We start from the raw sequence: 133,304 nt of genomic DNA, 5'->3' as shown, positions 1-133,304 counted from the left end.
CTTTCTGTTTTGTTTTTGTTTTTAAACTCATAGTCTTTCCTTTAAATGTCAAGAAACAAAGCCTAGAAGACTGAAAAAAGTGTTTTGTTTTGTTTTGTTTTTACCAAAAACCTTTCAATATGAAGCATACCGGAGATGACAGAAGGGCAGTTTCTGAGTCCAAGAAAGGAAACAAAAAAGTAACAAAACTCTCCTCAGGTGTGGTGTCTTACACTCTTCTTGGGTTGTAATAACAAAATACTGCAGACTGGGTAGCTAAACAGTAGAAATTTATTTCTCATACTTCTGAGCTGGGAAGTCCAAGATTTAGCTGCCTGCTTACTCAGTTCCTGGTGAGGACTTTCCTCCTGGCTTGTAGGTGGTCACCTGCTCTTTGTGGCCTCACCTGGCAGAGAACAAGGATGTGGGTGCCTCCTTAAAAATATGCTAATTTTATCAGACCAGGGCTCTATCCTTATCAGTTATTTTCTTATTCCAAATAGATCTGCAGTATGAGATAGGGCTTCAAGATAGGAATTGGGGGGGACACAATTCAGGCCAAACCCTATGGAAAGGATCCTGAAGGTAGTAGGACAAGCAAGCGAATCATAGATGGGTTTCCAAAAAGGTCCCTGCCCTGCCTTCTCCCTAGGTGGAAAGAAGGGTAGGTTAGACAATAAACTAGATGGCAGAAAACTCTCAAGTAGCTTAGTTCTATGGATAGAAGAAATTTTCATTGATTTAAGGCCTGAAATTGTAAATGGAGGCAGCCTCAAAAAGTGTTCCATCCCACACCGGCTAGGGTGCCATAAAGTGGAAAGCAAGAGGGCATATTTAGACCAAGAAGACCTATGATGACACCCTATGTGCAGCCCCTTCTTCTCCATCTGAGGAATTTCCATGTGATCTATTTGGAGTTTATGCAGCCTTTAGCAGAGAACTGTAATGAGGAGTCCCCTAAACCAGACAATGAATGGCAATCACAGAAAATCCCATTGGATCTGAAATACTAGCAAGAGCTGAAGTGGGCTCTAGTCAACTCTGAGAAGTTGGTCTACTTCCTCCAGACGTAGTGGCTGCTACACCATTTGTTGGCATGCTAGCATTCCTATATACCATGCTATATTTAGGTAACAGACACAATAATTTTTGTTGACATTCTATTTTTATGCTGGAATGTTTTTAAATTGATGCATCCTTCTGTGAAAGCACACTTGTTTATGGAACTTTCCTTCCTACAGCAAATGACTAGAAAACTAGACAAAATAGATGAAACAGCTGTTTTTATACATTGAGTAACTGTACTCTGAGAGGAGGAAACTAAGAGGAGCCCTGTGATTGCCCCAGTAATTTCTGGACACCAGAACAAGGAGGGCAAACCCAAACAGATCCTGGCAATTACAATGAGTTGAGAAGTTAGAGCTCAGGGTTGAGGGAGGCTGAGGCAGCTAAAATTTGCAAGAAAGATTACCAGAGAGGTGGGAGCTGTGTGGAGAATGAGCTCTAGAAATATGCATAGGGGTCTTTAATGGAATACCTATCCTTGGTGGCTAGGGTGCAATTCAACATGGCCAGACAAAAGAACAACAGCTGGGAGAAGATTGTTACTAGGGAGCTATAAATTGAACTGTCCCCACCCCGGTGAACCTGGAAATCACTTGAGTTAGCATCAGAGTAGAGAAATGTTGTTGAATACACTTGACATTTCATTAGAGAAACCAGAATACTCAGGGTTGGTAGTGGAATTAAAGACAACTATAGACCCATATGAAAAAAACTGAAAAGAAAGCCTTAAAAAGATCAAGCTGATCTGAAAGTAGCTTACCCTCCCAGAGCAATATTCAACACTTTTTAAAGGAACACTACAAAATCTAGTAGCACTCAATGACATAAAATCATGATACCCAGTATTATTACCAGTCAGGTGAAGAAACAAGGAAATATGCCTCATAAACAAGAGCTATAGCAGTTAATAAAAACAGTCCCCCAAATGGCAGATATGATAGAATTAGCAGACAAGGACTTTAAAAGCAATTATAAATATGTTTGAATATTCAAAGAAAAATAATCATAATGAGAGAAATGGAAGACATAAACCAAATAAAATTTCTAGAGATGAAAAATAATATTGAACTTGAAATTTTTATTGAATGGTATTAACAACAGATTAACAGAAAAAAAATCCATAGGAAGTTCCCTCGTGGTCCAGTAGGTTAAGGACCTGGCATTGCTGCAGCTGTGGCGCAGGTCACAATTGCATTGAGTTTGATCCATGGTCCAGGAAATTCCACATGCCATGGGTGTGGCCAAGAAAATAGAGTTAAAAATCCATAAACTTGAAGATATAGAAATATTCTGAGAGTTCCCATCATGGCTCAGTGGCTAACGAATCCGACTAGGAACCATGAAGTTGTGGGTTCAATCCCTGGCCTTGCTCAGAGGGTTAACGATCTGGCATTGCCATGAGCTGTGGTGTGGGACACAGATGAGGCTTGGATCCCATGTTGCTGAGGCTCTGGTGAAGGCTGACAGCTGCAGCTCCGATTGGACCCCTAGCCTGGGAACCTCCATATGCCGTGAGTGTGGCATATACACTCATACAAAAAAAAAAAAAAAAAAAAAAGAAAGAAAAAAAGAAAAAAAAGAAATAGAAGTATTCAAAATGAAGCACTGAGAAAGAGGTGTATGGGGAGGAACAGTATCAAAAGTTTAACATATATGCCATTGGAGTTGCAGAAGGAAAGGAAGGGTAGGAGAACAGAAACAAATATCTGAAGACATAATAACTAAAAAAATTCCAAATTTGATGAAAGTATAAACCCACAGATCCAAAAATCTCATCCAAGGAACTCAGGCTACACCAAGGCAAAAGATAATCAAATTGCTGAAAACCATTATTACAGAGAAAATATTAAAATCAGCCAGCACAAGAGTGGTAAAGAATGAAGTTGTTATCACTTATATCTTGATACATTTCCAGAGAGTAATTACACTCCTTTAAAATTTTGCATTAATCAGTGGTGCCCTCATTTAGAAAGCATCCTTTTATGTAACTGTAGTCCTCAATTTGGAGTTAACACGTCACATTGCTCTATACTATACAGTAGGACTTTGTTATTTATCCATTCTGTATATAATAGCTTACATCTGCTTGTCCCAACCCTCCCTGCCCTGGCAACCACAAATCAGTCTGTGAGTCTGTTTCTATTTCATGGGTAAGTTCATTTGCATTATATTTTAGATTCCACATAAAAGTGATATCATATGGTATTTCTCTTTCTCTGACTTCACTTAGTATGATAATCTCTAGTTGCATCCATGTTGCTGCAAATGGCACAATTTCATTCCGTTTTATGGCTGAATAATATTCCACTACGTATATATGTACCACATCTTCATTATCCATTTATCATTTAGGATGGACATTTAGGTTGTTTTCTTGTTTTGGCTATTATGAATAGTGCTACTATGAACATAAGTGTGCATGTGATACACATTTATAAACATATTTTTTAATTTGATTTGTAATATTTTATAAATTTTATATTTAGATTTGTTAAACTTTTAATTTTATTAACTATTTTATTTTGACTTCTGAACACACTTTTAAATTAAAAAAATAACATCAATACTGTTTTTTAGTTTTATGTAAAATAAATGCCAAAATATATGTGTCACAATTTCACTCTCTTATTTGACTCACACGCAGGAAGAAACACGCTGTATTTATTTCTCATTGTGAGGAAAAATGTAATTAACTTTATCAGCACAGTAAAGAGAAAAATCCCAAAGTGAGAACAGGCAAATGATTAATTCTTTAAGGGTATATAGTTTATTTTGACTTAATATTCGCATTACTTAGGATATCTTAACAACTATAAGAAAATAAATGTTAACTTGTAGAAGACTGATAGCAATCCAAATTTTTTTGTCCATAGCATTGCATATGAATTTTGTCCTAAAGAGATGTAAATGATTTCTATGTAATAGAAAAGATTAAAACACAAAATTTAAAATTTTAATTTAGCAATCTTATTCTGATATTCTTTTTTAAAAAAACTATAATATTTCTGCCTGTCTGGCACATTTTTCAATTAACTTCATTATCCCTCTAATTCACTTAGTAATTAAATTAATCTTTGACACTTGCTGATTTTACATTAGAGTCATGATTTTAATTTTTTTTGAAAATTATGTTTTGATGTGCATCAAAAGCAAATTGAGATGCTAAGCAAGCTCAGTTTTAGAGTACAAATCTACATTTCTGCACATTTGATTCACAATGAGTGAATTAAAACTCATCTCAGTTGTGTCATAGAATTAGTCAACCTGCATAGAAATTTCTATCTTTTTATTTTCATATAATGATTTTTTTTCATTATAGCTAGTTTACAGTATTCTGTCAATTTTCTACTCTACAGCATGGTGACCCAGTTACATGTACATGTATAGATTCTTTTTTCTCACATTATCATGCTCCATCATAAGTGACTAGATATAGTTCCCTGTGCTACACAGCAGGACCTCGTTGCTTATCCATTCCAAAGGCAATAATCTTCATCTATTATCAAGAGATCAGAGTTTTTTCCACACCACCCCTTAAGCTAATCTCTCAAAAATGTATAAACCTTAGGCACAAGCTCACTAGTTGACCCTCAAGATAAGCAGTACACAGATCTTTTATATGTGTCACTAATGTTCATTTTGGGAAAATAGATGGACATGAAAAAAAATTGGGAACCTACAAGTTTAAGACCCTCTAAGTTCTTTCAGCCATTGTCCTTTGTCTGGAATGTCTTAGTTTCCTTTTAACCTAGTGATATGATGTTCTATTGGATTGTTTACTTTTACGTGAACTTTGAATTTCACAAAATTGTCCCTCCTTCTTCCTTAAGATAATCCTAAAGAAAAAGTATGTGGTTGTCTTTCTATAGAAGTCCTTCTCTTAGCCCATGTTCTCAATAAGTCATCAGAGTTGAACAGTGGGTGCCTGATCTGAAAATACTCAGCCTGCATCACTCCCACACCTCCAAGTACCCAGTCATGGAAGGGTTGTAGTGGCTGTCTTGTTGTAGTGGTGGGTTTGCTTACAAACAGTCAAAAGATCAGGGCCAAAGTGGAGCTCTCTTAAGTGTGGGGTCTAGGAGAGCAGCTTCTTTTTTAGTGTCGAAGAATCAGCCCTGCGTCATAACCCTGAAGCAAGGGATTATAAATTTTGACTAGAGTCTTCTAATCACAGTGAGGAAAAAACTAAGGAAATAAGCATAAATTAATGTAAAAATTATCCTGCCAGAGCCAATCAGGAATAAAGATCTGACAGAAGTTGATTGTGTTAAATTGTACAAAACTGGACTAATCAAATGATAAACAACTAAAAAGTGAGATCCGACAACCACTGAACATTAGGTCTTGAATTAATGACCATGAAATTGGGCTTGTTTCTTTCTATGTAAATGACTTTGAATCCAGAACAAGTGACTAGTTGATCAAACAGTAGAAAGTCATTTGTATAGAACTCTCCTAGAAATGCTAATTCACTGGACTGAATTCTATATATGTCTCTATTAAGCTTGGGAAACACAAACAAAAGAAGCTCCTTCCCATTTTTAGCTTTCCATAAACAAGGGTGACAGAGAAAAGGATGAGCTGCTGATGTTTTTCCATTTCATCCTGTGAACATTTCATGCTGGAAATTATCACCAGAGCTAAGGTCTGTGGGCTCACCATAATTGGATTGTTTTACAAGGAACGCAGCTCAAGTGGTACTTAATTACTGTTGATGCTGCCAATGCATGCTGCACAGGGAAACCACACTTCACACAGTGTCTGAGACAATCCCAAATGTGTATCTGCTATAACACCAGCTTCCATTCCCAAAATGCCAAATGCAAAAGGAAGTATTTCACATATATTTAATTTAAATTCACCTCCTTAAATGTAACATAATTGAAGTAAATAAAAGGAAACACCTGTCAGTTTTTAAACAGGATTTTGCCAACATTTACTCTTTCTACTGACCATATTTGACACATTTGCTTCTCATTTTTTCCCCATAATCCATGAACTGTTCGTAATAGAGGCAGTTAACAATGTAATCACCTTGCTCTGGGGTTTATTGCTAAAGATATTTAAGTATTCTTCAATCACACCAAATCTAGTAAGACAAATATCTCCATGGTCATCAAGAATTATGGCAAATAAAAGATACAACCTTGTCCTGCTCTTTGACAAAAGCAGCATACATCTTCTCTGAAACATTAGTGTATTTCTGGCCAAAACACTTTAAGAAAGACAGAATACAGCCAGAAAATAGATAAAAGGATATCATAAACTATTGGAGGAATGTACATGGGTAGTGGATGGGAGGAGAATATATTATGTGAGGGGGAAAAAAAAAAAACTCTAGTGTTTTCAATCTGAAAGTCCATGTGATAGTTTATTTGAAGCCTCTAAAACTTACTAAATTCATGGATTGGGGACAACATCTTGTTTTTAAAATTCCGGTAGTATTAGAGAGAAAAAATGTCCTTTGAAAATAGAAACATGAAAATTTAAGACACATAAAGGAAAATACATCACCCAAGCAAGGTAATACATAATCTGATGCAGCACAAAGGTGATGTAAATTAAAAAGGCCTGCCTCCCGCATCTAAAAGTTTGGGGATCCAAAGCCCTCTTCATTTTATGTCTCTTGCTTTCAGTCTAAGCTGATATAATTTTTAAAAAATTCTTGTGGGTTTCTTATGTATCAATTTATAACCAACTCTGTTAGAAGTTAATCCATAGAGATCTTCAAAATAAACACTTGTAAAAACAAAATAGTCCCTTATTACGCTTCTTTTGAGATTGCTGTAGAAGAATACCCTTAAGAATCTTAGAAACTATTATTTAACTGAAATGATGTTACCAGGTAGGTGTTAAAGTTCCTGAAGGACTTTTCCTTTGTTAAATATTTTATGAGCAACTGTCTTAAATCTGTCTGAGGTATTAACAACTATCTTACAGACTCATCTTGGATTTTATCTTTTCCAGAGCCATATTTTAAAACTTAGTAATTGTTTTAGAGAATCTGGGTATGAAAAATAATTTTATTTCAAACCCAGCAATATAAATATATTTTGTATTTAATAGTTTATTATTTTGTCATTTTCCTCTCCTCACATTTTTATCATAGGCAAAGAGAAAAAAAAAAAAAAAAAAAAAAAACAGGTGGCATGTTGAATATTCTGCCTGGAAATCTCCTTAGCTAGATCATTGAGTTTATTAGACACATTTCCTCTTTGCTGTACTATTGCAAATGACTATATTAGCAAAATCTCTGCCATCACCTAACAAAGGTTCTTTTTCCTTCCAATTCCAAGATATTTTTCTCTCTTTTTCTTCAAGGCTTTGCTGATAGCCTTCTCAAGACTTTTGAGGTCTTCTACAACCTCTCTACTTAAGACTTTTTTGGTTTCACTAACAGTCTCCTCAACACCATTCCAACTTTTCTCCACAGTCCAGTTCCAAGGCCAAAGCCACATGTCATTGGTTTTGTTATGGCAGTATTCCATTTTTAGGTACCAAAATAATGGTAGTTGCCTATTGGTATACAAACTTCCAAACTTAGTGACTTAAAGAAACACCCATCATTTATTTTCTTCATTAATCTGCAATTTGAGCAGGATTTAGGAGGGATAGCTTGTCTCAACTCTACATTGGCAGCATCTGGGGTGGCTTGCCTGGCAACTGGAGAATACATACTTATGATAACTCATTCACATGGCTGGCAATTTGTTGTTATTTGTTGACTGGGAGCTAAGCCAAAGGCCAAAAACTTCTGTTTTTCTCCACATAGACCTTTTTTCCCAAGGTATTTTAACCTTCCTTGCAGAATGATTACTGGATTCCAAGACCAAAAGATCCAAATAGATGTTTCTCCAAAGATATACAAGTGATCAGTAAGCACATGAAAAGAAGTTCAATATTGTACAGGGAAATTTCCATCAAAACTATAGCGAGGAGTTCCTACTGTGGCTCACCCTGACATAGTGTCCTTGAAGAGATAGGTTCGATCCCTGGCCTCACTCAGTATGTTAAGAATCTGGCGTGGCCGCAAGCTGCAGTGTAGGTCACAGATGCGGGTCAGATCTAGCATTGATGTGGCTGTGGCATAGTGCTGCAATTTCAGCTCTGATTTGACCCCAAGCCTGGGAACTTCCACATGCTGCAAGTGAGGCCTTAAAACAACAAACAAAAAACACACTGAGATACCACACACCCATTAGGATAGCTAGAACCATTAAAAAAGAAAAAAAGGCAACTACAGGTTTGTCAAGGATGTGGATAAATTGTAACCCTCATACACTGCTAGTAGAAATGTAATTTGGTTTACAAATAACTGTTAAGCCTTTGGTGACCCTGTCAAACCAGCCACTTTGGAAGGCAGTCTGGCATTTCCTCAAAAGTTTAAACATAGATTTACCATATGCCCAATAAAGTGTACGTCTAGATATCTACCCAAAAGACATAAAAATATACATCCATACAAAAACTTCCATGTAAAAATTCTTAGCAGCATTATTCATAAGAGACAAACAAATGGAAACAATCCAAATTTCCATTGAATGATGATGGGAGTTCCCATTGTGGCTCAGTGGAAACAAATCTGACTAGTATACACGAGGGGTTCGATCCCTAGCTTTCACTCGGTGGGTTAAGTATCCAGCATTGCTGTGAGCTGTGGTGTAAGTCACAGATGGGGCTCGGATCTGGCATTGCTGTGTCTGTGATATAAGCTGGCAGCTGAAGCTCCAATGCAGCCACTAGCCTGGGAACTTCCATATGCTGCAGGTGTGCCTTAAAAGACAAAAAAAAAAAAAAAAGAAAAGAAAAGAAAAAAGAAAAAAAAGATTATGGATAAACAAAATAAGGTGTATCTATGCAATGGAATATTATTCAACAGTAAAAAGGAATGAAGAATTGATACATGATACACATGAGTGAATTTAAAAATGTTACAGTAAATGAAAGAAGCCAGTCACACAAGTTTATATATTTTATTATTCCATTTATCTGAAATGTTCAGAAAAGGTAAATCTCTAGAGACAGAAAGTAGATTAGTAGTTGCCTAGGATGGTAGTGGGTTGGGGAGGAACAGAAAGTGACTGCTGAGGGGTACTGGATGTTTGGGGAAATAATGAAAATAAAATTAATTGTGATGATGGTTACACAACTCCTTGAAAGTATTAAAACCCATGGAATCATACACATTAAATAGGTGAATTGTATGTAAAATATATTTTAGTAAAGTTGGCATATACACACACATAAAGGTGTATACTATGTAAAGTGGAGGCATAGGCAACAGTGATCTCTACTTGGTGGATCACAGAAGGCTTCTTGGAGGAAGAGATGCTTAAAGTGGATGGCACTGGTGAAAAAGGAAAGGACTTCCAAGCAGAGAGAACAAAACATGCAAATACAGGGAAGGGTGGAGCAGCATGGTTGAATATGGCTAGAGCCCAGCTGCACACTGAGGCTTTCAACAAATGAGACTTGGAGATATAAAAAGGGATGCATTTGGACTTCAAAACAATGGGGAGTCTTTGGAAGGCTTTGAACAATTGGGCAAAGGTGATGGAATCATATTTGTGTTCAGAATAATAATTCTAACAATGTAGAAGAATATGGACTACAGATGAACTACTATAACTCAAGTGAATATAACTCAGGCAAGAACTAAGAGGGTTTGAACAAAGATAGTAGTAGTGGAGGTGGTTAGATATGGAAGAGACGTTCAGGACTTATTGTAAAGAAGCAAGTTACCTAGCAAAAAAAAGCAATATTTGCTAAGCAAAACTAGAACTTAATGGGGCTTTTACTTTGCTAGTCAACAAAGGGGGGAAAAAATGGCTAATGTTTCAAATGACATAATCTTTGCATGCAATACGTCCTTGAAGGGAAAGAGATGACATATGCCACAATGCATAAATGTATTTTTATATGCTTAGAGTCTTCTGTAAAGTTCAGCTCAAGTATATAAAATTTTTCACACATGCCTCCTCAAAGAGAAGCCAAATACACATTTTAATAACTACATACCCACCAAACCAGGGGCTAATTTTAGATATTGGCAAGTCCTTTTTAAGAGTTATTTTTGCAAATTAACATCTTCATTAATTAGCAGTCCCATAATTTTTGAGAAATAACTGTTAGGTTTTGTACCAGCAGCCATAAAAAGTGGACTGGGAAAGTGTACTTGCTGCATATGGGATGTTTTTCTAGCAATGTGCCAGAATATTTTGGAGAGCTCTAAATGTTCCTTGTTTGAAGATGAAACCAGGAAGTTGGCAGTGACTATCACTTCTCGAAAGTGCCTTTTCTTTTTCTTGCCTGTAATGAGATCTCAAGGTCATGAACTACTGATGTCTACACTTCCTGATTTTCAATCTCTATGACACACAAGTCATGGCTAGGCAAGTATTATGCTCTGAGCAATCCTCATCACCAAGAGCTCTAAATTCTTCTCTCCAGAGAAATATGCTGACTGTCTCATTGTAGTGGATTTTAAAAATTGTTGGAGTTATTTGCAGTTTCTACCAGTCGAATACTTAATTCAGCTTTAGATTGTACGACTTTCAGAATTACATCAGTTTGAAAACCACTTGACTGTTGTTACATACCAATTTAAACTCTAATATTATGAATAGTAGAACCTCTCAAAAGTAAATAAATATAAAATGATCTGGATATAGTATTTTATTTTAATATTTCAATGTTAATAATAAATTAGCATAATTTGTAACTTTTTCTCAACTTGTTAAAACCCATACCCTACCAGTTTGGAAGATTTTGAGAGGCTATGTTTTAAAAGGCTAGTATTTCAAAGGAATATTTCTCCAGACATAAAATTATAAAATTGAATAAAAACAACATGCCCGTGCATATGTGCATAAACATACCTACACGTGCAATACATATTCTGATAATTGCCTTTGCTTACCTGAGAATCTCTGTGCTCAGAGGATTTTTAAAAGCTCAACTCAGTGGTTCATCAATTCATTTTAAAAAAATAAGAAAGAGAAAAGAAATAGGATTGTACTAAGACAGTATTGTTGTCAAGGGCATTCTTCTAAAAAACAATAAATGGCAACAAATAGCCAAAACCAAGGATTCCAGTTTGAAACCCCAAATCCTATAAATAGATGATACAGGGTAAATAATCTCATCCTTGGCAAATATCTTAATTAATCATTTACTGTGGTGCCAATTAAGTGTATTATAAACAATAGAAAAGATAAAAGTCTGACAAATGTCCTTCATGTTGAGCTTTTCCTGAATGAAATAAAGCTTAAGCAGGACAAATCACATAATTGTGATTGTGGTTTATTTAACATAAAGTTGGAATGTCAGCAACTGTATTTTCACTCATACTGGACTTGGATAATACAGTATATCATCTTGATATTTTAATACAGTGCTGTGTATTTTTACTTTTTCTTCTGTTATTACTACCTCTTGCTAATAGCTAATATTTATTGAGCTCTTCCCATATGCTAGACAATATCCTAAATGTCCTTATGTTATTACGTACACCTTATTAATCTCCCCCAATACTCCAAAAAGGAAGGTGCTTTTGTTTTGTTTTGTTTTAGGACATCGAGACTAAAACAAGAAAGTGTCAGAGCTAAGCCTGGAACTAAGATCTTTCTGCCTCTAGACAGGGCCTCCTAATGCTTATGTATTTCTACTCCCTTCAGCTATGTGTATTCTTTTTAAAAAAAAATTTATTGTAGTTGATTTACAGTGTTCTGTCAATTTCTGCTGTAAATCAAAGTGACCCAGTTATATATATATGTACATTCTTTTTCTCATGATTATCCTCCATCATGTTCCATCGCAAGTGATTGGATATATTTCCCTGTGCTATACAGCAGGACCTCTTTGCTTATCCTCTCCAAATGCAGTAGTTTGCATCTGCTAAGCCTAAACTTCCAGTCCTTCCTACTCCCTCACTCTCCCTCTTGGCAACCACAAGTCTTTTCTCCATGTCTATGAGGTTATTTCTTTTCTGTAGAGAGGTTTATTTGTGCCATATATTGAATTCCAGATACAAGTGATATCATAGAAGTATTTGTCTTTCACTTTCTTACTTCACTTAGTATGAGAGTCTCTTGTTCCATCCATGTTACTGCAAATGGCATTGTTTTGTTCTTTTTTATGGCAGAGTAGTATTCCACTGTGTATATGTACCATATCTTCTTAATTCATTCATCTGTAAATGGACATTTGTGTTGTATCCATGTCTTGGCTATTGTGAATAGTACTGCAATGAACATAGGGATGCATGGATATTTTTCAGTGAAAGTTTTGTCTGGATATGTGCCCAGGAGTGGGATTACTGGATCATATTATAGTTTATATTTAGTTTTCTGAGGTACTCCATACTGTTTTTCATAGTAGTTTTACCAATTTACATTCCCACAAACAGTGTAGGAGGATAGTTATGTATATTCTTAGCAATATCTTCTTGTAAAAAGAAAGGAAGTGACCAAAGATGTCTTTGGTTTAGCAGACTCAGTCGGTACAAACTCAAACATGTAGGCCAGGTCACATGAAGAACTAACTTGTATATAACCTGAAATCTCAAATGCAGTGTTCAGACAAGAATGACATTGAAAGGGACTTTTGTTGACAAAATGTTATATGTTAATCCAGTTACAATATTTTAATCCATAGTCATATATGATAATGCACAGATTGGAGGAAGAAAAAAATATTCTCAGAGCAGAAAAGTGAGGATCAAGAAATCCCTCTGTAAGAAAATAATTTCTAGGTCTTAAGGGAAAGAAGTAAGGAAAGAAAAAAAGAGCAGAAAGGAAATGCTGAAATTAAGACGATACTATAAAAAAATACATATTGCTCTTTAGTATTTGTGATTAGGACTTTTCAACCATAGAATTGTTTCCTTAGCAAAGGATTTAAGTTCAGGCTATAACTGATTTCCCCAACTGCCTTCGCTGTTCCCTTTATTCTTGTTATTAATAGGAAGGTATAAAGTACTTTGAAGAGCTTGCTTTGCTTCCAGCTTTGCTCTAATTTAGCTAATCCCTAAACCAAGACAACTGTAAATAAACAGTTACCAGTTTCACTGGTGGTTCATGTTTAGTTCCAGCTTTTTTTTTTTTTAATGAATCCAAGCATTCTCTCACTTGGATTTCTTTTTTAGAAAATGATAATTTATCTAGAGAGAGACACAATCCAAAATCTTTGGAATGTTAAGCCCGTTTTGGGAAACTGCCCCCCCCAATCATGTGACAATTACAACTGTGTTCTATAACTCACATAATTTCTGATCATGGATGAATTTCCTTCCATGCTACTGGTCTTTCTACAAATAATTCCTGTCAAAAGTGTATCTAGAAACTAAAGAAGTAGAACATCTCACAAGAGATGGGCTGCTTCATTTATTTCCCTTCCCCATTATGGGCATTACAGGCAGAAGGGACCAAGCAAAGACTCTTCTAGGAAATTGATATCTACTCTAAATAATGGTTTAGTATTATATCTGACAGAATTTGTGATGACATTTGTGTTCCACTTTTGGTTTCTTTAGCAATTAAAAGAGGCAACAGTAATAAATTGTACCAAAATAAGAATTATCTCATGCGAATCTTGAGAAACTTGATTCAAATGCTAGCAAAATTAGCAATTTAGCAAATGGTAAAATAAGGCTATAAAAAATTAACCTTGTCATTAGTGCTTTGTACTCAGAAGTTGTTCATTATCTGTGTATAAATGAATCTGTGATAAACCTTTGGAATTAAAAAATAATAAAAAATAGGAATGCTTAACTTTTGTCATTGAAGTGCTTGTCTGTTCCTAAGAGTAAGAAGGAATCAGTTTATACCTACACAGAGGCCAAAGATTCAGCCCTTATCAGTTTGAATGAGTTGATTTGCAGGAGGGTGTTTTGGCGGAGAGCAAGGGAACCTGCAGGAGGTGGGAAGAACAGCAAAGTGTCTGTCTCAAGAGCTTTTCACCCATGGTCACGCCCCAGGGAGATGATAGTGAAAGTACAAGTGACCAAAGATGTGTTCATGGGGGATTCATGCAAGAAGGCTGGGTTATAAGTGCTGCTTTCTGGCCAGTATAGTAAGTGGTGATATGGCAAGAGAAGCTCTCTCTTCTACGCCAAACAGCACTGATGTCATCACAAGTTTGGCCATTTGAGGACCCCAGAGGAAGAGCTGTGGAGCTGGAGAAGAGAAAAATCACTTGAAATTGACAGATAAGGACTACTGTGAAACCATATGAATAACTCTTGAGGGATCCCCATGTAAACAAATGAGATCTAGAGGAGGATAGGCCTCAGCAAGTGATAGAAAAAGATAAAATGGCTATCACCATGAATGCAGTCCCATCTGTCTTCGCAGTCTGATGAGGCCTTGGTAAACACATTACAGTTTTATGAATAAGCTTATTTTACATATCTCAATGGGTTAATAATGGTATGAATACTTTCTAACCAAAATAAATCAGAACATTCACAACCAAGATTTGTCTGATGCACTGTGATTCAATCAAGAGCAATCTGCTGAGACACAGGATTGTGATAGATGTTTGTGAATCAACTCATTAGATAATACCTACTTTGCAAGACCTCAAGGGATTTTTAACATTGGGACTGGAGAAATAATACAAGAAGTTATCTGAGATATATAAAAACAAAAACGAAAACCATGAATCATCCATGAATGGTTTACTAAACAGTTAATTCAAGAGCATACATAACATATTACAATGTGTTGGACACAGGTTTTATATCACTAATCCCTTCCCAAAAGGAACGGGAAATTTCTCCAAACACTAATTACCAGAACAAACTCTACACCCTAGAGCTTATCTCCACTTTCTCCAGCATCTCCAGAGCTAGGTCTTTCCTTTTTGGGTCTCATTCTGTTTCTTGACTGATTGACTCTAGAAGAACTCAGACTGGCTTTGAATTTTCTCATTGTCTAGTTAACACAATATGTAGAGTTACTAGCTATTATCATTAACAGTAAAAGAACTCCCAGCTCATGTTCTTATTGCTTCCACACAAGCCTCTCTTGAACATTGTACTTCCTGTGAATCCTTAGGTAGGTTCCCTCATGGTTTCCTTCCCATGAGCTCTGCTTACATGTGTTTTCAATTTTTTTAAAATTTATTTTGTGAGAGTATAGTTTTTTTACAACATTAATTTCTGCTTTGTACAGCAAAGTGATTCATTTATACACCTGTATACTTTTTCATATTCTTTTCCATTATGGTTTATCATAGGATATTGAATATAATCCCCTATGCTATACTGTAGGACCTTCTGGTTTATCCACTCTATATATAATTGTTAGCATCTGCTAACCCCAAACTCCCACTCCATCCCGCCCCCGCCCAGACCTCTTGGCAAACACAAGTCTGTTCTCTATTTCTGTGAGTCTGTTTCTGTTTCATAGGCATGTTCATTTGTGTCTTATTTTAGATTCCACGTTATCATATGGTGTTTGTATTTCACTTTCTGACCTCCATACTCTTCATTGTAGTGGATGCACCAATTTAACTTCCCACCAACAGTGTAGGAGAGTTCCTTTTTCTCCACATCCTCTCCTGCTTTTGTTATTTGTAAGTTTTTTGTTTTTTGGTTTTTTTTTTTTAAATGATGGCCGTTCTGACTGGTGTGAGGTTGGTACCTCTTTGTAATTTTGATTTGTATTTCTTATGTATTTCATAATTAGTGATGTTGAGTATCTTTTCTTATGCCTATTGGCCATCTGTATGTCTTCTTTGGATAAATATCTTTTAGCTCTACCCGTTTTTTAATTAGGTTGTTTGTATTTTGTGTTGAGTTGTACAACCTATTTGTATATTTTGGAAATTAAGCCCTTGTTGATCACATCATTTGCAAATATTTTCTCCCATCTGTAGGTTGTCTTTTCATTTTGTTTTTGGTTTCCTTTGCTGTGTAAAAGTTATACATTAGGTCTCATTTGTTTATTTTTGTTTTTATTTCTGTTGCCTTGGGAGACTGACCTAAGAAAATATTGGTATGTTTTAGATCAGAGAATGTTCTGCCTTTGTTCTCTTCTAGGAGTTTTATGGTATATGTCTAATATTTAAGTCTTTAAGCCATTTTGAGTTTATTTTTGTGTATGGTCTGAGGATGTGTTCTGATATTTTTCATTTACATGCAGCTGTACAACTTTCCCAATACCGCTTGCTGAAGAGACTTTTTTTCCCATTTCGTATTCTTGCCTCCTTGGTAGATTAATGGACTGTGGGTATGTGTTAATTTTGGGGTTCTCTATTCTATTCCATTGATATATATGTCTGCTTCTGTGCCAGTACCATGCTGTTTTGATTACTATAGTTTTGAAGTATTACTGAAGTCTGAGAGGATTATGCCTCCTGCTTTGTTCGTGTTCCTCAGGGTTGCTTTGGCAATTCTGAGTTTTATGGTTCCATACAAATTTTAGGATTATCCTACTTTAGTGAAAAATTCATAGGTAATTCGATAGGGATCGCATAAAATCTGTAGATTGCTTTGGGCAGTATGGCCATTTTAACAGTATTAATTCTTCCAATCTGAGAGCATGGGATAGCTTTCCATTTCTTTGAGTCATCTTAAGTTTCCTTTTTTAATGTTTTACAGTTCTCATCATTAAATCTTTCATCTCCTTGTTGGATTTATTCCTAAGTATTTTATTTTCTTGGTGCAATTTTAAAAGGGATTTTTTTTTTAAGCATTCCCTTTCTGATTTCATTGTTAAAGAAATCCAACCACTTTCTGTATCTTAGTCTTGTATCCTGCCACCTTGATGAGTTTATCAGTTCTAGTAGTTTATGTGTGGAGATTTTAGCATTTTCTATATATAGTATAAGGACATATAATGACAATTCTACCTCTTTCCTTCCAACTTGGATATTTTTATTCTTTTTTCTCATCTAATTGCTATAGCTAGCACTTCCAATGCTCTGTTGAATAGAAGTGGTGAAAGTAGGCATCCTTGTCTTGTTCTAGATTTCAGCAGGAGGGCTTTCAGCTTTTCACCATTATATTGACTGTGAGTTTGTCACAGATTTTATTATGTTGAGATATGTTCCCTCTATACCCACTTTGGTAAAAGTTTTGGTCATGAATGAATATTGAACTTTATCAAGTGCTTTTTCTGCATCTATTGAGATGATCATGTGATTTTTGTCTTTTGTTGATGTAGTGTGTCACACTGATTGTGTATGTTGAAACATCCTTGTGACCCTGGGATGACTTCAACTGGTCACAGTGTATGACCTTTTTTAATGTGTTGTTGGATTCAGTTTGCTAATATTTTGTTGAGAATTTTGCTTCTGTATTCATCAAAGATACTGGCCTGTGATTTTCTTTTTGGTAGTGTCTTTGTCTGGTTTTGATATACATTTGTTCTCAATTCTTAACTTTGTGTTGTAGTAAAAAGTCTCCTGAAGGAAGGCCTCTAAGATGACTTCTCACTGGAGATAAATATTCCTTTACCTGCTTAGCAAGTTTCTCCCTTTAAAGTATCTGGCAAATAGGTAATAAGACATACTAATAGAAATCACTGATACTAAAGTATAGTTCATGGACCAGCAGCCTCAATTTCACCTGAGTGCTTCTATAAATGCAGAAATTTCAATCCCAGAAAGTAGGAGCTAGACCTACTCAATCAGAGTCTTCACTTCCACAAATCTCAGGTGAAGTATTATTCTAAGTGGTATTCCATGAGAAAAATTTTTTGTTTTAAATAACAGAATTTCTCTGTTGAAAGTTGAAGCTCAAAAATATTCACCCTTCACATAACAGGACAGTCAGGGTCCTTTGCCAGTCCCTGGTTTTATTGTTTGAAAGGCCACAATGAAGACAAATTATTCCATCCTGACTCTGTATGTTCATGTTCTCTCTTTCATATAATGCTTAATTTGCCAAACTTCATCTATGTTACCCTATTTCTACCCATCACCACTACCACAACCACAAGTCTTGTTGAGCTGTGCCAAATGTATTTATATTTATACTAACAATTCTATGAAATAGGCACTATTACTACCATCCCAGCTCTAAGTAGCAGAGGTTTGAACTAGCATGAGCCTTAACTACTAGAAACATGTACAACTTTAAGTCAATGAGGGAACCTCATATATACTATTTCTCTTACTTTAAATGTTTTGTTACCCTTTCTAGTGATCTAGTACCTTGCTTTCTGGCAAAGTACCTGTAGCAAGAATGATATTTAACTACTTTTATTTAACAAAAACATTCTGATGACTAATATAAGCTTAATTACACTGGAAAAAATAGATATTCTATTAAAATGTGTGTGTATTTATGAACAAAGAGTAGCATTTACATTTCTATACTTCTTGAAGTCAAATACATGACATTTAAAACTGTTTTTAAAGGCATGCAATTATAAAGAAGTGTATTTTATAAAGTGTGTAACACTGTCAATTTGCTCTCTTAGGAAAATTAGATTTATGCACATTAGAATTAAGAACAGAAAATAATTTAGTATAAAACATGAATCTCTGCTTTAAAACATATCATTTGAATGTTTTAAAAACAAATCTTTTATGTATCATTTGAATGTCCAAATTGAGTACACTTATCATTTAATACTACTTTTATTCATAAAAGTGTATTTATGACATCAAGACTGATTCAAGGAACATTTTTATAAATCTAAATCAATAAGGGCATCAAAACAATAGACTGTAAGTAAAACCACAAGAACATACAAATATTTACAAAATGCATGCTACCTATAGTTATGTGATCCTCACTTAAGTAGTATATATAAAGTAAACTCTTCAGGTTTCTTTCAGTTTTTTTCTCCTTAGCAAGATTCTTTTCTCATTCCCACTTCTAAGTAGTTTTTGTTTGTTTGTTTGTTTGTTTTTTTGTGTGTGTGTTTTTAGGATTGCACCCACGGCATGTGGAGGTTCCCAGGCTAGGGGTCCAATCGGAGCTGTAGCTGCTGGCCTATGCCAGAGCCACTCAACGCAGGAAATAAGCTGTGTCTGTGACCTATATCACAGCTCAGAGCAATGCTGGATCCTTAACCCACTGAGCGAGGCCAGGGATTGAACCTGCCTCCTCATGGATACTAGTCAGGTTTGTTAACCACTGAGCCATGATGGGAACTCCACTTATAAGTCATTTTGAAGTCCATTCTTCAAAATGCTTTCATATTATATCAACTCATGTTACATTTAACATGCTCTTCTATCCATTAAAGAATTTTTTGCATTTAAAAAAAAATGGACAAAAATAAAGACAATCTATTTCCTGTGTTGATTCTTTCAAAGGTCTAAACAATGTACTTTTTTACCTTTCCTTAAAACATGCTCTTATTCATTCTTCATATATCCTTTTTCCTAAATTTGGAACTTTAAAAAGGGTGGGTATCCAGCAATCTTTTGAGGGAACAGAGTGAACAAGTAAGCTAGCTAGTCATTATACACAAAAGGTCTCCTTTGGGGTATCCAAAAAGACCTTCATGAGGAAATGGACCCTGAAATTTGTTTGATAAGAATGTTTATCTTTGAGGATGTGGTGCTCAGCACTCTGACATTCTGTTTGCAAGTCATTACTTAATCAATATGAGAAATAGAACATCAGCTGTGAAAAAGAACCAAAAAGAGGTAGAGGGCCTAGCTTAGTAGTAATAAATAGAAATAAAAACCTGTATAGGAGAGAACTATTAATTGGGTAAGACATCTTAACTGTGTACATTTGGAATGCAGCCAGAATAAGTGCTAACTATATGTATTCTATATTCATAAATGACTCTTATCAGTTATACCTAACTTACTAAAACTTAGACCCTAAGTTTTAATTATAAGGGAAAATATTTCACCTTCCCACTTCCTATGTGCTATCAATTCTTCCTTTCCAGAAGGGAAAAAACTATGCTTCAGTTTTGCTTTATTATCTCAGTAGCACCACACTCCCATTTGGGCAGGTCAGGACACCATCTCTTCAGGAATCCTCTAAACACGCTGTTTCTTTACATTATTTTACATGTACTTTACTGCATTCTCGTTTTCCTCTAAAACAAGTTGAAGTATGTTGTAAACCTAAAACTGCTCTAAAAATAGTTGTCACAAAAAAGATGGCCAGCTGAGCAAATAGTCTTAACTGCTGGAGTACATATTTTGAATATTACAGAAATTCAACCTAACATTCTTTGAAGAATGCTATGTACTTCAAGTCTGAGAAGCTGCCAGTTTTTGTCCATGGTATATCATTCACAGCAATTCCCAATTTCCATGTCACCATTTCAAGTTTTTTTCCTATGCCTTCTTTGTTTAGGCTCTTAGCACAATACATACAAGCTAGAGACAGCTTGGACTCTTACTAAAAACATACCTTTATCATTCATGTAGTAATTCAAACTGTTTATGCATTCCGGGTAGTCTTTGCTAATATTCTTTTTTTACATTTTTTTATTATAGTTGATTTAAAATATTGTGCTAAATTCTGCTGTAAATCAAAGTGACTCAGATATATATACATACTTTTTTTCTATTATTTTCCATCATGGTCTATCCCAGGAGATTGACAGCAATGCTATACAGCAGGACCTCATTGCTTATCCACTCCAAATGCAATAGTTTGCATGTACTAAATTCCTGGTACATCCCACTCCCTCCACCTCTCTCTTGGCAAGTCTGTTCTCCACATTCATGAGTTTATTTTCTGTAGATAGGTTAATTTGTGCCATATATTAGATTCCAGATATGTGATATTATATGGTATTTGTCTTTCTCTTACTTCACTTTGTATGAGCATTTCCAGTTCCATTCATGTTGCTGCAAATGGCATTATTTTGTCCTTTTTATGGCTGAATAGTATTCCATTGTGTATATGTACCACATCTTCTTAATTCATTTATTTGTCAATGGACATTTGAGTTGTTTCCATGTCTTGGCTATTGTGAATAGTGCTACAATGAACATAAGGATGCATGTTATCTTTTTCAATTAAAGTTTTGTCTGGATATATGCCCAGGAGTAGGATTGCTATATCATATTGTAGTTCTATATTTAGTTTTCTGAGTGCTAATATTCTTTATTACTTAAACCCCATCCTTTCCAGTTCCTATTTTTCAAGACTTTACTCAAACCAAGTCGTGGTAAAGACTTGGCATTCCCGTTGTGGCTCCGTGGTAACGAAACCGACTAGAATCCACAAGGACACAGGTTCAATCCCTGGCCTCACTCTGTGGGTTAAGGAGCTGGTGTTGCTGTCAGCTGTGGTGTAGGCCTGCAGCTGCAGCTCCATTTTGACCCCTAGCCTGGGAACTTCCATATGCCTTGGGTGCAGCCCTAAAAAAGATAAATTGTGGCAAAGACTTACTTCTCTGACCACCCCAGGCTACACTCTTACAAATTCTTTTTATGGTATCCAAATTTCTCATTTAGTACTTCTAAAATTAACCATTTTAAAAAAAGAAACCTCTTCTTCATTTCAGCAGCTAGCATTGTGGCTTGAATATGGTAGCTTTCAAATCTTCAAGTACACAAAGTTTTAAAATGAGAAGAGTAAAGATGAAACTCCAGTAGTACTGAAGTTCATTTTATTTGACTTATAAACTGTGTTAAGCGATTTGCCCATTGGCTCAGGCTATTTTTGCAATTGTTTCACCTCTAATTCTCAATTTCTAGGTATTGTATCTTGTCAGAAATGAACTGTAAGTGGCTACAAAGCTGATTAGTTTAAAATCAGTGATGCCTGTACTACTATTAAGTGTCTGGCTTATACATATCATTACTATTATTGGACCCAAAAACCAAATTACAGAGTTCCCATCGTGGCTCAGTGGAAACAAATCTGACTAGGAGCCATGAGGTTCTGGGTTCTATCCCAGGCCTCACTCAGTGGGTTAAAGATCCAGCGTTGCCGTGAGCTGTGGTGTAGGTCACAGACACAGCTCGGATCTGGCATTGCTGTGGCTGCAGTGTAGGCCAGCAGCAACAGCTCCGATCAGACCCCTAGCCTGGGAACCTCCACATGCTGCAGGTGCAGCCCTAAAAAGACAAGACCAAAAAAAAAAAAAAAAAAAAAAATCACTTAATAATTTGACCAAAGTATAAGCTATTTTACTGTCTGTTATTCGTAGTTTAACAGTGCATTTTATTTATTTGTCTTTAGGGCTATACCCAGGCTAGGGGTTGAATAAGAGCTGTAGCCACTGGCCTATACCACAGCCACAGCAACACCAGATCTGAGCTGCTTCTGTGACTTACACCACAGTTCACGGCAACACTGGATCCTTAACCCACTGAGCGAGGCCAGGGATCAAACCTGTATCCTCATGGATGCTAGTCAGATTCGCCCTCAGCCACGATGGGAACTTCCTAACAGGACATTTAAAGAAAAAGTTTGGTCTCAGATAGAAATCATTAGGACCACAGGACTAGATGAGACCAAGAGGCATCAGTGTGAGCTCTTTCCATAGGGTGGCCAAGATTTAACTGCACTTTTGAAAACATCCTAGAAGCCTCCTCAGGAGAACAGCCTTTCAGCCTTTTAGGTTATATGCACCAATTCTTTAGGACCGTATTTGTTACTCATTTTGTCAAATCCACATTCTTCATGTTGTGCTTTAAAAAAAGAAACTGCTAAAAATGAATTAGGCAAAATAAATACTTTATTAATTTTTTTTTAGGAATCGGCCTTTGTGTGATAATTCGAACATTTAAAAAATCTATTAAGATACTCTTTCAAAGTATATTGTTAACATCTCAACCACTTTTGATTAAAATTTCACACAAAGAAATATAATAGTTGAAAATTATAAATGCTAAAGAATAATGCTAATAACATTTGGTTATTACTTTACACATTTATTTAACAGATATAAAACCAAATAGGAAAACACTCCCGCCCCCACCCCACCATAAAACAAACAGTTCTCACTGGTTAAAACTGAATTAAAACTATTTATTATGAGAAAAACAAATCTAAATTACTTCCATTTTGCAAAAACAAAACCAGCTTATTCATTTCTATCCATTCAAGTCACAGGCTCCATTATTTGGCAATATACTACTATTTAGTCTTTTTAAAGAAGAAACATCCCCTTATAATAAAGAAGTCTGGACAATGAAGAAAAGTACATAGTGTTTAACATAAGGCATGTTCCCCCCCTCCAAAAAAAACCCTACAGAGCTATAATAAAATTACATTTGTCTTGGGTAAAGTAACAATGCTTACAGTGTAAGAACATTAAGTAGTTGTAGGTATAACATATAATTCTATCCTACTGCTATTAGTAACCTCCTCAAGAATTAAGAGCAATTTTTACAACAGAATAATTTTTCTTCTTGGAAGTGACACTAATTAACAGCAGTGGAGGGAAAATCATTGGTTGTTTCAAGCTCTCAAAAAATGAATCAGTTATTGCACAGTAAATACCTCATAGAGGTCAGTGTTTTAAGAGGCTAGTCTGAAGAAATATGTTATTTATAAGTTGGTTAAGTCTGGAAGTTTTCAAGTTTTAAAATTAATTCTACATAGGGAATCAATTGGAAAATATTGACATACAAATAAATATTAGGCTTTTCAAATGACTATAGTTTTGATAGTTTAGAAAAGAAAGTCAGCAAAGTGCCTAGTTTCTATGTTTTTTAAAAAGAGATGCACAGAAGAGATAAACATTCTACACTGTATACAGTAGCCCAGTTCAGCAGCAAGTATCTTCTGAAGCACAAATGACACCTCCACCAGTGTCTACCACTGGTAACTTCAACATCAAACAGCTAATGGGACCCATGCCAACCCTAAAAAAGAGAAGTAAACATTAAACATTTTTAAATTATTACTGAAAGGTCTTTAAAATGAAGATGAGAATATTCTCTAAATGTTTATATATGTATTATATATATATATATGATCCTCCTTTATATATTCTGACATGATTAGATATGGACCTATGGGATATGTGTCTTTAAAAGGCAAAAAATTAAATAAGACGCTAAAAATTTATGACTAATTCTTGAAATCCTGGTCCATAATTGTACATCTGAAATAACATTATAACCAGTGCTTTCAAAATAAGATTCAGGGAGTTCCCGTCGTGGCGCAGTGGTTAACAAATCTGACCAGGAACCATGAGGTTGCGGGTTCGATCCCTCCCCTTGCTCAGTGGGTTAAGGATCTGGCGTTGCTGTGGCTCTGGTGTTGGCCAGCGACTATAGCTCCAATTCAACCCCTAGCCTGGGAATCTCCATATGCCGTGGGAGTGGCCCTAGAACAGGCAAAAAGACAAAAAAAAAAAAAAAAAAAAAAAAAGATTCAGGTTTGAAGGTCCCAAATTCCCTAAATCCAGAATTTATTTAGTATAAAGAAATTTCAATAAAATGACAAAATATTGATAATCCTGTGGAGGTTTGAGATTATGAGATTTGACTTGCTTACAATTTAAAACAGACTATAAGAGGTTTTTACACTGAAGGATAACATACACTTCCTATAAATCAAAATTTAGCTAGAGAAACAGACCTATGTGCTAAAAAAACCCAAAGCATTAAAAAAAAAAAGTACTGATTTAATTTAGCTAAATAAAGAAATTCAGAAAAATTTACCTATAAATTCCACTCAATGACTATCTTGCCTAGAATTAGATGCTTTACTTGAAGATACTGCTGCCAAGAGTCCACTTACAATTTCCCGTCTGATCTCCCCAACAATAGACTCTTTAATCTAGAATTGGAAAAAAAGGAAAATAGGACTTTAACAATATGACTCATTTTTTCTATTTTCAGAAAAACATAAATAAATACCATTTAATTCCTGCAGTAAGCTAACCAACAGCAAAAACTACAACCTTCATGAACTGCTGAGATGCCGTGGGGAACCATATCCATCTACCCTCAAGCCCAGACCACATTCTGAGGGCTCATCTAGTGTAACTCAGATAACTTCATTACAAAATATCACGATTTTTAGGTTGAGAATATTGAAGAATGTTAGATTTTAAAACTTCATTAGATTATCTGCTCTACGACACAAAATACCGTAGAAGAACTGACTAAAGGTTAGGTTCATTTCTATGCTTTTTATTAATGTCTATCTTTGTATGGTAATTAGCAAGATATGTAAGTATTCTCATTATTAAGAAAATACTATACCAGTGTATTGCCTGTTGTTCATAGTCACTGAAAACAAAGTATCCAAAGAAGTTATGTATTATTCTAACCTAACATGCACATTTAAGTGGAAAGAAGAAATGATAATTTAGTACAATTAATTTTAAAACATCATCCTCTAAACAACCATACACTCTAAAAAAAATCTACTTAGTTGTATGGTATGTTTGCCACTTGTCTGAAAATTTTGCTTCAGATAAGGATTTACATGTCATTTTATTGTTGGAAAAGGCAAACAGATCTAGAGGCAATGACAAGTCCATCAAGATTTTCTTCTCCAGATGCTCAAACACTACACATGCCTATCCTCGCCTTTTTCCAATGACACAGCATCGCCTCCAAATAGCCTTTTGTGAAGGCTTTAAATGTGTATTTCCTGAAACAAACTGATAATGCCTTCCCGAATTAGCACTTGAGACACTTCAACCAGCTTTTAAAATTCTATATTTTTGCAGCTTCCTGTCAGCCTGATCTATTTCCTAAAATGTTCCTAAGTACATCCTGAACACATCTCAATTGAAGTCTTTCCAAAAATGGCTTTGTATTAATGTCATGCAAAATTGGTACACAATACAGATTTACACATAAGTATTCAGAGAAACAAATGTTCCTTAGCTACCATCTGTACTGAAATACATTTAAATAAATAGAAGCTTCTCATATTACCTTCTACCAATATTTCCAAACTTTAAACATCGTCCAAAGTTTGTGAAAGCCATAGTACTTCAGGTTCATTTTTTTAAACAAATATGTATTGGGTACAAATATTATGAAAGCTACAATCTCTTTGCCACAATATACAAGCGCAAATGCAGTGTGCTGAGTCAGATCCTCTGTAAATCTGTATTTACAAAAGACAACGAGTAGCACAGTCTTTCACTACTGTTGTCCAATGGACATCTCATCATACTTCATCATTCAAAAAAATTCATCATTCAGGGAGTTCCCGTCGTGGCGCAGTGGTTAACGAATCCGACTAGGAACAATGAGGTTGCGGGTTCGATCCCTGCCCTTGCTCAGTGGGTTCACGATCCGGCGTTGCCGTGAGCTGTGGCGTAGGTCGCAGACGCGGCTCGGATCCCGCGTTGCTGTGGCTCTGGTGTAGGCTGGCGGCTACAGCTCCGATTAGACCCCTAGCCTGGGAACCTCCCATATGCCGCAGGAGCGGCCCAAGAAATGGCAAAAAGACAAAAAACAAAACAAAAAAAATTCATCATTCAAAAAAAGTTGGCCAAAAAGTATTCTTTAGAAACCAAAAAAACTAGCCAAAAAATATTCTCTACAAACCAAAAATGTGTGCCAACATTGGGGGGTGGGGGTGGGCAGTGGTTTACAGACATAACTGGAATAAAACATAAAAAATCTCTGTCAAGGATGTTATAATCTATATGGGCACAAAGTGAATATTGTTTCATAAAATATTAAGAGGAGTAAGTAAATTTATTATGACATAAGAACAGAACAGAATACATTTTGAGAAATGAGAGGCCAGTATGGGCTAGAAGAGGAAAAAATTTAAAAATTCTCAGAGAATAGCAAACATTAACTTGGTAGGTCACTAAGGATGACTTCAGAGGATAGTAAGGATGAAAACTGTCCAAGAACAGTGGATAGGAGTGAGCAAACAGAAGCCCAGCTGACAAGCTAGTTCCTACTAGGTATGGAGGAAGCAGAACAGGATGAGGTCAGATGGAAAGTGTTCTTTGTGAGCAACTTCAGGGAGAGGACAGGGCTGGATCTCATTTATCAATGTACCCTGACATACAGTATGCATTCGATCAATGTTCAAATGAATGCATCAATGACAGTGAGAGAATGAGACAGACTGAGCAAAAGCATGATTGAGAGATGCAAAGAAGAACAGAAAGTAAAGAAAAGTACAGACTATTACTGAAAATGACAATATCTTTGATAATTTACTGAAGGAACAAATAAATTCCAAAGTCTCCCATGCCACAGAAAAGTGAAAAGAATTAGAAAGTTAGAAAACTGGTGTGATGGATGGCCTTTATGAGCACAACTACCAAAAGTGGTACCGGCTGAAGACACACTACTTGCCTGTATGTAGAGTTGCCTTTATGAAAACAACTACCAAAAAGTGGTATTGGCTGAAGACAGACTACTTATGATTAAGGAAGGAATGCTCATTGGCAAATAAACAGGCTGAAAGCAAATTTGAAGTGTGGGGCAACATATCCATTTAATATGTATCTACAGAGTGCTTCCTTTGTGGCAGCCACTATATCATGTGATCACTAACAGAATTATAAAAGAACAGGAAAGCTGTGTATTTACCAAAATACATGTTTAAAGCTTGCCAGATGAAATGTAATAAAGATACTAAAAGGCATGAACCAAGCCTTCCTGGAGACATCAATAAACAAAGAACTCTCCACACAAAGCAATCTATGATTATGCTTTGACATTTAATTCTGCTCCATTTGCTTCTAAGCCTGTACTCATTCATTCTGTTAAGTAATCACCTTTTTTTGAAATAACTATAAACATTTTCAGGCCACTGATTACATACATCACAGACCACCTGAACAAATTCAGCGTGTACACATCCCCATGACAACATTTACAATCTGCATAGGAAACAGGTATCTTTAATCTACCAAAAGATTAGTTCTTGAATAAGCATATTAAATATTTGAAAGAATTTTCAGTGTTTTCCTTCAAAAGAATTCTACTGTATTAACACGCTACAAATAATGAAAACATTCTTTTTAAAACTTCACAGATGGTGAAATAATGGAAACAAAGGCCGACAGACATCATTGTTTTCATTCACTCATGAGTGCAATAAGAAAACTTCCCTGAAAGTGTCTGCCAAACATGCTTAATCCTCACCTGCAAAACTCTTCAACTCAAGCTTAAATCTTGCCTTCCTGAATAGAGGCTTTGTTAATGGGGTTAGGGACTCAGAATGTACTGGGAACACAGAATCTAATTTAATTTTCTTGGTAGCTGATACAATAAGCTTTTTTGAAAAATTAGAAATCAGTACCAGGTTGTTTTTTGTGCGTTATTTTTTTCTTTTTTTCTAATGGCCACACCCATGGCATATAGAAACTACCAGGCCAGGGGTTCAATCAAAGCTGCAGTTGCAACCTACATCACAGCTGCAGCAACACTGGATCAATCCTTAACCCACTGCACCACACTAGGAACTCTAATATGATGTATATTTAAGTAAAAAGATTATGTCTATTTTAAATGAGTAGAATCAAGACTAATCTGAGTTTTAAACATTTTGTAAACAAAGTTTAACAGAACACCACTGTAATTGAGCTAAGATGATATTAACAATTTTTTAAAATTATAGATGGTATTAGACTAATTTATCTATTTACATAAGCTTTTTAAAGTGCTTCAAAATACTTTTTTCTTAAGGATATCAATATTCCTCTTATGCCTTGTTTGATCTACTATATATTTTGCTTGCTTCTTTGTAGTTAGTTAAAACGGTCAATGTTATGCCAGAGTTCCTCCAAACTATGCCAAATCCTGAATTAGGGAGTCTCCAATTAATAGGTTTAATAACAAATTCTGAAAAATTCTTCAAACATTTGCTTTGCATGTCAGTTTAAATGTCTTTAAATTATAAAATCTTCCACATTTAACAAGAAGTTCTTATAAATGATTAAGGAATTCTCTCTATATAACCTTTCTATATATATATATATATATATATGTTTTATCAGCCAAAAAAAAAAAAAAAATCAATGGTCTAGTTTAGGAATGCTTTACTCCTCGGAAATTATTCACAGCACATATCAGGCCATCCACTAACAACTATAAAAATTAGGACTCAAGTGTGCATTAAGAGTAATTGTGCCAAATGAATACATAAAGCTGAATTTCCAAGGAAAATTTTCAAACCAAAGCAAGCTAAAGGGAATGAAAACATCACATGTCTAGGGGGCAAAAAAAAAAAAAAGGTATCTTAAAACTTGTTTCCTCAGGTAATAAAACTTATTTCCTGTTAGAAAAATAATTACTTAATTTTACTCAAAAACTGATCTTTGATGTGAAGTAAGACTAGATTATAATCAGTCACACATAACAGAGCAAGGTGGATATACAGAGCCTGCTAACCATTAGCTAGCCACAACCAACCTACAAAAATAATACTTATAAGACATACACATTTATAGAATTAAGACCTTTTAAAACTTAAAGTTGGTCATTTATATCATGAGAAGAAATTACATACATGCAGTCTCTTCTGCTAGGATACCTGTACTGTAAATGTGAATTTGTCTGAATGTCAGCTGAATCTAGGAACGTGGTGCTCAGGATGTACAAACATTAAACCCCCATCAGCTCTCTCAGTTCTCTGTGTGTCATGAACCACATCTATCCATATCTGGCATTACAACTTTCTGCTAGGGCGTTCCTGTTGTGGCTCAGCAGGTTACGAACCTGACTAGTATCCATGAGGATGCAGGTCTGATCCCTGGCCTCGTTCAGTGGGTTAAAGATCCGGCGTTAATGTGAACTGTGGTATAGGTCACAGATGAGGCTCGGATCCCATGTGGCTGTGGCATAGACCAGCAGCTACGGCTCCGATTCAGACCCTAGCCTGGGAACCTCTATATGCCGCAGGTGTGGCCCTAAAAAGCAAAAGACAACAACACAAAACTTTCTGCTAAATTTCATGTCACCTTTCTCTACCACTTTACAATATCTCACAAGCTACAACTCTTCAAAAGTACAATTCCATAAGCAAGCTCAGGTCTTTTTCAAGGTAAAGTGTAACATTATTGCAGTATTTATATATTTGTTAACCACTTAACATTTATAAAATAGTATTCCTGTTTTTATTAGGTTTCTACTTTTATTTAAATATGTCACTGACAAGTTTTGAGTGTTTTACTCCTAATCCTATTTTCCTCATAAGTTCTGAGGTTTCTACTGCACAAATTTGCACAGCACAATGATTTTTAGAAATGCATGTATCATACTATAGCAAAACTATTTTTAATGTACTTCTCAAGCTACTGTCATGTGCGTATAAGTTATGGCACCTCTTTGGACCAAAAAGATGGATGGGCCATTTGAAGGAAAATTTTGGTCTGTTGCCACCATTCTTGACTGATAATCACTAGAAATTTGTTTATGCTACTCACAAATTCTAAAAATACATTAGTTTCACATTACCGAATTTATTGGAAATACAGAGATTAAAATGAGAGAGGTACTGACCCTAATTTCTCTGGCTCATTTTGACTTTTCCACTTCTAAATTCTTAGTTCTCTAATACATTACACTAAATGATTTTCTGTATGATTTTCTCAATTGTTTCCTAGTCTTTTTTACCTTCCTACTAGACTTTAAGGATCTCATTAAGACACATAAACTGTTTCTTTTCTTTTCTTTTTTTTTTTTAATGTACAAGATATTCCTCTAACTGTTGAAAAGAACAAATGATCCTTTTTCACCATGGACTTTAGTATCTCAGTTGGAAAAAATTATGAATAATTATGGTTCTGCCTTAGAGTTACGCTTAAGGGAGCAAAATGGAAAAATGCTTTAGGTTTGCACACTGCTATCAAAAGGATAAAACTCTTCATTCTCTATTTCTATCTTTATGTGTAATAGAATTTTTTTCTTTTTACAACCGCACTTGCAGCATATGGAAGTTTCCAGGCTAGGGGTCGCTAGATCCTTAACCCACTGAGCAAGGTCAGGGATCGAACCTGCATCCTCACAGACACTATATTGGGTTCTTAACACAAGAAGCCATGACAGGAATACCTCTTTCTTTGAGTAACTTACGTAATTTCCACATTTCTCTTCCCACTAAACCAAATCAAATTCTTTATACTTAAAATTATACCATTTTTTTATGTCAATTGATATAATAAAACGACACCTTTAATCCTGGAAGAGATCTAAATTGTAATCCCTCATTTTACAAACGTGGAAATGGAGGTCTAGAGAGTTTCATCACATGTTCATCTATTCTGAACCCTATGCCTACCTTTTTTCACCAAAGCAAATATAGAGAATTCCAATTTTTTCAGACTGGAATATGAAATCTGCAGAAATGGCATTACAAACATATCTTAACAGACACCAGTTGGATCAATGGGAAAATTACTGAATAGAGTGAATCAAAGGAATTATATTATAAATAATTAATGTTCAAATAAAACCTCTTCCAAATTAATTAAGCGCAGATTTTACTCACCTCCCTTATGACTTGCTGGAACTCATCCTGCTCCACATTTTTATGTATTTCCTCAGCAGCTGGCAATAATGAGATTTTTCCATGCTCTTTCTCCACTTCAGATTTAGGTCCTACAGCCTCTAAGGCCTCCTCAACTGCTCCAACTTCCTCAGAACTTTCTACTTCTGGAGGTGTCTGCACAGAGCCTGTTCTAGATGGAGCAGTTGGTGTTAGGGCCACCGATGCTCGGAATACTTTCTTGCTTGGTATCAGATGGGCCTTGGGTTTGCCCACTGAGTCACTAAAGGGTACTGCAGTTCTCCTGTTTGCATGGGAGGGACCAGAACATACAGAAGATGACTCCGAAGTTGCCTGGGAGAAAACAGATTCTGAGCTTTCTCCAGGAGGAATTTCAAATCCCATTTCTCCAAGGCCCAGGCCTAATTCAGACTTCAGATATGACTGTTCTCGCATCAGTTCAGTGACCTGGAAATCGGAAAAACTTTAATTCTTCTCTCTTGAAATTAAGATTGGTAGTTAAAGATTAAAATCCTAGCTGTCCAAAAATCATTTAACTTGTAAAATGATTTTTATTCATTTAGTTACTATTCAATTTCATTCACAAAAAGAGCAAAGAAAATTTAAATTCACAGTGATATCAAGCCATAAAATGTGTAACTATAGTAAGGTGAAATTTTACTTGGTCCCACATGGGTGTCCAAATTATTTATAAAGAAGAGTAACTGGTAAAAACAAAACAAAACTGCTACTCATATTGCCCCCAAATGAACCAATTTGATTAAAATATAATAAAAGTCAAACCTTTGTTCAAAAAGTAGTCATCCTACAGATTCAATTACCTAAAGGACCTGGAATCAGCACATTTTTCCCAGAGTATAAATTACTCTTTATGATGCATTTTTTCTTTAGGCCATAATGATAAATCACTATTGCAATTAACCTGCTTTCTAGTGGCCAAAGATGGCACTAGACCTTCAGAAGTACCAGACTCACTTTCAATCAATTTAACTAACTTATCAAATTCTATATTTTAAAAAAACAATTCATCTTTATTAGGAAAACTGTATGTTTATGAAATATTGCCTTTCCCAGTGATTTAAAAGGAAAGAAAGAGGCTTACTGGTTCCATTACATTCAGCGGAGACGGGCATGACAGGTTATCAGCACTTCTACTGCCACACATCCCCTGAAAAAGCAAGAACAATATATATATATGTGTGCATATGTGTATTTTTTCAAATTGCAAGTGTTTTATAGTAAAGTGAACTAATTATTGCTCTGAAGCAGTCTTATGTCATTAAGGTCACCCCAACTATCACAGGATCCCATAAAATGTGTTACAGTGACTAGAGGTTGCACAGATGTTCTGCTTCTCTGTTCTGACCAACACACATTTCTCAGAATAATGGATCGAAACCTTTTATAGAAAAAGATATTCTTCGATGATTACTCATATTCTATGCTATACATGTATGTATGTGTGTACACACACACATTCTTATTCTGCCCCATATGTGTGTGTCTATTCATGCATTTTACTTTTAACAAAATCAAATTTATTCAAAAAAAGAAAAGTTTAGTATTTCAACATTTCAAAACAATATATTCTACGTTCAAAACAATATATTCTATGACTGAATGATTCTGGCAAAAATAGAATACAACTGTTGAAGGCATGAACACTCTGCATGCCTCTAACACTATTAGAATAAGTGCCTTATTTATTTATTTTCTGGCCACACCCATCACATATGTGGACTGAACCATGCCACAGTAGTGACCTGAGCTGCTGCAGTGACAACGCCAGATCCTTAATTTGCTGTGCCACAGGAGAACTCCCTAAAATAAGTGTTTTAAAGTAAGGCCTCTGTCCTAAATTATGTGGAATGTTATAAGAAGTCCTGAGTGAAAACTAATGCCAACCCATGGTAGCATACCATGAGTGCCGAGGAGCGGAAAGGTGAAGGCATGCGCACAGAGCGAAGCTGTTCCTCCAGCCCCAGCAGGCGCTCATCCAGCTGCAGTTCTAGGTCCTGAAGTTCCATTCGCACTGAATTTCTCAAGCTCTGCAGCTGATCAACTTCATACCTGTCAGTGCAGAGTAAGCACAATGTTTGAAAAAAAGTGGTTTACAAACTCATGTTCATAATTCTCTCATAAGCTACTGGAAGGTGCTGAAACTCCAATTAGCACAACAGCAACTGCAGGTGTAACCACCTGGAGAATTGGTTTTTTCTTCCTCTATCCTCAATCACAAATATCCCAACCAATAAAAAAACATGGAACCACCATCTTTCTTAATCTACCAAAGGCAGTAAAGTTTACTTAGTAAAACACCATGCCTAATTTTATTTACACACATTTACAAAATAGAGACCACAGCAGTAAAATAAAACCCAACTTAAAGTTGACAATACTTTTTATTTTTTTTATTTTTTTCTTTTCTTTTTGCCATTTCTTGGGCCGCTCCCTTGGCATATGGAGGTTCCCAGGCTAGAGATCTAATTGGAGCTACAGCCACCGGCCTACGCCAGAGCCACAGCAAAGCAGGATCCAAGCCAGGTCTGTAACCTACACCACAGCTCACGGCAACGCCAGATCCTTAACCCACTGAGCAAGGCCAGGGATCGAACCTGCAACCTCATGGTTCCTAGTCGGATTCGTTAACCACTGAGCCACGACGGGAACTCCGACAATGCTTTTTAGAATGAAAAATAAGTGTCACAGTATGACAAATGAACTTTTACCTTTCCTCCTCAGTCATATGATGATAAACCATGGTTTGCTGACGAAGCATTGCCAATTCTAAATCCATCATTTGTGATCTAAACAAGTTCAGGTTCCGCCTCATTACTTGGAGCTCCTGAAAAGTGTTCTAAAATACAATATAACAGCATTAACTTCTAAACCACACAAAGAATTTTGTAATGCAAAGATTTAAGTAAGGACTTACTTCATAAAGAGGTAGAAGAGATGATTTCTGAGGACTATATGGAGCAGCAGCAAGGTCAGGTCCTCTCATCACAGGGTACTTCAAAAGAGTTCAAAGTATGATTAGAAATCAATTTACCGTGACTATTTCCAAATTATATAAGGTGTTAAAAGGTACACATCTTTCTTTTTGAGGCCAAAAACAAAAAACTACTTCATGTTGAAAGCAGGAACCAAATAAGTTATGCTATCTATTCTGTTTCAAGTATAAATCAATGTATTTGGAATGAGAAAAAACAACAGAACACACATAACTAAAATCTGTCTTACAGGACTTCCCTCTTACCCCGAGAAAGAAGAAAAATAAAAACAAAACTCAGAAACGTAGCAGCAATGGCAAATGTCATTCTGAGATTACAGAAACTCCTGACTTGGCTGTAGAGTAACAAGCAATCATTACACTCATTCTTAGACATATGAGTATCTACTAGACATCACTATTTCAGGGTGTGAAAATGAAAAAAGGAAGACAAAAGATGTTCCCAGTCTTCAAATTTCTCACAGTGTAAGGAGTATGCCAAAGAAAAGATAAATTTTAATATTGCTAGGGGTGGTGTGGAGAATGCTATGATGGAAACAAACAAAAATCCAGATTAGGTAAGTGTTCCCGACAGTGGTGACACCTGAGCTGAGCCTTAACAGTAAAGGGGACTTGGTCAAAGAAAAGCAAGCACAGGGCATTCCAGGGTTTGTTTTTGTTTTTTAAAGTGGCATATATAAAAATAGATACCTAGGAACACACAACTACATAGAGGCCTGCATGCAGTTATACTGGGGGAATATACACACAAGGAGCAGGACTGGCGAGACCGGGTCTACTGTGGGGTAGGGTGAGCATGGAGGAATGAATGAGCTGAGTTGCTCATGGGAAATGGGGAGAAGACTACATCTAGAGCAGAACAACCTGGCCTAAACAGATGCACCACAAGCTGCAGGTGGACAGGACCCTGGGTATCCCCAACTTCACATAACTGCAGCTGAAAGGTGAAAGGTCTCACTTGTAGACAGAACTACATTTTGCAAGGAGGATGGAGAAATTTTCTGGTTAGACAAAGTTATTAGACAATTATCATGAGGATAAAGTCAGTACTTAAAGGTGTATCTTACTACATGACTTGGAAAGTTCCAACTTTAATTTCTACTGTGAAAGTGGCTTCCTGTCTACTATTGCATGGTGATAAAAGACCTATTATAGACATTCTAGGCCTCCTAACTCCCTGATCATTATATTACACTGTCATTCTCTTCATTACCCCAACAGTCTAAAATAAGTCTAAAATAAGAGAAAGATGTAGAAAGGAAATGTTAAAAGAAAACCTAAAGTCAATTTACTTCTTTCCAAAGTTTTTGGAAATTATTTCCAGCCCACTAGCAAATCTGAGAGTAATGACTTTAAAAGTGACAAAACAAAGAGACCATTTTTATTCAAATTCACATTACCTGATTTTTTTCTCTTCTGAGGTGATTGCAGTCTTTTAACCCAGTGGAAGCAGACTAATTCTGTGCCAGGAGACCAGTACCAGGAGTCAGTAGATGAAGAAAAAGCTTAGAGAGCTAGAGTGTAACCAGGAGAACACAGAGGCCGAGGGAAGACAGAGAGAAGAGATGGTGAACACTGTCAGACAGCAGAGAAAAGGACAGACTATACTGAGAGGGGAGGTTTTCTTAATAATACACACACTCCACTAAGACAAAGACAACGGAGGAGAGGCTAAAGAAGGGAGGAGACCTAATGAGCAAATCTCTTCTACAGAAGGGAGGGAGACTGTGAGCAGAGGAAGTCCCTGTGTTCAGAATTAATTACAGCTTCTCCCTTGAGCTAGGAGAACAGCAGGTACAGTAAGTTCAGGCATGGAGGAAAGTGAAGCTGAGGTGGTTCCTTCCTGCCTGATGGGTTCTGGCTTCTCAATTCAGAGTTGCTCGGAGCAATAAAAGAGAAAAGGTAAGAAAGATAAACATTTTCTCATACCTGTGAGAGATTCTGCAGTGAGTTTCTAATATCATGTAACACTCTTCGCAACTGCATCTCGATGGCAGAGGGAGGGTTCACGGAGCACGGCCGGTAAGGGTAGGCAGCATGTCTATGTGAGTAAGGACACCCGAAAGGGGACGTGAAGGAACTACAGGTGGCGCCTGATATGTTGGGAACACTGTGAGTGCTCAGAGTTCTCATGTGCTCACACAGGGGCCTTTCCTGCCACTCGGAGTGGGCAGAGTGAAGGGAGCAGGTGGACTGAGACACAGGGGCAGGGGCATACAGTGAGCAGGTGGGAGTCCTTCGCTGCTGGCACGCCTCCAACTGGTTCGCCTCACTCTGGGCAGCTGTTTCCTTCTTCAGAGATGACGGAGAGATGAAAATAGTGGATTTAACTAAAGACTGACCATCGTGCTCAATCGCCTCTTTTTCTAATTTTTGTTCCTCTTCCGGTGTATACTTGTAAGTGAAGGAAGGTGGGCTGCACCTGGTCTCTTTTCCAGGGGACAAACGAACATTGACAGAGGACACGACCCTGACTGGGCTCAGCAAGGTGGTTGGTAAAGACTGAGACCTTCTTAGAGGATAGCCAGCTTTTGCAAACAAGTACCTCTGCTTTAACAGATCTTTTGATTTTAACAAGCTACGCCCCACTCTTTGACTAGACAGACTGCAAACCTTCATCTGTGCTCTTTGCAAAGCTGTATTTACTCTGTCCACAGAAGAGGGAGGCCCAGTTGTATTTTCAGTGCCCTCCTCACTGCATTTAGCTTCAATAGAAGCCAATGATTTAAGAATATGGTGGGTGGTATACTGGGCAAATTCATATTCACTGCTTTTGTCCGCATCACTTTCAGCACTTGCTTCCCTCAGTAGGTCCACTGGCTGTGCGGGAGACAAATCTCCTTTCATTTCAGTAATTTCAGTAATGTGAGCCCCTGCACTACAGGTGGGTGGTTGACTTCCTGTACTCTCAACAGTCTCGCACTGGGGGAAATCCTGGCCATCTGACTTTTTGTCAGCAATCGTCACTGCTTTCTCCCTTCCCATATGAAGAGAGGTAAGAGACTCCTCCTCTGATTCATTAAAATAAGGCTGATCTTGTGCTGTTGGTGTGACAAGGTCTTCACCAAATGATGTGACTGTTGTCTCACTGTCACAACTATCGGCACTACTCCCCATGGCTTGCAAGGACTCGTGAACCTGTGAAAGGAAAACAGGTGGAAGGATGGTGAATTCAAGTAAGAAGTAGCATTAACAAAATACCAAACTGATATGATGCTTTTATACTTCCAAGTCTCCCACCTTGCTTTTGGCCCTGGTGCTGTTCTAAACTGCTTTCAGTGCCCCTGATCAACAATCCCTTCACCTTCTCACAGATTATTCCAGGCCTTTATATTTTCCTCAAATCCCCTTTTCAACACCTGTCTCTTTCTCTTCCAACACGTGACACTGACTCGGAGAAAATGGACAAAAATTTCTCAACTTTCCCCCCAGCACCACAAACTCCCTATACCTTTCCCCATCAGTCCCTCTTCCCCATTCTGAAAAACTGACTCTTTTCAAAGCTAACCCCTCCAACCTGTACTTTTGATCACATCCTCTCCAGAACGAGGGTATTTCTCCAGTTTCATCTCAGATTTTTCTGCATCAAACTATCTTTTTCTACAGCTTCCCTGAGTTACTGCTATATGAAAAAGATGAAAAGACCTATAACCCTTAAGCTGTCATTCTTATTTGAAAACAGTTAACTGTTATATCTTCTCTTCCTTATCATTAATTTACTTCCCAATCATGCTTTTGACTCACTTACTGCTTCAGAACTATTCCATCAACTACTCAATTTCCAAATGACCAAATTCTCATCTTTTCACCCCAATAGCCAAATTTCTTTTTAAAAATTTCTCCTCCATTTCCCATTTTTTATGCTTGCTGGATTATTCTGAGTCTCCTTAGAAACACCTCTTGATGCTATGTTTCTAAAGGCTCCTTTTAAGGTTCTCTTTTTCTCTCATTCCAATTCTCTTTAAAATTTGCTTATAGATGTTTTAAACACTTCTCATGTACATTCTGTCTACTGCATACATAAACTATAAGCTCTCTGAAGATAAAGATATGCCTATTATCTGGGTTATCTGACATTCTCTAGCATAAAAGTCAGGTAATATTCAGCAAGCTATGGATCCATAGCTTTAGTTATTAAATAAACAATTACTGTAAAATACTGACATACAATGATGGTAAAATAACAGACAGATTAGGTTAAGGATTAAAACAACTGTTCATACCAGTGATCCAAAAATAATGGAGAAGTTTTTTGTTGTTGTTGTTTTTAAATATTCAATCAGAGAGATATAAAGAATTAGTGTAACCTAAAATTTGTAGTTAAACACTCAGACTACATCTGCATCTCAGAATTGTAGTCTTAGTATTATTTGAAAAATAAAGATTATAACAGAGTGTCTTGAAATATATAGGTAGTGAAAAATCACCTAAATATAAAGAGGTAAATCATAGTGCCTAAATAAAATAGGAAATTTTACCTGAAGATGATTAAGGGAGGGGCAGTCTGTTGAATCTTCAGCAAAACCACTGCTATCAGAGTGTTGACTTGCAGTACGTAATAGTTGATCTACAAAAGAAATGTAGTTACACAAAACTGCTAAACAAGTCTTCAATGAGTACAATATTATTAGATATATGATTCCCAACAGATATATGAATACAACAGTAGTCTTTCTTAGAAAAGTACTGTCACTTATGAAAAACTGTGGCTTCAAAACACAAGAAGTAACCTGAATTAAAACTAAAACTAAAAAAAAAGATCAGAAATTTTTAGTGTTCAGTTATTAACTAAGCACTAATTAAAATTTACTGTGATAAATGCAATTAATATCTTAACCCTGAGGACAACCGGCTGAAATAAAAACTAGCTCTAATAAAAATAAAAGTTCAGGTATAGCCACTATGGAGAACAGTTTGGAGATACCTTAGAAATCTATACATAGAACTTCCATATGACCCCGCAATCCCACTCTTGGCATATATCCGGACAAAACTCTACTTAAAAGAGACACATGCACCCGCATGTTCACTGCCCTATTCACAATAGCCAGGACATGGAAACAACCCAAATGTCCATCGACAGATGATTGGATTCGGAAGAGGTGGTATATATACACAATGGAATACTACTCAGCCATAAAAAAAGAATGACTAATGCCATTTGCAGCAACATGGATGGAACTAGAGAATCTCATCCTGAGTGAAATGAGCCAGAAAGACAAAGACAAATACCATATGATATCACTTATAACTGGAATCTAATATCCAGCACAAATGAACATCTCCACAGAAAAGAAAATCATGGACTTGGAGAATAGACTTGTGGCTGCCTGATGAGAGAGGGAGGGAGTGGGATGGATCGGGAGCTTGGGCTTATCAGACACAACTTAGAATAGATTTACAAGGAGATCCTGCTGAGTAGCATTGAGAACTATGTCTAGATACTCATATTGCAACAAAACAAAGGGTGGGGGAAAAAATGTATACATGTAAGGATAACTTGATTCCTTTGCTGTACAGTGGGAAAAAAAAATAAAAGTTCATTTTATTTATGAAAAGTGAACAATTTTCATTATGTAAATATGTAAAGATATTTAGTAAGCAAAATTAGAAACTTAAATGTAAAATGTTAAAACTTCTATTACCTTCCTAGTAAAATAAAAATACAATTAAGGCCAACAAATTAAATAATTTATATGCAATAGTACTCAAATGCCTGTGATGTTTCAAATGATGCAAACATTTGTAAGTTATGAAACAGTTATTCCTTCTTTTCTTTTTTTTGGGGGGGGGCTGCCCTGTGGCATATGAAATTCCTGGGCCAGGCATCAAATCCGAGCCACAGCTGCAGCAAGACCAGATCCTTTTAACACACTGCACTGGACCAGGAATTGAACCCACACCTCAGCAGCAATGCAAGCTGCTGCAGAGACAACACTGGATCCTTAACCCACTGCACCAAGGTGGGACCTCCTGAAACAATAATTTCTTAACAACTACATGAAAGTCAGATTCAACTGATACATAATATTATTAGTTTTATAATAAACTTGTTATTTATTTATTTATTTATTTTTGGTCTGTAAACATCTAATTCCTGGTTGGTATAACCTAAAAAAATTTTTTTTCAAGTAATTTAAAAAAACCAACTACGGGAGTTCCCATCATGGCTTGGCAGAAACGCATCTGACTAGTATCCGTGAGGACAGGGGTTCAATCCCTGGCCTTGCTCAGTGGGTTAAGGATCAGGCATTGCCATGAGCTGTGTAGTGTAGGTCACAGATGCGGCTCGGATCCCAGGTGGCTGTGGTGTAGGCTGGCAATTACAACTCCAATTTGACCCCTAACTGGGAAACCTCCACATGGCACAGATGCGGCCCTAAAAAGACAAAAACTAAAATAAAAATAAAAATAAAAATATCTACTAAGCACAGCAGGCATGATTATATGCCCAAGCCACACTGTAAATACCAGAGTAGGGCAGACTTTACAACTACTAAATTCACTGATGGAGACGCTTCATGAGACAGTCAGGTTCTGTTAGAACTTCAAAAGCAACGGGCTAAATAAAGTGTCTACCAAGTCCACATTCATTTAAGATTTGTCTGATAGAAAATACTTGATAATATATGTGAATAAGGAGTTCCCATCATGGCTCAGCAGTAACGAACCTAACTAGTATTCATGAGGACATGGGCTCAATCCCTGGCCTCGCTCAGTGGGCTACTGTGTAGGTCACAGATACAGCTTGCTTTGGCTGTGGTGCAGACCAGCAGCTACAGCTCCCATTCCACCCCTAGCCTGGGAACTCCCATGTGCCTCGGGTGCAGCCCTAAAAGCACCAAAAAAAAAAAAAAAAAAAGAATAAAATCCAAAATTAATTAAAGGTTGCTTGACTATTATAACCTTAGGTTCAATCTGGAGCCACATTAAATGGAATAATATTTTTCCCATTAAAAATTTAAAAGAATTCCATAACATAATTTTGAAATTAACAAAATATCCCTGGTAAATCTAGGTAATTTGGAATAATTGTGAAACTGAGTTGCAGTAAGCTGTCACCTTAGGTACTAATTATGCATTATATTCTTTGAGAAAATGATTAACATCACAGCCATCATAATTATATGCCTGCATGTCTTTTTTTTTTTTTTAATAAAACTAGACTGCCTACGTTCTGAAGACAGGAACTTTTTATTTCTTCTTTGTATCCCAAGTACCCAGAGCAAGCCAACAATAAAACATGTTTGCTGAATGAATCAATGATAACCATCTCCTTACTTCAACAACAGAATGAAACAGGTGCTGAAAGGATTTAGAAGTGAAACTGCTCTTTCCACCTGGGCAAAGGGCAGCTGCCAAAGAGCCCAGGAAGCACTGACCATCTCTGCTCAGGTTCTCTCTGCTAAGATCTGTTTTATCCACAGCAGAGTAAAGTCTGTGCCGAGAGCACCCCTCTGTGGGTGGCCCTGTCTAAATTCACACACGGAAGGGCAAGCATAAACTGCTTAGGTTTCAGAGCAGGTGTCAGGCAGTGGGAAGAACAAGGAGGCCTGGATTCAAGTCTCAGCTTTCTCATCACAAGCAATTCTCTCCTCCAAAAAATGGTATGATAATTCTTCTACCTCACAGGGTTACTTCAGACACTAAGCAGAATGTAGGTGAAACTGCTTGGAAACTATAAACCACAATCCAGGTTCTTTAGCCAGACATTTCAGTTTCACAAAAAACACAGTTCACCAAAGAAGGCAGAACTAAAGTAAATAATTAAATAAATAAATAAAAAAACCTCTGCTCTAAATGAAGAGCTAAGAGATTATTTCCAATTAAAAAATAGGAAGTTAGAGTAAACATTAAAGTGAGAACAAAACAAAATGGAAATTCTACTTATCCAAAGTCATAGAGAAACAAAACAACACCTCTCTATTAGCTAAACCCATCTACTATTTAGCTACACCAGAGAAAAGACTGTAAATCTTTGGCAATAAGAAAATGTTGCACCATTCTTAACATACCTACTGAATGGTTAGCTTGTGATAAGAGTTGAGTCACTAAGCCTCTCTAGACTTCAGTATATAAACCAGAACTGGGTTTGAGATTAAGATCACTGTAACTTACTAAAAGTCCTATCACTAAAGTGTGAAATATTTTTATACATGTACTCTAGGCATTTTTACTAATGTTCTGAAATGTTAACCAGTGATTCTAATTCTGCCACTATGATTATCTAAGATAGTTGCATATCATATTATCAACATTTGACAGGCTAATCAAAAATGACTAAAACACTACATTGTTCTCTCTCCCTTTCTCTTATGCACACACAAAACCATTTTACTGTTAATTTTAAAGATATGATTCCAAAAAACGTTAACATTTTTACTTATGCCACAAGAAATAAGTGTTCCTACACTGATAGGAGGAAGAAGCAGATGTGAATACAAACCACATTTCATCTTTCCCACCACAGGAAGCTTACTCTTCAAAGATCTTAAAGTTATCATACTGTTTTTGTCCCCGCTTTGACAAAGGCACGCAGCTTTTTCCAATGCACCCCTTGTCTACCAATCTAAAGCAGAGATTCCTGGAGGGCTGTAAACTCTGCCTTACAGCTCAAGAACACATATATTTATGGATTCACAAGGGGAGGAAAATTAATCAGGAAAGCTCATTTTTGTGCCTGACCAGAAATGTGGTGACCTAGTGAGAGTGCAGCTCCTGTTTCTTAGTACCAAACTGCAATGAAAGAAACACTGTATGCAAATTGTCTCTTATGAAGTCACTTCAGAGATCAGAAAAGAATAAACATGTAATTTCCTATTCTAGGCATACATATGAATCTTTGCTTAAAAATAAAAACAAAAAAACAGGGTGGTTCAGCAAGTGTAAAGTTCTAAAAATAAACAGTCCTACCTTCAGTGGTCATTTTAACTTCCTCTCTAAATCTTAAAAATCTCCTTTTCTCTAAATCTCAAAAGCTTTGACTAAAGATGTCAGATGTATTCTTGTTGCAAGTTAAAAGTGAAAGAAATGGATTCAAAGGCTCTTTAGTCAATAATTAATAATTCAAGAGAAGAACAATATCTACAGCCACTCACCTTTGATCTATAGTTTGAATTTAACTAGCCTTTTTTTTTTTTTTTTTTTTTTTTTTTGGCTTTTTAGGGCCGCACCCTTGGCATATGGAAGTTCCCAGGCTAGGGGTCAAATCGGAGCTGCAGCTGCTAACCTACACCACAGTTCATGGCAATGCCGCATCCTTAACCCACTGAGGGAGGCCAGGGATCCAACCCATGTCCTCATGGATACTAGTTGGGTTTGTTAACCCCTGAGCAACAATGGGAACTCCCACGCCTGAGTTCTTAATCTTCTTTTTACACTTATAAGCACAACAAATACTGACAGATTAAAAATTACCCTCGTCCAAATCACCCAAGGACACTTCGGCAATGTGCTCAAGACCTAGAGGATTTTGGTCTTCTTACCTCTTTTTGACTTGTTAAGGCCTAGCTGGTAAGTGGCTGGAACATGAGGAACTTCTCCCTCTGTACTTTGAACCTAAAGAAGAATTTTAAGTAGTTAAAGGTTAAAGAATCTATGGCAAAGAAGAATATCTCTTAATCATTTGCAAAACAACCAACCTAGCTAGAAAAGTACCAAAGCTTTATATATACATATATATACGTATATACGTATACATATATATACGTATATACGTATACGTATATACGTATACATATATATACGTACACACACACACACACATATATGTATATATATACATATATATTTTTTGGGGGGGCCGCACCCATGGCATATGGAGGTTCCCAGGCTAGGGGTCTAATCAGAGCTGTAGCTGCCAGCCTATGCCAGAGCCACAGCAATGCCAGATCCGAGCCACGTCTGTGACCTACACCACAGCTCATGGCAATGCCGGATCCTTAACCCACTGAGTGAGGCTGGGGATAGAACCCACAACCTCATGGTTCCTAGTCGGATTCGTCTCCGCTGCACCACGACAGGAACTCCCAGCTTTACGTATTTAAAACGTGCAAGATATTCTATCTCAAAATTGTTAGAATGTCCCACATTTAAATTTTATGATCAATTTTTCAGTTGACAGGACTGCATGTTTCTAGCTAGCAAAGAAAAGTAACTATGTGTATAAACTACTTCATTAAAAAATTGCTATTAAATGAAAAACAAACCCATAAAGGAAAGTTCTTCTCTAAATGTTAAACTTCAAAGTGTATGGTCAATCCCAAGAGAAATGCTAATACACTCACTGCGGCACACACTTGGGATAGCCACAAGTTTTGCACCTTGAAAAAATGGCACATCATGTCCCAATGCAAAACCTTATAAAACTCCACAAATTTTCAGGTATCAAAAACCATTCAAGTGTAAGACTTCTTTCTCCTGACACAAATACTCTTTTAAGATATAAATAACTTGGGAGTTGCAAGGAAAAAAGTAGGTTTCATTATAGGACTAAAACACTGAAAGATATTAAGCATAAATGCTCCCTGAAAACTATGTTCAAAGAAGGTATCAAACCCACAAGCTGTCCTTTTATGTTGTTTTTTTTTGTCCCTACCTGAACGACCACATAATTTAAGGGTTTTCAGATTCCTTATTCATCACACCCACTCCCCAAATACTCTATCTACCCTAACATAATTCTGTATTAACTTTAAACATTCGGGGAGGTAAAATACTAATGCCCAACACTTTACCCTGTAATGATTATTTCTTAAAATAATTAATAACATCCTAGTAAAGTGGGCAAACTAGTCAAACATTTGGGCTTTCAGCCTTGAACAAAGTGGAGAGCAAATAAACAGACTTTTAGATAGAACCCTCATAATTTTGAGCTACAAATCCACTCCAGAATAAGAAATATTCCATAGGAATGAGCCTGGAATGACCAACATGAAAAAAGTTTCCAAAGGTTAAAGATAATATTACCCAATTTAAAAACTGTTCTGTCATCTTTGTTCTACACAGTTCCATGAATCCAATGTTATGTTTCTTTTAAAAACTGAAAGCATACTGTCATTTAAAACCATCACCTATAAATCATGTATAAAACGGTTTCTACTATTCTTTGTTATTATTGAAAAATCATATTCTTCAAAGCAGCACACATAAGTTCAACAGGAAACCATTGTTTTCTGTGCAACGAAACAAAATGCATTTTCTTTTTATAGTCAACAAAAGGTCTATTATTAGTCTCTATTTAGGCCTAGCCTACTTCAAAGAGTTTTCTGTAAACTAAGTATCAAACAGACCAAAAAACTGTAAGAGAAATCCAAATGTCTCTTTAATTATATTAATATAATTCCTTATATTCTAGGAATCTCAGCTGAGATAAGAGATTATGATCTCTCATTACAAAATTAAAAAAAAAAAAGGTTTTTTTGGCCATACTCATAGCATATGGTAGTTTCCGGGCCAGAGATCAAACCAGAGCCACAGCAGCAACCCAATCCACTGCAGTGACAATACCAGGTCCTCAACTGGCTGTGCCACAAAAGGACTCCCTAACCTCTCATTTTTAAATAGAATTATCACATATTTTATTCTTTAGATTTATAAAATTAGTCACAAGATAACATGACTTTAATAAATAAGTATCTTCATTATACTACCTTCAAGATGCTACTCTATGGCCAAAAAATAAAAATCTCCCTCTCTCCTGCCACTACAAACTCCAGAATTAAGTGAAAGAAGGCCCTTAAAAGGGAGTTGAGTGGATCATATTTTACTACAAAACTACTAAGGTTAGGGTCCTTCTTCCTACTTACTCAGCAAAATCATCAATCACTTGCTGAAGACAGAAACAGACTTGCCAGTGATAATGGTTGAATTTCATAGCTTATCATGTTCCATTATTGGTTAAAGTTGTGCAGAGAAAAGCAGTCAAATTCAAGATGAGGGGCACCACAGAAATTATAATGCAAACATAGAACTTAGATTTTCCTATTCCATGGTTTCAAATTCTCAGTGGGATGCTGGTCATTTGCTACAGGATTGGTCTTTTATTAACTATAGCTAAATATTGATAATCGAATTGAGTGATGAATAATGGGTTTTCATCATACTACTTAATCTTTTGGTAAGTTTGAAACTTTTCATAATAAAAATTACAAAAACAAAGCAAAACAAAACAAAAACACGAAAAACCCACTAAATCAAAATAATAAAATCACTTGGTCTCAATGTCTTTAAGAATTTAAAGCTTTAAGAAAACAACTTTAGAATAACCCACACATTTGAGTTACTACATTTTAAAAATGTTTTAATCAAAGATTTTACCTTTTTTCTTTCTCTTTTTCAACCTTACCCAAGGAATACGAAGTTCCAGGACTGGGATCAAATCAGAACCGCATCTGCAGCCTACACCACAGCTGTGGCAATGCCAGATCCTTAACCCACTGCAATGGGCTGGGGAATGAACCTCAGCCCAGGGCCAGAAATCAGCAATGCCAGAGATAAGCTGGATCACTAACCTACTGCACCACAGTGGGAACTTCAAGATTTTACCTTTTTTAGTCAATGTCTTGTTACCACAGCAGACACCTAATTTGGCTCTTTAAACATCTGTCACATTTATTCTAAAACACATCTTTGAGGCACAATACTATTGTACTGTGTTTTTTATACAGCAGCAATATGTAGAATGTTCTAACTCAAGTAACTCTCCTCTAAGGTTTAAAGAGAACCATATAGCAGAAAACCCAAACTGGAACTTCAGAAATTACTCTTCTGCCTCATTTTAAATGATACCTCATAACAATTCAAGGAAAGCATTAATTTTCCAAAAATAGGCACGGAGCTATGCATCAGATGACCTGAGTTCTTGTGCAATGTCTGACCCTATCAACCAGTCTGATCTTGACCAAGTTATATGTTGTAGTCAAAAGGAGCTGGTTTGTACAAAGACTCAAAGTCAAGTCTTACTCGTACCACTTAGTGGCTGAATGGCTTCAGACAATTATCTGAATTATTGGTGATAATTATCTCAGTTTTCTTAACTGAAAAATAAAGTTTGGAGCTCCTACCTCACATGTCCTTAGGATGACCAAGTGTGACCGTAAGCAATGTATTTTTTGGTAAAGTGGTGAAGATTTACAACAGATCTCCCTCTGCATTCTCCAGAACTCCATACCCTGACAGCCCCTGGGTAAGGCACTGATACTAAAGGGCATTGCATCCCTCGGAAAGACGATGGAGAGCCACTGCTGCCAAGCAATTTGAAATACTGGAGGGAAATGCTTCCTTATCCATAAAAGGAAAAAGCTGGAAAGTGAATTCAAAAATCCTTCTATGCTAGCTTATAATTGTATAATTAGTTGAAAAATTTCATTTTTAAAAAACTTTCAAGTTGTATATACACACACACATATATATATGGTTTACTTTTACTGTCAGGTGAAAACCAAAAAAGTTAACATTCTCTTAGATAAATATCGAATAACAAAACTTAGTGGTTAATTGGGATTTAAAACAACAGACGTCAGTGTGTATGTCATGTTCAAGTTCCTATTCAACTACAGACATGTTATTTGCCTTCAAAATACATACAGTCAAATTTGAAAGGCCAAAGAAACAACTTAACTGTCAGGTGTCTGACTGATTTGTAATTACTTTAACCAAGGCTAGTAAATCTAATAAAAAGAATCCCAAAACTTAATGGCTAAAAATAAGTAATGAAGGACATTAGTTAGATCAACAATATGTATAAAGAAAGGATCAGAAACACCTTCTAAAATTTGAGCAGCTTAAAAAATTGTATATAATGCCAATAATATTTATATTTAAATGTAAACCTATTTATAGAGTAAAGAGACACAGGACAGGAGTTCCCATCGTGGCTCAGCAGTAACAAACCAACTAGTTAGTATCCATGAGGACATGGGCTGGATCCCTGGCTTAGCTCAGTGGGTTAAGAATCCGACATTGCTGTTAGCTGTGGTGTAGGCTGGCAGCTACAGCTCCAATTCCACCCCTAGCCTGGGAACCTCCATATGCCATGGGTGCGGCCCTAGAAAGACAAAAAAGAGAGAGACAAAGGACAACTTGTTTATAGAAATACACAGATAAAGTTCTCTTTCCTCTAAAGTATGAGAAATTTTTCATTTATTAAAAGATGAGCAACTGCTCACGGTGCAGAATCATTCTGGTTTAACTATGAGTTGTTCATACTACTTATCTATGGTTCTAGAGAGACATCATGATGTATTTATTCAATATAAATAATTTCTCAATAAGATCATAAGAATTATCTAAGCAAGTTACTAACAATTAGAAAACTCAAGAATAGAGTTTTACAACATTTAGATACATTTAAACATAGCCTACAAGCTATTTTTCATAAGGCAAACTGACCTGTAATTGAAACAGTCTCTGGCCTTTTTTTTTTTTTTTCATCATAAGAGATAGTCACTTTCATTCTCCATAACTTTAGTCTTGTCATCTATTTAACTCTTTTTACATTTAAATATTCCCTGTCTTTGCTCCTGGTGACTGTCAGGTCTTACCTTCTGCCTCAGAAGTATTAGGCAGCTTCATGCACAGTGACATATCTGCGACATTTTCTGCCACCCAGCCACCCAAAGCAGCTGGCATTCAGTTAATCTGCTGGAAAACTGGCTTACAATGAGAGAGAGAGAGTACGCGTTCTCTAACTTATATTTATTCACTGTTTTTACAGGAAGAAAGTTCCCACTAGGAATCAAACCTCAAGGGAAAGAAGTCCAAAAGAAAAATTGTAACAACCTATTTCAATGGGACCTAAAAATTTGCTCTAATAAGATTGTTCTCTTCATTTGTCAGTATGATTCAACAAACTTGGGAGAAGAGGAAATTAAAGAAACACATTATTTCCTTTCTTTATCCATTGTTCTACAAGCTTTCTCTAAAGTTCCCAAAGGGATAAAAACACAATTCTAGGAGGTTTTTATCTATGTTTGAAGTATATCTAAATAAGGATTATCCTTAAAATTCCCTGTATTTACAGTGTGTCTACGGTTGACCATACATTCTTTTTTTGAAAACAGAAGTCTTCCATTATTCTTAAACCAACGCCTATACTCTTGTACTTCAAAAAAAAAAAAAAAAAAAAGTTCATTTCAATGTCAAGTTACTTTCTTCATTAACTGCTTCTGCCAGCAGAGGGAGCAAAAAAAAAAAAAAAAGCCAGCGTATCATTAAATGTTCACTTGCTGTCAAAGTACATATATCTAGCACCTTATAAAAGTTGTAAAGATGTTTTAAGTATGGTATCAGTAATTAAAAACTAAAGCCTAGAAATCAGGAATTCTAGAAATTAAAAAGCAACATATAATAATATCTTCTCATCTGAGTCACCTACATCAGTAAGTATGTAACAAACATCTGTACTCCGCAACTGTATTAAAACAAGGAAACTGTCATGTGTCATTGGCATAGAAAAAGGGGCCCTAAAGAAGGCAAGAAGTTATACTTTAATAAGAATGTTGGGACAAGTTTAGACCAAAACAAAGTCAAAAACAGAATGGAACAAAAATGTCCTAATTGAAGTTGTCATTTTCTGAACTCATTATAATGAGAAAGAATCTTATAAAAAAAAAGTAAAAATATTTAAAAGGACTGCTCTTGTTCCCTTTTTATTTCACTTTTTAATTGGAATTAAACTATTAAGATGCATTCAAAGACCGCAAAAAAAAAGGTGTATTAGTAATTGAAATTTGGGGGGAGTTCCCATCATGGCTCAGTGGTTAATGAACCGGACTAGAATCCCTGAGGAGACAAATTCAATCCCTGGCCTCGCTCAGCAGCTACAGCTCTGATTCGACCCCCTGGGAACCTCCATATACCGGGGGGTGTGGCCCTAAAAAGACAAAAGACCAAGAAGAAGGAAAAAAAAAAAAAAAGAAAGTAATTGAAATTTTGCAATAACGAAAAATCTTAACTGATATGAAAGATACACACTCACCTAAGGGGACATTTTATGGGCAGAATAAATTATCCCATTTCCTAGTTCCTAAAATAATCCTGTGTGATTCTAAAAAATGCTTCATTATTACTAAAACTATTCTATAATAAATTTTAACAAAAAAAAATTGAGTATTACATAATTTATAGCCACAACTCATCAGCAGTACATGCATGGCTCAGTTTCATCATGTGTAAAATAAGACCAGCACTGCTAGCCTCATGCACTGAAGAGAAGTACTCAAGGGCCTAATACAGTGGCCTTGATTGCTGCAAGGTAGGTGCTTAATAAACTTCAGTTTTCTGCCCCAAAATATATAGCTCCTAAGCCTAAGTTTTAGCTGATCCTCATCTGAATGAATATTTTTATCTTGTCCAATTCAAAATTTATGTAAAAAAATTAAGACTATCACTAGATTAAAAAAAAAATGTAAACAAACAATGGTCTTCTGAAGGTGCAGAAATCCTGTTCAGTGGCCTTTCAAACCTTCCTGGAGGGTCCCCCTTTCTCCCCTTCAAATACATATCTTTATGTTCTTTCTAGTCCCATACTCAAAATCATGCTATGCCTATACCTCTATCTATGCTCAAAATCTTCTTCACACTAAGAAGAGATGCACTAAGAAAACCTCGCCCAAAGGCACAGAGCAATTCATTGGCCCAGAACTCAAACTTGTTTGATTTCAGAGCCTGTGTTTTTACCTATTTTGCAATATTGATCTGAATTTGAATAGGGTGCTTCAGGGCTTTCTCAGGGCATCAAAAGCCTAAACTGAGAAAGAGTTAAATTTCAAGTATCAGCAATGGACGACAGAAGACCTAGAGGGGCCATTTTCTTGACATCACATAATCCTGAGAGCACCTCTTAGTTTATGAAATACAAAAAACCTGGCAAGTCAAAATTAGGGTAATTTTTTCCTAGAATAAATTTATTAGCCACCCTTCATTTTTGGTACCTTTTTTCCTAATTCACTGTGAAACAGGTCTCGGTAATGTTTTACCTACCTCTTCCATTTCAAAGGAGTCCTTCTGCTGTGCCATTATATTTCTTATGGACGGGATCGTCAACGGCGCACATGGCTCTTTTTCAGTTGTGGACATAGCGACACTTTTTGGCTCCCCGCTATTTTCCAGGTCACTGTGGCTAGACAAGTTGGAATCGCTACCTAAATCAGTTTCTATAATACCAGATTCCTCACCCAGTTTATTTTCATGGCTCTGAGTATGCCCGCTTTCAGTTTCTTGGTTAAAATTACTGTCTGCTTCTTCAGAGGGTCTATCAATGTCAGCATTTTCCATAATAGCTGCTGGACTCCCTGATACTTCTTCTTTAACTGTAGCCAACATATAAGAAGAGTCTTTCTTCTTCACAATTTTTTGAGACTTTTGATCATTTTTAATGCCACTTTCTTCCACCACTGAAACATTTAGATTCTTTCCTTTTTCAGTTGCTGGGGAAGGAGTACTACCTTCTCCTTTCTCTGTTTTATCAACACATAAGTTTAGTTTTGATAGTGTTTTCATTAAGCGATTTGCAGTGTTACTTCGAGTTAAAGGTGGAGGTGAGTCTGCCTCCTTGTTGGAGGCCACTGAGGACATACTTCCAATTCTCTGCAGGGGAGTCCCAGAGACTTGGGAATACAAAGAAGAAAATGCATTGGCCACAGTAGTAAGCACTTCAATTTGACGAAAACGGCCTATAAAAAGAAAAAATCATTAATTATAAATATATTTATGTTTACATGTAGATATATACACACACATACAGTAACAGGACATTACTATTGTTCAAAATTCAAATAACTGAACCAAGATCACAAAGATTATGAAACCAGATTTTTTTCCTTATTTAACAGTTAAAGCTTCTCCACATTTACTGTGGAGAAAGAGAAAAGATTCTTCACTCTAAGCACTAGAATTTACATTTTGAAAGATCCAAAAAAAAAAGCACAAAACTGAATAAAACAGAAAGGACTATCTATTGATCTATAGCTGTGATTCTGCTTTTAGGTCCTGAAGTCTTCCATATGTTCTAATAAAGTACAGTTAAGTATATGTTTTATACCTAAGAGAAGGGAGGTTGAATGTATAGAGCTCTTAAAGCTAATCTAAGGACCACCTAGAGACCCCATTTTTGGATTCTGGTCAAGAGAGAAAAAATAAGCAAAGACATAACATGAAAAATCATCAAATATACTATTGTATATTTACAGAAAAGCACCTAAAATTGACTGACTTCAACTAATAGTAACAAGACCCCTCCTCTACTTCTTTCCTTCTCGAACAAAAGCAATCTGGTGATAAGTATAAGGTTCTACAAGTAAGCTACATTCTACAAGGTAATACTTAAGTAAATCAAGAACTGGCAGGGGGAGGAGGGAAAAATAGGTAAATTAACTTCTATAAATAGAATAATAAAAATTCAGAATAAGTAAAACAGCTATTTTATCAACCTCAGTCATTAAATTTCCACTGCTATACCTAGAAATTAATATGCCTTTAAAAAATAAGACATTACCGTGGATGCCATAATTTTTAAAATAACATGCTAACATTTAAAAACCTTACTTGTTAAAGCATAATTTGGATTTTCTACTTCCATTCGTTGCATTTGAGCACTTAAAAATACTTTAATATCTATTCCTCTGGCAAATGATGATGAATTAAAAAATCTGGAAGGAATTTTAGAAGCAATATCTGGTTCATCTCGTCCAAATCCAAGATTATACAGAATTTCTTCAGGATCTTCCTCATAAAGTTCCAGCAATTCTGAAACACTAAAAAAGAAAAAGAAAACATTAAGATATAAAATAAGTTTACAGTCCACACATCACTGTATAAAGGAATTCATATTCCTGCTTTCTTATAATAAAATATTTTTCTAGAGCTTCTGCTCTTTCAACCATTATTTATTTCAGCACCTTTATACACTGTGTACCAAATGCAATAAATAACACTTTAAAAAGGTCTGTTCTCTCAAGCTGTTCTTATTAGGAAAAAGAGCTAAGCCCTAAGAACACACTCAGTAAGAGACTCTCTAAGGGATCCCTCACCTTATTTTTTTTTTTGGTCATTTTAAGAGATTTCAAGTAACTAAACAATTAAATGACAGACAGGGAGAATAAGGAGTAAATAGATTAAAGAAAAGACTCTCTAAGGGATCCCTCACCTTATTTTTTTGGTCATTTTAAGAGATTTCAAGCAACTAAACAATTAAATGACAGATAAGGAGAACAAGGAGTGAATAGATTAAAGAAAAAATGAAAAGGAAAAATACAATAGAAAGTTGGTACAACTTTGGTACCAAAGGATATTAAGCAGATCTTGAGTTTTTCTGCTATCGTTGGCTGTCCTGGAAGAGGCAATACAGGTCACAGCTGATCTCAGGAAAGTGAGGGAGGAGCTTACTTTCAACTTTTCTCTAACTACTTGCACTCAGGAAGTAGGAGGAGTGAAGTTAAGGATAGCATGGATTACACAAAGGTAACTTCTTGTTCTAATTTTATTGGGAATTAAACATTTATTAACCCTTATCTTGTACCTGTGATAATCCAAGCTGAGACTCACTGGGGAAAATAGGAATGTTAGAGACAGAACTTGAGCAGAACGAAATTTCAATTTGTTTCAGAGAAAATGCTCAAATTCCCAAACAATAATTTGGATAATAGTTTAAACCGATCCCACAGGCACATGTATTTACTTATTTTAATATACAGTGTAAAAATATATATATTTGAGTTCCCTAGTGGCTAAGTGGGTTAAAGGTTCAGTGTACAGTGGCTCAAATCATTGTTGCGGTGCAGGTTTGATCCCTGGCCCAAGAACCTTCATATGCTGCGAGTGCAGCCAAAAACAAAAAACAAAAAACAAAAAACCAGGATTTAGAGTTACATTATAATTCTTTTGATGGTCAATGACTAAAGGAATACTGTTATAATAGTTTCAAAATTTTCTCTGCACTAAGATTACACCATTATTATTACCAATTTTCTTGACTGGTTTTGCTATACTCAAACGGACGGTTGTTTTGCATTACAGATGATGAGCAAAGCAAAATATTACAAAAAATATATAGTTTTAAATACTTTGGTTTTGTATAAAGATAAATCTATACTTAAACATCAAGCTTTGAATTAGAAAGGTTTCTTCTGATTTTTATGTCAGAGTAACTTAAGGCCCAAGCAGAATGGAGTTTTTTGGACACAGAAATTATTCCACTACGGATTTCATCTTTCATGCTGTTGATAATGTTTGAAATACTTATTAATGGACTCTTGCATCATTATTACCGTATTTGTTAATTTTTAGTCAATCTTAACTTTAAAAAAAGACGCTTCTATCAATTATGCTGATCCATGACACACTCTGGGATTCCTTTCGACTTCATACTATCAAGCTAAATTCAAGACTGAAAAAGGGATAAGAGTGGTCATCTACAACACAACACATAATTGCAGCATAACTTCAGAATAACTTACCTTGAGACTGTCCCACTACTTTTCCCGGATCCAGTGGAATTCATACTTCTCCCCTTCTGATGAAACTGTAGTCTTCTCTCTTTGGCCAAGATATTATTGCTATAAACAAAATTAGATTATATAAAACCTTATTTTCATAAATGTTCATTTTTATAATGAAAAAAACAAACACAACTACATACCAGTTTTCAATTGGAGCATCGGTTTCATGGAGGTGGTTGGCTAAAGGTAAAAAGAATAAATGCAAAGCACAACTGTTAGTAGGTCGGTAACTACTACAATATAATATTAAGAAAGCAAATTAGCAACATTATTATAGCTAAATGCTTAATATGCAAAACTCTTGTCTTGGCTCATTAAATCTGCACCACTAAAGGTAATACACAAAGAGCTAAGAACAGAATCAGTAGCTTTTGGAGGGCATTTTTGTTTTTGTTTGTTAGCAATGTAAAACTACTTCCGCTGAATGTTTAAAATAAAAAGACATAAATAATTAAATTTGTTAAATGGTTTAAAATTAGAAAGAAGATATGTGGTTCTAATTACTAAATTTAAAAGCTGTTAGTAAAGAACACCAGATAAGCAAAAACATGATTTAGCATTATTTAAGTGTGACAACAGAATATATGTATTCTAATGTGGTTTTTATAAGGCTGGTAATTCACTCTAGTTACAAGCAATTTTTCATGCACATACTTTGAAAATTTTTACTCATTTCAACATAAGCTTTCTTTTAAAAACTACCTTTCAAGTTTATCCTAGACTTACAAGTTCAAATCAAATAAATGTATTAACTATTAAGATTAGAGTGAGATAAATTTACTGCATTTAAATTTTATAGACAAATATAAAGAATATCTTTTTCAACACACCAGACCTTTTTTTTTTTCTTTTCTGATCTGCAGGGGCATGGCAATTTCTTACATTTCTTTGTATATCCACCAGAAAGGTGTCTAACACACAGCACTCAATAAATATTTATTGTATGAATGAAAATAATCTTAACAATTTTCAGTAAAACAACGTAATAGCTCCACTCTTCTCTGGCACTTCCTTTATGAATCTGGCTTCCAATAAAATCATTCAGTATGGATAAACATACAGAACACAAAGGATTTTTAGGGAAGTGAAAATACACCATGTGATATCAAAATGATAGATACATGTCACTACACATTTGTATAAACCCACAGAATGTGCAAGACCAAGAGTGAATTCCAGTGTAAACTAAGGACTATGGGTTCATTAATTGTAACATATATACTATTCTGGTGGGTGATGCTGATAATGGGGGAGGCTATGCATATCTGGGGGAGGGAGTACATAAGCAATCTCTGGACCTTCCCCTTTTTCTGTGAACCTAAAACTGCTTTTAGAAAAAAAATGAAGTCTTAAAAGAAAATTCCATATTGTGAAACTACTAAGGCATATATCAAAAGTGCTATGTACAGTAACATTGCAATGCATTTTAATAAAGGGTTGAACAGTGTGTTCAACTATACTGATTGGGAAGCAGTTAAGTTTTTAAGCTCTTTATAGAGTTAACTCCTTTACAACATATTAACAGAAATACAAAAACTAATATATTCATATACTCTAGAGTTTTCAATGTTAGAAGGTCCTAAATAAGTTGATTTAAAACAGCAAAAGATCAAGGATATTAAATTCAGTGTATAAATTCACTATTCATCAACTTACAATTCAAGAAGTTTTAATAAAGTCCTTAAAAATTCCTTTTTTATACAAAGTACACATTAACAGCCCAGCTATACAGTTATCAATAATCTTAAAATACTAGTAAAAATAAAAAATTCTTAATTTTACACCATGGAAAGCTTTATTATGAATCCATATAAATAAAGATTATATAACCTGTGAGAATTTAAACCTAGCACATTACACTTTTACAATCCTAACACAGCCTTGAATACACATCAGCAAAATGACTTTTAATTAAATTCTAATAACTTTATTTTGTCTTTGCCCTTTAATCTTCTAAAAAGCTGGAAAAAGAGTAAGTGGGAAAGACAGACACTTGAATGCAAAGAAGACAACTGCAGCTCTAAGTCTGACATAAGGCGACCTCACACTAAAATAAACTTCAATAGTCTTTTCATCTATAAATATTTAAGCTTCCTCCCTTTTGTGGGACAATTCTTCCCTCTGTTATATCACCATTGTTTGCCCCCAAATAGTTCCTTTAAGCATTTATGCCCAAGGAAGACATGGAAGTTTCACAATGGTTTTCCAGAACCACTCCTACAGGTATCCTACAGGCTCTGACTAGATTATTAACATGAAAAGTTTCTATAAAATGTGCCTGAACCACTTTCAAGAATTTTAAATTTAACTCTGGGGATCATAACGCTGAAAGCACTGGACTCTCTCTCTTTTTTTTTAAAGAGTAAGAAAATGCAGTTCTTCCAAATAAGCATACATACCTTCAGCTCCCAATGACAAATCATCTTCAAAACTTCCTCCATTTCTCACAAGCACACCTGAGAGAATCATTAGAAGATTCATCCTGGTATTCTGTTCTTCCTTACCCCCACATAAAATCACTGATTTAATTAAAACAAATCGACCAAGCAATATATAAGACACACTAAAGTGTTTTAGACCTGAATGTACTCATAAATTATTCTGATTATATAAGTTCAAAAAGAAAATATAACTTTTCACTTAAAGGAAAACTTGATTTGCAGCCAGGTAAAGTTGTTAGGAGCCCCAATCTACAGACTATTTCATACTTATTATGCCTTTAAGATATTTGATTAGATAACATATCTTACCCAAGAGTTTCATGGAAAACCAGATCCCAGCTCAATCATTCCTTTTACCCCCTTATTTTAAGTCAGGAGCTCAAGTCAGATCTTCCTGATTCTATAAATGTTTCCTATATGCCCTGCCACTACCTGCACATTCTTGTTGTACTTTGAACTTTAGAATTCTGCCTTGCACAGGCGGTAAAATTTCAGGTGTGGCAACTCCAGTTAATGTAAGCAGAGAAATGCTACACTAAAGCTGACCTAATCCACTCAATATATATTTTCCTCATGTTTACATATCATATATTTGTATTTAATTAGCCTTTATAACATTTAACTGGACAATAAAGAGTTTCACACTGTGGAAAGGTCTGGTAACTTGTTTAAATGCACCACTGTTTTATGGTTCATGACAAGGTTTCTCCCTTTTAGCTTTCAGCTTAGAATAGCGTATCTTATAAACATGAACATCACTTTTACACTTTGCACATATATACACACATACATACATACACACATACTTTCACTCAGAGGACAAATAAAGTAGGACCCTCATAAAGAACAGATTTAGAAAGGCAACTTTCTCTTACCCTTGAGTGTACTACTGTTCTGCTCATCCAGCGAGGCTCCCAAAGGGGTACTGAAACCACATAAACATATAAACCTTAGTCTTGAAAAGCTGTCTGGAGAGCTGTCACTGCACAGCCTTACACTTCAAGGGTTATAGCTAAGCAAGCTTCTAATCATAGCTTAACTCTCCTCCCAAACACACATGGAATACAAGTGGATTACATAAGTAATATCCTACTAAGCAAATACCTATCATCAAGTTAGCTCACCAGGAATGGTTTAATTACATGTCTGATCTGCCAGCAATTAAGAGCAAGAATGGCAATTACAAACGACATGAATTGGCATTTTCTTCACAACAGCAGAAAAAGATAATGACAACAGGTATTAAAAAATATCTGCTCCACTCAATCCCTTACCTAGAAATAGGAAACAAAACTAAAAGAATACAAATCTTTATCTCAATAAAAAGTCAGAGTTTAGTTAAAAACTAGGCTCAATCAATAGTTTTCTTAAATCTCAGCTAGCATTTTAGAGCACAATTCAGTGCCTCCCTTTCCCTAACTACTGTCTTTTCTGATAGAAATGGAGATGTTTGGAAATTATTTTATGCTTTTAAATTTAAAAAATACATATTTTCTTCATCTAACTCTGAAAAGAAAATTACTAAAAAAAATGACTTGAGAATCAACTTTAAGAACTAGCCTTTACTAAAATTCTTTCACATTCTTGTAGGTCAAACACAGAATACACTGAAATCTTTTTAATAAAAAATGGTTTTCCTTTCCTTCTCTAAGTTAAAGAAACACTGTCTTACTATAAAACTTCTATTTTTTGATATAAGCCTTTTGTCAGTAACAATTTATACCTGTTATAAATTCACATCAGACATAGGAAAAATCATAAAAATATTAGTTTTTAAGAAATTTTACTGAATTGCTAATTAAATGTTAAGTTTCTGCAAACAAATATACAAGCAATGGCAGTTCTTTGAAATTTAGTGCTTTTGAAATGGAAAAGAATCATAAGCAACAACCATAAAGATAATTATACCTTTGAGCTAAGTTTTTGTATGTATTTTAATAAAAACTCTATGCCTTCAAAAAAGTCATTCCTCTTCCCTGATGGCTACTTTCGTACAAAACCCTGCATGACTCCTTCTGCAGATGTCTTGACTGGACTGTGCACCAACAGAAAATGGCAAACAAGCAAAATAAACAGACATTCTCCTTCAAAAACAAGTCTCTCGCTCTTAATTGCTCTCTTACAAATTTTATCAAAAACTCTATCCCTTCTTTGATGTTACCTTTTTCAAGCAATTTGTTTCCACTTAACCAAAAAATAAATAAATAAATAAATAAAAATCAAAACAAAGAATCCCTTTAAGGAAAGACAACATGGTATCTTTACTCAGGATATGGAAAACTAAGAAAACAAAGAATATCTGAGAATTTATGGGGGGGGACACTGTCTTCAGATCATCTGTATATTAATATACAAAGTAGACAAATGCCTAACTCTGGTAAGGTTCCTAAACTGTTACAGGGGGGAAAAAAAAAAAAGTTGCATATGTCCTAGCAGTTAAATCTGTGATAATAAAGTCAACAATAAAGACTGTTTGTTCTAGCTTTCCCAAGTACAAATGAATGTCCCTTTTGTACAGAATAGGTGCAACAGTAAGGAGCAAGGAAAAAAACCTATGAAGGAAGGAAGCAACAGACTATAGAACCTGCCTACATAAATCAAGATTAACAACAAAAAAAAAGAACTGGAATTTTCAGAGACCATGTGTCCTGGTGAACATTACCATTTGCCTATCGCATTTATCTTAAAAGATGCACTTATTTAATGTCTACATGATATGATCTCTTATACAATCTTAAATCCTATATATCATAAAATAAACATAACATGCTTCTTCTCCTAAACAGTTTTTTGTGTGAGGGTCTTTAGAGAGAAGGTCCGAGTATTTCATCAAATCTCAGAAGGGTCTATGACATCCCCAATAAAGGTTAAAGAGTTCTATAATGAAGAGAGTTCAGTAAAGCTCCAGACAACACACCAAAAAACAGGATTTCAAGAAAGTAGTGACCAATATTGTATGCCTTTATGGGAGAAAAATAAACTGGCATACATGAGACTCACTTCCCCCTTCCCCGCCCCCAAAACTTTCCCAACTCTGGTACTTGAAAAAAAAGACTAAGAAAATCCCAAATCGAGAGAGCAAAAAACATGTATAAAAGCAAACATGTTAACAAAAGTTAAAAAGTAAACATTCTTCATGAGATCTTATAAGTACCAAATAAGTAAGAAAAAATTAAAACATGAAACAAGCACATACTACTGTAGTAAAATGATTTATCTCCTCTGTACTTTATCATTTTTGTACCAGTTGCCAAAGCGTGTAATTAAACAGATTTATGCAGCCTGAATGCCTTCAAAGCTCTACTTCCCTTCTGTGAATTCCAATGCCATCTGACAAATGCATGTCCAAGAAGTAAACTAGAATAAAGTTAGCTAGTTTTCATAGCTCTCCAAGCAGAATTAAGGTACCAACTATACAGTTAAAGCCCAGTAGTACAGTTAAGTAAATTAAGTTCATCTAAAACACATTTGAAAGGGAAATGATTGCATGCCAGATGTACAGATGTCAAAACAAAAGCAAAATAAAATACCATGTGAAATGTGAAAACCCCTTCAAATAAAAATATGACAAGCATGATAACATACTAAGATTATCTATTTTTACGTTCTGATCTTTGATGCTAACACCGGAGCTAAACAGTCCTAACAACTGTAAAAGTCAATACGGTCACCAAATAATCAGCGGTCACAGCACTTCCATTTCTAAGCGCTTAACGGAGGAAGCTATCCGCCGGCTCACTTTCCGGTTTACTGCTTACAAGGTCCATGGGACCCGAAGGAAGAGACGACGGCCCGAATCACTCGGCTCAAGCGTCCCATCTGCGTGGATCTCCCTCCGGGACGCGAGCGGCGCAAGCGAGGACTCACCGGCAGTCCTTGAGCCATATCGCGATCTTCTCGTTGGGCACGTTTCCTGCGGGCCAGAGCGAGGGGACAGCACGTTACCGACCCCGGGGGGACTCCGACGGCGGGGTCAACCCGGACACCCCCAGGAAGGAAAACGTGCTGGGGCAAAACACAGCCTAAGCTATGCGTCTTAGTGACCATCAGAAGGGAAATGATGGCACCGGGGTGTCTCTGTTGACGCTGAAGACGCCTTGCCAAGCGCGCGCGTTTAAAGGTCGGATGTGTCCCCTCTCCCCTCGGCCTATTAAGCCCAGGAAGATCTTCCAGAACTCACAGCAGTCGCCCAAAACGCACGAGACTTCCCGCCCGCCAGCCCGAACCTCCCCGAGTTCCCCGCCCGCTGCTGCCGGGCGCACCGACCTCTCCCCGCGGCCGCCGGCAGCTTCGCTCCGGGGAGGTCCTCCTCGTCGTCCTCGTCCTCGTCCTGCGTCGTCGCTTCTGTGGACAGGTCCTCTGTCTCCGACGCCTGCCAGGAGCCGCGGCACTTGGCCCAGGCCTTCCTCCTGCGACTCGCCACTTGCCACTCCAGTTCCTCCTCCGCCTCCGCCACCAGGGACCGGTCCATGGCTACACCGGGGGCTCCGCAGACCTAGCCGGACCCTGTGAGAGACACGGCGACGGCGGGGACCCCCGCCCCTGTCAGCGCCCGGCCGGGCTGGGGGCCCCGGGGAGCGGGAGCGGGCGCGGGAGGAGGAGGAGAAGGAGGAGGAGAAGGAGGAGGGGACGGGAGGGAGGGAGGGAAGGAAGGGGAGGGAGGGAAGGAAGGGGAGGGAGGGGGGCGGAGGGCCAGCGCTTCACATGAAGCCGGCCGGGCGCGGCGCGGGAGCGCGAGTGGCCCGAGCAAGCACCGCCGAGAGCCGAGCGCAGCCAGCCTCCGCTCCCCACCCCCAGTCCTCCGCCTCCCGCCTCCTCCAGGCGAGCCTGGGGCCTGGCTGGCAGCCAGGCGTCAGCGCGCCCCTCCCTCAGCGGCGTTCCACGCCCCCTTCCGGCCGGGGACGCGTGGGCGGGGCGCGCGGGGCGGGGCGGGGCGGGGCGAGCGCGGAGAGGAGTGACCCGCCCCCCGCCCCCTACCGCCGCCCGCGGGGTGGGCGAGATTTGTTTGCCTGTTTGTTCCACAGTAATCTTTGCTCCTTTTCAAGTGCCCCTTTCACCCCAAAACTGGAGAAATGTGGGAAGGCCAAGTTTCACTAAACACCCTTCCTCGCCGCTCCAAACAAGTGTCTGCTTGGGCCCACTGAAAGTTACTCTTGGAGGAGTCCAAGGAATTGTGACGAAAGATAGGAGAAAGGCACACGGTTGGTATTTCTTGTCCAAAATGTCAAAACTGGAAAAAAGCAAGCTTCGTGGAGTGCTGCTTTCCTGCTTAAGAAAGTTATTCATCGTGGTTAAGTATGAAAGTGAACTGGGAAAGAGTATTTAACTGGAAATTCCATATTGAGATTGGATGTAGAGACATGAAGGAAAAATAGAGCAGGGAATGCCTGGGAAAAATAGAAATACTTGCTTGGATTGTGATGCTGCCAGATACAAATTATGTCAAGGTTTAGAACTAGTTTTAAAAGGAGTTTAAGCATCCCCTCTTGTTATTTTCAAAGTCTAATTAGTAGAAAGACCATAAAGTCCCATTGAACATCAGACAGTGGTTTACCAATATGTACAAGATCATGTCCAAAATCCAGACTAACTTTCCAGAACGATTACGATATCACTCTGGGCCTTATGCTGTGAAATATGAAGGGGTTCTAGAACAGTGATACTGGTATGGCACTGGCTTGGCATTTCACTAGTAACCTTTTCTTGAATCTTAAAAACTTCCCAGGCTTCAAGAGTCCTGTAACAAAATGCAGCTAATAGTTCAATGGTCCTTCAAAACAGGCCAGAGTCTAACTGCCTGTAGGAAAGTTAAGGAAGAGAGCAAGAGAGGGGGGTATCTGGAGAGAAGGCACTGTCAGAGCTGAACAGTAGCCACAGAGAACAAAGTATGCTGTCTTCACAGTTTCACTCAGGGTGGTTATGGACCTCAACCTATCCAATTCCATCATTCCCATATACTGTTGTTGACTCTTGATCCCTTCCTCTCAGTTTGTTCCTGTTCTTTCTTTCCAGTATCTTCATGATCTTTAAGATCCAGCTGAGCCAGAACTTTCCCCCAACTACATCTTTCCACCACTCCTGCTCACATCTCTCCCATAATTCCCTGATATAAAAAGGGTATATTGGTATCCTTTATTTTGGGACTGAACTGTGTAGTAAATAATATGACTGGCTTCTGCAGGTATGTTTGACTTCCTAGCAAGACTATAAATTGAGAGATTAAAGAACCGTATTCTATATTCTTCTTGCACACCTTACACTTTTAATACAATGCTGATCCCACAAGGAACATTGAGTTCTCTTGAGGTGAATTTTCTATGCTTTACATTCTTCAGAATGGACAAATGGATAAAATACTTGCTTTCTGTTGTTTCTCTCTGGCTCATTATCTTTTATTTAGTTTGGATGTTTAAATTCCTTTAGACAATAAATTTTGAGTTTAATGAACCATATTTCATATTTAAAAATAAAACCAAGTGAAATAACAAAGATAGGAAAAATGCCAGCAGGTAACACTAGAATAGAGTACAGCAATTGTTGAATCTCCACTAGCACAACCGTATGTTTTCTAATACATGATAATTTTTAACACAAAAAGTTAAAAGTACAGAAGTAATAGAGAAGGAAATCCTTGAAGCAGCAAGCTATTTTGAGAAGTAAGGGGTTTCAGAGGAGTTTCCATCGTGATGCAGTGTAAAGGAATCCAACTAGGAACCATGAGGTTGCAGGTTTAATCCCTAGCCTCCCTCAGTGTGTTAAGGATCTGGCATTGCTGTGGCTGTGGCATATGCCAGCAGCTGCAGCTCTGATTTGACACCTAGCCTGGGAACCTCCATGTGCCGTAGGTGCGGTCCTAAAAAGCCAAAAAAAAAAAAAAAAAAAAAAAAAAAAAAAGTAAGAGGTTTTAACTGTATTCTCAACTTTAGGATTAAAAAAAAAAAAAGCCCAAGGTGTTTCATTTATCCAAAAATGAATGCCACCGCACATGAGGAGAGTCTAGCTGTTTGCTTGCTTCTTCAAAGATTTTTTTTCCAAATAAGTGCTATATTGTAGACCATCTGCCAACCTACTTTGCACAAGTTCTACATAAAGAATAATATTTGAGTTACTAAGGCCTACAAGTTGGAGAAAGGAAGAAATTTATATTAGAGGTGGATAATCCTATTGGAAACAGTAGGGTCTTTGGTGTCAGACTGAAGTTTCAAATCTGTTTCTCTTTCTAGTTGTATGGCATAGGGTTAGGCAGCTAATATCTATGGCTGTCGTGTTCCTTATCTGTGAAATAGCAATATGATAACTTACTTCTCAAGGTAATATAAGATTTACATGAAATAAGGTAGATGCTCAGTATAGCTATTGGAATTATTATATTGTAGAAGACAAATATCAATTTCATATTGGGGGATTATTCTTACAGTAAATGACATTTGTCTTCATGCTTATGCAGCTGAATTTCTTTAATGGTATACATTCAGGCTAGAACAGAGAACATACTCTCATTAAATTAGGCAATTTTAAATGGAAAAGCATATGTCAAAAGTGAAAACTTATGCTCAATTTAATTATGCAACTTATTTTTTGATTTCTAGGCCTTAAACACATACCTCAAAATTACAAAAAGAGATTTACTATTGGGTAAACTAAGGCATTTTGGTTCTAGTTAAGGTATTGTTTCTTAAGTATTTACATAACTAAAAATTTATTGTATACATCAAAATCTTAATAATTAGGAATCTGATCAGAGGGGGGTTTAATGTTGCAGTTTACCAAATTTAAATATAAAATGCTGATTTGTTTATTCAATCTGCCATTCTACTTACCTTACACTTTCCAGATTCTATTTGTCTTAATGATAGAATTGCCTAGAGAAAATAATTCTATATAAAATAAACTTGGGGAACTCTTGCTTCTCCCAACCTCAACCCAATCACAATGAATGTTAAAAATTTGAGAAGTTCTCAAGATTTATTAAAAAAAAAAAAACAGAAAAACTGTTTACAGACCCTGGTGTCTTACCTAGTGGTTAAGAACTCAGGGTTGTTACATGCCCCAGGTGTGGCCAAAATTTTTTAAAAATAAAAAATAAATAAAACTGTTTAACTTTGTTTAACTCAGCCTTTCTAAAATTCATTTCAACATATAATATTTTGGGCCCCTTCAATGTAACTGTTAATATTTCTAGGGATACCAGTGTAATGATTTACAATAGGATAAAAGGGGATTAAAGGAAAATGTTACTGAACAAATGCATTCCTCCAAAACTTTCAGAGGTTTATTTACAAATCATATAATTGAACTATGTGGAATGGTGGTTAGTCTGACTTAGATTGGTTTTTTTCCATTAAGTCATTATTAACCATTAAAGGATTTCTGGTTATCATGTATATTTTAAAGTAGTAAATTGCATATTTAAGGTCTAATAATTTAAACGTATTACTTATTCTTTGAATTTTTCCACATTAGCAAAAACTCCTATTATACTAATTTATTGTCCTCTTAAGTAAGCATTAACATGGCATAACAATTGGCTATTCTGATTTCCCTACTTATTCCAAGTACACAGAAGAAGAAGGTATGGATACCACTGGAATTTTGCCTTGCAAATTATTTACATAATCTGCATAAGTTTATAGGCTTTCTGATTTATGCATGGAAAAACTTGTCATTTACCACCCATTTCACGATTTCTAGATCACAGTTTCTTCATTTTGCCACATAATGCTAAATTTACCCTCCTCTAAAACCTTGTCTTCTTTTCAGTGGCTCAATTCTCTGGTGTTTCTGAGCAACAGGTAAGAGTGGCTCATCTATTCTTCATCAACAATGAAGTGAAGCGAATTATATAACAATAAGCTTAATTTGGTCTGCTTCATAAATAAATGAAACAACTCAAAGGAGATTTTGAAACCCTTATAACTGGACATAGTAACAAAATGTTTTTAATTCATCTGTGAAGCTTTAATGTTAGTGTTTAGATCAGTCCTTTTCTTTTTCTTTTCAGTCCTGCCCTAAAATATTGCGTTTAAAGGTCTCTGATATTTTGAATCATAAAAACTTTGGAAAGTTATATCTATTACATCAAGTGCTCAGTGTATGCCACTTGATATTAAAATTTTTCTGCAGTATACAACAAAACAGGAGGATGTCATTATTGAATTTTCCGGTTTTAACACTGTTCTTTTACATAATCAACTTATTGATACACATTTTCTTCCTAATTTAAGATTAATTTCTAGCTCTGTTACCTGTATGATTCTTCTTATTTGAAGGTATTTAGAACTTTTAAAAAATGATTTTATTATGCATATATTTAGAATTATATGTTTACATGTAAATTTCTCCTTCCACATTTTATGAGGATCAGAAAAAGAGGTTAGTGACTAGATGAACTAGGTATTTGTGTAATACTGATGTATCTTTAAAAGCTTGAAATGGTACAGGAGTTCCCATCGAGATGCAGCGGAAACAAATCCAACTAGGAACCATGAGGTTGCAGGGTTCCATCCCTGGCACTCGCTCAATGGGTTAAGGATACGGCACTGCCGTGAGCTGTGGTGTGGGTTGCAGTCCCAGCTGGGATCCCGTGTTGCTATGGCTGTGGTGTAGGCTGGAGGCTACAGCTCCTATTGGACCCCTAGCCTGGGAACCTCCATATGCCGCAGGGATGCAGCCTTAAAAAGACAAAAAGACCAAGAAAAAAAAAAAAAAAAGCTTTAACTTGTACAGACCTTATAAAGACCTCATAAATGGTTTTTTAAAACACACCACGTGCGCATGCATGCACGCGTGCACACACACACAAAATGTCTTTTTAAAAAATAATTCTGATGTGTTCCTGAACCTGAATAAATATAAACTGCCCTGGCCTCTCCTACCACATTTCCCCTCTCTAATCTCCCTTCTGCAGCCCCTTCATGACCATCTTAGAACAAACACAATCTGCATTCAGAACAGGACCATTTACAAGCTGAATGGAGTTATTTTGGGTGAGTCATTGAAAACACAGTACAAAACCTTTCCTCACTCACCAGAAATGCATTTTTAAAATAAAGCCAAAGTGAACAAGGCTTGGCAAGTTTGAGGGTGGACAAAATGGAGAGAGCGCGGGATTTCTGCCAGACCCAGACAGGATTCTGCTAAACCATTTTTGGCTATTCTTTACATTCAGCTCCATCAACTTTCCTTACCATCACTAACTAAAAAGTACAAGATTGAGTAGGTAAGATATCAGAATAAGGACACTCAGTCTCAACCAGTACTGTGACAGTGGGCAGAGCCAGTGTATCCTTTGGAGCTTAGAGACAGTTTTAAATCCCCTCTTTTGTCTTCCTTTATTCAGAAGCTGTAAGATGTAACCACTTAATCTTTCTTCTGATTAAATCATTTTGACAAATAAATAATAGCCTATTTTTAGAAACTTGTGTATAAATTCAGTATGCAGTCCTTTAAAATTGCTTTTAAAAATAAGTGAAGTTCTATGAGAGTTAATCAGACAATAAAATATTAAAGGAAATAGAACTATAGAGACAGAAAATCAGCTAATTCCTAAGAACTAGAACTTTTAAAATTGAATTAATATATGTCTATACAATGGTTTGATAAATTTTGAATTTTAACATGAAGGTATTCAAGATTTATGCATCAGTATAGATTCTTACTTTTCTATCTATAAAACATAATACTCACCCTTTTTCCTGCAGAGAACTTTCTTGCAGAAATAAATACAACTGATTACTCTTCTACAACCTTTTACAAATCAGTTGAGGCTCACATCTCACAAATGAGGAGAAACCTAGAATGAACAATGAGATATTCTTAATATGTAATGGTAATTCAGAACTCTTTCACTATAAAATTTGATAGTCCCTGAAAGATATCTTTGACAAAGGTTGACGCAGCACATTACTGCGTGTTAATTAATATACCCTGTAGAGAGAACTTCTCCTAAATGTGTTCCCTGTTCACAGAGTGAGGACAAGCCAGGCTCTAGTGGATGTAATCATCCAAGTATTCTCCTTGAACTCCCTGTAAATTATCAGTTTCCATAGTCAGGGTGACAATTGTTGGTTAAGCCGAATGAAAACTCTGTATTTGAAAGTTAATCTGGCTGTGGGAGCACTAGGGTCATAATAAACAAACACATGTTTCCGGCTGTAGTTAAGAGCACAGCAAAGGACTCTGGTTTCCCACATTTGGGGGAGTTTTTTCCTTTTGTGGTTAAGCAATTGTTTTAGAATTGTAAAATAAGTACTTGGCCTTCAAAGCTTATCTCTTCTATCTAAGAATGATTTTATTGTATTTAGTTGTATAGAAATATAATCTACATATGATCAGAAGTTAAAGGGACCAAATATATATTGATGGGAACCATAAACTAAGGACTCTCCACGATCTTGTTTTAAAATAAACAGAAAGGTAAAGCAAACCTCCATTAAAATTTCTTTGAGGCAAGAAAGTTTATTACTGCTGTTAGGTAGCATATTTGGTCTGGATTACATTAGTATTAATCAAACAGCTTAAAGTTGTGTTTGTTAATAGACTGGTGTTAAATAAAAGAACTACAGGGTCAAGGTCAGCACACAGGTTGTTTTGCTTAATTTTTAAAACAATCGTCTGAGCTATGTCTTCCCAATTTTTTTTAAACAAGTCAGTCCAAGTTGGCATCTTAAAACCTTTAAAGACTGTAATTACACTACTGCTGATATTCAACTTGGAGAAATGCTATTAGGACATTATTATTTCAGTGAACTCAAGGAAATAACGATGTTAAAAATGAATACTTTTGATTGCTTTGTGCCAGACACTGTATTTAGGCCTGGATTTAAAGTGTCTTGTTAATACAATTTCATGAGGACTTGTATTATTCTTACTTTACAGATAGGGAAAGTGAGCTTCAGAAAGGTTAATACTTGCCTCAGGCCACATACTAGTAAGGGACAGAGTGGAACCAGGATTTTTCCCTGTAAGTCCCATGCTCTTAGCAATACTTGTGACTATCTTTCCATACTTGAGGTCCATTCTTAAAGAAACATTAGCAACCACTTACTGCCTTCAAACTGAGAGAATTCTTACAGCTGATGGGCAGAGGGTCAATGTGATTCCTAAGTAGAAGGAATCCTGGAGAGGCAATTACCTACTACAACTCCCTCATTTTAAAGGAGGAAAATTGAGCCCAAAATCTTTAAGAAGCCTAAGATTAGCCATCTTCATTAGTGACGGAATTAAAGACAATCTCAACAGCCCCACAAATATTAATAAAGGCAAAGGTAGAAAAATCTTCATCGAATCTTCTGAAAAACTCAGAGAATGTAAAAACAAAGACTTTAGTATCTGGGCTTCTTGCCAACATATAATATTACAGAAGTAAACTTGGTACTTCTGGCCCCTAATCTGTAGCTCCACCTAGCCATATTTTGGGAGGGGACTCAAGGCTGGAGACAGTGAGATCTCTGCAAACAAACCTGTTATTCAGCTCATGTTTGAGTCTTTCTGGGATAACATCCTGTTCTCTATTAGATACAAAACACGAGACTGTAACATCCCTGGCCCATCCAGATTCTTGCACTCAGAGGACTTTCCCAAAGGGAATGATGTTCATGATCAAAAAGAAGATGATTTTACTTCTTCACCTAAGATCTGGTCTTTCAAGCAAGTTTCAACTGCCCAATATAGGATATGATGTTTTAAGGTTTCACTTAAAACCTACTTTATTTTATTTTTGGCTATGCCCGCAGCATGTGGAAGTTCCTAGGCCAGAGATCAAACTGGTGACAGCAGCAACCCAAGCCACTTCAGTGACAACGCCAGATCCTTAACTCGCTGCGCCACAAGGGAACTTCCACCAACTATCTTATTTTATCTTATTTTTGTTTTTTTAAAGATTTTTATTTTTTCTATTATAGTTGATTTACAATGTTGTGTCAATTTCTGCAGTACAACAAAGTAACCTAGTCACACATATATGAATACATTATTTTACTCACATTATTCTCCATCAAGTCTTCCACCAACTATCTTAAACTCTATCTTGAAGAGAAACAATGTTCAGAAAGTTTTTCTAAAGGATAAAACTTCAGCCACTACTGTGACTATTTAACATAAATGATATGTATTTCAATACATTATATATTTTATTTTAAATATATATTATATTTACTCATGATTTAAAGCAGGCCAGCAAAGAGCTGATGGTATCAAATGATTCCCAGTAAGATGGTTTTTACAAAATCACTCTGTAATATGTACAATGGCATCTGCCTATATTGAGTCTCAATCTGAGCAATGACATGAAATGAGATGTGCCATCTCTAATAAGGAATCTTTCTCCAAAGTTGTTAAGTATATCACCCTGTATTCTTTTTAGGAGGACCTCAGGAGAAATATCTTCTTACAATATTCGTTCCATTAAAAATTGAAATTACAAGGACATCTTTTTCTTTTAAATTTCATGGGCAATGGGAGTTGGATAACTGACAAAATTCCTGTTTTTATACTGGCAACTAGAAAATTGAGAGCCAAATGTGTGGCTTACCCATGATACATGAGTAGGTCATGATGGTATGCATCTTAAACCTTATTCATAGTTAATTCTGTCCCACCCTTTTTTTTCCTTTCATTTTTTCTTTTTCTCAAAATAAATTTTATAATTTTTGATATTTCTTTTCAGCAGCATGACAAAGCATAGCTAAATAAAATGTTGAGAATATTATGCAAAATTATATGTTTACTATACGAATATGTACATTCATAGAGGAACATTAGGAGGGAAAAAACGATGTTCTGTTAAATAACAGTATTATGGCTAAATTATTTTCTTTTATTTTCCAAACTTTTTGAAATTGCATTTACAATTTAAGGAGAAAAACTTATTTGAATTTTGGAAGCTCTAGGTATTCCAGAGGCAGAAGTGTGGGAGGTATGTGCTTGGCCCCATGCAATGTACTTCAGCTTGATTGTGTTAAGGCACATGGGAAACTGTCATAAACTGAAGTTGAAATGGTAGGTGAGAGCCAAATTTTAAAGGCCTTTGTGTGCTATTCTAAAGGAGTGTATTACTGCCAGTGGGACGCTGGAAGCAGCTTCTGGTTTTTAACTAAAATGCTTTATTGAAAGATAGCTGTAACTATATAATGAAAGAATAGAGCATGAGAAGTCCTAAGACAAGAGAACCAGTTAGGAGGCTTATTGTTATTATTATTCCGGTGGGGTGGAGGGGGTGGGGGGGTCAGGAGGAAGGAGGTTTATAAAGACTCAAGTTAGACCAGTAGAGATAGGGGCTGCAATGAAATTTGACAGATTAGAAATGGGTGGGGAGGAAGAAAGAGAATGATCCCCAGGGTTTGCTTTTCACTTCAGGTCAATGGATAGATATTGGTGTCATTCAATATGATAGAGAATTAGAATGATTAGGCATGTGGCATTAATTTGTTTGAGAGTAAGGCAAATAAGAGAAGAAAGGATATGAGTTCATTGTTGGACATATTGGAAATAAGGTATTTATAAGACATATAGAGATATAGCCCTAAGCAATCAGAAATAGAGTACAGAGGTAGAACTCTGGGTACAAGTTTGGCTTAAATATTGTAAGGGTGTGTGTGTGTGTGTGTGTGTGTGTGTGTGTGTGTGTGTGTGTCTGTTTGGAATCATTAATACCAGACAGCCATTTTTTATATATGATCCTGGTCAGCCCTTATCCTTTCAACTCTCATTTTATAGGTATCTTTATAGATTTTTTCAGGATTCACTATTCTTTTTATTTCTTTTTTGACCTTACATTTTTATATTTTATTACTTCCCAGTCTCCTTTACTGGCTTTCATTCTTTTACCAGTATAAGCTATTAAGTTCATACACTCTCCCTGACTGAGATGGAGAAGACTAAAAATGAAGGAGTTCTGGGAGAAACAAAAGTTTGTTCCATGTGTTAATTTTGGGGTTTTTTTGTTTTGTTTTGTTTTTTGCTTTTTAGGGCTGTACTCTTGGCATATGGAAGTTCCCAAGCTAGGGGCTGAATCGGAGCTGCAGCTGCGGCCTGTACCACAGCCACAGCAATGTGAGATCCACGCTGCATCTGAGCTACCACAGCTCACAGCAACACTGGATCCTTAACCCAGTGAGTAAGGCCAGGGGTTGAACCTACCCAGGGAGCAAACCCACATCCTCATGGATGCTAGTCAGGCTCATTACTGCTGAGCCACAATTGGAACTTAGTGATGTGTTAATTTTGAAAAGCCTGTTAGACAACCAAGCAGATATACTGAATAGGCGTTTGGATGTATGAGTATAGAGTTCAAGGCGAAAATCTGGACTAGATGTAAGTTTAGAAGTTATTGGCATGTAGATGGTATCTAGAGCTCAAAAAAGTCATTTGGGGCCACGAGGGAGGGATTGGTGAAGAATGACAGGATAATCTCTTTCAGGATAGTGTCTTGGGCTGCTCCACATTTTAGAGGCAGATAAATAAGAGGCATCCATCAAAGGAGGCTAAGAAAGGTCAACTAGCAAGGTAAGGAAGAGAACTGAAAGTGGTGGCCAGAGGCAACTAAAAAAAAAAAAGATTTTCAAGAAGAGGAAATGGCCAACTCTACCAACTTCCTAAGACGTTGATTAAGATGAAGGCTGAGAATTGACCTCTGGATTTGGCAATAGAGATGTTATTGCTGACCTTGACAATAATTGTGGTGGAATGGTGAAGAGTGATGCCTTGATTGTAGTGGGAGTCTGTAGGGCTAATTCCTTTTAGAAGAGGGAAACAGGAAATAGCAGGGGTATTCAAATGATAACAATTAATTGGTTAGATAGAACAATAGAGCAGGAAACCCATTATATAAATATACGAACATTCAGAATTATGAATATCTATGTCTGGGTAAGCTTGGGAAAAAGCCAAGTTCTAATGTTTTGATGCCTTGGAGTTTATTCCTAATTGATTTTAGTATCAGACCTTCTTATAGTTACTATCATTTCTCAGTAACACAGTCAAGAGGTAAAGATAGAAACAGTAAATGTAGACAACTAATGAAGAGACGGATAAAGATGGGAAAATATTTAAAAGGATAAGTAGAGTCGAAAAAGGATTTTTGGTTATTTTTTGAGAGGAATGCATAGGAATAAAACATGTTTTTGCTTAAAGATAGGAACAACTAGACAGAGAAAGGTTAAATACATACAGAAAAGTTAGATATTTGAAGAGATAAGATCTTGAGAAGAAGGAAATTAATTTTAGAAGGTAATTTCTTTTAGATTGGAAGGAGACATAAATGCAACAATATAGTTAAATTTTCAGGGGAAGATAAAGGAATTAACACCCAGTGTCCTACTTGTACTTGGATAATTAGGCCAGATCATCTGCTGAAGTGATGGCGCATAAGCGATTTGGACAATTAAAGAGAGTGAAGGTTTGTAACAGCTGTTATTAAAAATGGAATCAAAATTACAAGGGAGAAGTAAAATACTTGTTTGTTTGACAATTATATCCTCTTGAAAGAACTTTATAAATATTAGCTCATTTATTCATCATAATGTCTCCATGAGATGTGCTCAGTTATTATTCTCTTTTTGTAGATGATGAAAATGAGGCAGAAAGTGGCTGTGCTAAATTGCTAAGGGCACCCAGCTAGTAAGTGGAGAAGCCAGGAACTGAGCTTTGTGGTTAAGCTCAGAGTCCATGCTCTAAGAGCATTACCCCTTTACAATGCTGATGTCAATGATACAATTTTATTTAGCAGGCTTAAGTACATAGGTGTGGAATTTCAAAAGAATATTTTAGATTCTTCCAGGAGAGGAGCTGAGAGCTTTAGTGTGAGGATAGTAGAGGGGGCTAACTTGATGAGATAAACCATAGAATGCAGGCTAGATGGGAGAGAGAGGGCAGGAAAGAAAGAAGCAGGGTTGTAGAGAGGCTTGAAGACTTGGATCTTTGCTGCTTTCCTGACGTTTTAGATTCTTCATGAAGCCAGAGTTAGTTTGCTAGAAGTAGGGAAGAAGGATAGTTGAAAGGAGCAGGAACTCTGATTAAGACAGTATGATTGTGGAATTTCTGTTGTGGCTCAGCAGAAACGAATCTGACTAGTATCCATGAGGATGACAATTCCATCCCTGGCCTCACTCAGTGGGTTAAGGATCTGAATTTGCTCTGAACTGTGGTGTAGGTCGCAGATGTGGCTCAGACCCCGCTATTGCTATGGTGTAGGCCAGAAGGTGAAGCTCTGATTCGACCCCTAGCCTGGGAACTTCCATATGCTGCAGGAGCAGCCTTAAAAAGCAAAAAAAAAAAAAAAAAAAAAAAAAAAAGCCATTATGATTGTGAAATGTAATTAAGAGAGGTGAAGACTAGGTAGCACTGGGGTCTAGCACTGGGGTCTAGCACTGGTAGTATATCATTGAAGTCCAAATGAGTTAAAGGCCTATGCAGCAGAGGAGGTCAAGAAGTGATGAGTCCAGGGTGTTGGGTGGGGCATCTCTATAAATACTGAAGTCACATATGAATCACTCAAGATGAGACAGGAAACAGGGTGGAGAAACGGCTGCAGAAACCAGCAGATTGCAGTGTGAGTCTGATGAGGGAATGAAAGATGGCATAAGATGAGAGATCAGGCTGACAGAATGAACAGACTCCAGGCAGTGGAGTCATATAGGCCAACCAACCTTTCTTGTAGCCACCTGCCTTACCTTGAGTGTGATAGGGAAGCCACAATGGTCATTCCAACCAAAATGTGTAATCTGGCAGCATTCCTGAAGAGCTTTTTAAAGGGGTTGAACTTTTGAAATGATTAAAGCCTTGAATTACCTCAGAGGTCCAACACATTAGCAAAGTAAATATTAGCACAGTTAATCTAGGCTGTATAAAACCATTATCACTTAAGCACGAAGAAGGCCCTAAGCACATGGATACATTTTTAAAAGGTGGGAGAGTGGAGGAGGAATGGAACACAGGAAATTGAGGTTGGCCATGGGTAACAGGAACAACTAATATAAAGGAGGAAGAAAGAGCCAGCAGCCATGTACATGGAGAACCTCTAACATGTGCCCTAGGAATAGTGTAGAAAAAGGGAAATGTGCAAATGAGCCAACTTTTTCCTTTAGTTCAGAATACTCAAGAAAAATTATTTTAATAATTTCACCTGCAGTGATATGGGTTTTCCCTATTCTAACAAAGTTAAGAGCCTCAGAAACAAAAATAAAGTTTCATTAAAAAAAAAAAAAATCCTACCCCTAAATCAGAAGGCAGGCTGAATTATATGCTATTATAGAACTAACTACCTACTATTAGAGGAAATTATATTTTAGTCAACAAAAATTCAGATTTGCCTTGGTGACCTATATCATCGGTTACCTGATCCACCTTCTTCCTTACCAGGGGAATCCTTTTTATTCAACTGGATATTGGCATCTACACATAATACTAAGAGATGGTAGTCATCTTATGACCATGAGAGGAGTTAGCCTGCAAAAAAAAACCAAGATGAAAAGTTTCCCAGATTTAGGAAATAGTAATGCAGACCAATCACTCAAGACACTCAGGATGGCTAAATGGAAAGTTGGATAGATCCTAAGTTTTTGATAAAGTAATTGACTGGCTGAATAACCAACTCCGGGACCACCTTAACATTTTAATGCTGGGCAAATCTTCCTTACAGTTCAGCCAGTTCTTGTTGCATTTTCTGTTACTCATAGTCAGAAGCATCCTAACTAATGCAGCTTTATCAGCCCTTTCATTGAGCAAGTCAATAACACATATTGTTCAATCCTAAGTATCAACTTGCAAATTCTAATTAGTATTTTCAAAAGGGTTCTTTGTGAAAGTCCTTCAGTATGAAATAAAGCTATGTTTTCTGGATTTATAGTTGTACATCTTTATGTGGTATTCCATAAAAATCCTTTTTGTGAAATGCATAACATAATGCCTTCATCTGCGTAGTTAAGCTAGATTGGACGCTTTCTAAGATGTATTCTAGTTCAGAAAATATTGGTTATTATAGGACAAATGAAAGTGTGATATTTTCTTACTTGGTAAAGCACCTAACAATAAGGCCATACAACAGAGATTATCCAGTGTTAAAATTAATTATATAACAAAGAGCTTCTTTTGACACTTGTCTTAAGAGTTAACAGAGTCAACATTTGTAATATATGAGGAAAAGCAGTAATTCAACCACTCTGACATGGAGTTTCTTGAGTTATGAATAAAAATTGGAATGAAGTCCTTTATCCATTTAAATATATGGTGTTGATTCTTAATATCCCCAAAGTACAAGATAACCTCTGGCAAAAGAAAACAAGATAAATGATAGAAAAATTTCTAAATGATCATATTCACAACCTTTGCGACCCTAGAAGCACCAAAAGCTTCAAATTTTCTATCCATTTCTAAAGACTTATCAAAGGGCCAAATCAATTTGTGAATGCTCTTAAAGTTCCATTTTCTGCTGTGAATACAACCACAAGGATTCAAAAACAGTAAGTTTTACCTGAACTGACCTCCCTGGTCAATTGGAAATGGCTTAAGCTGACTTGGGGGTATATGTTTGTATGCATGCATGCACAGGTCTGCGTGTGTGCATCTGCAAATGTGTACACAACTTATGCTTAGGAGCAATCCAGGGATTATTAGATCACCAAGCCTCTGCTCTTTCCCCCACACCCTCCCTCAAGGCAAATCCAGCCTCACAATACCACAGCCAGTGAAGTCAATTGTACTGGGATTTCCAGGGCTGGGAAATGGAGGGGGCTACCAAAGAGAAGATTATGATCAGCATTGTTATCGGGCAGGCAGATCAGCATTCAAAACTATGCTCTGATCTGAAACTAGACATCACTCTTCTCTTCTCCCTTTCTTAACACAATTGTATTTAAATGCAATTCCATTCTCTTTCCAAACTTGCCTTCTGAGGAAAACAAAAACACTGCAGTTATAGAAGCCATGCATTTTAGATAACTATCCAATTACAATTCTCACGCAAACATACTTTTGATGGATTTCCCATGCACACTCTTCAACCAGCATATCAAAGTATGTATCCAGCAAAACCAGGTAATTTCCAAGAAGGAGAAAATTTTCTTAGAAAAATAATTTTCTCCATATCAGATTTTAGAAAGGAGAACCATGGCACCTGCATGTATAGCCACACACCTCCAGAGTGAACTTGAGAAAAGAAAAAGAAAGGAAGAAGAGTGGGAACATTTACTATTCAGTTAAGTGATCTGAAAACATTGGAAATTGAAAAAATATATCTAGAAGTTTAAAAATATTGTTGTAGAAATATTTTCATTTGAGAATGATTTTAACCTCTGTAATAGAATGTGTTTTTTGAAAAATGATTTACCTGCTTCCCCCTAAAAAGTAAAATCTTAGAATAAACTCTTTCTAGGGACCATTCATTGACCTGACCTTGGAAGGATATTTACAGTCCACTGATTCCTTCCTTATTTATTTATACTAGGTAAAATTTTGTCTCTGTCTTTTATAACAAAGACACAGAAATAAAAGTTATAAAAATAGAAAAAATACTTCTCGAGGGTCATTTCATTCTAGTCTTCCTACGGAAAGTTCCTTTCTCAATTTTAATTATCTACTAATAGCCATTATTTTTCTACTCTATCCAAATAATATTTCTACCCTACGAGATACAAATTTTTTTCAAATGTCATTTCTCAAACGGTAATTAAACAAAATTTCTTTATTTTCCAAGTTACTTAAAAAGGGATGATAAAAAAAAATTTAACTATAGGGCATTCCCATTATGGCTCAGCAGGTAATGAGCCCAACTAATATCCATGAGGATGCAGGTTCCATCCCTGGTCTTGCTCAGTGGGTTAAGAATCCCAGTGTTGCCATGAGCTGTGGTCTAGGTCACTGACATGGTTCAGATCTGGCACTGCTGTTGCTATGGCGAAGGCCAGCATCTGCAACTCTGATTCGACCCCTAGCTTGGGAACTTCCATATGCTGCAGGTGTGGCCCTAAAAAGCGAAAAAAAAAATTAATATATTTTTAATTATATATATATATATTACATACATGTGGGTTAGATCATGGTGTATTAGATCATGGTGTATTCTTCCTAAGCTTTTTTTGGGACAACGCAGTGGTGAGAGCAGTATAAAATGTCCATGTGTGTCTACTATTGGCATATGTGATTTTTTTTTTTTTTTGGCTTTTTGAGGGCCACACCCACGGCATATGGAGGTTCCCAGCCTAGGGGTCTAATCTGAGCTGTAGCCGCTGGCCTACCCCACAGCCACAGCAACACCAGATCCCAGCTGCGTCTGCAACCTACACCACAGCTCACAGAAATGCTGGATCCTTAACCCACTGAGCGAGGCCAGGAATCGAACCCACAGCCTCATGGTTCCTAGCTGGATTCATTTCTGCTGCGCCATGACGGGAACTCCAGCATATGTGATTTTAAATCTCTAAAAATAATTTAGCATCTATTAGAGTGGCATAGCACCTACACTTTTTTTCTACCACCAGTAATTTTAAAACAGTAAAAGAAACTTCCTTGAATATTCGGATCACTGCCAGTGTGTGAGCACTAAAGCACTTCTTTTGTTGAGTACCAAAGGTAGTACCATACTGCCCTTATCCATACACTAAGTTTAATGTACTCAATTGCCTTCAAGGTGTTTCTTCAATTTAACCCCATTTTACTAAGTCAAGTTCCTATTCCACTGACACAAACAATCCTCTCCACTTGGATTTATCCTCTTTCTCTTCAATGAATCATTCTTCCTCCTTCGTGTCTGTTGTTCTCTCCACCAGGGTTGCCATCTCCTGTACCTTCTACTCTTACTTGAGTGGCTCGTTTCCAGAAAGCGTTTCCTGAGTCTTTTAGTCCATATGGTGCTCTTACTGTCAGGATGTTCATTTAACGTTCCATTGTTCTGATTTCTGTTAACTAGTTCATTCTAGTGCTTTCTTACATGCTCCACCTGTTCCTGCATTCTGAAATACTTTGGAAGTTTATCTACCATACTTTGTTTATTCATTGTTCATTTCTGTACATTTCAAATTTCTAGAAACACTAAGTCAACAAAGTATAAGATAAAAATAATAAACAGGATTTTACCTGCACACAGAACTACCTTCAGGACCCCTTTTCCCTTGTTTTGGCATGCAATTTTTGTGTTTCTCATGTTCGCTACTAACAGGGACATCATTTCAAATTCAGGTGTCCATGATATTTCCCCTCTGTCTTCCTTAGGGTGCATGAGGTAATACAGAAGTTTTCAAATTATTTTTTTAGGAACAGAGTTTTGCTTTTCCCAAACTCATTCTTACCCCAAATTTCAAATATGCAAAAGAGATGCAGCAGAGTAACTCTTGTTAAAGAGATTGCATGTGTATGATGGGAAAGGTGAGGGGTCCTGCCTCCTTGGCCCTTCCATACCCCCACCAGTTCTTTCTTGGAGGAATTGTGGAGGCTTTGTGTAAAAACAGCAGAAACCTTGGCCTTGTCTCCACTCTTCTCTCTGTTCAGGCTTGCACACATCTCCTCAACCTTAAAAACAATGAACTCACACCCTCACACCATGCACAAAAATAAACTCAAAATGGCTGAAAGACTTAAATATACGACAGGACACCATCAAACTCCTAGAAGAAAACATAGGCAAAACACTCTCTGACATCAACATCATGAATATTTTCTCAGGTCAGTCTCCCAAAGCAATAGAAATTAGAGCAAAAATAAACCCATGGAACCTCATCAAACTGAAAAGCTTTTGCACAGCAAAGGAAACCAAAAAGAAAACAAAAAGACAACTTACAGAATGGGAGAAAACAGTTTCAAATGATGCAACTGACAAGGGCTTAATCTCTAGAATATATAAACAATTTATACAACCCAACAGCAAAAAAACCAATCAATCAATGGAAAAATGGGCAAAAGACCTGAATAGACATTTCTCCAAAGAAGATATACAGATGGCCAACAAACACATGAAAAAATGCTCAACATCGCTGATTATAAGAGAAATGCAAATCAAAACTACCACGAGATACCACCTCACACCAGTCAGAATGGCCATCATTAATAAGTCCACAAATAACAAGTGCTGGAGGGGCTGTGGAGAAAGGGAACCCTCCTGCACTGTTGGTGGGAATGGAAACTGGTACAGCCACTATGGAGAACAGTTTGGAGATACCTTAGAAATCTATACATAGAACTTCCATATGACCCCGCAATCCCATTCTTGGGCATATATCCGGACAAAACTCTACTTAAAAGAGACACGTGCACCCGCATGTTCATTGTAGCACTATTCACAATAGCCAGGACATGGAAACAACCCAAATGTCCATCGACAGATGATTGGATTCGGAAGAGGTGGTATATATACACAATGGAATACTACTCAGCCATAAAAAAGAATGACATAATGCCATTTGCAGCAACATGGATGGAACTAGAGAATCTCATACTGAGTGAAATGAGCCAGAAAGACCAAGACAAATACCATATGATATCCCTTATAACTGGAATCTAATATCCAGCACAAATGAACATCTCCACAGAAAAGAAAATCATGGACTTGGAGAAGAGACTTGTGGCTGCCTGATGGGAGGGGGAGGGAGTGGGAGGGATCGGGAGCTTGGGCTTATCAGACACAACTTAGAATAGATTTACAAGGAGATCCTGCTGAGTAGCATTGAGAACTTTGTCTAGATACTCATGTTGCAACAGAAGAAAGGGTGGGGGAAAAAATATAGTTGTAATGTATACATGTAAGGATAACCTGACCCCCTTGCTGTACAGTGGGAAAAAAAAAAAAAAAAAAAAACAATGAACTCAGAGTTCCTGTCATGACTCAGTAGTTAACAAACCCTGCTAGCATCCATGAGGACACGGGTTGGATACCTGGCCTTGCTCAGTGAGTTAAGGATCCAGTGTTGCCCTGAGCTGTGGTGTAGGTCACAGACATGGCTCAGATCCCCAGTTGCTGTGGCTCTGGTATAGGCTGGTGGCTACAACTCCACTTCGACCCCTAGCCGGGGTACCTCCATATGCCATAGGTGCAGCCCAAAAAAGACAAAAAAAAAAAAAAAATGAACTCGATCTTCAGAGACCATTTGTGTAAACTACAAGGGCTTATAATGCAAGCAGTACATTTCAAAACAAATGAAAAAAAAAATTCACACCTAGACTGTTTTGGTGTTCTATTGTTGTATTGGGTCAGTGGTTTTAGATGTTTTCTTATGAAGAAATGGTTGATGTTTGATTAAAAATTAGTATCAAGGATCGATTAAAGTTTTGAATTTGGAGAAATTTAGATTCTGGTTTGTGAGTATCTTTCATTATCAGTAAATTTCAGTTTTAAAAATTCTCAAGCTGGGCAGCAAGAAACAATGGCCTGCAGAAAACAACACCTACATAGATTAACCTCCTCAAGGATTAACTGCCCTCTGTCATGGGACTGGACCCCCTTACCCCACCCTTGACCTTCCCCTCCTTCTTCACCGTTCCTGCCACACGTTCTGGGCATGAACTCCATCCAGCCACGGATTCCCACCACAGATCCTTTATAAGCCTAGCACCTCCTCACAGTCAGAGCTGGCACCATCTTGAGCGCAGCCCACGCCCCTCTGATGCTTAATAAATCTCTCTTGCTTTAAAAAAAAAAAAAAAAAATCTATTCTGAGGTAGCATTTCCAAAAAAAAAAAAAGAAAAGAAAAAGAAACCGAAGTTTGTATTCAACATTCACAACTTCTAATCTTCTGTATTTCTTCAAGGAAGCAAGCAGTGTAACATAGTGTTCCTACATAGAAACAATCTGGTACAAATATCAGTCAGATATTTGCTTTGGCGGGTGTTCATTTAACAGAATGTGTGAAGAAATACACAAACCCAGTGTTAGGCAAATGCCACTAAATAGTACTATCATTCCAGTTAATAAAATGTATTGGTGAAATTAGGACATTTCATTTTGGCTATATTTTAAAAACTATTTGTACAGGGCACTGATTCATTTGTAAATGGAAAAAAAGTCAGGCAAAATACCAAAACAGTAAGTTTCACTAGATTCCAAGCAACCTGTTAAATAAACCGTTGCTGCTTTTAACTGCAGAGTACTTCAATATGACTGCCAATGTCCATTATTTTTTTTAGAATTTCTGGTTTCCCCATCAGATAAACTTGACTCAGCTATCAATATAAAAGTGCTTAGCTGTCAGTTTGGCTTGACCAAAACAACTTTTGATTTTATTAATCTTTTTACCAAAATTTTTTATTTTACAAAATGATTTACAATGTGAAAATTTCAATGAAAAGCCCGATTCACCTATGTGTATGTATGTGTGTGTATATATGTGAGTAGACACACATAATTTTAGTAGTATTTATTGCTAAATGATTCCTAAATGAAATAAACTTTTCAAATAAAAGTAATATGTTGATAAAACTTACTAAAAATTATTATTTTTTTACTGTAATATCCTTATACTGACAGGCTATATAAAATTTTAAATACACTTAAATTAAGAATCACTCAGTCCTTGGAGTTCCCGTCGTGGTGCAGTGGTTAACGAATCTGACTAGGAACCATGAGGTTGCGGGTTCGGTCCCTGCCCTTGCTCAGTGGGTTAAGGATCCGGCGTTGCCGTGAGCTGTGGTGTAGGTCACAGACGCGGCTGGGATCCTGAGTTGCTGTGGCTCTGGTGTAGGCCCGTGGCTACAGCTCCAATTGGACCCCTAGCCTGGGAACCTCCATATGCTGTAGGAGCGGCCCAAGAAATAGCAAAAGGACAAAAAAAAAAAAAAAAAAAAAAAAAAAAGAATCACTCAGTCCATGTACATTCTTATTCATTCGATAAATAGTGGTGTTATGTTTTTGTACAAGGAGATTTACTTGACCCAGATAGGAAATGAGGACTAAGATTTTGTTTCTGATACCCAGAAACTTGCAAATTAATGAGGTCCATAATGAGGAACTGCAGTATATGGTAATTATCACCTTAGTGATACAGGCAAGTGCTTTAAAATATCACTTTAAACATGTTGAAAAGCAAATAAGGTCTGAAATGAATCAAAGGGGAAATTTTTTGCCTAGAGAAGCAGTGAGAGATTTTTGGCCCTACTTTCTCTCCCTCTTCCTGCAGCACCAACATTAACCAGCTTTTAACGCACTGTTATTAAAAAAGAAAAAAAAAATTCTGGCAAGGGTGAGGAGAGTGATTTTGACTTGGGAAAGCCTGACAGGGGAAGTGTAAAGAACTAAGATAAGAAAAAAGGGAACTAACATTTACTGAGTCCTTAGCAATTGAACTTTATGTCTATTATGACATTATGTTTCTTCCTAAAGGGAACCAGCTAGAAAGTTTTTGAAAACACTGGGGTATAAGTAGGAGTAGAAAATGAACAAATAGAATTTTTTATCTCGGCTGTATTCATCTTTGTCCCAGTTGACCAGTCCTTGAGAAAAGAGTATCTAGCATGAAACTATTGGAGAAGCTTAAATAAGATTTTCTTTCAAACTATATTCATGCCTTGAATTAAGTAGATCATCAATGTTTTCATTTGTTTTAATTAAGCTATAAGTTACAAGGGAAAATAGATAAACAAAGGTAATGGTCGGAAGATATATTATGGAATAAGTTTGTGGAATAGATGCTACCTATAAGCATTTGAAAATAACTACTTCTGATAAAGCCCACAAGAAATATAGCATAGCCATGAAAAGACACTTTAAAGTTGGTTGCATATCCCACAGCCACAGCAATGCAGGATCCAAGCCCCGGCTGCAACCTACACCACAGCTCACCAGGATCCTTAACCCACTGAGCAAGGCCAGGGATTGAACCTGCATCCTCATGCATCCTAGTCGGGCTCATTAACCGCTGAGCCACAAAGGGAACTTCCCATTATTTTTCAATAGCTGAAATACATCAAGATAAAACCAAAAGCAAAGCATTCTGATGGTTAAAATGTTGTTTCATTTTTAAAAACAATCTCTAACTTTACTGTGCATCTGTGTTTCACTTATCTACATCAGTTCTTTATTTTATGTTCCAAATTAAATTTTCCTCAAATTTCTAGCAATAATAAAGGGGAGTCTGGATTTTCCCATTTCTCTAAAATTAAGTATCTTAAGAGTATACAAGAAGGCAGGCAATAATTTGAAGTTGTCTATGCCTTCCAGAAATCTATACTTAGTTCATGTGTACATTCAGCTGATGAGAATCTATTATCATTGGTACAATTTGTATTATATGTCACAGAATTATTGTACATCTTATCTGAAGAGAATATTTCTAAAGAAATAACCAGATATTTGTGCTCAAGTGTAAAACTCCCAAATAGGAAATGATGTCCAAAAGTAAGGTTAAATCAGCCTTAGTGCATATTTTAAGGCTATAAGAATTATTTGATAATTGGTTCTGTTAGGAACTAGCTATGTATAAGCTAAGCTGAAATGTTGATAGGAATGCATTTGCATGCCATACTAAATAAGGGCTCTATTAGTTTCACTTTTAAGAGGAGACTTTTTTGAACATCTTCTCTAGTTCAAGCTAGTCACACCATGTTCAAAAATTCAAAATTCTCCTAATTATTTTATTATCAACATGCATATTTTAATATCCTGCTTCCTATGTTATAGAATATTGTATTAAATGCTATGAAATTCCATATTTTACATATTGCAGTACACAGATTTCTCATAATAAATGTACATATAATGTATTGGGCATTATTAATTTTCACATCATAACATGAGAAAAACAGTTTTTAAAAGGTTATTTAAATATGATTTTTAAGGGAAAATTGCTTAGTACAGGGTCAGAAATATTTTGTTGTTATTAAGAGCCCAGACAGTAAATGTTTTAAGGCTTTGCGACCTAAAGTTCTCTGTCACTACTCGGTTCTGCCACTGTACCACAAAAGGCAATAGGCAAATGAAGGAGCAGGGCTGTCTTCCAATGAAACTTTATTCTCAGAAGCAAGTGATGGGTCAATTTGTCCTCTGGGCCATAATTTGCTGACCACTGTTTTAGAACATAAAAACATTTTACATTTTCTCTGTTTAAGAAAGGTGATTGAACCACAGTTCCCACTCCCTAAAGTTAATATATATTATATATTACTATTATATATATATTATATATTGAGATTGGGGAGGATCAAACACATTGGAAAGGATTTTAGAAGTCTTGGTCAAAGGGAACAAACGTCTAGTTAAAAATGAATACTTTCTGGGGATGCAATGTACACCATGGTGATTATAATGAACAATACTGTATTAATACTTGCAAGTTTCTAATTAAGTAGATATTAAATGTACTTACCATAAAAAATGGTCATTATGTGCCATGATAGAGGTGTTAGCTATGGGTGGTAAGCATTTTGCAATATACTCTAAGTATCAAATCAACAAGTACACCTTTAACTTACACAATGTTATCCATCAGCTATATCTCAACAAAGCTGGGGAAAAAAATAGAAGCATTTCTATCTATAAGCGAAAGGCATTATGATCACAAACATGAAATGGTAAAATATTCATATGTTAAATGGGCATTACCTACCTGTCAAACGTATCAGGATGCCTTTTTTAATATTATAATAGGTGATAACTATGTCATGTTTCTAACATTTGGGGAGATTTGGAAACATGTCTTATTCATGATCTTCTATTATAGTTAATTCCATCATAAATAGGTATTTTATTTGAAATTAATTTGGTATAGTTTGGCCTTGTATTTCCAATACATGGGACCAGCACTATTTCTTTTCTCTTCTCTACTCCTAAAAAAATAGGCAAGCACTAATTATTTTCTTTCTTTTTACAGCCACACTTGTGGCGTATGGAAGTTCCCATGCTAGGAGTCGAATTGGAGCTGAAACTGACAGCCTACACCACAGCCACAGCAACTCCTGATCTGAGCCATGTCTGCCACCTATGTCACAGCTTGTGCCCACACCAGATCCATAACCCACTGAGTGAGGCCAGGGATTGAACCAGCATTCTCACAGACACTATGTAGGGTTCTTAACCTGCTGAGCCACAACGGTACCTCCCAAGAAGTCACTAATTTTTAAAATGAAATGTAAATCCCATTAATACACCATCAAATCGATATCACTGCCATATGATTTTGGGGATGAGGAAGTTAGGAAAAAAAGAAATGAGCTAAAGTAACAATAACAGCACCTCTGACAAGGGACACTTCTATCACCTTCACATGGAAAATTAGCGGAAGTATTAAATTCAAATTTCATGTAAAGCGGGAAATATAAGTTCTGACCCAGGCTAGACAAAGACATTCCTTTAAATTATTTTAATGTGAAACTGTTCGGATTAAAAATTGTGATTTCCATAATAAATTATCCATAGTAGATTAAAGAATTCAGATTACAGTGACAAAGAGCTCACTGGTTTATTACATTAAAACATTTCTACTTCAAAGGCAACGAAGATTTCTTCAGAGTGTTAGAAGAATAGGTTTTGCAGCTTTCAGAATCTCCAAAGGATCTCTATATGAATTACGATATCCACATTAAGTGTTCTTAGGAATATTATCATTCTTTAGATAGCGAACCTGACTTTAAAAATATTTCATAATTTATTACATAAATGTTACAGGAAACATTTCTAGTTAAGCAGGTACGTATTACATAATTTGCATTTTTAGAACACTTTATAAGGGGAGATCAGGGTGTTTTAAAAGATAAGAGAACTAACAATTCCAGTAACATAATCATTCATTTGAATTAGGATCAAACCCCAGACAAGTTAGTGCTAATCAGATGTTTTTCTGATCTATTTAAAAAATGATTCAACCCTCCCACATCCCAGAGGGAAAAAATAACCAAATTGCTTAATTGTTGTTTTCTCCAGGTTTGGGGACCTTCTCTCTAGATTCTCAAGTCAGACATGGACTTGATGCATGCTTCTATATTAGTACTTCTCATATTACATCATGGATATTTTATATTTTCACATATACATTCCTAGTGCTCAACACAGTGCCTGGCGCTTAGTCACACTTTATTGGTTAAACTGAATGAAAGACTATATACAAAGAGGAGTTCTGCTGTCACTGATATTAACAGCATTAAGATAGATGATTTCTCAGTATGCTGTCACCATGCAAATAACTTTTCTACAAGCTGTCCAGGGAGGCATCAAATGGACACAGTTGTTTTTCAGAATATGGAAGGTACTGTGTTGAAATTTCCTAAGTGCCCAACCAGCTTGGATTTTAATGACTTATTAAATGTTTTTAACAATAAACTTGACTATTAAAACTCACTATTATTTTTAGATCATCTACTGTGAGGAGCAAGGATTAAAGAAGCCCTTAAACCAACACTTCTCTGTAGCCTATCTACAGGGTATTAGATATTCTATAGATGATATACTGCTCTGAGAATGGTTAGATTAAAACACCAATAATAGTATTTTTCACAGGAAGATGTTTTTCCTTCAGAAACAAAGGAATTTTAACATACAATTCTAAGGCAGAAAAGTTTCCTTAGGAAAGAACACCTGAAAGAGGGAAGTGGAGATTTCTCTCAATAGTTAATGAGGTCATTTCCCCTTTAAAACTTACACAACCTATGACATGTCTGACCTCCCCAGGCCTGAGGCATACATTATATTTAAAAGGATTCTGACTTATGCCTCAAAGTAAATGAGTACCAGTCTGTCCATCTAAGGGTACTGATTATTTGGGGGCCGTGCCTTGTGTCCAAGCATTTGTACCGCGTCTTCTTAACTTCTGTTTTCATAGCTGGTCGAAGAAAACTGCTTCACCTTCTTCCCCAGTCCTACCCAAAGTCCACATTCCAGCCAAACTGGTCTATTGTAAACATCGAATGTTCTGTGTCCTCTCTCATAGCCTTGCACCTTTGCATGCAGAATAACCTCTCCACTCCTTTGTCTGCTGTTTCCTCTGCTTATGACACTCTCCACCCTCCTGAAACCTGTGGTCAAATTCCTGCCCACACTTCAAGACGCAGTTTAGCTGTAATCTTGTAAGGAAGCCAGCCCCATCCCTTTCAGGCTGAGTTATATGTCCTTTTACCAGTGTTCCTGGAGAACCTGTGCAGGAAGAATTAAAGAGGCCCTTAAACCTCTTTACTGCCCTTAAATACTGTGCAGAAGTGTCCACTCACTTCTTGTTTTTCTTCCTTTTAAAAGTGTTATCCTGGATGACAGGGCCAGTGTCTGATCCATTATCATACCTCCAGCAATACAAAAGCAAGGAGGCAGCTTGGAGAAAGTTGTCAAGGTTGTGGGGCTTAGTATTAGCGTTACTTTGGGCAAATTGCAGTCTCTCTATGGCTTGGCTTCTTAGATACAATTCTGTCCACTTTACAGCATTGTAAATAAGTACTCAAATATGTATTTGGTGACTTTTTAAAGCTCTTTATGTGCATCATCTCATTCCTTCCTCAGCACAACCCCATGAGGTAGGTAGTGTTATTATTCATATTCTACCGTTAAGGAAACTGAAACATAGAAAGATTAAGTAACTTGTTCACAGATACCCAGCTAATAAAGGCTTTGAACCTGGTCAGTCTGACAGCAGAGCACTTGTACATTCTGTACTGCATTTCACTATCTTTCATAACTTCTGGAGTGTGGTTCAAATAATCAGATTGAGTTGCCAGTTCTACTAGATAACATAAGGATATTGTATTTGAGGATCTTCATCTACATGTGTTTTCAGCTTTCAGAAAGTCTCACAAGGCAGTACTTTTGATTTCTATTTGGAGTATATCTAAAGTAAATTGTATAAATTCATAAAGGATTGTAATAAGAACAAGTCCTTCTTCTTCTATTTTTTTTTTTGTATCCGCAGCACGTGAAAGTTCCTGTGCTAAGGACCAAACCCGTGCCACAGCAATGAGCAATGACCCAAGCTGCTGCAATGACAACACCAATCCTTAACCAGCCGCACCAAAAGAGAACTCCAGGACAAGTCCTTCTTAAAGGTGTTTTATTCCAACTTAAGGATCAATAGCAAATATTTAGAATAATTGCAGTTTCTCTCCTTAACCCCTAAGTCTTTCTCATTGGCCTTAACATATAAACACATCTGATTCTTGCTTCACTTTCATCTGACCTTGTAACTAAATGCTTTCATGTGAGGCATTACTTCTCTAGGCTTCCAAAGGAAGGATTTGGGAGGGAGGCTCACTCAGACAGGAAGCCAATCCCTCTGCTTTCTGCCCCTCTTATTCCTTTTGTCAATGTATTTTTTTCTAAAAATCTGTTTCCACAGTTGTTTGTTCTTATTTCTCTCTGCAGAGAAAGATTTTATCTCTCAATAGATCTGCAGATAAGAGATTAAACAGATGATGCTAAGAGTCAAAACTCCCCTTATATTAAAATTATCAGATCTAAATAATCCCTCTTCTGTTTCAAAGCACAGCAATTTAACTTTTCTTGAAGGGATCAGATAGTTGTGGGGGGTCTTGGATGTTCAGGGTTTAGACTTCATTCTAGGGTCATTGGAAAGCTGTTGACCATCCAGAGGCATGGTATAAAATGCTTTACAAAGCTCCAGCTGGCAGATTTCAGGAGGAATATAGAAGTGAGTTAGAGAATGGAGACTGCAAGTGAGTAGATAGTAGGTTGCGACAATATTGCAGATTCAGGGTGTTCTCACTTGGGGGAGCGGAGAGCAGAGAGAATGCAGAGGGATGCTTTTGAAAAATAATGTGATGCAGGAATCCATGCCCTGTCTGACAGGATAAAGGAATACAGGGGAAGAGGGAACAGGAAGAGCAGGCAGGGTTTCTCCGTTGTAAGACTGGGTGACCAAAGAAAGGATGATACAAACAAAGATGAGGAGAGCTGATTTGGGCAGCAGGTATGGGAAGTGATTTAGGGTGCTAGACAGCAGAAGAGGAAGAGGGTGTATGAAACTACATCATGAAACTACAAATGTGTTTCATGTAAGAGCAGTACATATGCATCTTATGTCATATACAAGAGCAAGAGCCTTTGAGTTGAAAAATAATACATTCTAAAAACCACAAAGACTTTTTCTTTTGCCCCCCCCCCTTTTTTTTTTTTTTTGCTTTTTTTTTTAGGGCCACACTCATGGCACATGGAAGTTCCCAGGCTAGGGGTTGTATTGAAGCTACAGCTGCTGGCCTTACAACACAGCCACAGCAATGTGGGATTCAAGCTGTGTCTGTGACCTACACCACAGTTCATGGCAACGCCAGATCCTTAACCCACTGAGTGAGGCTGGGGATCGAACCTGCGTCCTCATGGCTCCTAGTCAGATTCACTTCCACTGAGCCACGATGGAAACTCCCGACAGTCATTTTTTAAGTTGTATAAAGGCCATCAAAAATAAAGATGTCAGTTCTGGAGCTATCCACATATCAGTGACAATTTGTTAAGAAAACTCTAAGGGAGTGAGAGCCAATACAAAAGTGCAGATGGTCTAGGAATATATCTTATATTGTGGCTAAACTTAAGGTATAAAGAGAAGAGTGAAAGCCAAAGTAGAAGGTTACGGGATGCCACAGAAATAAGAGGACATAAAGAATAAAGTGTGGATGACAGTGGTAAAAGCCATAGAAGATCTAGGGGAAGTTGGGGTAGAAAAAGTTGCTGACCTTGTGTTCATTCTAGTGGGAAAGCCAGTGAATAGGAGAGGATGGAAATTGTGCTAAAATAACAGCACTGGAAATATGCATAAAGGAACTGTGTTAACACAGTTGGGCTTTTGGCCTTTGGCCCACCCCCACAATTTACAACATTGGCTTGGTTCACACATGCAAGTAATTGCAGATCAGCCCTCACCTTCATTCTGCACCCTGATGATATATATAGTTTGCTTAAATTCTCAGTGCAGCTGACCATGTATCATTGTGCCAATCACAATTCGGGAACCTTTCTTTATTTGCCAGGTATTGTTTGAGCATGAAAAAATAAAACCAAGTGACGCAAGTAGCTTTTCAGTGGCTGTATTGTTTGCTTCAGCTATGACTGGATAAAGTCCAATAATACCTGTAGGATAGGCCCAGACATAAATAAAAGAGAAATGTGTATTTTGAAAGAAACTTCTAGAAAAATCACATGATTTCATAACTTTATTTGACCTTAGAAGTCAGAGCCCAGCCCCTTATTTGCAGTGAGAAAAATGTGAGGTCTACAGAGGTCAAATGACCTCCCCAAGCTCACCAAAACTAGTTATCGGCAGAGTTGGAACCAGAAGTCAAATGCAATTCTTGTTCCCAGTGCTCTGCTCATTTTATAAGCCATGCTGCCTTCCCACAAATTCACAAAACTCCCAGTTGCCAACAGTTTTAGTTCTGATGTAGTCTGAAAATATCTTTTTTCTGTATAAACCAATTTAGTTACAACATGCAAGTATCTTTAGTGTCTGAGACATTCTGAAATTAACATTTTCTACTATTCTAAACTGAGTGTTGGTAAAGAAAATTTTAATCAAATATTTAATATCAGGCATTTAAAATAAATTAGTTCAGTTGAACAACTTCCCAGATTTTATCTGCCTGTTGTTCGGTTTCACACGTTAGAAACCAGAAAACACTCTGCCTTTCCCATGAGGACTTTGAAATAGCTTTAATGATGAATACAATTCACATTAAAGAATGCATGTTTTTTAGTACACATCATTTTGCAGTGAGACAGTATAGGTAACATTAAGTTCTTATTAGAGAAAATTAATTACCATTTTCCCTCCCTCTCCCTCTTTCTCCTTGACAAGGAAAACAATAATCCCCTGAAGACATTAAAAACTGGTGACAATTTTTTAATTGCTCATTCTAAACTGTGGTAGTCACTAAGTTATCCTATGTAAAGATGCTTACTGTGGATGGCAGGAACACTATTCACATAGTGGCTTATTTGGTTTTCATCAATATTTACAGTTTAGATTTCATTTTATTTTTCACAAGACCATCTCATTTCAGTTCAAGCTAACATTTAACAACACTTAGAACAACTCAGAGTTGATCCAGTACACACCCACACCACGTGCGCACGCACACACACACACACACACACACACACACACATTACAGTCTTTTTGCAAATGTCAGATACCTGCAGATAAAAGAAAAGAGTCACTTGATACTCATTATATTCTTGAAGAGCCATCTCTTAGGCCTATCTGAACAGAGAGAAGACCCATATCAGTATTATAATATAGTAACAAAGAAGGCAGTTTAGAATAAGAGCTAATTTATTTTCCATTTATTTTTTAGGACTCCTAATGTTTTCTGCAGTTCACTGCTTAGGTGGTTATGAGGTTATGCAGGCCAAGTGAACAGGCAGAGGAGTCCAACTAGCCAGGTAGATTCTGGCAGATACCTTACTTCTCAAGAGCCTCAGGAAACCTAGGGGAGGGAGACACAAGGCGGGGAGGGGCACAGGCTGTTATCCATTAGGCTGGAGTCCAGGGAAGTCAGGTAACGCCAAGCACAGCTGGCAAGAGCCACAGTTCTAGCTAATCAAGGCCCAGAGTCTGGGAAGTCAAAGTTGAAAAGAGAAGTTCTGGAGAATAGTGACACTGTCCTTCCTGCTATGTGTGGCCATTATAGGTCCCTGATGATTGACTGCCACCAGAAGGAAATCAGTGGTCTGCTCAGGAATCCTGCCTTTCATGGATGCAGAAGAGCCAGGATTCCCTAGTGCACAGAATTTTGCTATTTTAGATTATAGACTACTGGCTTCCCTCTTTCAAACCATACGTGAAAGGAAGCTACTGACTATATACACCTATCATACTCTTGATAGGCCAATTACGGCTAACGAGATTGGCATTTGTGATGTGTATAAATATTATAAGGGAATAAAAGTAATAAAATGACAGTATATTGGTAGGTGAGTCCATCATTTCATAACTTGTGCTATTGTGAGAGGTTATATAACCTTGTTGATTCTCATTTTCTTCACTTACAAGATTTAATGTCATGTAATATACAAAATACTAATCAAACTAAAACTCAAATCTCTGGACCATAGTCAGTTCTTGATGTAAGTCACTTCCATTAATTCACTTATTCTTTTGTTAGCCATCAAATACTTACAAGGACCCTACTAGGGGCCATGCTGGATTCTATCTAGGTTCTGGAAAGAGGATGGTGAGGCAGCAAGATGTCCTTGTCCCCAGGCAGCCCGCATGCTTGCTCATTCCCTCTGTTTATTTATGTAGGACAATTATACCCTGTCTTCTTCACAGAGTAGAAACATATTTGAGAACATGGTTAGGTAGTAAGGAGCCCTACAAATAGTCATAAGGATCATGATCCAGGATGTGGATCGCTTAAAATATGAGTAAAATATCTTGTCTCATTTCAAATTCTGGCAAACCAGGTCTTAGCAGATTAGATGCACTACCTCAAGTTACACAGGACTATTAAACACAGTGTTAAACCAGAGTGGTTCATATATGCGTGTTTGCAGCAGCTGCTTAAATATCTGATTCATTTTATGAAGAATTCCTTGACTGCATCTTACATACCTTCATGGCTTTTCCTATTACCTAGACTCAAATCTTTGATGCCTCCACCTCTGAGACACAGACACCAGCTGAAACATTACCTCTCAGCCACATCCACACATAAAAAAGAATCTTTTCTTATTCACAGGCTTTGTTTTGTTGATTATCTCCTTTTCAAATATCACCATCCTACAAAAATCAATATTTTCTTGTTCAAAAGACTAAAGATTGAGCTTTAACTCTCTTGCTTAAGAGCAGCTCATGAGGTTAACAGGTTGTGAAACTTTAAGAAAATCTCTTCCAAAATGCATAGGAGAGGAGCAGGGGCACTCGAGGTAAGAGGTTGTGAAGATACCGAAGGGGCGGGGGTGGGGAGGGTGGGGAACCGCAGGCTGAAGGAGGCCCTCAGTCCCCACGGGGCTCTTTGCAGCAGGAGAAAATCCTCCTCTTTTTCCCTGGGGCAGAGCAGTGCAGAAAGGAAAGAGATTGAGTTGATCCTTCAGTACTAGAACAGGAAAAACCTGACAGCTTTCTAGGCCTTTCTGAAAGGGGCTTCAGTCTCGGTATTTTATAACCTATCATTATTTGTTTGAAGTATTTAGATATCCACAGGCAATTAATGCCTGTAGTGTACCCAGTGATAAATCTGTTGTATTGTTCACCCTTTTAAATCAACGGTAAGGTTATACCTCCCCCCAGTACATGAGTATATGTCAAATTTTCTATCTTTATTTTATTTTTGGTTGCACTCATGCCATGAGGAATTTCATGTCACCCAAGTCACAGCAGCGACAACACTGGATTCTTAACCTGCTGTGCCACTGGAGAGCTCCCTGTATCTTTAAAAGATATACAGGAATCAGAGTTAGGCATACATGTGCACACACAGAGTAAGGCTCCTTGACCCAGGCAAGCAGGGCCTCTGTTCTGGACCTTCTGCTTCAGAGAATCTCTCTGACTTTTCTCAGACTACCCCTTTGCACAAGACAAAGAATCCAGGAACTAAAGGGTGGTGCCCACTCAGAGCATGAGCCATGCCTCTGTGCCTTCTATGGTGACCTGGAATTTCAAATGCTATGAGCCTGCTTCTTCCCTAGCTCTGTTCCCTAGGCTTGGCTTGTTCCATTGGTATGAAACACACTGAGGCCTGAGGGATGCCCAAGAGGCAGTTGTTTGCAGGGGATCTGATATGAATCTGTGAGTATGGCCACCTGCATACTCTTGAGACCTCTCACCTTGTGGGATAGAGTTGGGGATGGGTGGGAGGTAGCCAAGGGTGGGGGTGCTGGGCTGCTGGGCTGCTCTCTGTAGAGCAAGGCTCTTCCAGGATCTCTACTTTTAAACATGAAGCTTCAAGGTTGTCAAAGAATTTTAAATTTAAACTTTGCCTGAAGGTATATTTTTTAAGGTAGGAGGAGAGGACAAATTTTATTTGAAGATACTTACCATGATTTATGACTTGATGTGTGTATGTGGGCCTTTATTTGTTTTCTTTTTTAAGTTCCATGAATATTAGGGAAGGGATGGTGTGTGTGTGTGTGTGTGTGTGTGTGTACACACACATATATATATACACATACATATATATATTATATAAAACATGAGTTGATTTTCTCTAACAATTCTAGCATGTGAATTTCCAAAAGAATGGCAAAAAAAATCTCTAAATTTTATAAGGTATGCTTCAGACTGTGACTTCATAGTGAGTCCACATTACTTTGGTTTGCCTTTCCCAACATGTTTCAGCACAACATATACAACCTGACTAAACAAAGCCTCATTCCCACACAGCTCCACCTTCCTTACTTGGCAAAGCAGTAAACTGGTAACACCCCTTAAAGACTATCATTCTGGCCACATTCAAAGGAAATAGCCATTAGGACTCAATACATTTGTTTTGTTTGGTTTGGTTTGGTTTTGAAGTTGAATTCCATTTCTAACTACAGGGCAGGTAAAACCAAAGGAAAAAATATCACCAAAATAATAACATACTTTAAGCTTTTCTTCCCACTCATCCTCTCCAATTTTTTTTTTTAAACTAAAGCAGTTAGAGAAACAAAACTGAAACCACACAGTTCAGATTGGGACTTGAACCCAGTCATGCTTCAGATGGGACTTGAACCCACAATCCCTGGCTTAGTAGGGGACTTGAACTCACAGTCTCCCAGCTGAAATCGAACACCTGTTCAGGACTTAATGAAGCTCAGGTTCTTTATGACTCAGTGCAGAAAGAATTCAGTGAGAGACAAAAGTAAGGTAAGAAGTAGATTTATTTAGAGATACACACTCCGTAGACAGAGAGTGGGCTGTCTCAGAAAGTGAGAGGCCCTGGGAGAAACATTCTCCATATAGAGTGCTGGTCATCACAGAAGGTGAGAGGGCTCTGAAATATGGGTTGGTTTTTATGGGCTAGGTAATTTCATAGGCTAATGAGTGGGAGAATTATTCCAACTGTTTGGAGGAAGGGGCAGGGATTTCTAGGAATTGTACCGTTGCCCACTTTTTGATCAATCTCAGAACTGTCGTGGAGCATGTGGTTATGTCATTTAGCCAATGTACTACAATGTATCATGATGCTCAAGGTGCACTAGAAGTTGAATCTTCCAGCATCTGGTCCTAACTGGTTCTAACCAGATTATGTCCTCAACAGGTATGTCTTTCTTTTAAAGGCTGTACCCTGCCCCCTTCCCTCCTGTCTCAAAACTAAGAAACCAAAATAGTAACAAAGTTGAACCCCATGGGATCACTGTGATATTTCTCTCCCTAATACTTCCAGGTCATAATAATAATACATTAGTAAATATTTATTAAGAACCCTCTATAGCCCTAGGATATGCTCCTAGGAGATGGCAGTCAAGAGATGTATGTATAACATGATGTGGAAAACAAGACGTAGGAAATGCTAGGCAAGAGCAAAGTGTTTTAATGTGCATTCAGAGGCAAGAAGGATTATTTTAATTTAGGCAGTGGGTAGGAATTGAATATTTGGTGAAAGGGCCAAAGGGCATTTCATATTTGCATTTTAATTTAGTTTAGGGAATTCTGGACTATTCCAAGTTTAAATATTGAAAGCATCAAAGCACTTTGCTTTCACATATCCAGACCACTTAAGATCTGCCAACTGCCCAAAGTAAACAAACAGGGGAAAGGAGGAACAGAGAACTGTCAGGCATTGATTTCTCAAGGTATTACTCTCAAAAAGTGATGACTTTTTAAGAAAAGTAATGTCTGTAAAATGCATTGAAATTTTCATAGCAAATATATCTTCTCTTTGGTTACTGATAGTCTATGGGAACATAGCATATAAGAATCGACATCTGCTTTGCTAACATTAACTCCAGTGAGTCATTAAATTACCACAGTCATATGTGGCATAAGTGATGAACTGACCCCATAAAAGACACACCCAGTGTGTCATAGCTGATGACACTCAAGGTAAGCTGTTCATAAGTCATCCACATTCCTCAACATATAGGTCCTTGGAATTAAGTCACCATGGTGGCATTTACTATATTCCAGATGGTCAGAATACAAGCAAACAAGCACACTTATACATTACAGAAGCCTGACTATCTTTAATTATGCAATGTCAATCCCTAGTGAAAGTTCTGAACCACAAATATGGTCCACAAATAATGATTTGGAAAATATCACCATAGGCATTCGGTTATGTTTACTAAATTGGACTCAAGTTGCAACATCAGAAATGGTGCTTCAGCAAGGTTACAAAATGTCAAGAAAAGGTTGAGGAGGGTTGTTGCTTTTATCTTATTTTTAAATTTATCTAATTTTGGAACATTCAAACTGACTCTCTGTTGGTATGGTATAATAATACAATCCATTATGGCAAAATGTTTTCAGAAAAGAAATTGTGGTGAAATTGGGATATGTACAGAAATTATCCGGTTGGTGTTAGAATTACAGAAAAACTTGAGCCAAGCCAACCAGGTTCCATCCCAGGTCACTGCACTTGCTGTTCCCTCTTCCTTAGTATATCTGCATAGATAGTTCCCTGCAGCCTTCCAGTTTCTGACTACAGGTTGTCTTAATCAAAGAGATCTCTGACACTGCATAAACTAGCAACCCTTTCTGCATCACTCTCTGTCCCCTATTCTGGCTTTCATTTTCTTCTAAACATGTGTTGACATCAACACCTCACATATACATCTACTTCATCTATTTTTTGCTTTTTCTCTCTAGATAATATTCCTTGAGGACAAGGACTATGTTTTGTTCATTACTATGTTCCCAGCATTATATCCATGGCACACCACAGGTACTCACTCACTAAGTTTTGCTTGAAGAAATAAACGGATGAATTGCTAGCTCTTTGTGGTTAATTACTTGTAGTGGTTCCCACCCATTTTAACTTTAAATATAGTAAATTATATGTTTTGGGGACGATAAATGCATCCGAACACCTGAGATATTCAACAGAACAAAATTCACAAAATATTAAAAAGCAGTAAGAGATATATGGTGTATTCGAATCTATAGAACCAAACACTGATACCTGAAGTCTCTCAAAGTTGAATTTGCTTACTAGGTAAATTAGTTACAGATAGCTAAAACAACTGCAAACTTAACAGCTTCCTAGTGTATGGTTTAAAAATATATGGCATTTTAACAAACGGTTTTGGGGTACTTAGATAGCTACATGAAAAAGAATGAAGTTACATACCCACCTCACACCACATACAAAAATTAATCAGAAATGGATCCTAGACCTGAAGTTAAAAGCTAAAATTATAAAACTCTTAGAAGAAAAAAATAAATAAATGAAAGTACACAAACAAACCAACAAAAAAGTGTGACAACCCACAGAATGGAGAAAATCTTTGTAAATCATATATCTGACAAACAACTTATATCTAGAATATACAAATAATTCTTATAGCTCAATAATAAAAAATAAATAATACAATTAAAGGTGGGCAAAGGATGTAAATAGATATTTCTTCTAAGAAGATATACTAAAAAATGGCCAATAAGCTCATGAAAAGGTGATCAACATGATTAGTCATTAGGGAAAGGCAAAACAAAACCATAATGAGATACTACTTCACACCCACTAGGATGACAATAATAAGGGTTGCCGAAGATGTGGAGACTCTGGAACCTTATACAACGCTGATGGGAATATAAACTGGTATAGCTGCTTTGGAAACAGTTTGGCAATTTCTCAAAATGTTAAACATAAAATTACCATATGACCAATGATTCCACCACAGGGTATACAAGCAACAGAATTGAAAACATGTCTGCCCAAAAACCTGCACACAAGTATTCAGAGTAGCATTATATATAATAGATGAAAAAGTGGAAGCAACCCAATGTCCATTAACTGATGAATGGATAAACAATGGTGACATCCATATAATGGAATTATTTGGCAACAAAAAGGAATAAAGTACTGATACCTGCTACAACATGGATGAATCTTGAAAACGTTATGTTAGGTGAAGGAAGCCAGTTGTAAATGTCCATATATTGCATGATTCTACTTGGATGAAAAGTCCAGAAAAGGCAAATCTATAGAGTGAGAAAATAGATGATTTTTTACCTAGAGGTGGGTTGGGATGATGGGGGCAGGAATAGTGAATTACTGCTGATGTGCATAGGGTTTCTTTTAGGGCTGATGAGAATGTTTGAAAATTAAGTAGTGGCGATGGCTGCATAACTCTGAGAATATCCTAAATATAACTAAAGTATACACTTTAAATAAGGGTGCATTTTGTGGCATGTAAATTATACCTAAATAAAGCATTAAAAAAAAAATTAAAAAAAACAATTCAGGAGTTCCCGTCGCGGCGCAGTGGTTAACGAATCCGACTAGGAACCATAAGGTTGCGGGTTCGATCCCTGGCCTTGCTCAGTGGGTTAACGATCCGGCGTTGCCGTGAGCTGTGGTGTAGGTTGCAGACGTGGCTCGGATCCCGCATTGCTGTGGCTCTGGCATAGGCTGGTGGCTACGGCTCCGATTCAACCTCTAGCCTGGGAACCTCCATATGCCGCAGGAGTGGCCCAAGAAATAGCAAAAAGACAAAAAAAACAAACAAACAAACAAAAAAAACAATTCAAGTATGCAGGAATCACAGCTGGATAGCAAAATATCCCTCTTGCTACACTGAAGTTGTGCTACATAATAGAGCAATACAGAGGTGCATGAAACCCTCTCTTGAGGGGTGCAGATTATACAAAGGCAATAGCGTTCTTCCACTCAGGGTCATTTCTATTCATGGGCAGAGCAAGAACCTGAGGTTTAAGAGGTGTTCAAAGCCCATTTACTCAAATTTTCTCAGCTTGTTGCTTCAGGGTCTGAAATGCCTTTTATAAGTCATCTTGTGGAGTAAGTCAGGAAGGGCCTAATTAAAATGAAACACTGTATGTGAAAATGCATAGTACATTAACTTATTAACACTAGTAAGAATAAGCTTATGAACTTACTTCACCAGGCATTTCAGTAAGGGCCTAAAGCAATAAAATGTTAATTAAAATTGAAAGGAAGAGAAAGAGATTTGGTACCTGGCACACTGCCCCAAGTACTGATTTCTGAAGTAAAATCTGAGAAACATAGGTCCAAAGTATGGTATGACAATAAAGATTAATTTTTTTGTGCCATAATTTACCCACTTGCCTGACCTTTCCTGCCATGTAAATCAACTTGGCCATCATGGCTAGATGTGTACTATTTTATCCTTTGGTTCTTTATGCTTTAAGGCAAGCAATAAATCTAGGATTATAAATCATAATCCTTGGCAACAAAAAGCCACCAAAGTGCTTTTAAGAAAGGGAGTGTCATGATCAGGTGTTTCAGAAATATTCTGGCTGCAATGTGAACGGGTTTGAAAGCAAGACTGGGTGTAGGAGATGGTAGAGGGACCATCAACCCACCAAAATGGTATGCAGATCACTTCAAAATGAGAACATCTGCAGAGAGTAATCTTATCAGAACTTCTCTTATCTGACTAGTGCAGGGCTTTATGACATTCAGCTGCCACAAACCTAGCCTCTGGGAAAGTCTCTAGTCAGGAAGATGCCTGGTCTTAGGCACTGGGACATTCCAAAAAATTGTATACACAAGCCTCATCAGAATCTTCCATCCTTTGAATCCCTAAACTCACTGCACTCCCTTCATTAAGCTTGTATGTAAACCCTCACTCGTAGCTGTTTTTATGGGGTGCTCTCACTTATAGGTGAAAATTAACATTTCTCCTATTAATCTGTCTTCAGTTAATTTGCAGGCCCCCAACCACTTGGACATAAGTTGGTAGAGGATAAGTTTTTCCTCCCAACAATAGGCTAGGAGGCTGTTAAACTAATACTTGTGAAAAGACCGTGCTGGTTTGGATTAGAGTAGTTGTAAAAGGAAGAGACCTTTTTCCAGCAGAATCATCAGGGCTTGGAATTTGGATATGGGCAGGAGGGAATAGGGACCACATAGGAATGAATCTTAGGTCTCTTCCCAGGGCCCTTCAAAAACCTAACACCCTCCTGGCTGAATGGCTTTCAGTATGCAGAATGTGCTTTAAAACCTGGAGTGGGGGTGGAAGTGGGTAACTCAAAAGCAGGTAAAAAAATTTCTCATGGAAAAAACTGTCTTATTTAGCAAAAGCATCTTGGTAAGCCATCTTTGATTCTGCATTTGGAGCTTGTCTAAAACAGCTAAAAATTGGACAAAGGAAACATTGCCTGCATAATAAAGTGAGAAGAATGTTTTGCTTCCACCAGAGATGGATGAATCAAGTATTCCAAGACCAGGAAAAGCAGTGGAGGATCACTGGGGTGGGGGGGAAGATGGCCTTGCAAGACATCAGGAGCCAAGACTTAAGCAAAAGTTCTGGTTACTGGCAATGCACAGAGATGGCTGTTCAGTTTCACATTATTTGCCGTGCCATCCTCAAATCCCAAGATATACACACAAATCTTTAACCCAACTGCCTGGTGTGATGGTGTTTCAGGGAACTAGCTGAAAATTCATGTGCTTTACATTTGGGTTTATGCGGAATGGATATAAGCGGTTAGCTACAAGAGGAAGGATGTGAAAGAGATAATTCAGCAGTAGTAGGAACTGAAAACAAAGAGGAAAGGGGGGAGGACGAACCCCCTGACCTTTATCACATCTGCTGGGAAGGAGGGTGGGAGGTGGGGGGTGGCAGCAGGGAAAACAAAATTATGTTTCACTCTCTGAGACCCAGGGTAGGGGCAAAAGTGGGACCATTTCTAGTAAACTATGGTAGGCAACTCTGAGCAAAGGGGGTGACAGGGGCCACCAGGCTGCTGATACATGGGTGGATAGCTAAGTCAGAATATTTTAAATTATCTTTTCAGAAATCTAACTTCTGAATTTCTTCATTCTTCATTTCTATGCAAAACAAAAGTATTCTATTTGTGAATGTAGGTTATTCTGGACACATGACTAGTGGCTCCAAGCCCTAAAAGAGCTGGTATCTGTATCACATATGAGATATCCAAGTAGGTGGGAGAGCTGAGTTTTGGGACACAAAAGATAATATTGTCTGGAGAAGAAAATAATGTTGGATAATTTTTTATTTATGTCTCAGAGCTTCAGCAAAATACAGGTTTTTATTAGTGAAAACTTCTAAACTAAAAAAAGTACCTAAATTTCAGCATAAAACTTGTTCCTTCTTACCTGGAAAATCTACTAAGTCAGTGAAATATATCATGAAGAAAAAGATATTAAACGTCTTATGTTTTAAAGGATTTTTTTTTTTTTCCCAACCCACAGAATGGGAGAAAATCTTTGCCAACTATGCAGCAGACAAGGGCCTAATCTCCAAAATATACAAACAACTCATGCAACCCAACAACTAAAAAACAAACAACCCAATTGAAAAATGGGCACGAGACCTAAATAGACATTTCTCCAAAGAAGACATATGGATGGCCAACAGGCATAAGAAAAAATGCTCAGTATCACTAATTATTAGAGAAATGCAAATCAAAACTACAATGAGGTACCACCTCCCATCAGTCAGAATGGCCATCATTAACAAGTCAACAAATAACAAATGCTGGAGAAGGTGTGGATAAAAAGGTACCCTTCTCCACTGTTGGTGAGAATGTAAATTGGTTCAACCACTATGGAAAACAGTATGGAGGTACCCCACTGACACTAAATATAGAGCTACCATATGATCCAGCAATTCCATTGCTGGGCATATATCTAGACAAAACTTTCACTGAAAAAGATACATGCACCTGTATGTTCATTGTAGCCCTATTCACAATAGCTAAGACATGGAAACGACCTAAATGTCCACTGAAAAATGAATGGATTAAGAAGATGTGGTACGTATATACAGTGGAATATTACTCACTTATAAAAAGATAAACTAATGCCATTTGCAGCAACAGGGATAGATCTAGAGACTCTCATACTAAGCGAAGTAAACCAGAAAGAAAAAGACAAATATCATATGATGTCACTTATTTGTGGAATCTAAAATATGGAACAGATGATCCTATCTAAAAATAGCAAATAAACAAAAAAACAGAAACGGATCATGGCCAAGAAGAGTAGACTTAGCATTCCTGGAGGGGAAAGGGAAGGGAGTGGGATGGATGGTCATTTGGGGGTTTTGAGGATGCAAACTGTTATATTTGGACTGGATAGGCAGTGGGATCCTATTATGCAGCACAGGGAAATGTGTGTGATTGGGTCACTTTGTTGTACAACAGAACTTGATGAAACATTGTAAATCAACTACAATAATAATAATAAAAGATTTTTGTTTCTTTTTTTTCTTTTTAAAATTTTTTATTGCAGTATAGTTGATTTACAGTGTTAATTTCAGGCAAAATGATTCAGATATCATATAAGGGAATCCCATTTCCCTAACAGATTATTGTAAGATACTGAGTATAGTTCCCTGTACTATATATTAGGTCCTTAAAGTTTATTTTCATATTGTTTAAATTATTCTCTAGAGAGGACTCTTTGATGCAGGGCAGTTTAGAAAATAAATTATGTACCTGGAAATTATCCTGATGAGTTAATCTTTTAAAAATCATGTCCTTCATTTGTGATTTTCATGGATAAATGATTGCGCTTATGAAATTCCTGGATCTCTCTGTGGTTACCACTAGGAACTCTAATGAAAAATAAATTATTTTCTCTTCCCGTTGAGACCCATGCAATCTGTATTAAAATTATTTTAATTTTCAAATAAGATCTAGTAGAATATACCATGACTCTAGTTCCTGTCCTGGCTCAGTGATAACGAACCCCACTAGTATTCATGAGGACACAGGTTCAACCTCTGGCCTTGCTCAAAGATCCAGCGTTGCTGTGGGCCATGGTATAGATCTCAGAGGCAGCTCAGATATGGCATTGCTATGGCATAGGCCAGCAGCTATAGCTAAAATTCAACCCCTAGCCTGGGAATTTCCATATGCTCTGGGTGCGGCCCTAAAAAGAAAAAAAAAAAAAAAAAGTATATACCATGACAAGAAACTGGAAAATGTGGCTTTTGTAAATTCACAAGTATTTGATTCGAAATGTCCTCTGAGTTTGTATACCAATGTAAGGTATAAAACTATTTACATTATTTTGTTTCTATTCCATGGATCATGTTTTAAACTTTGAGTAAATCAAGTTCTACAGATTCTGTAGAAAATTCTAAATTATTTACTTTTCAGCCATGATAGAAAAATACAAACATAAACATTTTAGTTGGTCACTGGCTCTTCTTATCTGTCCATGAACAATTATTTGCAATGTTTGGTAATGCTCAGTAGTGTCACTGAGCTAACCGAACCTTAATCAGCCTGACATATTAAGCAGGAGACAGCCAAAATGTAGTATTTTTTATCTTTGAAAGATAAAAGCTGGTTCCTAACATCATCTTATTGGAAAGATATTCTCCTAGATATTTCACATGAAACCAAGTCTACTCTGGCAGAAATTTAGGAGGCTTTCCACATTCAACTTTTAAGTAAGACTCACTATCTCTAGGACTTGTGATGGCAGAAAATTTATGCAATAGCTCCACAAAATGGGAAGTGGACAAAATGTTTCCGTTTTCGGAAATAACAATTCAGGAAATGTTAATGTAACTAGTCCTTTCAATTTTGCTCCTTTTCCCAGTCTCTGTTAATTACACTAACCCAAACTGGTTATTTTATTGTTATCAGACCTCTCCAGTAGTTTTAATTCTCTCTGCCATTTGAGAAAAATCTCAAGAACAGAATAGGAGGTTCATCAATAAGAGAGTCTCCTCCTTCCTCAACGCCATATATAAAGAGGTGGACTCTAAGAGAGAAGAGTGTATTTATTTACACGTATGGAACGAAATCATTAAAAGTAAAAGCAAATTTTTAGCAATTTTTTCTCCTTGTAGTATGAGTATTTTGAACTTTTGGAGGATTTCAACAAAGGAATATTGGAAATATTGGGCATTTGCAGGATAAGCACATTTATTACAAAAATGGGAGGGGATGAGAAGTTATAATTTATTAATTAGAAGGAAGAAGTCAATATTAAGTCAACCATTAACTTAGGTTAACTGTTATTTCCTGAGAAACTAACACATGATATGTTACTCAGTATTTTAAAATACAACAGTTTTCAAGTCTTGAAATTAGTTAAAAATAGGAAAAATAAGATTGTAGCTTAGACTCTTTCACCTCTTCAGCTTCAAAAACTTGGTGTGAAACTTCGCACAAACAATTAACATACCTAATCAAGTTTTGACTATCCAGTTTCAGCCATTTGCAGAATTTGTGGGAGTGGGAGAAATGAGAAAAAATTCCTCACGCGTTTCCCCTCCCACTGTCCTTTCTTCATGATAAAGGTCACAGTTTTGCTTTACAATAGATGGGATGTAGACTGTTGTAGTTAAAAAGATTCTCAGTCATCTAAACTCATGTTACTGCTATTATTTTATACAAAGGAGACAACTGAGACTTACCTAAGGTCGTAAAGCTAAAAACAATGAGATAGGAATTAGAAAGAGTTTTCCCTGTTAATTCTTTTTTGTGGTTTTTAGTTCAAATATGTTGGCCCTGTAGATTAATTCAGGTGACCAACTAAAAATACTTATTTCTTGATATAACAAAGATAGAATAAAAAAAAAAAAATCTAGAGGAATGGAAAGAGAAATGGCCCAGAGAACAAATGAGACATAGCATATGTGCTTTGGTTTTAAGCCTTTGAGCCAAAATCACACTTATGATCTTGGTAACCAAAAAGAATCTTGTTCCTGGAATGCTTGTAGAAACCTGAATTACTCATAAGCTTCTTAGGAAAGAATTCATCCATTGTTTGATATTGCAATGATTCTTGATCAGAAAGGCAAGCAAGCCTCTTTTATTGTTGTGGGCCTAGTCATAACTGCAGTTGCCAGTGTAACAAATCCCTTGGAAACCTTTGACTAAAGAACCATCTATTTTGGATAATTTTAGTATGGATTAGATGATCCCATGAGGTCTCTCCTTGCTCTACCATTCTTTTCCCTGTTGGTGCCAACACAACAAAATTCACGTGTTTTATTTCAGGGAGTTAGAGTAATCAGTAATGATAGTAATGATAGTCTTTTTTTTTTTTTTTTTTTTTTTTTTTGCTTTTTAGGGCCACACTCATGGCATATGGAGGTTCCCAGGCTAGGGGTCAAATTAGAGCTACAGCTGCCGACCTCTACCACAGCCACAGCAACATGGGATCCAAGCCGCATCTGGGACCTATGCCACAGCTAGCAGCAAAGCTGGATCCTTAACCCACTGAGCAAGGCCAGGCATCGAACCCACATCTTCATGGATCCTAGTTGGGTTCGTTAATCCTGAGTCACTAAGGGAATTCCATGATAGCCTTTCTCATTGTACACTTATTCAACAGGGGAAATAACCATAGAAGTTTATTCCAAAATATTACCAGAATCCTTATTCTAAGAAGTTTAACTGAGGAGCACTCAAATGCCAATATTCAGGACAAAACAACTCCAATGAAGTCATTGGCTTTGGACCAAATATTTGGACCATTCGATAACCCAAATGACAAAACTAGATTCTGATTTTTCTTTTACTTAATTCTTCCTCCCACACAACCCCCGAAAGCAAATCTATTACTGCCAGAGGATAAAAATTCCTTTCTAATCTACTTTCACAGGTAGGAGATTGACCATAAACTCCATGGGGTCTTAATTAAAGTTCTCCATTTTGGTAAAAGATAAGAAAGAAGCACTCTGCCTTTATTTCTGAAGTCTCTAAGAAGAATTTTACCTGATATTAAAATACAATATTAAAAATGATACCTGGCATCTTCTTGACATTCCAGAGGCATACTTGAAATAAGTGATGCCAAAGGAGCTAAAAATAGTGAAGGAAATTACAGAAGTATTTGACTATCATCCAAAAGATTCTAACAGAGGAAAATTTCCCTCTGCCCCACAATCATCTTAAGGCTTTGCACCAAAGAATGCTAAAGATTTTAACTGGCTACAAAATACATAGCAGGTGGCAAAATATTTTTGACTTAGTAGCTAAATATTTTCTTTTTAATTTATATACTTGACTATTTTATTAATAAAAATGATAATTAGAAAACAACAAAAAATCAGGAATAATATGTGTATATATATGTATCTAGATATATATACATAAAACAGAGTCCTCTGTTTGAAAACAGCAAAATTCTTCAATCTATTATGGCAAATAGGAACTCTTCTTTGCTCAGGTATTTAATTCTCTGGTCTCCCTTTGTGTCTCCCTGCCCCCACTGAAATACTATGAACAACTTTTCATGCTTACTCTTATGAATCAACATGAAATTTAACAACACTTTCCCTTCCTCATTTCAGATATGACTCAGTGCTCTTGATGTAATCCTCAAGGACCAGAAGCTCTACTTTAAAGCAAGTAACAAAAGAAGCACCTTTAATTCAAGCTGGTTTACCCAGAGGACTCTAATAGTTACTGTTCACCAACTTAAGTATGCATTATAAAGCTGAGCGCTTGAAGCGTCCTCTCTTCACCTTTCCCAGGGGAAAGTGATGCAGAAAAGCTGGAGAGGTAACCTGACTGGTACATCTTAGAATTGAAGTTTATCTGCAGTTTTACTTAACTGTCCATTATCGCTGGGGATGCTATTGGATTTTAGCTTTGGGAACATTTTATTTTATTTCAAGATTTTGGATCATCTTCCCTTCAGACAACTCTAACTTCACATACAAAAAGTAATAGATCTGAGCAACTTTTTAAAAGCCTTTCTAATTTAAAACTTGACCTTTTTTTGCTGTGTGATAACTACTACCCCACCTCTTAGTCTTTCTCAGACCTAGAAAGTGCTGTGGAGCTCAATTCACTACAGAAATCTCAAATCATCTAGAAAGGCCCATGGTCTTTCAAACAATATTCACAGAAGAAAGAAAAAGGAATATGGTACTCTAAGTAAAATTCTACTCACCTTTATTTGAAAATAGGAAAAAATAAATAAAAAGCTGAGGCCCCTTTACCTGTCAAATCCTAGGTCTTGTCCCAAGAGAAATTGTTTAGAAGATGAGAAGAGTTGAAGTTAAACAATGATCCTTTTTCCATTTCTTAAAAAAGAGAGAGAGAGAGAGAGAGAGAGAGAGAGAGAGAATAGAAGAAAAGAAAAGAAAGGAAAGAAGGAAGAAAGAAAAGAAAAGAAAAGTTTTTTAAAGAAGACCAGCAGAGGCAAATGTTCTCTTGGACAAATTGTTTCAGCAGATGTTCACTGTCTCAGGGAGAAAACAGCCCCTATTTTGCTGCTTAGCATTTGCAAATTTAGAAACTTAATATTTTTAACTTGAAGTGTTCCATGTGGTGTGAGTGAGGTGTAAATATTAAAATCATTCCTATGGGAAAATGATTATGTTTTACTACCAGGTCCATAGAATGCTGACAACTGTTGTTATATCATAGTACCGTGGTCCAACAGTTGTCACCCATCTGAGTTTTTCAAGCTTCTATAGTCCCCCCCCCCCCAATTATTTACAGTAGCACCTTGGGAGAATATTACTAATTGTAGTAACATTTAATGAGTACTTTTTGATGAACCAGGTCCTAATAATTATCCTATGAGGTCAATAGGTATTAGGATGCTTATTTTATTTTGTCTTTTTTTTTAGGGCCGCACCTACAGCATATGGAGGTTCCCAGGTTAAGGGTCGAATCAGAGCTGTAGCTGCTGGCCTACGCCACAGCCACAAAAACATGGGATCCGAGTCTCATTTGCAACCTACACCACAGCTCATGGCAATGCCAGTTCCTCAACCCACTGAGCAAAGCCAGGGATCGAACCTGAGTCCTCATGGATCCTAGTTAGATTCATTTCCACTGACCCACGATGGGAACTCCAGGATGCCTATTTTAAAATGTAGAAACTAGGGCTCACAGAGGTTAAGTAACTTACCTAAACCACAGAGCTAAGAAGTGATGTCAATGCCATTTGAAGGTTGGCAGTTCGACTCTAAGAAAGGGTTAGTCAAAACTTTTTTTTGTAAAGGGCCAGATTAATAAATATTGCAGGCTTTTCAAGCCATAATACCTGTGTTCTGCTCACTCAACTTTGTCTTTGTAGAACAAAGGCAGCCTAACACAATATGTAAATGAGTAAGCATGGGTTGTTCCAGGAAAACTTTATTTATGGACCCTGAAATTTGAATCTCATATAATTTTCATGTGCCACAAAGTGTTATCCTTCTTTGAATTTTTTTTCAACTGTTTAAAAACTTAAAAACAATTCTTACCCCATGGGCTATACAAAAACATAAGACAGGCTGGATTTGGCCCCAGACAAAATTGTCAATCCCTGCTCAAAGCTCTTAAAGACTATATTATTTTCTAGCAGTGTCTTTTTATAATTTTTTTAAACAGCTAATGGAACTATATTTATATTCTAGCTCTATCAAGTTCTGTCAGAATTTATCATATAAAATTATATTGGGGAAATAATATTTGCTTTTTAATTTTTATGTATTAAGTTGAATCATAGGAAATTTGCCAATATTGGAGTTTGACCTATAAAGGTGACAATTTCATATGTTTCAGTATACTCCAGAAAATATACTCACAGAATTTTTAAACACTTTATGTAGCCACATTTATATTGTTTCTTTGGAATTTTTTATACCAATAACCTCCTACTTGGGTATGATCTCTATTTATTTTAACAGGAAAGCAGAAAGAGGTGAGAATCATAGCTGTTGGGAAACAAAATCTTCATAAGCTAAATGATTACTTAAAACTGATAAGATTATAAAGTCTAAGAATTTTAGAGCATCAAATCCCTTTTATCACATTTTAACATATTAGGAGAATTTTTAACTTCTGTATAAATAAGAAAATGATTTTACATATGCTAAGAAAGCATTTGGGAAGGAAAAAAACTATAAATTAAAATCAAAAGAAATATCTAGATTAGAATATTAAATTATAATACTTCATTTATGCTTCTCATTCTTTATTTGAAGAAGAAACCAGTAACTTCATCAATGGCTATTGAGGAATAAACTATGACATAATTTAAAAAATTTAAAGAATTCACCAGAGATAGAAATATACACCCAAAGAAATGAGTAACACTGAGTTACAGTTACACTGAAAAGAAACATTACTGCTCTCTTTTCTTCTTTTTTTTCCCTTTTCTTTTCCCTTTCTTTTATTTCCTTTTCCCTTTTTTCTTGGCATAACAAATAAAATAAATTTCAGGCATGACTGGCCTCTTGCCACTTACAATTTTCCATCTTTATGTCTTTTTTTTCCTAAATGACAGACTTTTCTTACTAACATTATTTCAACTCATCAAATATTCTATTTCCCTTCACTCAAAATTTACTTCCAAAAGTCAGTCTTCTCTAGGATGCACATCTAGCAAGTTGAAAATAGAGACATCTATTAGAAAGTGAATTCAAAAATTAATAAAAAGTTTCTTGGCAGTCCCCAAGAATCAGAGCGTTTACATGAAAAAATATATATACAAACAAACTTTTGCAACTATTTATAATGTGTCGGATTCTGTTGTTATTTTTTTTTGAAAACATAATAGACCAGGATCAAAAATAGTTGAATAAAGGGAGATTTTCCACCAGAATGTAATTACAACAAAAGTAGGATTTTTATCTTACCCACTACTGAATTTCCAACAAAAGCTTTTTCTGGAACATGATAGGTGTTCAATAAATATTGGACATGAAATCAGGAGCACACAATTAAACATATGATATCATTTTCTCACTTAATGAGTTCTTTATCCACATGTAGAAGCAGTGAGGGAAATATTGTACAAGTTGTTCAGACAAAGCACTATTTAGTAATATGGATGTGACATGGGTCATGTTTATTGTGGTAATAATCAAGGAAGGGAAAACTGGACAATCCAGTTAGATCATGATTCCTAGACTTTATATAGGCAGATTCCAGAAAGTTCAATTAAAAATTAGGTGCGATCCTACAGACCTAATTAAATAAATAAATAAAAGGAATGAAGGCACATGAGATTTCAGTGTGTTCTGAAAACAAAAATTCTAACCAACAATCATGTATTTATCCACAATAAGGTATGTGAGGCCTGAAAAGCAGGGTTTCTCAGTCTCAGTCCTATTGACATTTGTAATCTGGTATGTCTCTGTTGCAGGGAGTGTCCTATGCCTTGTGAGATGTTTAGCAGCATCCCTGGCCTCTACCCACAAGATGCTGGGAGTACCCCACCCCCTCTGTTGTGCAACCAAAAAATATCCTCAGACATTGCCAAATTGAGGACTGCCCAAAAGGAAAAGAGAGACAACATTATCAGGTTTTAGAAATACTTATAAGCAACCACAGAAAAAGGAACTTAGAAGAGTGATTCAAATATCCTATCATTACAGATGAGAAGTTTAAAATCTCAGTTTAAAAAAAAAAAAGAAAAACCTTGAGAGCAAAAGAAAGGAATGTCCCCTGTGACTTATCAGAGCAAGATAAAGATTGTTACTTATTGTGTATAGGTAGGCAATAGGACAATTAAAATTACTAAAATATTTTGCATTATCTTCATTTACAAATAATCTAATATTACAAACAGATCATTTTTAGGTAAGAGAGTAAGAAAGCACTTTACATGTTATTCTGGATTTGTAAAGTTAGATAAATTTAATATCAAAAGCATATGGGAAAATGATCAAAGGCACAATAATATTTTTGGAATTCTTTGAAATTATTTTAAGAGTTGTACTATAAAATAAACAATCCTAATTTTCAGAAAAAATTAAAAATAGGTAGTGGTTAAAAAACTTCATAAGTTACTTAGTAAGAATCCCTGGAATAATTCTAGAACAATAGAACAATCAAAGATATGCTGAGTGCCTGTAATAGAAGAATTGACTCCCCAAAGACTTCTTGAGCATACTATAAATGAGATACGTCAAATTAATCTCATATTTGACTAGGTTTTTTGAGTTGTAGGTCAGAGAAGTGTATATTGATTTTAGCAAAGGGTTTGTCAAATACTTAGGCTATCTGTGTTCTTGCTGACAAACTCTAAAAGCATACGCTGATTGATAATACAGTTTGTTTTCCCTACATTAGTAGCCAACTATTTCCTCTATATTCATAGTCTCACCCTGTTATTATGCTATGGGGGAAACACTAGGACTCCTCAAAATAAAGTTTCAAAGCCATTAGATTCAATAATCAATAGTGCCCTTCAAAGTCTATCATTTTATAGTATTTCAATCACTGTGATCTATAAACTGTCAATGCAATTCAGTCTCTTTATTATGGCTGAATAAAATTTTATAGACTGATTCCTATCCACCTAGGTAAACATCATTCTTTTTGCAAAATTCTTAATCCACAGAGAAGGAAGTCCGTTAATATTTGTTTATTTTAAAAAGTATCACTTAGAAATGAAAATAAGATTTTTTGTTTCACTGTTAAATATTTGTAATAGTTTATTAATAACACAATCACTATTACACTGACAAAGAAGAACTGGTTTGCTAGATGGAAAAAAAATCTGCCTTAAGATCCTCTATCTGTCTGACTTCAGTTCTACTCCACACATTCCACATATTCACCGGCCAACTTGATCCCATAAATACAAAAATTACTAGGCAAAAATTTTACCAGTATAGATAATCTGGCAAATGAGATTATACCAACATAGATTTATTTAAGTGCCATAAGTCCCCTAAATAGATGGAATAATTTAATTACAAACTCACCTAGAAAGAAATGCACTGTTCCAACAGAAATGGTAAAAAGTCACACCAAATTTACATAACTACAAACCATGCATTTATTTAAATGGGCTGCTTAATTTTACTTCTACATTAATAAAAATATAGTGTATTGAATCTGCGATCTTTGATGATACTGTGATTTTTATTTTAATTTTTAAAATATATGTAAATTCAAGAAAGGAGACTCCAGTTTGACAAGTTAAAAATAAATGGATGGACTGCATGTCATATTCAACTATCACTTCATTGACTTTATTCTGCATAATAGTTTCCTTACGAGAGTATTGGTTCACTTGTGGAAAACTCAAATCACAGAATCAGGTAAAGGCATGCTGCAGTGATTTCTTTACAGCATCAACTAGGGTTCCTATTACAGAGGACATCTTTATACTCAGGTGTCTTCAAACTGAACAAATGGAAACTTACCTAATGAGAAAACAAATATTTAACCTGACTTGTATTCATTTTGATGATCTTCCTTGTAAAGGAAATGTATTCCTAGGAAATCCAGATCCATGGAGGAGAGGAAGTAAAACATGACTTCAAAAGAAAGGATCAATAACAGCACTCAGCTAGGTTCCTCTGCAAATTTGACAATGCTTGTTTTTAATATATAGTCTATGTCAACTGTGTGTTGTAAGTTCACAGGATTGCAGAGTTCAAACTAAGCCCATGAAAGTATGAATGCTTTAAGAGTTGGAGGAAGATTTGACGCAACAAACTCAATACACAGAGACCTTGTCAAGAACCTGCCCCACATTATTACCCAGTGAGCCCTGCATTGCCTGGGAGCAACCAATTTTGAAGCAACAAATGCTATTTTCCTTCCTGAGGAAGAAGGGTGAATTTTTTGTTTATATCACATGTATTAGTAAGCTACACTGGGTGCAAGGACCCTGATTTTTTATCTTTATCTTTAAGACAAAATAATGAGGAAAATAGCTAACACAGAAATGAGATAATATGGAGAGAGGTTTTGTTGTTTTTAAGAGACAAGTAACTAACTTATTATATAAGACCCACAAGTCTTTCTTACAAAGCCCACCTCTCAGCTGGAACCAGTCAGATATGAAATCTATTCTCCAAAAGATTTGCTTCCATAGCAGTAAGTAATTTCAGAATTTCAACCCTAAATAAACTCAGAATCCTTGGTTTACATGTATCTTCTATTCTGAAATCAAGAAGAGACAAACTCTAAAACCAATCTTACAGACCTCCATTCTTACCTCTTTTTTTTTTTTCTCAGAAACTTCAGCTGGAAGAAAATAAATTTAGCATGATTTTACATGAAATTATCCCAAGTAAAATCATCATTTCATACTCACTCATTCACTCACAAAAGCATTTAAGAGATTTAGGAAAAGTTAGGCATTAGGAATGAAGGTAGTACTTTCAAATCCAAATCTTACCTGGTAAATTGAAAAGGAACAACACCGCCTGAAATCCTTCTTGACTTGGGAGTTCCTCTCCTCAAGGGACAACTAAATCACAGTAGCCTATATTCTTAAACCCTGAAAGAAAAATCAGGAAGCTTGATCTGTGCACATAATGGCCTGCATAATGTAAGAAAGAGCCGTTTCTTGGCAACTAGGAAACAATCCTTTTCAATTAACTCACAGCAATTGGCCCACATTTGTTGTTAAACACCGAGTAAAGAAAATGTTTTAAGAACTCCAAAGAACCTGGTAATAGCTCACCAAGAAAATCAGATAAGTTTGTTCATTTCAAGAAGTATTTTTAATTAATTGACTGCCCATTCCACTCACCTAATCCTTTCCTAAGAACTTTTATTGACATACTTGTCTCACTTCCTTGTTGCATATTATTTACTTAAAACCCTAGTCCTGAAGAGTTTTATCTACTCTTGCAGAAGCACAGTGAAAAGGTGAAAGATAATTTGAGCAAACTAGTGGTGTGTAATGTTACTCTGGTCTTGGTCATTTTGCATACCATATTTTGTTTTCTAAAACATCAGCTTGAATGTAGCCCTGGATGTTCACGAGGATACATAATTCAAAACAGTTGTATGCTGTATTCTCTTTGCTGTTAAAGCCCACCTCCAGCAGACACTAATTTTAGGTGATACGTAGGAAGTGCAGCTGGGCCAGGTTACTTTTGTGCTAATTTAACTATGCTGAGGGATTCATACACACAGTCGTTTTTGGTATCTTTGAGGGGAATACCCCTGACCGTGCCCATACACACTGAGGATGACAGATTTCATGAATGCTCAAGTCTCTCATATAAAATGGCATAGTATTTACTTATAACCTGTGCACATCTTCCTCTATAAGTTGTCCCTAGATTATTTATAATAACATAAATACTATGGCAGTAGTTGTAAATACAACGTAAATGCTATGTAAATAGCTGCCAAGCAGGGAGCAAATTCCAGTTTTGCTTTTTGGAACTTTCTTGCATTTTTTCTTTCTTCAAATATTTTTGATCCATGGTTGGTTGCATCTGTGGATGCAGACAGAACCACAGGTGTGGAGGGCCAATTTTACTTAGGAGAATATGATGAACTCTTTGGACAATCTTCCTAGGGTGCTTTGCAGACTCTCATACATATTTGAAGTTTTATATACCTATAGGGGTCCATCGATAGGACCCTCACTTAAGAATCTCTGACCAAAAGTTTAAGTGGTGAGGTATGTGTTATACATAGATAATTTTTGCTGTTAAACTTTACCGTTGCAAATGGTAATGTTTTAAACTATCTAAAATGTTTGAAACTATGTTTATATCTCCCAAATGAGAAGATAGTTTTAGATAGATAATTTCCATATCCAACCAAGGCCATATTGGATGAATTTTGTCTTAATTCCCCTGTGTTATGGTGTTTACCCTCTACAGCTCTATTTTCTTTTTTCCACTTTTATCATCCAAATCTCCCTAAAATGTGTCAATCCTGTTTTGCTATCACTAATGGGTAATTCTTCCGAGGTAATATTTTTTAAACTATAACCTTTTGGAGGGCGTCTTCACGCAAAGCACTTTCTCTGTTGGTGGGAATAAGAGGCAGTGCTGTAAACTGTTGAAGGTGATGTGTTTGGGTAGACCTTTTGGCACCTTCAAATCGCATTCTCGACAGCTGTGTACACTTTCCACGGATAGAACTGGCTGGGATAATTTTATAACTGTTGCTTTAGCTTTCATACTGACTCTTCTACTTGCTAGGTCCATGACTTCAGGCAGATTTGTTAAACATTTTGTGTCTCAGTTCCCTTATCTGCCAAATGAAGTTAATAATATTTACATCGTAGTGTTATTTTGAGAATCGACTAAGATTACACAGGTAAAGCTTCTTAAAATGGTGCCTAGCAGATGGTAAGTGTACAAATGTTAGATATAACATCATTGTTGTTGTTAGCATTTCTGAACTACATAACTTTTAAGGTCCTTTTCAAATTTAGGATTTCCAACATCCCATGTAACCCTTACATAAAAAGCTAAAGTAATATAAACAAAGGCTCTTCAGACATATAAAGTTATTCTTCTTCCTTTTTTTATAGATAAATTCCCCTTTATCATCTAGTACATCTGTTTTGTTTTTTGTTTTTTTTTTCATTTTATGTCCACACCTGGGGCACATGGAGGTTCCCAGGCTAGGGGTCGAATTAGCGGAGCAGCTGCCAGCCTACACCACAGCCACAGCAAAGCAGGATCGGAGCCCATCTGCGACCCACACCCACAGCTCACAGCAATGCTGCATCTTAACCAATTGAGGGAGGCCAGGGTCAGACCTGTATCCTTGGAGACAATTTCAGGTTCTTAACCTGTTGAACCATAACAGGATCGCCCTACATCTAATATTTAGACTTTTAAAAGCCCTTTCATTAACAAAGAAAAATGCACAATTCTTTGAAAAGTTAAAAATTTCTTTATCTTTCTGAAAAATGCATTCTTGTTAAACAGATTGACTTAATTTAACCAAAGGCATAGAGAAGCAGAAATTCTTTAAGAATCTTTTCTTGGGAGTTCTCTGATGGCCTAGTGGGTTGAGGCTCCTGCATTCTCACCGCTATGGCTCTGGTTGCTGCTGTGCGGCATAGGTTCAATACCTGACCCAGGAATTCCCACATACTACCTGTGTGGCAAAAAAGAAAAAAAAAAATACAAAAACAAAGAAACAAAAAAACAAGAGAGAACTTGAAATAAATGTTGCAACTCTCATAAAAAAAAATCTTTTCTTGTAAGATATTTTATTATGTACAATAAAATTATTAAAAGAAGAATCACAAGTCTTTTTTCTTTTATTCTTAAAATGTATGGACCCATTAGTCGTGGCTCAGCGGAAACAAATCTGACTAGTATCCAGGAGGACAAAAGTTCGATCCCTGGCCTCACTCAGTGGGTTAAAGGGTACTGCACGGCCATGAGCTGCAGTGTAGGTTGCAGACGCAGTTCAGATCTGGCGTTGCTGTGACTGTGGTGTAGGCCAGAGTCTACAGCTCCAATTCAACCCCTCGCCTGGGAACCTCCATAAGCTGCAGGTGTGGCCCTAAAAAAGACACACACAAAAAAAATGTATATGGCCCATTGCCTCAGCTTTTGGCACCCATTTGAAGGTTTTCTTTAACTAGCAGCAGGTGCAGATCCTAATATTTAAGAGGAAATGCATACTTTTGAATATTTGCCATAAAAGCAGTCTAGTCAGAGTGGGCCATAAATACTTCATTGGATCCTTTCCAGCTTAAAAGGCAGGTTTAACCTTAGGTCTTAGCCGAATCCATTGTGCAGGCTTTTCAATCAAATACCACACCATCTTTCTGCTAGGAAAAAACCTGAAAATTATTCTAAGAGGCCAAATGAGCCAATCTTCTTTGGAAGGATTGGATTCAGCTACTCAGGTAAATATTTACTATCATCTGCTTGGTGCATGACAGCCTCCCCCACCCCCCTGTTCTTTATTTCTAGCAGTTTTTATTTGCCTCAATACCTTGAAATAGCAAATTCTAGTCCAGGGGAAACTAACTTACGAAATGTAAAAAAAAAAAAAAAGTTGAAAAGGACAATATTTGTTTAAAAGTACTGAACTCTGGAGATATAACAGAAATACTCTGGAAAACATCAATCTAGTGTCTCTCTTCACAGAGGATTGAATGTAATATGAAAACAGTGCTGCATAAGCTATTGGGAGATGTGAATTCCTCATCACAAATTCTATAACAATCTAAGTCACCTAGTCATTTCCCTTTCATAAGTCTGAGAAAGTCCTCAAAGTTCAGGGCTACCAATTCAAAACACAGCATGGTATACACTTTTATTAGTATCTTTGGGATTCCTTTATTTCTGAGTCAATATAGTATTGAAAAATGATTCATCATGGAAAACAGTAAAAGTTAAATAAAATCAATACTGTTATGCAAAAATATACAGAAGTCATAGATAATCCTTCCATAGTTTATAGACTTGCGAACAAGACACCAAGTCTCATATGACAAAATTGATGAAGACTATACAAAATAATTTTTACAGATAGTATTTAATAATGAAATATTTTACAAAATAAAGTATCTTATAAACATTGACTAAAAATAGAAATAAAAGTCTGGCAGATTATTATCAGACAAACCGAATATTTCTGAGTTCTTGTTTTTGGCTCTAAGAGAAAAGAAATGAGTGTTAGAAACTGTGTGAATGCCTATCAGAAGGGTAGAGTTTCTGTAAGATTCTAGTTTGTTTTTTTCCTTCATTGGCCACACCTGAGGCAGCTGGAAGTTCCTGACACAGAGATCAAATTCAACCTGTAGCCGTGACCTAAACTGCAGCTGCAGCAATGCCAGATCCTCTACCCACTGTGCTGGGCTGGGGATCAAACCCAAGCCACCACAGAGATAATACCAGATCCTTAGCTCACTGTGCCACTGTGGGAACCCCTAGGATTCTAGATTTTAAGCCTAACAGTGAGAAATTACTGACCAGGGAATCTTGTTAAACATGCAGATTCTTGAACCACAATCCCAGGTTTTGAATGTCTTGAGGAAGGCCAAGGTATCTATATTTTGTCAGGTTCCTAGCGCTGGCACGAGTAGGCTTACGGCCGCTGTTGAGAACTACTGATGCAGAGAAATACAGGTAGCTGGGTCTCTGTTTCTCTTACAGAGGGAACACTTGGATATATGTAAGAGGAGGAAGGTAACCAAAAGCGAGAAAGGTGATTGGTCATGAAGAAAAGTAGGAAAATACAACTTAGCTTCCCTGGGCCAGAGAACAGAATGGAGAGTGAAGAACAAATCTTGAGAGGCAAACAGAAGATGTAGACAAACCTGTAATGGCTTCCCTTTTGTACTTGTCATGACATTTCATATAATGAAAGTCAAAAGTCCTTACAATAGATTGCCAGATGGCTGCTTCTTAACTCTCATTTTTCACTCTTTTCCCATTGACTGGCTCCACTTGGTCTACCAACTGTCCTTTAAAGCAGAACATCCTCCTCTACTTCCTTCAGTCCTTTCTTTAAATGGTATCTTCTCAAGAGTCTTTCTTTGACCACCCTTTCTGATACCACAACCCCTGCCCCACCCACTGACACTCCCTCTTCCCTTCCTGTGTTAATTGTCCCTCTCTCATTTATTACCACGTTCTAGACTTACAAATGGTCTGTCTGCTCCTACTAGACCATAAACTCTATGATGGCAGGGACTTTTATCTATTTGGTTGACTGGTATGTCCCCAGTATCTAGAATATTACCCAGCACATTGTAACTACTACTACAGGGGATTAAAGAGGGTCCCCATTAAAAAGTATGATATTGTTAATAGAGAGATAAAGGACTTTATTCAGCATGAGAAGTAGAGAACAAATATTCAAAAGATTCATTTTTAAATTCTCTGGGCTCTTCTAGGAAAAAGAAAAAGAAGAAGGAACTTAAGTATGGGAATCTTTTCAACTGTTACAATGCTTCAAGGTATATTTATTTTCCATTCTCCCACAAAGGTAAGCATGGGTAGTTATTGTTTAACCCTATCAAAAGCTAATAATTTTGTCACATTAGCCTTGGGGATATGAAAAACAGGAAACTTTATCGAGGTGCATAGATTCATAAGTAATATTTTAAAAGGTTATTTGAAGGGTGTTAACAGAATTGCTTTTGAATAGACTTGTATTAATGTGAAATAAAAAAAAATTTGAAAAAAAGTGTTGAAAAACTTTGAATTGACGCCAAGAGCCCGCCCCCCCCCCCCTTTTGCATGCATAGCTAAGCCGAATATTACTTTTTGGGCAAAAACTATTATAAAAATCAGCCTTATGCCATGGAAATTATGATTCTAGATAATAATGTCAGGATTACTCCATTATATTGCAGAATGCATTTCTTCCAAGTGGCCTAACACTACAGATTAAAAATGGGACAAACCTCATTGGTTCATCTGAAAAGCAAACAAAGGCCTTACTCACCCAAAGTCTTTCTTTCATTCCTTTCCCAACTCTCATTCCTTGGAAAAGTCCACTTTTATTTGTATATCAGACTGGCTTTCCTCCCATAATAATATGAAAATTCCTCAAAGTTATTTGCAGTGACATTGTAGTGGCCTAGTGGCTTTCCAACTGTTTCACCTTGTAGACAGCCGAGTCTTAGTCAAAGGATAACCTCTGACCCTAGGTGCATAGAATTGCCGAGGGAGGGGCTGGATTCAAAAATCAAAGTTGAAACGAGAGTAGAAGAGGGAGCAGGAGGGGAGAAATGTTTAACTTGCTGATTTGTCCCATGTACAGGAGACAAGCGACTCTCTCAAAGTCACATAAATCTCCAAATGCCTCCTGACATTCTCTTCTTTTTTCATTCCAGCATCTTCAAAATTCAAAATCTCATCAACAAATAAATGACCATTGACAAATAACTATCACGTTCTTAGGACATTTCCAACAATGTTATCTGTGTGCCCTTCCCCAAACATTCTCTCTCCCTGTCCCTCTATTGCTGTGCCTCAGTCTCTCTCTTTCTGCCTTTCTCTCCTTCTCCATGTCTCCTTTCTCCTTCTTTCACACACACACACACACACACACACACACACACACACACACACCCCACCTATCAAAATTGTGTGCTCAGTCTTATCTGACTTGTTAAGTATTCATCTACTCTGGGCCAAAGACTGGTAAGTTACATGTGCTACTTTATTTAACCTTTAAAACAACCCTAGAAGGTGAATACTTTTATCTCCATGTTACGGCTGAATAAAATGAGCCACAGAGAGATTAAGTAAATTTCCTAGTCACACTTATTAGCCAGAGAGGCTAAAACCAGGTCGGACTGACTCAGAAATGCTTGCTTTTGATCGTCATGCTATGTGGTCTCTTCTCAACCCCTACCATGTCCAACAAATGATTATACTTGAAAATTCCCCTGATTTTGTGTTAAATAAATAATAGCAGAAATTAGAATGCTTGGTAAATCTACTCTGAATAGATTACGTTAGTCCAATTAACATTTTTTTTGGCTTTTTTTGGCTTTTTATGAAACACCGTGAAGTACTTTTAAGGACAAAAGAAGCAAACATTTTCATGTGTCTTATGTAATGATGTGCAATTTAGACCTAATCCTTTTAGCCCAGAGATGGAAGACTGACACTCTAAACAAAGCTCATTGTGTTCTTTTGTGCTGCCATAACAAGGTATTTAAAGGATGAAATTCTGGCTGGCAGATGGACTTCTTGGCATAACTATACATGCATCACAGAAATTGTTTTGTTTCAGAGGATTCAAACAAGATGCCTGACATTTCTCAGAAGATAATTTCCACTTATAAATATGGTAACTTGTTAGGTGGGGGATGTTAAGGGACAATAACGAAGGTTTTTAAGGTGTTTGTCTTGTTTATAACTTTGTATGACGAGTAAAAATTGAATTTACCAAAACTTTACCTAATTCAGAGAACACATACTTGAGGTCCTGAGTTGCTGTACTAGAAGTCCAAGTACCCACACCTGCCAAGATGTGAGGAAGCTAAGCCAGATGTAGGGATCTCCCATACATGCTTTGGTTGACAGCTGAGCTGAGCTCCCAGTTGACAGCTAGTGTCAAATGCCAGCCATGAGAGTGAGCCTTCTTGGACATCCATCCCAGTCGAGCCTTCAGATGACTGTAGCCCTGGCCAACATTTAGCAACATCTGTATGAGAGACTCCAAGAGCAGGCTCTGCCCAGCTGAACTCTTCCCCAAATTCCTGTCAGACAAAATCGTGGGCAAAATGAAATGAATGTTGTTTTATATAAGTAGGTTTTGGAAATTTGCTATGTCCCAAAAGTAACAGATGATGTTACCTGGAAGTCTGGTATTACCAGGACTAGTGAACATCAAGTGGCTGTCAAGGAAAGCTTGAAGGAGAGTAAGTGAAATGCTTTTAGGGGCCAGAAGAAGAAGACCCTGGATACATTGTGGGGAGTTTATGACAACTGTTACTGCAGAAAATAGAAATGTACCTATTGAACTAATTGATCTGGATCAGGATATTTCTAGGTTAAATGTTGAAAGTGACAACTAATGTCTTCTAGCTGCACATCATAAAATGAAGATAAAGAGATATGAGTTAAAGTAAAAAGTATTCCATTTTCAAGCAGAATGTAGATTTGTTAGATTTAAAAATAAAACTAATTCTCATCCCTAGTCTCTCCCAGAAGACCCTCAAAAGTAAAAAAGAGCCTCAGGGCAAAGATCGAATCCTGGGTGCTGTCAGTAAACATGGTCTAAGGGTAATATGAAGCACAATTTATAACTGTAAACTTCTTTCTTAAGACATAGATGTAAGGTGATCTCTCAGAGACTCTTTCAAAAGCTTGCTATGGACTTTTAAGATGCACCTCACAGAACTTCTATTTTCAGTTGAGCAATAGCCCCTTATAAGAACCTTAAATAGCCTCATAGGGAACCCAAGGTAGAGATCTGCTCTGAGGTCAACTTTTCAGTCTTTATATAGAAACACACTATGCAAGATTGAATATTTTAAGCAAAAAGTAAGGTATCTTTTAATTATTCAGTCAAAACCATCCAAGTTTCAAATGAGGATTCTACTTAGAAGTTTACCCCACAGATTCGAAAATATTACATTCTGTAAACAACAAGGACTTTCTATATAGCACAGGGAACTGTATTTAATATATTTAAAAACCTACAAGGAAAAAACTACAATATAGATATATATGTATGTATAACTGAATCACTTTGCTGTGTACCTGAAACTAACCCATTGTTAATCAACTGTGCTTCAATTTTTTAAAAAATAATAAAATATAAAAGATTGAAACAAATATAACATTCTATTTGGAGGGGGAAGTGTGTACATGGCCACTGTGATTTTGTCTGGCCAAAGATCTCTATAAAGCTCCATTTGTAGAGACAGAGTCCCTCAGACGCAGGACATCTATTGCTGAATCCATCATTACGCAAGCTTTGAAGAACCCAGCAGAAGCTGCTAACCTGTTAACCTTACATAGCTTATGTTCCCAGGCAGTCCAATTTTAGAGAACAGATAGTGGGATTGTGAGTTTGAAGAGAGCATGCTGTGTTGCAGTAGTGACAGGTTTCAGAGGCAGAGATGTGAAGGAGATAAAGAGAAAATTTATAGGCTTGGCATCAGGAGGTACACATGATCTCAGTCCTGCCAGAGCTTCACCTCTGTGACGAAATACTTGACAGTGTAGAAAAGTGTACTTGATAATGTTGAAAGTTGCTAAGACTTGTACATCTTCTCCTCAACCATGCACCAACTGGAAGGAGAAAAGTTCTCTGGAAATGTGTTAATACTAGAGAGTCTTTTGCAATGAGCCACATGACAAGGTGCTATTGAACGGTTTGGAAAATCAAACTCAGCCAAAGCATGTAATTACAAGAGCAATCTACAGTAAGGCATTATTGGAGAAGCTTTAGAATGGGAGATCTAAATTCTTGTTAGCAAAAATTTGTTCAAGAAAAGAAAAGAGAAAGGCGACAGGTGTTGTCTTAATGGAACCCAACCAAATGGCACAGTTGAACTGGAGGCCTTAGTTGAGACTGGGGGAGTTGCAGTTGGTGATGCTGGTTTAATAACCTTCCCAGCAAAATCAGCTTCCCTGCAAGGTTCCTAGGACTGGTCTCCAACTTCCAGCTCTGATCTGAAACCCAGAAAACCTGGTGAGAGGAATTCCCATTGTAGCTCAATGGGTTCAGAAAACAGTGTCCCTGTGAGGATATAGGTTCAATCCCTGGCCTTGCTCTGTGGGTCAAGGATCCAGCATTGTCTAGGAGGTCACCGATGTGGCTCAGATCTGGCATTGCTGTGGTGTAGGCCGGCAGCTGCAGATCTGATTCCACCCCTGGCACAGGAACTTCCATATGCCATAGGTGCAGATGTGAAAAGGAAGGAAGGAAGTGAGGGAGGCAGGAAGGAAGGAAGGAAAAGGAAGAAACCTAGTGAGAGACCGTGCCCATTAATTTAACGTATGAAGTCTGATCTCAGAGAAAACAGCTGGGACCATCCACCTTTAACTTAGGAGCTAATCATTTACATATTCAATGCATGGGGTTGCCAGATGAAAGTATCTTCCTCCTGCCTTTTTAAAATGAGGCTATAGAAAAGATGGGTATTTACAAGCAAACAACACTTGCTATGGGAGACTTTCCCTAGCCATCCAGAAATTAAGAGCATAAAACAAGGAAAAACCAAGGAAAAAGTAATCCCTGAAAGTTAAATTGCCCAGTAGCTATTCTGGCTCCTTCCAATGCTCCTTTCTTGTATGTAGGAGTCATTAACCCAAAAGTCAGCATTGATTCTGGAAGTGGAAAATATATAGAGGTCACTGGTGAGAATTTTTGTCAGGCCTGTATTCGCCAATGCTGTGAACTTTAAGCTACAGACAACTGCATAGCGCCCAAAAAACGACAGGCCACAGAGATGTCTGCTGATGAAGGAAGACCCTGCCTGATTAAGCTGGAAGAGTGGTGGTATTGGCGTGGGTAACTAATCCTGTGTAGGTGAGTGTGAAAAGCCTTCCCAGCATCCAAACTGTGGAGCTGAGCCAGAAATAAATAGCTCATGTGCCAATTCAAATCCTCAAAGAGAAAATGTTGTTTGGGCTCACAGAGGAGTTTGAAGCATGGGTGCCAAAAATAAATTCAGCCTCATCTTTTCACTCAAACCTCAGGAGGAGGATTTGTACAGAAAGTGAGCAAGAGGCTGCATTTTCCCTCTCAGGATGCTGTATTTGATGCTGTTGTGCACCACCTATATCCCCTTCCAGAACCAAGGTTGTTGCTCTCCTAGTTGACTGGAATTTTACATGCTGATGGCTCACAGCTGCATTCTTCTTCAGGAATTGCCCTTGGCTCAAAGAAGCTGCCTTACCCAGAATTATGCCCTCTTCCTGGGGGTCCGCACACAATTCAATCCCTGGGTGATGCAGGATACAAAGGTTTGTCCCCCTTATCTCCATTCAAGGCATCTTGAAAAGGCCATTCCACCTTCCGAAGTAAATTCACGGAATCCACTGAGGCTGTTCTTGTAATTACATCACAAATTGCCTTACTTTTTCATGTGTCCTTGATTAGCAGTAACTCCCTTAACGAATTAAATATTTTGATACTAACTTGGTGTCAAGGCACTTTGCTAGATGCTAGGAAAATCAAAATTATGACCTGGTTTCTTAACTTACAGAAATGATAAATGACTCCAAAATATCATACAAGGCTGTGTAACCTAAGTATAAGATATTAAGTCATTCATTCATCAAACCTGAAGCACTTGAATGGGCTTTGTGCAGCAGTATAAAGGTCAGGGAGGGGGTGGGCCCTGCTGTTAAGGATTTCAGTGGTAGTGGGGGGGGGGAGGTCTCTTGAATTTCCTTGTTTGTTTCCATATGTCTTCACTTCAGAAAAAGAATTTGAGTTAGATCAGAAAAAGTAATTAGGTATTTTTGCTGAGTTGGGGTGTGAGGGGAATTCCGGTTTGAGGTAATAGTGTGAAGGAAGCAAGTGGAAGACCATTTCCTCACAATAGCTTCTGACAGCGTTTTTTAAAATTGGCGCCAGAGTTCCCGTCCTGGTGCAGCAGAAATGAATCTGACTGGGAACCATGAGGTTGCGGGTTTGATCCCTGGTCTTAATCAGTGGGTTAAGGATACGGCGTTGCCGTGAGTTGTGGTGTAGGTTGCAGACTGAGGTTCAGATCCGGCGTTGCTATGGCTGTGGTGTAGGCCGGCAGCTGTAGCTCCCATTAAACCCCTACCCTCGGAACCTCCATATGCCGTGGGTGCAGCCCTCAAAGGCAAAATATAAAATTGGTGCCAGAGGAGATTATTCAACACCAAAGAGAGTCCAAAGTGGAGAGAGGCCTCAAGACAGAGGTAAGGAATTCTGGTTTTGTTTAGTAGGAAGCATAAAAATTGTTTCCAGTTTTTCAGTTATTTAACGCTGTATTGTCTAGCTCAGTTTCTCTCTCTCATCCTGACCCTGCTGATGGTGATAGCACAATCCCTGTTCTAGACACTCTCATTTTCTCAATGCTGTTCCACTTCATTAGTCTCCATCCTTGGCCATGTTTGTCGTCCCCCTTTAAAAGATGATAAACTGTGATTGTTTTAAACCACTTGGTTTTGGGTGGTTTCTTATAACTGATATGACAGTAGACAACTGATATATAATTTGGACTCTTGCACAAGCGCCTCACTCAGGGTGGGCTTGAAAGACAGCATTCGAGGAGCAGTCTCCCCCACTGCCAAAGGTTTGGGTAGTGTGCATGATCATCTCTTTTGTGTCAAAAGAGAGGTAGGTTGATATAAGATTATATATGGACTCATTAGCAGTGATAAATGATTTGGGTAGCTCTTTGGGAGCTTGGAAGGAGAAAGAGTGAGAGGAAGAGATCTGGAGAAGGGGCATGTGAAGTGGCATATAAACATGGGTGTGAAGGGTGACTAGGTTTGATTCACATCATAATGCCCATCAGAGAGAATCTACTATTAAAGGGGCACTAAATAACCATGTAGAATAATTTAGCCAGTCTTTGTTGAAAGTCAGTCCAGTATTGCACAAAAGGTTTATACCAGATAAGCTATGGAGGCAGGGAGGGAGGCTGTGCATGAGCTCAGGATTGTGGAAAACCACTCACCAAGGCAGACCTAGTACTGCTGCTGCCAATCATCTAACCTGCCATCAGCAAGACTAATACTTCCCTCTAATATTGGCCTTGAGGGGACCAATTAGACAAAATTTATACTGTCTGTGAAATATCAGGAGGCAGAAATTAATTTTGAGTGGTGTTCCCTACGTGATTGGCTTCCCTGCCCATTAGGCTCATAGGCTGCACCATTATCCAAGAGCAAACAAAATGTTTGATCTATCAATATGTGATCATACGTAAGTTGCATTGGACCAAGCAATGCTCTTTACAGCAAGTGAGATGTGACTATAGGCACTTGACCATGAGATTCACTGGCCCTTTCATGTTTTACCATCCTGATTCTGCCAACTTGACAGAGTGATGGAATGGCTTTTTGAAGGTATACACCTAAAGCGGCAAGTTGGAAATTATACCTTGTAACAGAATTCCCATCATGGCACAGTGGAAATGAATTCAACTAGAAACCATGAGGTTGCAGGTTTGATCCCTAACCTTACTCAGTGGGTTAAGGATCTAGTATTGCTGTGAGCTGTGGTGTCGGTCACAGACTCAGCTCGGATCTGGCATTGCTGTAGCTCTGGTATAGGCTGGCAGCAACAGCTCCGAATGGACCCCTAGCCAGGGAACCTCCATATGTCACAGGTGCAGCCCTAAAAAGACCAAAAAAAAAAAGAAAAGAAAAGAAAAGAAACTATACCTTGTAAGAATGTGGCCCACACCTTCATCCTTCCTTCAGAATAAAGAGCACACCCTTAAATGATGCTGTGTTCCCAAGGGAAAATACATGGATCTGGGAACCAAGGGTTGCAAGGAGAAAGGGACCTATCCTGGTTATCAACTTCTAATGACCCACTTAGGAAACTTGTTCTTCCCATCCCCACAACTCTAGGTCCTGTAGATTTTTTTGTCTTTTGTCTTTTTAGGGCCACACACGTGGCATATGGAAGTTCCCAGGCTAAGGATCTAACCAGAGCTATATATAGCTGCCGGCCTATGCCACAGCCACAGCAACGACAGATCCGAGCTGAGTCTGTGATCTACACCACAGCTCACGGCAATGCTGGGTCCTTAACCCACTGAGTGAGGCTAGGGATCGAAGCTGTAACCTCATGGTTCCTAGTCAGATTCGTTTCGTCTGCATCACTATGGGAACTCAGGTCCTGTAGATTTGTAATGGACATGATTCCCAGAGGGAGAATTTCTCCACAGGAGCCACATTAAACTTTAGCTATGAATGCCACGTGGCTACTTTTGGTTCTTCCTGCCAGAGATATAGTAGACCAAAAAGGATCCACAATCCTGGCAGGGGTAATTGATCATCAGATAGTAGGGTTGCTGTTATATATTACACAATAGGATTAGGGAAAAATACATTTGACACCCAAGTGATCTGCTAGAGAAGGGGGTAAAGGGAAAGAAGCTCTTGGTATTCCCCTGACCAGTTTTAATGGTAAATGGACATGTGCAGAAGCCACATCCTGAAAAGGGCGCAGCATCTTTGGGCCCAGACCCCCTTAGCGATGGGGGCCTGGATCATCCCCTCAGGCAAGTGATGGAGACCAGCTCACTACCCAATGGTAGTCATGGGAAATCTAGTAGATGAGGGAGACAATAAGTATCAGGTGTAACCTAGAGCATAGTTGGTGGGGTGAGGGCAGCTGAGGGCAAGGGAGGAGGGAGAAAAGGAGAAGGAGGCTGACACTGCATCTCTGCAGCTTGTTCTGCTAAACTTTCTCTAAAAGGTTTCCCAAGGTCCATTATAATCCTGGAGTTGTTCCTTTGCAGAGGGAATACACTGTATGAAGCAACTGGAACTAAATGGCATGGAGGGGAATGTAGTGGATGCATTTGGACACACTTAGATTCCCCTTCATAGTCAAGGCTTTCATGATCTCAGATGCTGGGAGTATTGCCTGATGATGACTTAGAGTTGCATCCAATTTGGGGAATTGCTGTCAGGTTAAGGAAACTGACTTGCTCAAATCTATGCTCCAGTTCCTGGAGGAAGCCATATCTGATGATTGTTTGTTATGGAGTTCTTTCCTTAATGTGGGACATCTTTGTAGGATCATTTCAGTCGGATGGGAGTATGCATTGTCTTAAGCTTCTGTTTCAGTCATATCCCACCTCAAATTCTACTACTGCTCAATCTTTCTTCCCTTGCTCCTTCAAAGATTCTGCTTTCAAGAGTATTCTTTTGAGGGGGTGGGCTGCACCCATGGCACATAGAAATTCCCAGGCTAGGGGACTAATTGGAGCTGCAGCAGTCAGCCACATCCATGGCCACAGCCACACCATATCTGAACTGTGTCTGTGACCTACACCACAGCTCACAGCAATGCCAGATCCTTAACCCAATGAACAAGGCCAGGGATTGAACCCAAGTTCTCATGGATACTAGTCGGGTTCGTTACCACTGAGCCAAAATGGGAACTCCCAAGAGTACTTCTGATAAACCTCATGCATGTAAATCCTGGGAGAACTTTACCTATGACAGTATATTTATAAACCCAAATTTCTAAGAAAGGCAGATCCTGAAGCCTCTTTTATTTTGGTAAAACCTCCTTAAGGAGTTTTGTGTATATGATGCTGAGTGCAGGAGATCCTTATATTTTGCACAAAATAAGAATTCAAAACTCACAGGAAACATTTTCATAAGAAGGACCAGAGGCCACATGATAAAGTGGAAAAAAAAGACAAGGAAGCCTGATAAATGTGGAAAGAGTAGATTTCTTGTTGAAACCAGTGAAGGGATTGAGTTGCACTCAGGTTGACAAGGAGAGAAGAAAGGAGGCATATGTGTATGTAGCAGTCACTTACACAGATCTCTGGTCCCTGCTTGCAACTTCTACATGTCTCTGAAATTGCAACTTTGAGGGGCAGAAAAATCCATGGCAAATATCAGATTATAAAATATATTAGCTGTATCAAGTTGTAATTTTTAAGAGTTGAATTTGGTTTCACATTAGTATCTCTTACTAAATACATTTAAAAAATTATCTGCTACCGTTATTGTGATTTATCATCATCGGGGTCATATTTGACTTTGCTTTCTCTCAAAGGCTACATTCAGTTCATCTGGAAATCTCCTTGGCTCTATTTTCAAAATCTACTCAGAATTCAGATATTCTTCAGACAAAGTGGAATATGAGACCAGCCGTAAACCTGGATCTACATCAGGAAATGAAGAGTACTTGAGATGGAATAAAGCAAGGTAATATAAAAATTTCCTTACTTTAATTCCTTTAAAATATGAGTATCTAAAGCAAAAACAGTAGTAATGTATTATATATTTATCATAAAGGTAAACAAATAATGTATGACAACAGATGGAAGTAGTAATTGGGCAAATACTATTTTAAGGTCCTTATGCTACATTTGAAGTGATAACATTGTTTCAAGGTAGATCTTGATTAATTAAACATGTATATTTTAAGAGCTATAGCAACTACAAGTATTTTATAAGAAGGTAAAACTCCATAGTAGAAATAAATTAGAATTGAAAAATACTTGGTGAATTCAAAGGAGGCAAAAAAAGGAGAAGAGAAACAAAGAACATATAGAACATTAGAAAAGAGTTAGCAAGATGATAGTTTGATCTAATCATAGAATAATTATATCAAGTGTAAATGGAATAAACACAACAGTTAAAAAACACAGATTGTTGGACTAGATAAGAAAGTAAGACCCAAATATACGCTGTCGACAAGATGCTCATTTTAAATATAGGACAAAGATAAGTTAAAAGTAAAGAAATGAGAGAAGATATACTATGAAACTACTAATTAAAAGTTGAGTAGCTGTATTTAGAACTGACAATGTAGATTTTAGAATAACAAATTCTACTAGAGACAAAGTTGGGCATTATATAATGATAAAGGGTCAATTCTCCAAGAAAACATTGTAATTCTACATGTGTATCTGTCTAGCACCAGAGCTTTAAAATACATAAAGTAAAAATGGATAGGCAAAAATTGACAATTACGGTTGGAGATCAACACTCTTCTCTCAGCTTGATAGGACAAGTAGAAATTATATTTAGAATATAAAAGACCTGAACATTATTGACAACTTGACTCAACTAATAATTGGAGGACACTCCAACCAACAACCATAGAAGAGACATTGTTTTCAAGTTCAAAAGGAATATTCACTAAGAACATCTCTGGGTCATATAACCTTTTATGTTAATACATTTAAATGAACTGAAACTATATAAAATATATTTCCAAGTTTATCAGAATTAAGCTAGAAATCATGAAAGATATCTAGGAAGTTAAAAAATATTAGAAAATAAAAATATTTTAAAATATCTTATGGATCAAAAGAGGAAATCTCAAGGGATGCTAGAATCAATTTTGAGTTAAATGAAAATAAAACACAGCACATCAATTTAGGGGATAGCTAAAGCAGTGCTTGGAGGGAAATATATAGAATTAAATACTTATATTACTCAATATTTTCAGAATTTAACTCTTTTTCAGTTCTACTCTTGATCCATCACTCTTTCTCACCTGGATTATTGGAAAGCCTCCTAACTTATTTCCCTGCTTCCACCTTTGTCCATCACATTATTGTCTTAACAGAGCAGCCAGAATAATTCATTTAACTCTTATCAGATCATGTCACTCTCAAAATCCAACACTAGCATTCATTTTTCTTTTTTTTAAATTATTTTTATTTTTTCCATTATAGTTGGTTTACAGTGTTCTGTCAATTTTCTACTACACAGCAAAATGACCCAGTCACACACACACACACACACATTCTTTTTCTCACATTATTCTCCATCATGTTCCATCACAAGATATAGTTCCCTGTGCTAGGTTTTCCATTTTTCTCAGTGTAAACACTGAAGACTTATGAGGCCAACCTGACCCTATGTATTTTGGCTTCTATGACTTCTGACCTCATCTCCTGGTTCTACCACCTCACTCCATTCAGCCATACAGACTCCTTCCTTGCTTTAAGCTCATCAAGCACACTTCTGCCTGGGCCTATTCACTGGCTGATCCTCTGCCTTGAACAGTCTTTCCTCTATTTTTTTTTTTTTTTTTGTCTTTCTGCCTTTTCTGCTCCCTCATCTCCTTTAGTTCTTCACTTAAATATGCTTTTCTTACTGAGGCCTATCCTGACCATCCATTTAAAATGACAACCTGCCCCTGCCATTTCCATTGCTTCAAATTTGCCCTATTATTTTTTTATAGTATTTATCACTTTGTTAGATTATTTTTATCATTTGTGTCTTCTCACTAGAATATAGGCTCCTTGAGGAGAGTGATTTTTGTTTTGTCCCAGGGTTTTTGTTTTGTTTTGTTTTTTGGTATATCGCAAACACCAAAACAGTGCCTGGCATATAGTATGCACTAAATAAGTATTAGAGGCATTAAGGGAAGGAGACAAGGAAAAGGGAGGAGATTAACAGGAGGAGAGATCTTTTGCAATATAACTTTGCTAACATGACTTGAAGTTTTGTTGCAGTGAACTCCACACTTATTACAGAATATATGATTCCTTTCAAAAATTCAGTCCCCTACCTTTTTTCCTCTTAATATTTACTTCTGTAGTAAGCCCATTAGAAGTTTTTTTTATTTCAATTTTCATAATTCTTCCTACTTCTTTCCAAGATTTTATAATTTCCTGGCTTAAGTCTAGTAGTTACACAAGTATAACTGGGATTCATATTGGCGATGGAGGTTGGCAGCATGTATGCCTGTGTGCCTTGGAGGTTATATGCCAATGTCCATAGGCACATTTAGTCTCAGAAGAGGATTTATGTTCTGAAAGGGGTTCGTGTATCAAAGTTTAAAATCTTCATTGGCTGTGTTCATTAGACAATTTAGAGGTGAAGAAGGTGTGCCTTAGAGCCAAACTCTCTGAGTATGACTCCTGGTTCTGCCTTTTTACTATCTGTGTGATATCACATTCTGAGCCTCTGTTTTCTGTGTAAGATGAGGATGCTAATACTGACCTTGTTGGTTCTTGGTAAGCACAAAGAGAGACGATATACGTATGACATTGCAGGGTATGTGGGACTTAGTAAGTATTCAAATTACAGTTATTGCAATGGTTAGTATTTCTAAAATCCCATTTAAAACCAGCTATTTATGGAGTTTCTGTTGTGGCTCAGCGGTAACGAATCAGACTAGTATCCATGAGGATGCAGGTTCAATCCCTGGCCTCTCTCAGTGGGTTGAGGATCCAGCATTGCCATGAGCTGTTGTGTAGGTCACAGACGCAG

At 37.0% G+C, this 133,304-nt stretch overlaps 1 protein-coding gene across 7 annotated transcripts; it reads right to left on the bottom strand.

The window, feature by feature from the left end:
* Window positions 1–22,646: 22,646 nt before the first annotated feature.
* On the bottom strand, window positions 22,647–114,443 carry ITPRID2 (ITPR interacting domain containing 2). Of its 7 annotated transcripts, XR_014829868.1 has the most exons (22): window positions 114,374–114,443; window positions 75,667–75,777; window positions 68,020–68,125; window positions 61,600–61,839; window positions 61,201–61,246; window positions 58,209–58,258; window positions 57,292–57,348; window positions 55,033–55,072; window positions 54,851–54,949; window positions 52,941–53,149; window positions 51,378–52,069; window positions 43,880–43,952; window positions 38,873–38,961; window positions 36,324–37,532; window positions 35,795–35,908; window positions 34,317–34,394; window positions 34,111–34,238; window positions 33,301–33,451; window positions 32,484–32,549; window positions 31,364–31,828; window positions 24,601–24,718; window positions 22,647–23,796 (listed from the first exon to the last, which is right to left on the bottom strand). XR_014829868.1 is itself a non-coding variant. In XM_085000027.1 (21 exons), the coding sequence occupies exons 4-20, from the start codon at window positions 61,802–61,804 to the stop codon at window positions 24,614–24,616; spliced, it is 3,762 nt and encodes a 1,253-aa protein (XP_084856153.1). In that variant the 5' UTR covers window positions 61,805–61,839; window positions 68,020–68,125; window positions 75,688–75,777; window positions 114,191–114,443; the 3' UTR covers window positions 22,647–23,796; window positions 24,601–24,613. The 7 variants fall into 7 exon arrangements, 6 of the variants coding, with proteins under 6 accessions (XP_084856153.1, XP_084856151.1, XP_020931797.2 ...); XM_085000027.1 differs by lacking the exon at window positions 35,795–35,908 and having other exon boundaries at window positions 75,688–75,777; window positions 114,191–114,443; XM_085000025.1 differs by lacking the exon at window positions 35,795–35,908.
* Between the last annotated feature and the right edge of the window lie 18,861 nt (window positions 114,444–133,304).

The sequence above is a fragment of the Sus scrofa genome, chromosome 15, assembly GCF_054392235.1.
Source record: "Sus scrofa isolate SSC_HxYL_T2T_F1_AM1 chromosome 15, Sscrofa_HxYL_maternal_Yorkshire_Landrace_v2.0, whole genome shotgun sequence".
Lineage (NCBI taxonomy): Eukaryota > Metazoa > Chordata > Mammalia > Artiodactyla > Suidae > Sus > Sus scrofa.
The sequence above is the reverse complement of the archived record's forward strand: the minus strand, read 5'-3'. Positions and strand labels throughout refer to the sequence as shown.

Excerpts from the sequence above, each read along its gene's own strand:
- ITPRID2 (XM_085000027.1), bottom strand. The coding sequence starts at position 61,804 with ATGGACCGGTCCCTGGTGGCGGAGGCGGAGGAGGAACTGGAGTGGCAA. Across the intron at positions 52,070-52,940 it reads TCCAAATTATGCTTTAACAA|GCCGTTTTCGTCAAATTGAA; the intron begins GTAAGGTTTTTA and ends TTCTTTTTATAG. Across the intron at positions 33,452-34,110 it reads CATATGACTGAGGAGGAAAG|GTATGAAGTTGATCAGCTGC; the intron begins GTAAAAGTTCAT and ends CTGCACTGACAG.